The 144,179-nt window shown below is 41.9% G+C and overlaps 1 long non-coding RNA gene across 5 annotated transcripts; it reads left to right on the top strand.

Moving 5' to 3' along the window:
• The first annotated feature begins 45,446 nt into the window (after positions 1-45,446).
• LOC118893856 lies at positions 45,447-138,138 on the top strand. 5 transcript variants are annotated; one of them, XR_005019623.1, is made up of 6 exons: positions 45,447-45,781; positions 45,891-46,054; positions 80,520-80,785; positions 97,487-97,599; positions 101,417-101,460; positions 102,636-102,856. It is a non-coding gene; the product is annotated as an uncharacterized LOC118893856 (long non-coding RNA). The 5 variants fall into 5 exon arrangements; XR_005019621.1 differs by lacking the exon at positions 45,447-45,781 and adding an exon at positions 88,393-88,618 and having other exon boundaries at positions 45,788-46,054; XR_005019622.1 differs by lacking the exons at positions 45,447-45,781; positions 102,636-102,856 and adding an exon at positions 138,056-138,138 and having other exon boundaries at positions 45,788-46,054.
• Positions 138,139-144,179: the final 6,041 nt, after the last annotated feature.

The raw sequence follows: 144,179 nt of genomic DNA, 5'->3' as shown, positions 1-144,179 counted from the left end.
ACTTAGAAGCAACCAAAATGTTTTCCAATAAGTGAGTAGATAAATAATCTGTGGTAAATCTGGACAATAAAACGCTATTCAGAGCCAAAAGGAAATGAGCTATTAAGCCATGAAAAGATATAGAGGAACTTTTAATGCATATTACTAAGTGAAAGAAGCCAATCTGAAAAGGCTACCTATGGTATGATTCCAACTATATTACATATTGGAAAAGGAAGAACTATGGAGACAGTAAAAGGATCAGTGGTTGTCAGGGGTTAGAGTAGAGGGAGGGACGAACAGATGGAGCAAGGAAGATTTTTGCGACAGTGAAACTACTTTGTGTGATACTGTAATGGTGGATACATAACTATGCATCTGTCAAAACCCAAAGAACTGTACAATACTAAGAGGAAACACTAATGTCAATTATGGACTTTAGGGAATAATTATGTATCAATATTGGTTTATAAATTGTAACATAGGTACCACACTAATGCAAGATGTTAATTAAAGGGGAAACTGGGATTTGGGGGTGGGGGGAGGCGGGAATATGGGAACTCTCTGTACTTTCGGTTCAATTTTGCTGTGAAGCTAAACAAAAACTCCAACAAATAAAATCTATTTAAAAAAAAGAACATTTACAGAAGGATAAAAAATCAAACACCCAAAAATAAATCTAACAAAAAATGTCCAAGACTTCTATGTGGAATATTAAAAAGTATCATTGAGAGAAATTTTAAAAGACCTATACAAATAGTCCTATTTATTGATGGCATATTTAATATTATAAAAATGTCAATTCTCCAGTAGCCTACAGACTTAATGCAATCTTGTGATTCTAAATTTAATCAAAAATACAAAGTTTTAATAATGGCAAGACACTTGAAGATTTGGCGAGAGGACTAGATAGCTCTTCAGGATATGAAGACATAATATAGTTCCAGTAATTAGGACAGTTTGATATTGGGACAAGGTAGAACAATGGAACAGAATAGATCATTCTAAAACATAAACACAAATGAACACTTGATTTATGAACACTGTAGAAGAGTGGGATGAGGATGGTCTTTCCGATAAATAGACCTAAGACAACTGGATACCCACATGGAAGGAAAAAACATGAGTATTACCTCCTACCAACAAAATTTCAGATTCAGGAGATTGCAGGCTTAAATGCAGAAGCAATGCAATAAAGCTTTTGAAAGATAACATAAGACAGTATCTTCTTGTCATCAGGGTAGGGGAATATTTTTTAAAAAGGACACAGAAAACAAACCATAAAAGAAAAGATTTATAAATTAGATTCCATTAACATTAAGAACATTTTTTTATCCAGAGACACCATGAAGAGAATGAAAAAGTAGACCCTGAGAGGGGAATATATATCAATGTATATAACTAATAAAAATCTCTTAATCAGAATATCTAAAAAACTAGTAAAAATAATAAAGAAAAAGTTCATGGAAAAATGGCCGATAGACTTGAACAGGTAACTCACAAAGAAGGATATCCAAATAGAAAAAAATATGTATGGAAAGTTCTTAGCTTCACTACTAATTAGGAAAATGCAAATTCAAACACCATTGAGGTATCATGACCATACCCATCAGAATGACAAAAATGAGAATGATTGACAATATCACGTTTTGGAGATCATAAGGCACAAAGGGAATCCTCATACAGTATCAGTGAGAGCATAAATTGTTATATTCCACTTTGGAAAGCAGTTTGTCATTATTAACTAAAGTTGAAAATATGCAAACCCTATGACCCATCAATTACAAATACTTGTACAAAGTCTCCAAAAATCGTACGTACGGGACCCAGTTTGTGTGTTTCCCCAGATTCCTCTGGGTGTTGTCGAGTCCCCAGATCTTGATTTTATAACAGGTGAATGTGCATGTAGCAGTGGGGTCTGCCCTTCTAGGGGGAAACACTGATAAGCAAGAGGGTAAGACAATTTAGTTTTCTTTCTGTTGCCGGGTCCATCCCCAGCCAGTGGTGAAGTCCGGCTTCTACTTTACGCTAAGCTCCCACAACCCAGCGGCTCTGGCTTTTTTGGGTACTCTTTTCTTGCCAGAAGACAGGGTGTGTTTGTTCACCTGATAAACCGGTCAGAATGTCTTTGGTCTTGTTTTGTAACAACACTAGATGGAGCCCCTTCTTTTCGTTGCCCGAGACTCTGGCAGGCAGCTCGGCAGCCAGCGTGGGCTCAGCAGTTTCTCAGAACCAGAGCTGGTGCCCTTGCCCTGCCTGCTTCGCAAGGATGTCATTCTCTGCCTACCGGGAAGTCTGCCCTCTGGGGGAGGGCGGAGTGCATCTTTCCCTCGGAACAGCTGAGGAGCTTAAGGGGTCTTCTAGTTAGCTTTATTCTTCTGACTCTAGGCAAGCGTGGGATCAAATCATTTCAAACTGGCCGTTCACCGCCTTTTCCTTAGGGACCTGAGGGAAGCAACATCCGTGAACCCCTCCTTCAGCGACAACCTTGATTTCATCCTCTGAGAAGCAAACGTCTCTCCGTGGCATACAAAGAAGGGCTCAAGACAGGTTTATTGTCCGTTGAGAAAGAGCATACCTCCCTGAGGAGACGAGGGAGAGGAGTAAGCAAGAGAAATGAGTAAGGGATTGGTCTGTAACCCACATGTACTGGGGTCACTCTGCTCCTGGGAGACCCGGATCGCCACCGCCTAAGATGTTTGCAAATCCTGATGGGAATAATCTGTTTCAACATCGCCTCTGCAAGGTGACGGTCCATTCTCAAGTAGGGCCTCCATTCACCACCATACCCCCCGCTTTGTTTTCTCATTTGTTTATTTGGTCAGTTATGTATTGCCTGTCACTCCACTAGACTGTGAGTTCTCAGAGACCTTATCTATTTTGTTCAAGGCATTGTCCTCCTGTCCTAGAATAGTGCCCGGCAGATATTAGGTGCTCAGTCGATGCAGAATGGATGGCCACCTAGGATTCCAAACTCGACTGGATCAGTTTTGTCTACAGGTCATCTCCCACCCTGCACAATGTTGTCCCCGATCCTCAGTTTGCCAGCTCATTTGTGGAACTCTAGCCCTTCCCTGGGCACCCCTGTAAAACCTCCCATAGAAGGTGTCTTTGGTGTGAAAATCCACTAAAAATATGGGAAGAGAGAGGGACTTACATAGGCGTGACCAGATCATTTAACACTGAACAGTAGTGTTTCATGGGCGTAGCCTTCCATCTCCCTCCCATAACAGAACATCGCTAACGCTCTTGCCCCACAAACCTTCCTGGCGTCTCAGGATTTTGCTGTCTCTCTTCTCTTTCTCACCTCTCTTACTGTTTTCACGCAGAATAACTAACTCAACTCAGCTCTTCCTTAGCAATGTCCCAAACTGAACTCTAAGCCCAGCTTTACCCACTTAAGACCTATCGACATATTAGCCTAATTAAACAACTACCTCACTTAGCAAACACGAAGGTCCGAGATCTGACAATGTTTTCCTAGCATAGCACTGCCCTTTTCTTTAAAACTAAGATTTTCCCCTGTTTATCTGATCCTGTTCCTTTATCCCCTCTTTCCCCACAAAAAGTTAGGTTAAAACACACCGTGTCCTTCCTATCCTCCAACATTTTTGTCTAGAATAAAAGTGGTTTGGGGCCCGCGCGCTGTGGCGGGGAGTGGTCCCCGCTCTCTGTGGCTGGAGGGGGCTCGAGTGCAGCGATGAAGGCCCAGCGCAGTCAAAAATGGATAAATTAATTAAAAAAAAAAAAAAAAAGGATGACAGATGGAGGGAATTCCCTGGCAATCCCATGGTTACGACTCTGCACTTTCACTGTGGAGAACGCAGGTTCAATCCCTGGTTGGGGAACTAAGATCTGGCAAGCCCCGCGGCAGGCCAAAAGAAAAAAAAAAAAGGAACCCTTAAGGAAGATAAATAAATCCTCTAGAAGTCTGAGCCTGAAACCTAGGGTAGCAGTAAGGAGGAGAGGGAAGCTTCCCTTTACTTGGCCTTCGTGACTGCCTAAAGAGACATGAGGGGCAGCTGTATTTATCAGCCTTCGGTCTTTTATTTATAGAGGAGAAGAGTTCAAAGGAGTCATCACCTTGATTCTTGAGTTGCCTCTGCTCCCTATAGGCCTCCTCTGACCTTTTATATGTGTTAAGTAAAACTAGCTACTGAAATAGATCAATTCTGAAATCTCAGAGACTTCAAAGCACAGAGTTTCTGTCCCATTCCCACTGCAGTCCGATGCAGGTTGTATGGCTTCCAGGTGATCATTCAGCAGCCCTTTCACCTTGTGGCTCCTTCTTCCTCTTCATCCTCTTAGCAGCTGGCAAATGGAGAAACAGACTATAGGGAGATACATGTGCATCTTGGCCCTTTGGCTCATCTGACCTTTTACAAAAGTCTTCTGTTCACACTCCATTGGTGAGCACCAATCACAGAGCCCAGCTCTGTGTAAGAGGCAGGGAGGCTGCGAAACGTAGCCTCCGGCTGGTCAGGAGGAGCGTGAATCTTTGGTGGTCAACCAGCCATGCTTGTTACACCAAATGGAAGATCCAATTTCCATCTGGGGATTCATCACATATACTTGGCCGCCCTATCTTCTTCTAGCCAAATTCCTCATCTTTTCAGCCAGGGCTTCTACTCTCTTATAAGCTCCCCAACTGCTTTCCCTCTCCTCTTTTCTCCAACTGGTACCCTAGCTTAACAACTTTCTTCTCCCTGAGAAAGCTCATTTATTTGGCATCTGTACGTTGACCTGTTTCTTGACTTTAGCCCATTCTCTTGCTGGCTAAGCCCATGTCTCTCTGTTTCTGACTCTTCTTTGTGAATGTGCTGTCACATTTTCAGGAGCCCTCAAGACTCAAAGAGTCTTGAGTCCCCTTATCCAGCTAGGGGTTATATTTCTCAGCCTTCCCCACCCACCGACTTATGTCTAGATGGGCCAAGGGACTGATTCTCACCAAAGAAAGAAGTTTGAGCAACAGAGTTCAGTCAAGAGACAGGTGGTTAAGAAACAGAGGAACCTTCCCCATAGTCTCTTTCACCATCTGTCAGCTGTTGAGAGGAAGAGGTGCAGTTAAGTGAGAGGAGGCCTGGGCTCTGAATGATCACGTAGGTAGGCCATACCAGCTGCCTTGGGCCACTGGCCCACTTTCAGGAGGACAGCTTCTACAGTAATCATGTTGGATATATGAAAATTGGCCTCTGACTCCACCTCAACTCCTTTCTGACTTCTGTCCTTCCATGGGGTCACTGTCCCCTAGTTTTCTTCTCCTTCTTCCTAGACTATTAAAAGCTTAAGGCATGTGCCTTTCAAAATAGTTTCTTCAATAAAAGTCTTTCCCAATAAGACTTCCAAACTCAGTAAAGGAATTATAGGCACTGTTATAGGCAGAGAGGGAGTGTTACTTTTGAAAAAGGAACTTGCCCACAGCCCTTTAAATCTCCTACAATTATTAATATCCATCATTTATTAATGATTATCACATGCTGTGCTAAGGACTATATATGTGCTTTCACTGAATTTTTTTCTGCAAACTTGTGAGGTTGATATTCATATTTGTCTTCTCCAAGACATCTTGGACATCTAAACTAGGGACCATTTCTGGGAAATCTGCCAAGCTGTCTCCCTCTTCTTTCCTAAATTGGTTTAAAACATCTGCTCATTTTCCCCTGGCATGATAGTTCCATTCTATTCTTCGCATCCCTCTGGACTGTAAACTCATGTTTGAGAACATCCCTGTCTGTCACCTACCTGCCTACCTAGCTAGTTCTCTGCTCATGTTCAAAGGGATTTGAGGCAGCCTATGTCTTATACATATTTATAAATCCCACAGAACTTAACTGAGCAACTTTTTCATAGAAGATGCTTAATAGCCATATATTTGAATAATGGATGAATTCCAGTGATTTAAGTGTTACATTCTAACTACTCCTGTAGTTCCCAAACCTAACTGCATGTCAGGCTCAAACAGGAGAATTTGTTACTATATCAACATTTCTGAGGATGGGTTTCAGAAATGTCTATTTTTAACAAGTTCCCCAAGTGACTCTGAAGCAGCCAGCTTGATCCCAGCCTGCAGACTGGCATTTGAAAACCCACGGAGCAGTCTATCTTTCTTCACCCCAGAATCCTATAATATCGCCCCTTCCCCCCCACCATCCATGCTGCCCTACCTAACCATTTTCTCTTAACAAACAAACACCAGCAACCAAGTTGGTCCATCCTGAGAGTCTCACCATGAGACAGAGATATGCCCCAAAGTCTAGAAAATGGTAAGCTCTACTAGACATCAAAACTTTCCCCTACCAATCTGCTCCTACCTACAAATGCGTGACCATTTCTACAACACCCTCCCCCCCAAAAAAACCACCAGAGCCACATTTCCTGCGTGTGTTTTACCACGTTGCGTATTTCACCCAGCAATAGACCCTTGAAAGTTTCCACAGTGAGTTTTGCCTTTAAATTCTTTTCACATCATCTTGGTATTTGGGGATCCCGTGTTCTCAGATGACCTGAATCCACTGTTTTCTCATGCTAACCCTACCTGCAGCATACTCTTTGGGTTAGCTTTTTGCAAAGAGGCTGTTAAAGTAGAACAGGCAGATTCAAGAAAACCGCCATCTGCTTTCCACACTGCAGATGCCCACACGAGCCTTGAAAAACCTAGCTGGGGAGGAGGTGGAAGATCCTGTGGGCTGGCTGATAAAGGAAGAAATGAGAAGGTTACTTTTTTTCCTTAATGTTCCTACAATTGATCCTAATCACCATAATGTGAGAGAGAGAGGAAACTGTAATCACCATCAGGTAGAGAGTCTGGAGCATCTAAGACTTAAGAAACAACCTGAATTTTGTGTTCTGTATTCTAGAGGCACATTATATGGCCACCTTGGTAGCTCTTCAGTGCTGCCAAGAATGGAACTCTTATCTAATCAATTCCACTTTTTCTCTTGCTTGTACTTTCTGGCCAAATCCCTCTTGTGACAAAAGGAATAAGAAGACGTTCCACCTATATGTATATATGTGTATACCTTTTCATTACCTGTGTATCTATAACATAGGTAATGAAAATTATTTTCTCCATCTCTCCATTTGCTAAAGACAAGGTAGAAGTCTGGCTCTGAAAATTGATTTTGATTTGAAAAATTTAGAATTTTAGAGCTGAAGGAAACCCAACCAAACCTTTTGTAGGAGATAAAGTTGAAACCCAGAGGGACAAAGTAAGCTGCCCAAGTGTACACAGTCAGTTAGAACCAGCTCCATAGCGATGTCACTGATGGGCCCCCCCATCTCTCTTAACAGAAGGATATGTTGCATTTGCTGCTGGGAGGGCAGTTGGCAGACAGCCTTTAGCTGTCAGCCTCTGTAGGGTGAACCTCGGCTGCAAAGAGCCACCTCTCCTGAGGACAGACCCTTCCTGGGGCAGCTCATATCCAGTGATTGACTGAGGTGGAAGTAGAAAAGCCCAGCCTTTTGACCTAACATGGGACACCTTGAAGGCCCATTTTAGCTCCAGAGCTCCCTGTAGGGTTGGCTGAGGCTGTCAGGCGGCCAGTGGGGCTAGTTTCTCCCAACACTTTCTTTCCCCCTTTTCACAAATGTTGACCCTAAAACCATTACTGAATGAACATCCAGCACACTAACCTTCATTTCAGAGAGTGCTTCCAAGAGAACACAACCTTGAATAAGACCTAAAATAAAAATTGTGTTTAAAATATAAGCTGGTTCGTGCTAAAATGTCCATTTTAGAAGTACATGTGTGAGCGTGCATGTGTGTGTGTGTGTGTGTGTGTGCATCCCTGAGTGTAAACATGCGTATATGCACATATGGATACATGTCTGTATGCATCCAATGTCTCCTCATTTTCTAAAAACTTATCCATTTTGGGGGTGGAAAAACCCCTAATTTTTTTCATCACGCAATGTCAGGCTTTTGTCTCTCTAGAGAGATGGTGATCATCTGGTCTAAATGAATAATGGGTCTGTCATTGATGTGGCTTAGCTTAGCGTGTGCAAGATTGTCTCATACTGACCTCACATCCTAGCAGCCAATGAGGGACTGGTTGAGAAAGCAAAGATCACAGGAAGAGAACCACTAGGACCCCTGCAGTTTTCCACCTCACCTACTGACAGTGACCCCAGAAAACCAACCTATAGTCACCCTAGTTAAAGCCAGAGCAATCTATCACACATCAGAAAAAAATGCCGTATCTCTTCATATTTTCCCCATCCCCACCCCCTTCATGGTTTCGAAATTGCACTTCTAGATGCTGTTGGACACTCCGTTGGCTGAGGCAGTGGTCGCTCCTTTGTGCCATCTCAGCTCCAGACTCTTTCCTGGCTTCTTAGCTGCCCCCGCCTCACCCCTTACCTGTCTTGCCTTCAACAAGCCTGACCGTGAGTCAAGGACAATCACACCCCCCAGCCTCCACCCACCCTGGACAATACTTCTTCCTTTTTCTTGTGCCTTTCCCTTCTCACTGGGTCTCATATGCTAGCTGAATGATCTTGGATAACTCCCAGTGTCCTCATGTAGAAATGGGGTCATGGTTCCTACCTCACAGGGTGTGGTGAGGAGCGAATGGGATTGTGTTGTGAGGGCTTTAGCCGTAGTGCACTTCCTAACACTCAGTCAGTCTCTTGATCCAGTCCCTCAAGGCTGATTCACTTCTCCTTCAACCACTGTCCCATCCCTGTCCATACACCTCCTCTCAGCAAAGGAGGGGTTCATTCATAACGCTTGCTCCATTTTTAAGACATGATGCGGTTATATTACTTCAGTCAGGCCCAAACTTACACCCCAGAATTAATCTGCTGTTCCTCAGGATATCTTTATCAATTATTATGCATATGTAAAATAGCCATGCATTTAAAAATCTTCTCACAAACTTGACATTTGAAAGGGAATTCTAAATGTATACCGCATTTCAACCACTTTGCAAATAACTTAGTTTTTTTTCAGGTCTTTCCGGCTCCTTCTACTTATATCCGATGAACATCACATTGTAAAGTCTTGACACACTGACATTTTAAAGTGCTTTCATTTTAAGCCGTTCCTCTTCGAAGATTTCTCGCCACTATCCCCCGTCTACTCCGTCTTAAGAATGAAAATATCAGAGGGATAAGGGAACAAATATTATAACTAAAAACAGAGTTAGGTGCATGTTTGATGAACAGATTGCATTGTCGGGTTATAGAAAGGACAGACTGCTGCTGTTATAAAGCTTTAGAAGCCCCTAAATTTGTTTTCAGTGGGGAATAACCATGATGGAAAAGAAGAGAAAAAAAAAAACATGAGGAATAAAAATAGAGGAAGATATAATATTCAAGAATATAGTATATGTTTTTGGAGAAAACCATTATAAAACCGAAAGTTGATAGAAAAGGTAAAACAAAACAAAACGGATTATCAAGGGTTTCTCTATGCCCTTGGTAATGTCATCTACCTTATAAAACATATTTAATGCTGTGACACTTTTTAATTTTTAAATTATTATTATTATTATTATATTTTATGTGAATTTATCAGTATCATCATTTGGGGCCTAATTCCATCCTTCAAATTTCTAACAGAAACTCCATAGAATAAAGAAATGTAAAAGTTTCCACAAAATTCACACAATGACAATATAAGGCATCCTTTCCCTACAATATGGGTCTTTAGTACTTCTGTTAATAATAGACTAACACTTATGGAATGCTACTTTGTGCCAGACACTGTTCTAAGTACTTACCATATTAACTCACTTATCTTTCTCAATCCTGTTGTGAGCCGGGTACTTCACTTTATGGTTGTGTAACCCTTTGCACTTCACAGTTGAAGAAACCAAGGTAGAGATGACTCTGGTCTGAGACGCGGCTGTCTCTGCTTCCGGTTTGAACTCTGCCAGTACTCATAACAAGACCTTGAGTCTCCCAGTTTCAGACTGTCAGTTTCTCCTCTGTAAAATGGGGCCACCCCATGGCATCACCTCAAAGGATTCTGCTTCCTCTAAAATACCCTGGTTTCATGCTTCTATGTTTTGTTCCTAGAAAGCTGGATTTGGAACTCCTAAAACATCTTTTTTTAAACAGAAAACAAACAAGACTATTATAACGAAAGCCTCAGCATTCGTCTGAAGGTGTAGAGCTGTGTTGCCTGCAGAGTTTGTCTTGGGAGTGACTGGTTTATACTTCAAGCAAAAAAGAATAAGGAATTATGGTTGAGGGGGTCACCACATCAAAAGAAAAATATCTATATACATATAAGCTTAGAAGAGAGTAGGATGTGAAAAAGACTTCAAGGGTAGGTAAGTGAGGGATGTAAGAGGGGAACTGAACACCGCAACATATTTTTCCTTTTAGAAGACCATCTGTTGAAGTTGTGAGCATGAGAACAATGTGGGATTTGAAGGATCTGGAATAAATGAAGTGAAAGAAATGCTGAGAAATCTTTTGACGGAGCAATTTCCAGACAAGCAAGGGAAGTCATGTGACTTGCCCTTCTGGTCCCACAAAAGTATGCAGGTTCTTGGAGGGCAAACTTTGTTGCGTGTTCTCTGGCTGAAAGAATGTGATTCAAGGCCCACGATAACAGAGCCCGCAGCAGGGGGAAGGCGTAAGTGGGGAGTGCAGGCATTCAGGCACTCGGGAACTGTGATAGGAGAAAGAGTATGGATTCTATCAGAATAAAGAAGGAGCATTTAAATGGGGAAACTGGGGCTTCCCTGGTGGCGCAGTGGTTGAGAGTCTGCCTGCCAGTGCAGGGGACACGGGGTCGAGCCCTGGTCTGGGAGGATCCCACATGCCGCGGAGCAACTAAGCTCGTGAGCCACAACTACTGAGCCTGTGCGTCTGGAGTCCGTGCTACGCAAAGGGAGAGGCCGCGATAGTGAGAGGCCCGCGCACTGCGATGAAGAGTGGACCCCGCTCGCCACAACTGGAGAAAGCCCTCGCACAGAAACGAAAAAACCCAATACAGCCAAAAATAAAAAAATAATAAATAAATGGGGAAACTATAGAACATTAAAACTCTTGAGACATTATACATCTTTTACCTCTCCTACTTCCTCTCAGGATACAGACACTGAGACCCAGGGAAGGGAGTGGACTTTACAAAGATCGCCGCTCTCAAAATCGATGCATTGAGGATTAAAAACAGCATGAATTTTAGAAACAAGATTGACAGAAAATATTCTCTTTTACTCTCTTAAAATATGGGAATAACACCAAGAAGGAAAAAAACAAACAAAAAAAACCTTTCTCAACGAAGGCACTAAGTGGTAATCCTTGGGCCCTTCAGCAATCTGTTTTGAAGGTTATATTGTAGTATTAATTTATCATGTCTTCTAAAACTACTGATATGCTTTTTTTAGGTAAGAAATTATGAGTCAGCTGAATGAACAAGCTTATCTACTGTTTCTACAATGTCTAATTTAGGGTAACATTAATAACAGAAGATGCTCAAAATGCAACAATGGAAGCAACAGAAAATATATTCTTTTAAAACTTACCAAACAAACCCAAACAATCCTCCTTACAGCAAAGCAGCTGTGATACAAGGGCTTGAGAAACAGAAGAAAAGGAATGGAAAATCTACCCATGGTTATTTTTAGCAGTTGTAATTTTAAAATTTTATGTGTTAAAAGTGAAAAAGAATTCCTCAGAATGGAAATTAAGATTCATCACTGAGAAGGAAAAATAATGGTGTGAGTTTTCACTGTCTTAAAGAGTATTTTAATCTAGCTGCCAGACCTATGACCTACTATAGTTCTCCACGCCTCACGTTTCTAAAAAAATGGAAAAATATGCACATAATAAAGTGCTTTGGAAGTATTTTTTATGATTAGAAACTGAGGTTCTGAGCAGTGAGCCAGGCCTCAGGGTCTTTCTCCTGGAACCAGTATTGAGCCCATTGCATAGATCTAAGGGATGGAGCTGTGGCATCTTTTGTTTCCTCTTCTATCTTAAATCAGATTGTCACTAACATTTGGTCCCTGCCTTTCTAAGAGGAACCAATTTCTAACCCTGTTTTTTGGCTCCTGATTCTTCCTGTGAAATTATGACCCCACGTGCTGTAAGGAGACCAGGAATGAAGGGCATCAGAACAGAAAGGGCCTTCACTTTCTTTTCCTTTAATTAAAAAAAAATTAAAAAACTGAACAGACCATGGACCTCTGACATGCAGAATCTTGTGGGCAGATTCATGCAGCAGGCAAGAGGGGGAAAGGGGCAGTGACTGACAAGCCGCTCTTCTGAGAGGCTGCCCTCCGCTGCCCTGAGATTTCCCCCAATGAGGCCAAAAGCACCCCAGAGCTGAGTGCAACCAGCAGAACAGCCTGCCTTCAGAAAGGAAGTCTCTCCTGGTGGCTTTGAGGACCTAACTGGCACGAAGATCATAAGTAAATGCTTGAGCTGGGATTGGAGGCATTTCAGCAAGTCTGATACCTCTTGGTATATATCCTTTCTGAGAGTAGCCTGACATGCCAGCTTATACTGTCTGTGGCTGCCAGGTGGCTCTTGGGCCCCTTGGGGCAACAGCTATCCCTGTATGGTCAAGCTCTTTCCTATCTGAGAAGAGGTCACTCTTCTCAGATGGGACTGAAGAGTAGTTCTGAGTTCAGTAACACTGAAGAGTAGTTTTGTGTTCCTCCTTTGCAGAGCTTACTCTGAACTTAAAAATTATTTGGGACCTGTTTTGGAGGGTTTCGAGCTAGCATTTTTAGTGATGATTTCTCCCTCAAATTAATTTCTTCATCTCCTTCTTCACTTCGTTTGGCCACCACGATTTCTCCCCTGGATTACCGTGACTGGTCTTAATGAGGCTCGCTCCCTCGTGTCTGTCCTCTTCCCCACCGTCTAAAGAATCTTCTCAAATCACAAATCACAAATCTGACCGTGAGCCTCCCATGCTCACAGCCCTTCACTGCCTCCCCTTATCCTCTGATGGACATCAAGGACCACTAGAATCTGGCTCTCCCTGTCCTCTCCCTTCATCATCTTCCTCTTCCCACCATGTAGGGTTCCATACACTTCCTGCTTGGGCCAGACTTTCCCCATTCTGTTTTGCTGGTGCCCAGTGCGAACTCATTTTTAAACATCAAGCCCAATGCCCCGCTGTGGGAACCCTTCTCTGGCTCCCTTCGCCTGGGTCAAGCATCCCTCTGCCGGCTCCTCCAACCTTTCACTTCTGCGTACAGAGGACTTGACTGTGTACACGTCCATCAACCTCACCAGACTGTGAGCTCCTAGAGGCCAGAAGCTGGGTCTCATTCTCGAGTCCCCAGAGCCTGGTCCAGGGCTTGACACTTGCAAGAGTATCTTGACACATATCTGGGACATGAATGAAGGGTTTCATCGACCCCGAGAGCCAGGGGGAGGAGCTGCTGACCACTGGGAGGGAACATGGCTGCTTCTTCCATTTTCCTTTCCTCACCGAGGCCAAGACGGTGCCAAGACTCCCCAGTCTCCCCTCGGCAGCCAGGGAGAGGGTGAGGAGAGGGGCCTTTGTTCCTCCTCCAGATGGCTGGAGCTGGGATAGAGCCCAGCAGCTGTGTTTGGGTGGAAGGCGAGAGGACAGATGGCCTGGTGTCTGCTTGCAGACAGCCTGAGAGACTGCAGCCCTGGTGCAAGGCACTCTCCGAGGGGGACTCCACAAGACAGTGGTGAAGTAGGGAAAACGCCAGGGCGGACCGCTGTGTTAGCATTCACTGCTCACACACTGGCCGCAGTGACTGCTGGGCGGCAAAAAGAGAATCCTTTATGCACAAGACCCTTGTGTTTCTGGCGGTGGCTTTTAACTTTTCAATCTAAACAAAGCCTTTCCTATATGAAAACTCTCTTAATTACTATCATTTAAAAATTGGTTTCACACAAGCTAGCCTCATTAGGTTTCAGTTTTGCCTTCTGCAAATTTTGGCAGCCAGTGAATTATTCATTGATGGTAGGGGGGAGTGAGCAGGGGTGGGGGACTTCTTCTGCTCAAAATATTTAGAATCAGAACATGATACAAGGTCTAGTAATTTGTACCAGGGAAGCAGTCACGTGTTTACAGACTTAGATGGAAATGGGCTCACTGCTATCCTTATATCATCAGAAAATTATTTATTTTAAAAAATGTGGGTAAGATCCTCAGAGGACCAGGGTGAGAGCTGAGGGCAGTGCTATCACCACCTGGCTGACTGTTCCTCCTCTCCGATCCAAAGCCAGTCAGTCCAAAAAGCAAGGCACAGTGTCACACTTGTGTCCCAGGGATGTGTGTGTGGCTTCCCTAAGATACCAGTTTGTAATGGACATGCTTACGAGACAGCCCCTTCCAGGTCTATGATACTTTGATCATCCATTTTGATTATCTTTTTCTTAATTAATCATTCAAGCCACAACTTGAAATAACTTTTTAGTTTCTGCATGTAGTAAAACAGAGCATTTGACAGATGGAATGTCATGGCGCTTTACATAGTGTGGGTATAAACTATCCCTCCCCAAATAATTTTTTTAAATAAATTTATTTATTTATTTATTCACTTAATTTTGGTTACGTTGGGTCTTCAATGTGGTGCGCAGGCTTCTCACTATGGCAGCTTCTCTTGTTGCAGAGCACGGGCTCTAGGCGCATGGGCTTCAGTAGTTGTGGCACACGGGCTCAGTAGTTGTGGTGCACAGGCTTAGTTGCTCCACGCATGTGGGATCTTCCAGGACCAGGGCTTGAACCTGTGTCCCCTGCACTGGCAGGTGGATTCTTAACCACTGCGCCACCAGGGAAGCCCCTACCACCATATAATTTTTAATAGTAATAAGGAATGTAGTTCTACCCAGAATCAATTGGGGGTATCCCAGTGAGGAAAGTGGAATTGTCTTCTTTCTTCCCACCACCTTGCCTCTCACCCTTAAAATATCCACATCCCCACTTAATAGAAGAAGGGAATCCTTTAAAGCCTGAGCATTCTAATATCCATGATTCTTTAAGGCACCTGTAACAAAACAGAGTTGTGGCCAGAGGAGCTTCCGACTCCCTTTCTTGTTCCTGGCACTTTCGAGTTCTCTTACCAAGTGTTCTTGGCTACCAGATAGGCCTTAGCCTGAGTGGCCCAATATGGTAGCCACCAGCCACATGTGGCTATTAAGTTAGAAATTTAAAGTAAGTAAAATTAAATACAGTGAAATAGTCCCTCAGTCACACTAATCACGTTTCCAGCACTCAATGGGTACATGCTGCTAGTGGCTACCTTATTGGACAGCACAGATAGAGAGCATTTCCATCATCACAGAACTTTCTGTTGGATAGCACTGCTTAAGACTATTTAACTAGGCAATTCACTTCAGCATCAGTTCAGGCTTGCTTGATTTTATGACTGAATTGACCCACTGTTTGAATTTATTAATAAGTTCAGTTGGGCTGTGCACTCCGGCAGCTGTTGAGGAGATGGCAAGAGTGATTTGTTCCATAAAATGGCAGTGGTAATAGTAAGAGTATGAATGATAGTAATAGCTGACATTTACTGATCACTTATGATCCAGGCGCTGTGCTAAGCACTTAATCTGTGTTATCTCACGATCTTCACAACTCTATTATTATCCCAGTTTAACAAGAGAGAAAATTAATAGCAGAGATGGGAAAAGTCTTTAACATTCATCTAATCCGACCCTCTCCGTTGACAGAGCTCAGACTCTGGAGTCAGACTGCCTGGGTTTACTTGAGTGACCTTGAGCAAGTAACCCTCTTTGTGCCTCAGGGTCCTCATCTGTAAAATGGAGGAAATGACAGGATCTATCATAAACTGTTGTGAAAATTCGACATGAATAGTTCACGTAAACTATTAAGAACCTAGTAAGTGTTAACTGCTTTGATTATTTATTACAGGTAAGTAAAACCCAGGTAGATTAAAGACATGCCCAAAGTCACACAGCTAACACCAGCTTAGCACTCTTTCTGTTATACTTGCATATAAATCACCTTGGCCCTCCCTTCCACCTATCCACATGCTTTCAACTAGCCCGCCCCCTTTTATCATTACCACTCGGCAGCCAACTGCTAGTATCAGAGTGACATCAGCGCTTTTCCATTGGCAAAGAGTGCAATGACTGTTCCATGGAAGCAGCCAATTTCCAGGGCTTTTTGGCTTGGTGATAATTGGAGAATAACCTAGATGATCTCCAAGGTCCCTGTCACTCCCAAGAGGATCTGAGCCAAGAAAGTAAAGGCAGTTTTCCCTGTTAGGTAAAAGAGAATAAATCTCTTGACACAGTTGTATGGATCCAAGATAAGACTCCTGAAATTTTTCTATAGTAGGATAATAGTTGAAGAAGAAAAAAGAGGAAGGGAAAAAAAGATAGTTCACCAGACTGGCCCAATCCATGTGGCCACCTATCTAGGGCATAAACCTTTCAGGCCTTAGTTAACTGCTTGTAGGTGTGTTAGTGTGGTTCCCAGTCCCAGGCCCGGCCTGAGATACTCTCTTTGGTTTACTCCTGTGCTGATCCAAGATGCTCACGTTAGAGGATATCAACTCACTGAGGGTTTGTGTGTTTGTGTCTGTCTGCGCTTACCTGGAAATTTGAGGCCAGGAGAAGAAAATTCTCTTATGCATCATCATAAGTGCCTACAGATCACTGGAATTCTTATTGAAATGATTCAGTAGGTCTGGGGTGAGATTTTGTATTTTTAATAAGCTCGCAGGTGATGTAGGTGCTTCCGGTTCAAGGTCCACACTTTGAATAGCAAAGATCTATAGGACTTTTATGGCAGCAGCTGGTAACTGGAGATCTCTGGACTCAGAATCTTCCTGGTCAATGTCATCTCTTCCGGTCTTGCTGGTGTAGATATCTGAGGCTTAAACTCAGTTCCCTTCCAAGCATTTGCACAGGCCACAAAATGCTTCTTGAGAACAGCCTTGTCCCAGCCTGCCCCCCACATAGGTAGGCCACCTCCACATCTTACAAGGCAAGGTAATCCTTAAGTAGGCTAGCATTCACATCTACTTCTTGCTGTTTCTTGTAATTGCTGATTTAGGTGGTAAGGGCTACCCTCTTGAGGAAAGGGAAGGGAAAGCCTTGTATCCAATGTATATAAAGAACTCTTACAATTCAACAATAAAATTAAAACATTCTCAATACCATTGGTTTTTCAGGGAAATGTTAATCAAACCCACAGTGAGACACTACGTCATACCCACTAGGGTGGCTATAATAAAAAAGAGAATATCAAGTGTTGGCAAGGATGTAGAGAAATTGTAACCTTCATACACTGCATAAGGTAAAATCATGCAGCCACTTTGAAAAACAGTCTGGCAGTTCCTTAGAATGTTAAACATAGAGTTACCATTTAACCCAGAAATTCTATTCCTAGATATATACCCAAAAGAAATGAAAATGTATGTGCACAAATAAGCCTGTACACAAATGCTTATAGCTGTATTATTCATAACAGTCAAAAAGTAGGAACAATCCAAATGTCCACAAACCAATGAATGGATAAAAAATATGGAATATTCATACAAGAGAATTGTTTTAGTCCATTCAAGCTGCTATTACAAAATACCATAGACTAGGTGGCTTCAACAACAGATTTTATTTCCCACAGTTCTGGAGGCTGGGAAGTCCAAGATTAAAGCACTGCAAATTCAGTGTCTGGTGAGAGCCCACTTTCTGCTTCACAGATGGCTATCATCTTGCTGTGTCCTCACATGGAAGAGGGGCGAGGGAGTTCTCTGGGGTCTCTTTTATCAGGGCACTAATTCCATTCGTGAGGGCTTCATTCTCATGAACTATTTACCTCTCAAAGACTCCACCTCTTAGTACCATCACATTGAGGATTAGGATTTCAACAAATGAATTTGCGGGGGGACAGAAATATTCAGTCCATGGCAGGAATGTAATTTGGCAATAAAAAGGAATGAAAAATCGATACAGGTCACAACATGGATGAACCTTGAAAACGTTATGCTAACTGAAGGAAGTCAGTCACAAAAGGCCACATATTGTATGATTTCGTTTATATGAAATACCGCAAACAGGCAAATCCATAGAGACAGAAAACAGATTAGCAGGTTGCCAGGAGCTGGGGAGAGGGAGAATGGGGAGTGACTACTACCGTCCAGGGGTTCTTTGGGGGATGATGAACACGTTCTAAAATTAGGTTGTAGTGATGGTTGTACAACTCTGTGAATTTACTAAAAACCACTGATTTGTACACTATAAATGGGTGAATTTTATCATATATGAATTATATCTCAATAAAGTTGATAAATATCTCGTAGGGGTGGAGGCTTGGGGAGCACATCTGGAGAAAGCCCTACATCCACTACCTCCATCCAGGGGTGGTACTCTACTCCCAAAAGGGGGTTGTGCTTCCTCTTCTCTTTGCTGGAAAACTTACCCTTCATTATGTGCTGTCTCAGGTCTTGGTAATATATCTATATTTAAAGCAATCTCACTGCAGATTTTTGAATGTGCTGATATATTGGTTTTTTTCATAGGTTGTGAAACCCTAGAAAAATTTCCAGACCAAATCTGATTAAATGAGCTTTCCATCTGATGCTGTGAGAGACTGCTCTGTGTAGTGTCAGTAGTGCGACAACAAGTCTGCTAGATTTGAGTTAAAGAGGTTATGCGAGCTCAGGTCAATTGGCATTTCCCATTCTGCTTTTGAACAATTCAGTTCTCACTTAGAGTCCATGGACCTCTGCGACACCAAACCAGAAAGAGGTTCACACAAACTTTGCTTTTAGAGAATGATGGCTTTCTTTCATTTAATAAAAACGGGCACCTACTTCTCTGTATCTGTTTACAAAGAGCTGACAGTTATTATTTGCTGCTAAATAAGACTGAAGTCCATGTCAGATCTAGATGGCTATCAGTATCCTTAAAAAGATGAATATTCTGTCCCAAACACAAAATTTTAAATGTAAAAAGAATTAACGATGTGTGCCTGCCGTTAAATTGCTCTACCACAATGTGAAAAATCCTAGCTAATGGATTTGTTTCACCAAAGCTGGCTTTCTGTGTGGACAGACACTGATTACTTACAAGGAATGATTTGCACCTGGCCAGCTGCGCCCTCTCAACCCTCTACTCCTGGCCCTTCCCTGACTCAGTCTCCATTAGCTGTGACTGTGTTACATAGCTAAAGGTTAAGTTATTGGGACTTTACTGGTGGTCCAGTGGGTAAGAGGCCATGCTCCAAATGCAGGGGGCCCAGGTTTGATGTCTGGTCAGGGAAGCAGATCCCACACGCAGGCTGCAACTAAGAGGTCGCATGCCACAACTAAAAAGCCCACATGCAGCAACTAAGAAGTCCGCATGCTACAACTAAAAGTTCACGCATAGCACAACTAAGACCCAGAGCAGCCAAAATAAATAAATAATAAATAAATATTTTAAAATTTTTAAGGGAAGCTTAAGTGATTGCTCTATTTTTTTTTCTTTAAAATACAAACACCCTCGGGAGGAGAAGCATATTTAGCACTTTAGAATCACCAACACCTTGGCCAGCTAGATTCCCTGAATTGGTCTATCAGATCCCTTTTGCCTCCCTGATAACACAGAGCAGTGCCCAGAAAGAAAAAGGGGAGTGGGAATTCTGACTGGGAATAAAGAAACACAGAAGAAAGAGCAAAGGGCTGGGTGTCAGAAGGTCTGGCTGAGCTCCTGGGATCAACAGTTACTTACTTCTAAGCCTTAGTTTCCTTATTTATAAAAAGAGACTGATGGTGGTAATGACATCTGCCCATCAGCCTCACAGCTCAGTGCTGGGGTCAATGCGGTTGTGAAAGGCAAAGGAATTTGTAACCGCTAGACCAGCCTTTGCAAATGTGCAGTCCAGGCAGCACCTGATGCACCCCCTGCTCTGTGCTGGACAGTGTTGAGGGGCCCAAACAGACCACCAAATTGCACACAGACCTGGAAGGTCCTATTTCCTACATACTTCCAGTGGAAAACACTAAATAGATATTTTAAAGAGTTTTTCCCCAATATCTTGCTAAGAAAATTTTCAATCCTATGTAAAAGTTGAAAGAAATTTACAGTGAGCCCACATATACCCACCACCTAGATTCTATAATTAACATTGTACTATATTTGCTTTATCTCACATTTCTCCATTTTTTCAGGATTATCTTTAAAATTGGGTTTGCCTTGCATGTCACTTATTAGGATAATTTATCTGGCAACCAACACATACAAAGGGGGAACCAAATAAAGCTTTTTTTTTTGGCATCCCACTCAGGGCTGTTATGTCTAAGAGCCTCAACTGTCAAATCCTCTTATCCCTTTCCAAAAAAAAAAAAAAATACAGGAAAGATAGATTTGGTAAAACCAGTAATATCTTAATGGTTCCCATCGCCCATCCTAGGTAAACCATGAAGATCTTTATATTTGGGCAAGAACACAAAGGAAGGAAACAAAAGGATTTTTTTAAAAAAAATAAATTTATTTGTTTATTTTTGGCTGTGTTCGGTCTTCGCTGCTGGGCTCAGGCTTTCTCTAGTTGTGGCGAACTGGGGCTACTTTTCATTGCGGTGCGCGGGCTTCTCATTGCAGTGGCTTCTCTTGTTGCAGCGCACGGGCTCTAGGCGGGCGGGCTTCAGTAGTTGTGGCACGCAGGCTTAGATGCTCCGTGGCATGTGGAATCTTCCTGGACGAGGGCTCGAATCCGTGTCCCCTGCATTGGCAGGCGGATTCTTTTTTTTCTTCTATATTTTATATTTTTTAATATCTTTATTGGAGTGTAATTGCTTTACAATGGTGTGTTAGTTTCTGCTTTATAACAAAGAGCAGCTATGTGAATCAGCTATACATATACATACATCCCCATATCTCCTCCCTCTTGCGTCTCCCTCCCACCCTCCCTATCCCACCCCTCTAGGTGGTCACAAAGCACCGAGCTGATCTCCCTGTGCTACGTGGCTGCTTCCCACTAGCTATCTATTTTACATTTGGTAGTGTATATATGTCCATGCCACTCTCTCACTTCGTCCCAGCTTACCCTTCCCCCTCCCCGTGTCCTCAAGTCCATTCTCTACGTCTGGCAGGCGGATTCTTAACCACTGTGCCACCAGGGAAGTCCCTTTGTTTTTGTTGTAAGTGTCATTGATGTGAACAGAGAGGGAGGATGTATTTTTTCAGAAAAAAAAGGAAAAGAAAAGAGAAAGACTTGGGGACTTCCCTGGTGGTCCAGTGGGTAAGACTCCATGCTCCCTATGCAGGGGGCCTGGGTTTGATCCCTGGTTGGGGAACTAGATCCCGCATGCATGCTGCAACTGAGTTCACATGCCGCAACTAAGGAGTCTGCATACCTCAACTAACAAGTCTGCATGATGCAGCTAAGAAGTCCACATGCTGCAACTAAAAGATCCCGCATGCCACAACTAAAGATCCCTCATGCTGCAATGAAGATCCTGCATGCTGCAACCAAGACCCGGTGCAGCCAAAATAAATAAATAAATACATAAATACATAAATAAATATTTTTAAAAAAAAGAAAAGAGAAAGACTTGTCTATTATTAAAAGTCCTGAAATAAAACAAAAAACTACAAAAAAAATTAAACAGCCCTGAATATTGGTTTAAACTGTATGCTCTGCACCTGAAGAAATGTGCAAGGAAAAAGATTATCCTAAAACAAAGTAAAGCATTGCCTGCCCAACAATGGTTTCTGTATCAAAGAAAGAGAAGGTTCTGGAAAACTACAAACTGGAACAGAAACTTTTTGGTAGATAACTATAAACACCTCACAATAATATTGAGCTGTGTTTCCCAAGCTTAGTCTTTTAAGTATCCTTTCACTATGCTTGCCACAGCTGATTACCTCCTGTGCTCTTATACATTTTTCTTTAAACTGACTTGGTTCTTACCTAAATACATATTTTTTCAGAAGAAACTTTACATTATTTCCATACATGGAAAACCAATATTATTTGCCATAAACTGACAGCTACTTCAAAAATAAGAGCCATGGGGCTTCCCTGGTGGCACAGTGGTTGAGAATCTGCCTGCCAATGCAGGGGACACGGTTTCGAGCCCTGGTCTGGGAAGATCCCACATGCCACGGAGTAACTAAGCCCGTGAACCACAACTACTGAGCCTGTGCATCTGGAGCCTGTGCTCCGCAACGGGAGAGGCCGCGATAGTGAGAGGCCCGCGCACCGCGATGAAGAGTGGCCCCCACTAGCCACAGCTGGAGAAAGCCCTCGCACAGAAACGAAGACCCAACACAGCCAAAAAATAAAAAATAAAATAAATAAATAAATAAAAATAAGAGCCATGAAAACCAAACAGTGTTATTAACTTCTAGCTTGATCTTGTTCTTTGACAAAAGCTCTGAACTTGGGCTTGTTCTTTTTTTTAAAACTTTTTATTTTTATACAACTTTTAAAGGTTACTTTCCATTTACAGTTATTACAAAACATTGGCTATATTCCCCGTGTTGTACAATCCATCCTTGAGTCTATCTTATACCCAATAGTTGAGGGGGGAGGGGCAACGTAGGGGTCGGGGAGTGGGAGATGTCTGTTCTTATTAGAGAGTTGTTAAAACATTCAAGTGGAAACTTTCTTCTTGATTTAATCAGAAGCACTGAGGGATAATTAAAAAGAGAATTAATTTCTCAGTGTGTGATTCAACGTCCTATAATACTGAGTCCTTGTACTATTTTGTGTACTGCTGTGGGTACACATCGCACACTGAGGACAGTGTTTAACAGTGTGTAATACACTGTCTTGGTAATACCTTCTGTGATCCTCCAAAGCCTACTTTTCTTTGGAAATGGAGTTAAAGAGCATTTGATCCCTGATTTCCCCAGTTACCAGAGTGCCTTTCTTTACAAACGTCCATTATGCAACAACCCTAGCAATTCAAGGCAGAGTTATGTCATAGCTTCATCCCCATTCTTTACCCGCTGAACATCTCCTGTGCTTGTTGTTCTCCAATCGTTTCCCCCAGCCCCTCATTCTCCACCCTTCTTTGACCAGTTCTCTGTCCTGGAGATCACCACCTAAAGACTGGCTTGGATTCAGCTAAAAAGAAGCAATAGCAGAAGATGGAAGCACAGGAGGAGAGTAGCCAGATTTCTCATCCCACTCCCTATTTTCTTGGTGAAATAGTTCTGGCAGTATCCTCACCTCTCCGTAACTGTGGTACCTGCAGCGGGCCCTACCTTCATGGTTCTAACTTTTACCAGCTTCTGTGAACACCATTTCCTAATTTTGTTCCTTCAGGCCTAAAAGTGATAATGACATCCTGCTGATGATGAATCAACAATAATTTAAATCCCTTGTTTGATCCCTCAGTCTTATTGATACTTTTGTAACAATTTCTTATTAAATTATCTTCATATGAACCATCTAAGTGGGGGAAATGTTTGTTTCTTGCCAGATTCCAAGTGATACAGATGGAAACTTTTCACTGCATATACTTTTGTACATGTTTCTATGTGCTTGCATTACCTATTCAAAAAATAAAAACAAGTTTTTAAAAATCAAAGAAATAACAATATTACACATCAAAATTTGAGACACAGCTAAAGCAGTGCCTAGAGGGAAATTTTTAGCTTTAGTTTGACAATTAATGATCTAAACTTCCATCCCAAGAAGCTAGAGAAAGAAAAGCAAATTTTAAAAAAGACAGGAAATAAAGACAGGAACAAAACTTAAAGAAATAAAAATAGAGATAGAAATAAAACAGAAATAAAATTAAAAATTGTTTTTTGAAAAGATCAATAAAATTGATAAACCCCAAGCATAGATCAAGAAACAAAAAACATAAATTACCAATTCCAGGAATAAAAAAGGGGGCATAATTACAGATCCTAAATATTTTTTTTTTTTAATTTTTATTTATTTATATATTTATTTATGGCTGTGTTGGGTCTTCGTTTCTGTGCGAGGGCTTTCTCCAGTTGCGGCAAGCGGGGGCCACTCTTCATCGCGGTGCGCGGGCCTCTCACTATCGCGGCCTCTCTTGTTGCGGAGCACAGGCTCCAGACGCGCAGGCTCAGTAATTGTGGCTCACGGGCCTAGTTGCTCCGCAGCATGTGGGATCTTCCCAGACCAGGGCTCGAACCCGTGTCCCCTGCATTGGCAGGCAGACTCTCAACCACTGCGCCACCAGGGAAGCCCGATCCGAAATATTTTTAAAAAATTTAAGATGGTAATGTAACAACTTTACACCAAAAAATTTGACGATATAGTTGAAATGGAAAAATTTCTTGAGAAACACAAATTACTTAAACTGACACAAAGGAAATAGGAAAAATAAATAGTCCAATACAGATTAAAGAGTGAATCTGAAGTAAAAATCCACCCTTATCCTCCAGCTGCCTCAGAAAACTCTGCAGACCTGGATGAATTTATTGGTAAATCTTTTTCTGAACATTCAAAGGAGAATATATATACTTTTTGAGAAAAAAGAAGAAACAATTCCAAACTAGTTTTATAAGGCCAGCATGACCCTGATACCAAAAATTGCCAGGGACATTATAAGAATGTTATAGGCCATTATGTCTTACTTAAGAATATAGATACTAAAATCCTAAACAAAATAATATTAGTAAATTGAACCCAGTGAAAAATAAGAAAGACTATACATTATGACCAAGCCAAGTTTTACAAGGTTGCAAAATTGATTTAATACTCAGATATCAATATAATTCACCAAATTAACAATATAAAGGGGAAGAATTATAGGATCACCTCCATACATGTGGAAAAAGCATTTGACAAAATTAAACAGCCATTCATGATAAAATCTCTTAATAAACTAGAATTAGAAGGGAACTTCTTTAATCTTATAAAGAGTACCAGTAAAATACCTATAGCTAATATTAAATAAATGATAAAGTACTGAACTCCTTACCACTGAGGCCAGAAATAAAACAACAATGCCTACTATCACCATTTCTATTAAACATTATATAGGTGGATCTAGCTCATGCATTAGGCAAGAAAAAAATTAAAAGATATAAAGGGTGGAAATGAAGGTGTAACACTTTTTATTCACAGATGATATGATTGAATATACATAGAATTATCCAGCAATCTTAGAAATTGGATTAGACTATTGTTAAGATATCAATTCTTCCCAAATTGATGTACAGATTCAATGCAATCCCTATCCAAATTCAGTTGATTTTTTGGGGTGGAAATTTATAATATTTATATGGAAATGCAAATGGCCTAGTACAGCCAAGACAATCTTAAAGAAAAAGCACAAAGTTGAAGAGTTTACACTACCAAATTTCAAGAATTACTAAAAACCTACAGTGATTCAGACAGTGTGACACTGGCCTGAGAACAGGCAAATAAGTCAACAAAATATAGAGTTCAGAAATATGCCCACATATATACAGTTACTTGATGTGCAATAACAACACAATAGCAAAAGAATAATCTTTTTAATAATAGTGTTATAGCAATTGTATATCCCTGTGGAAAAAATGAACATTGCCTCTTACCTCAAATCAAACACAAATTATTAATTTGAGATTGCTAGCAGATCTATATGTGAAGACTCCTAGAAGAAACGTAGGAGAATATTTTTCATGAACTTGGATTAAGGAAAGATTTACTGAACAGGACACAAAAATTACTAACCATAAGAAATTAACAAATTGGGCATAATTAAAATTAAGAGCTTCTGCCCATCAAAAGTAAAACACCCATAACGGAGTGAAAAGGCAAGCCACAGCTCTGGAGAAAATATCTGCAATGCACATGTCCAACAAAAGCTTTGCATCCAAATGTATAAAGAACTCCTATAAGTCAATAAGAAAAAGACAAACACTTGAATAGAAAATGGGCAAAAGCAAGAGGGAAGAGAAATGGGAACATATTGAATATGTATAACTGATTCACTTTGTTATAAAGCAGAAGCTAACACACCGTTGTAAGGCAATTATACTTCAATTAAGATGTTTAAAAAACAAAACAAAACAAAACAAACTTATGGTTACCAAAGGGGAAAGTGGGGGGAGGGATAAATTAGGAGTTTGGGGGTAACATATACACCCTACTATATATAAAATAGATAATCAACAAGGATCTACTATATAGCACAGGGAACTACAATCAATATTTTGTAATAACTTATAAGGGGAAAGAATCTGAAAAAGATATATATATATATATCTGAATCACTTTGCTGTACACATTGAAACTAACCTAACATTGTAAATCAACTATACTTCAGTAAAAAAAAATAGTACCTTCAAAAAAAAAAAAAAGAAAAAGAAAATGGGCAAAAGACTTGAACAGACACCTCACACAGGAGGGCATCGAAATAGCTAATAAGCATATGAAAAGGTGCTCAACATCATTACTCCTCAGGGAAATGCAAATCAAAACACAATGATATAACCCATCAGAATGGGTTATACGGCCATCAGAATGGCTAACTTCAAAGTCTGATGATACAAATTATTGTTGATTAGGATGTCAAGCAGCTGGAATTCTCATCCATTGCTGGTGAGAGTATAAATTCATACCCCTCCTAGAAAGCTATTTGGCATTATAGACTAAAGCTCAGTATATAACTATCCTAAGACCCAGCAATCTCACTCCAGGCATATACCCGAGAGGAATGAAGCCTCTCTACTAGAAGACAAGGATGAGAATGATCATAGCAGCTTTTCTCATTATAACCCAGAATTGGGAACAACCCAAATATCCATCAACAAGAGAATAGGTAAATAAATTCTGGCCTTTTGTACAATAGAATACTATACAATAATTTTTTTTTAAATCCACAAAACAACATGAGTGAATCTCACAAATATTAAGCTGATCAAAAGAATTCAGACACAACAATGGTACACACTATATGATTGCATTTATGTGAGATTCAAGAGGAAAATGGTGTAGTTCAGTTAATAGCAATTAATCTCAAATGTACACAGAAGTAGCACTTGTAGAGTACATAAAGATAAAAGTATCTCAGCTCTTTAAATAAATGAACATGATCAAAGGAATTAATTGTACTGACCATCTGAATTCAGTGCCTTATAATCTAATCATCATGTAATGAGGGAGACTGAATAGGAGAAGTGATGTTCTTAGAAACTCATAAAAAGCTTTTTGAAAAAAGCCTTCAGCAAACATTACATATCAAACCCCTGTGGTGGAATAATATTTTAAGACATCAACCACTGGGTCCCCACCTTGGCCCCAGGATCTTCCCCATGGCCCTTCCTCCCACTCGAGCTCAGTGCACTTTGCCTTGGGGTAGGAATGACCCAGCAGAGAGAAAAGAAGCCTTTGTAGTTCTAAAAGCCCAACCCACAGTGGGAACAAGAAAGAGCACAGGGCACAGGATAAGAGACTCCAAAGAATACGGAATGACTCACAGCCAGTTTTTCCCACCCTCAGAACTAGCTTTAAAATATTCCCCGGGTGGATGGGAGAAGAGGACTGGAGGGAAAGTATAAAAAGCTGGGACCCTGAAGAGGTACCCTATGCCTTGCCTTCCCTGGGCTGCGTCCTGGGAGTGGAAGCCAAGGGAATGATAGATACCCCAGAAAGGTTAGAGGGATTCGGGTGCAGAAGGTGTCTCTTCTTTCTTTCCAGTTGGAATCTGAGGGGTGATAAGCCACCCCAACTTATCCTGCACTGGTCAGAAGCAGAGGTAAGAAGGGGAAATGGTTATGCGGGGTGTCTAGGTCAATGGCCCACAGCAGCCTCCTAGAATTCCCTCATGCTCCCAAGCAGAAAAGGGAGATGCACCAAAGAGTGGACTCCAGAGTGGGCTGAGAGAATCAAAACGAGCCACACTTGGAGAGGCCCAGAGGTCCGCAATGGGGATGAGATACCCTCACACATGAGGAGCAGGAGAGGGAAGGCTGCACATCCAAGCAGGGGCCAGCCTAGTTAGATGGTTATCAAGAGCCAGATGGCCCTTCCCAGAGCTGTGACGTAACGTAAGCCTCCTGGAACTCAGACTCGATCTCAGTGAGAACGGGGAGCCTCGAACTGACGGAGACTAAGTTTCTGCCACCAGACAGGCAAATAGGAGATGGCTGCCACCTCTGTAGGCAGGAACCAGGAAGAGATAGGAAGGTGGTTTTTGTTTGTTTGTTTGTTTGTTTTTAAAATTTTATTTATTTATTTATTTATTTTTGGCTGTGTTGGGTCTTCGTTTCTGTGCGAGGGCTTTCTCTAGTTGCGGCGAGCGGGGCCACTCTTCATCGCAGTGCGCGGGCCTCTCACTATCACGGCCTCTCTTGTTGCGGAGCACAGGTTCCAGACGCACAGGCTCAGTAGTTGTGGCTCACGGGCCCAGTTGCTCCACGGCATGTGGGATCTTCCCAGACCAGGGCTCGAACCCGTGTGCCCTGCATTGGCAGGCAGATTCTCAACCACTGCGCCACCAGGGAAGCCCTGTTTGTTTGTTTTTTAAAAAATAACTTTAGATACAAAATTAATCAATGTTCATTCTAGAAAACTATAGTACACATAAGCAAAAAAGTAAAACATAGATCGCCTATAATCTCACTACCTAGAGGTAATAGTCATTATTATATGAACCTTTCATTTTCTTTTACAGAAATAAGATTTTATTGTGCCCATCAATTTAGAAGCTTGGTGGGGGTTTTTTTGACATTGTGATATAGCACCATCTGCTTGAGTGGTCATCATTCCCTGCTCTTCCTCGTCATCATTTTCAATAATCATAGTAGTGAGCGTTACAGGTGTTCTATAATATTTTTTAAACACTTTACTAATTGGTGGGCATTCTTACTACTATAATCAACACTGTAATGAACAATTTTATGCTGAATCCTTGCTCGCATCCTTGGCTATTTCATTGTTAACCTGGGGTTTTTCCACTTCCTTTAGCTCCTTGTGCTGGAGCCGGGCACACATGGCAAAGAAAACCTGGCTGGCCATGCTAGTCACTTAATCAGCCATGCAGATTGGAACTGGTGAAACAGGTTGGGTGTACTGCTGTAAAAACCAGCCAACCCTAGTTTTGACTCTTAAAATTATTCCTGTTCCCTGGAGATTATGTCCCCAACTCAAACATCCTCTGGCATACCGAGTGAGGGAACTGCCTCGTGCATTATCTAATATTCTTAAGAGAATACACTGTCATCCTTGCCTGACAAGAGGAGCCCCTGGCAGCATGGGTTACGTTCCTATTTATACAGCATTGCTTTATACCTGCTAGTGGGTACCAAATATATTAAGTCAATGAGAGTCATTTGCACGCTGCAAATGGGATCAGGATATAAAATATTTGAAGTCCTTTTTTTGTGCAATGAATCTTCTTATATAAAATTTACAGATCAGCTTCCAAACAGAATTTTTAAATATCTGGCAGAGAAGTTTCGTAAGAACTACTCCTCTCCTGTTGGATCTTTTCTTATGCTCATATCTGGTTAAACAGGGCTCAGACAGAGGTTAGTAAAGCTCCTAAATGATTGTGCCATCCCCTGTTTGTAAGATGCCCCAGCTCCTTGGTTGCCTACACAGGATGAAGTTCCAACCCGTTAGCACAGAAGATTTCCTTGTCCTGCCGTATATGGCCCCAAACCTTCCTCTGTAGCTTTATCTCCTGCCTGTCACTCCTTTCTTAGTGAACCACTGTGGATTATAACAGTTTATATCATAAGTGGTTTAAATATCTGTCTCCCCCTTCCCATAACCTATCTCTTTAACCACAAGATCCTGTCCCTCTCCTCTGCCTACATCTAAGAACCTAGTACCTGGTATACAGTAGAAAATTCGTAAATATATCAGTATATCAGTTTGTCATAAAATAAATAGTTAACATATGATAAGAAGGGCTAGCACTTATTATGTTCCAAGAGCTTTACCTGTGTTATCTCACTTAATCCTCACAACTACCCATCAACCTGGCACTCTTATTATCTCCATTTCACAGGTGAGGAAATGAAGGCACAGAGATTAAGAAACTCGTCCAACATTACAACAATCAATAGATGGCAAAACAGGATTTGAATCCAGGCAGTAAGGTTCCAAAAGTCCTGGTTCTTCATCTATAATGAATGAAATTTATTGTAGAATAAATGGTGTTAACCATGTCACTGGGACAGAGATCACATGTGGGGAAGCAACTCAGTTTTCTTGACAGGTGCAGGGGTTCCATAGACTGACTACTTCTATTAAAATTCTGTTTTCGCTACTTAGTAGCTTGGTGAGTTTGGAAAAGTTATTTAAATTTTCTAGGCCTCTGTTTTCCCATCCACAAAATGTGGATAAAAGTGGCCCCATCCTGATGAGATTACAGTGAACATTAAATGATATAATCCTTATTAAGTGCCTGGCATATCATAGGAGCTCAATAAATACTGTGTACACATAGCTATTATTTCCAGACTGCTATTTGCTGTCCTGGAGAGAATATTTCAAATGCCTTGGTAAAAAGGCCATCCACTCTCCAGTCACCTGCTTTGCACACGAGTCTGTGGGTGTATGTGTACTGATCACACAACATGAATATGAAATGACAAGGTCCCTAATCCACCTAGAAGGCCTCCCACAGTGAGTTCTGCATCAGTATTGGTGTTACAGTTTTCCAGGGTAGCACCAAACAGGCCTTCAGGGTCACACTGCCCAACAGCTCTCGGGGACCCTCTAGTTCCAACATCCCATCAGTCAAAGATTAAGGCCTCTTCCAGACCGCAGGCAGTCAGTCACAGGAACTTGGGAGTTGAGTAAGGCAGCTGATGGGCAGCTCCACCCATCATCCAGAAAAGAGCTCTCCCTTCAACCCATCGCTGATAAGACACCAGCACACAGCATCCACCCACAAAACTCTTCGGACTCCACCTTCCAGAGATTAAATTCTCACTGGGTTCTTCTCCCACCAGGAGGGAGCCGCGTGGGATTTGCCCATGATCTCAATCTCATAGCTACCTCTTGGTTTTTTTTGGCTGTGTAGCTTACGGAATCGACCAGGGAGCGAACCCAGGCCCCCTGCCCTGGAAGTGTGGAGCCCTAAGAACTGGGCCACCAGGGAGTTCCCCCTCCTCTTATTTCTCATGGGTCTAGGCAGCTGTGCCCTGAAAATATAGCTCTGGGTGGAGGAAATACTGTCTCCTTTCTTTCAGCACCAAAACTCCAAGTTAAAGCCAAAAGCAAACTGAACTTATGAAAAGTAAATGGAGAAATCAGCCAGCACAATTCCGCAGGGTGCTGGGAGAAAGAAAGAGGCAGAGTTAACAGCATGGAAGTCTCTCAGAGATGAGGCAGCAACTGCCCAGGACAACGAAGACAACCAATAAATGAAGAGTGCCCAGTCTGTACAAGTGGGAGCTCAGGTCCTCTGCTCCCAACTCCAGCCTAAATTCAGCCTTGAGTATTACTCAGACTAACTGGTAAAGAAAAGGTTTGAGGGACATTGCAATCTGCCTGGGATAACATGAGTCAGTGGAGGCCTATCAGGACCTGCAGTGTTTCCTCTGTCTTTTCAGAAGAATTGGTTGCTGGGAGGGGTGCAATGACTCATAGAATGTTAGTGGTAGAAGGAATCTACCCAGCCGTGTCCCCTCATTTTACCTGGAGAGGAACTAAGGGTCAGAGTGAATCCATTTGCCCAAGGTCACAAGGCATGACTGCTTGTCCATCGTTCTATTTTGTCCCCTGACACTTTCTGCCTCCTGCATTTGACTCACCCGTAGCCCTTCCATCCCACCCACTATTCATGCCTAACGTGATGCAGGGTGCGTGTCAAAGCTGTAATACCCTTGTGTGCTGCAGAGTGGGAAAGAGCATATGACAGAGTCTCATAGGAAATATCATGGTGTCTGTTTTTCTGCCCACTTGTGGAAATCATCTTCATTTTGGACCCCACACATAGAGTTAATTTTCCACGCAAAGGAGAGACCACAGATCTCCCAGACCAGAGAGAGAAACTTCCAGGGCTATGTCACCCAGGTTATCAAACAGGGCGGGGGAGGGGGGGGGGCAATCAAGTTGCCAAACACTTGATACAGCCATTCTTTTGCTACACATGGCCAAGGATTATCAACATTTTCTTAGCAAGAAAAGAAAGAGAATCATTATCAAAATGTTTCTAGTAGCTTATACTGAGTACTTACCATATACAGGCAGTATTACTTAATCCTCAGCAACAGCAGGAAGTTACTGTTATCTCTATTTTAAAGAAGAGGAAATTGCGGCACAAAAAGGTTAAGTAACTTGCAAATAGTAAATAATCTGACTTCAGAACCTGACTCATCATCATGCTTTTGTAAACTCTCTTGTAAAACTGTGTATATTTCTTGCTTCATAGCCTGGGTTCAGTCATTCTCAAGTTCTGTTCTCCTTATCAAGTCCTAAAAGTACCCCTCCAGGTATTATTACTGATCAACACCTAAACCAAATCTGTTTGTAACAGTAGAGATGCTGGTGTTCAGTTAATTTGCAGTCCTCACAAAATGTTGCTTTGACAAGACTTTTTTCTGTTTGAATGTGCTACGAATGTTACATAACCAATATTAGCATGCTGGTATATTTCCTTTCTGCCATTTTCCTTTTTATTTAACATGTGTGGAGGAAGAAAAAGTTTCTCCTCTACCCTCTTATGTTTAGTGTCTGGGGCTCTGCAAATTAAAAGGACAGATTAACAGGAAAATAAAACAGAGTTTATTTATGTGTGCAATGCTCATACACACTGGAGAACCCAGTAGTGAGTGACTCCGAGGGGTGGTTAGAATTTGGGGCAAATATACCATTTTAACAAAGGGTGATAAATTTGTAGGGAAGTGCAAGACAAAGGAAAAGGGGGTTGGGCTCCTGGCAGTGGTAAATTGTAAGAAAGTAAATATATGGGGAAACTAATGGAAGATAAGTTATTTCAGTAAGATTTGTTTGTGCAGACCCATCTCAGGGCCGACTTTCTGTCTCCCGTGATAATGGTTGTTCTCCTCCTGGTCCAGGAGCGAGGAGGGGGAACATCTTCACAAAGCAAAATTTATATCCTGCTTTTAGGCAAATAAAGGAAGGGCAGAGAGCTCTTTCTGTATTGCTGCTTTTTATTGCCTTCGGCTCATAGCAATACTATGCTAAAGTGGCATATTGTGGGATGGCATATCCTGATCCTCTTCACATGATAAAAACTGCAGGGCACATTCAATTTCTTAACTGCTTCGTCCCCCCTCATTATATAATATATTGTTTTGTGTGGCTATGTAGTCTTTATTTATTTTTTATAAATTTATTTATTTATTTATTTTTGGCTGTGTTGGGTCTTTGTTTCTGTGAGGGCTTTCGCTAGTTGCGACGAGCGGGGGCCACTCTTCATCGCGGTGCGCGGGCCTCTCACTGTCGCAGCCTCTCTTGTTGCGGAGCACAGGCTCCAAACGCGCAGGCTCAGTAATTGTGGCTCACGGGCCTAGTTGCTCCGCGGCATGTGGGATCTTCCCAGACCAGGGCTCGAACCTGTGTCCCCTGCATTGGCAGGCAGATTCTCAACCACTGCGCCACCAGGGAAGCCCAACTATGTAGTCTTTATAGCTACCAGTTTTCAATGAATAAATAACATTTCATTGGGTAGATCTATCATTATTTGCTCATAACGATAAATAAATAGGACACATAGGCCCTACTATGAGATATTTGGGTTGTTCCCAAATTCCTCATGATATCAATAACTGCAGCACACTTCATCTTTTCTATACTTACCAGATATATTTTATTCTAGGTTAGCAGAGTTTTAATTCTCTTAATGAAGCTCAAAGCATGGTTTATTTCTTTGTGAGTTTAGATAGGAAGAGTTTAAGAAAACATAGATTGGCCATGAGCCAATCCAGAGTCTCAGCCAGTTCAGTGAACACCATGAAAAATCAGTAGCAACAAGCACCTGCATAAATCAGTAGCAACAAGAGGAGACAGTTGTCACATCAACCAAGAGAATATGTACAAGTGATTTAGGAAGGTTAGAGACATCACCAGGGCTCAGTGTCCCAGCTGGAGAGACAGCTCTCATATCACAGTGAACACTGGCTACCCATCTACACTGGAACAGTTCTTCTAACATGACAAGTTAATCATGATTCCCAGATCACTTGGGGGCATTCTCAGTTCTTTGCAATAACCACAGTGCACAGTGTGTGCACGCACACACACACACACACACACACAATCTAGAAATGTCCATTTTCCTGCTCATTCACATAGCAAAGGTGGGAGACCTTGGGATTAGGAGGTAGGAAGACCTTGATTAGGATCTTGGTCTCAACCCTTCCCACCAGGTTGACTGTTATCCAACGTGACTATTTCCCAGTCTTATCACACGTGAAATGGGAATTACATTTAAGGGAGTAATTAAATGGATTTTTTAAAAAGTACTTTAAAAACCACGAAACTGTACATAAATGTTATCTCTTATGTATTTTTAGGGCATTTAGAAATGCTGGCTTTGGGGACTTCCCTGGTGGTCCAGTGGTTAAGACTCTGTGCTTCCACTGCAAGGGGCATGGGTTCAATCCCAGGTTGGGGAACTAAGATCCTGCATGCCCTACAGTGTGGCCAAAAAAAAAAATGCTGGCTTTATTATATAATTAATACCCATCTTAGGGGCTGAGGGTAGAAGTGATTACATAGTCACAGTCTGGTATTTTATACTTCCTTAACAGGGTACTTAACAGTCATGTTCAGAATCTGAGCTACATGCCTCCATGGGCCTAAACTGCTTTGCTGATGCTCGGCACCCAGAAGACCCCCACCTACTTCCTTGCCTTCTTTTGGGGAGGTGGGAGTACATTTTGCTCAATTACTTATCTATTGGACCCTTGGGATCCCTGTAGACATTTGAGTTTGTGAACCCCCATTCTGAGAAGTCGTGATCAAACTTTGGCAATCTCTCTCACCTCCTTGCCCATATGCATGATAAATTCAGTTGTCAAATTCTCTGGTTCTTTTCTTTCAGTTGAGTGTCTCTGCCCTAGTCCTCCCACTGCTGTCCTAATCTGTCCACATTACATTACCTCTTGCTTGTCTAATGTGATCATCTAATTGGCCTCCCTACTTCTAGTTTTTCCTAATTTCGATCCATCTTACACATCACTGCCAGAGATTGATTATATCCCTAAAATAATGTTGCTTTCTGCCTCAAAATAAGCTACTGTCTCCAAATTGCTTGAAAAATTAAGTACAAACTATTCTAACATGATATTCAAGGCCCTCTACAGAATGTCCATGTGTCAGAGATTGTCAATTTGTCCTCTCCCTCCTTCTTAATAAGAGACAATCTTTTCCTACTGAATATTAGCCAGACACAGGGCTGTTCTGAATAAAGACTACATTTCCCAGCCTCCCTTTTAGTTAGGGAGCCATGTGACTTAATTCTGCCAATTAGATGTAAGATGTGATGTGTGCAACCTCTGGGAAGTACCTTAGGGAAAAGACCCATACCTTTTTTGCCCTCCCCTTCTTCCTTCCTGCTGGCTGGGATGCAGATGTGGTGGCTGAAACTCAAGTAGCCATCTTAAACCATGGATGGAAGCCACATGCTGAGGAAGACAGAGCCTGGTTCCCTGACCCCATGGAGCACCACATCAGTCCTGAATTGACTATCTTGGGGCTTGTTTTATATAGGAAACAAATAAACTTCTATCTTGGTTGTTGTATTTTATTATACTTTCCCAAATATTCATTTTTAACAGTTTTATTTTGGTATAATTGATATACAAAAACTGCACGTATTTAATGTATACAGCTTAATGAATTTAATGTATACAATTTAATAAATTGTATACAATTTAATATGCATACACTTGTGAAACACTTGTTGCAGTCAAGGTAATAGACATACCATCTCCAATAGTTTCCTTGTACCTCTTTGTTGTTGTTATTGTTGTTGTCATTGTAAGAACACAACATGAAATCCATCCTCAACACATTTTTAAGTGCACAATACAGTATTCTTAACTATAGGCACAATGCTTTTCAGTAGATTGCTATAACTTATTCACCTTCCATAACTGAAACTTTATACTAATTGAACAACTCCCCATTTTCCCCTTCTCCAACCCCTGGCAACCACCATTTTATTCTCTACTTCTATGAATTTGATTATTTTAGATGCCTCTTATAAGTGGAATCATACAGTGTTTGTCCTTCTGGCTTTTATCACTTAGCATAATATCCTCCGGGTTCATTTATGTTGTCACATATAATAGGATTTCCTTCTTTTGTTTTTCAAGGCTAAATAGTATTCCATTGCATGAACATACCATATTTTCTTTATCCATTCATTTGTTGATGGACATTTCGGTTATTTCTGTATCTCAGCTATTGTGAATAGTGCTGCAATGGACATGGGAGTGCATATACCTCTTTGAGATCCTGATTTCAACTCCTTTGGATATATACCCAGAAGTGGTATTGGGGTCCAAATATGCATTTTAATAAGAGACTTATTGAGATATAATTCACATACCATAATTTTCACTTTTTAAAGGTGCCATCTTCTCCTGTAATTTTCCCCTCTCCTTTGGACCCATAACTTTTTTGTTGTTTATTTGTTATGGTTCTTATTTTATAATTATTACACCCTTGTCACATCTCTTCTACTCATATCCTATAGTACCTGGCATTTTTAGTAGCTCAATTGTTTGTTAACTTAAGAATTTGTATGCTACTTGTGAACTTATGAAAACACTGGTTAAGTTCAAATTCCAAGATGAACAAAAATCAAATATATTTGAGAAACCTATACATACTTTGACGTATTCCTAGAGAATGGGTATTTTATTCAAGGCAACACATTGAATTTAAAGAAGTTTAGCAATGTTAACACAATATAGTTCAAAACAGGATCTTAATTAATAAATTTGTCAATTGTTCTTTCATTATGCAGATTTTAGCCAGGGTCCTGCCACAGAGAAAAATGGGCACGTCTTATGGTTAATAAATCTTATCAATCCCATTTTGCAGATGAGGAAAATAAAGCCCGGAATAAAAAAGTGTTATTTCAGGAAATGCTATCTCATTATTTGCTGTTATCTAAAGACTTTAATCATAAACAGTTTCCTTCCGCTCTGAGAATATTACTTCCCCTACATCAATCAGCACTTCTCAAAATGTTAGCTATAGAAGACTATAGGTGCTTAATCAGCATATGGATTCTGGGGCTCCACCCTATTCCTATGAATTAGAATCTCTGGGGATGGGGCTCTGGAATCTGCATTTTTAATAAGCTCCTCAGAAGATTTTTTTATGTACATCGGGGTTTGAGAACCTCAACTCTGCATAATTAATAATACATTACACCAAATATCTCAGCCCTGGTTGAGCAGCAGAAGCCCCATGGAACTTGAATTATCTTATTTCTGGGCTCCAGTCCCAGATATTCTGAGTCAGCCAGCTTTGAATCCTACTCCATTCTGCTCTCACTTCACCAAGGCTCAACTATCCAGAGGTTTGGAATCATTGTTTTGCGAACAATGCATTTAGATGAAAAATCAATCATCTATAAGATCATCTAGGGCACTGAATAGCATCTGGAAATAGATTAAATTCCTTTATGTTCTTCATACTAAGCCATCCCTGCTATGGAAGAAAGTTGGAATACTACATATATATATATAGAGAGAGAGATATATATATACATATATATATATAGACATACATATATACAGATAGAGAGATTTTCAACAATAGTGTCAACTTCCTTTTTTTTAACCAGAAAAACCTGTTAATTAGGAAAAACTAAGCTTTACTTAGCTTTATTGTAATAAGAGAGAACATCACCTTGACAGACAAGATTGTGTCTCAAAAGGGGAAACTCAAGGGGGGGATATTTAGAGGATTTTAAGAGGGATAAATGACTTGGGGATAAAAGCCTTGGAAGGCAGGAAACGGATTGGGCAGAGTTTACAACACAACAGCTTTGGGTTGTTGGGCACAGGCAGGACAGGGTCTTAAAGAGTCTTGATGGGCGAGTTGTTAACGCTTGGTAAGTAAGTCATTTTCACTGGCTCCCAGTCTTATTTTCCAGGAGCAAATACTTCCTGGAGCAAGCAGGTAAATTATTTGGTCTGGTCCCAGGATCGCTGAACACAGGAGGAGAGTGTGTTTGTTTCCACTCTAATTGAAATGAAAATATTTACACTGAAGCCTCAATTGTCCCTAAAAACCCACTTTCCAGAATTTTACATTCTGTGATCACTGTGGTAGAAATCCATCAATTAACATTTGTATTTTGTTTCACAGTTTACAGAAAGCGTTCCCACGCGTGGTGTCTTTTGATACAATAACTTGTGAAGTAGTTAAGCCAGGTCATTTAATATTCCCATTTTACAGATAAGGAAATGAGAACTCAGGGAAGTTATGTAATTTATCCTAAAAGTAAAGTGCTTTAGCTAGGAACTAAACCCTGCTATTCAGACTCCAAAATCCATACTCCTCAAGAGCACCGCAAACAGGTTTTACAACGTTACACTGGAGGCTTTAAAAAAAAAAAAAAGAAAGAAAGAAAAAAAATGCTGAGGAATCTGGAGTTAGCCCTTGAAGTTTGTTTAATGTAATTTGATTATAAGAATACTGGAAGGACCTCATTGTAACTTGGCCACAACTCTAAACTTCCAGAATCATGGACCCTAGAGAAGGAGTTATAACTGGTCAACAGCAGAGCACTAAATTAGCCAAGTATACATCAACTGAGAAATAGGAAAAAAAAAAAAAAAATGATGGCTTCCTGAGTGCAAAAACCACTGCATAGCACTTTTGTCCAGGTTGCTATTAGCTCCTTAAAGCAGACAACCTAGAAGCAAGTTCTGTGGGTTCCAAATTATAAATTCTTGGAGTGAAATGTGTTTTTCAAGGACACAAAGCCCCACAAGCCTGACCAGGAAGTTACACAGTTTTCAAGTGGAAACTTACTGGTGGGACTTAATGAACCATGTCACTTCCATTAATGAAATGAAATATACCACATTTTCCAATGTCCCTTTAATTTGCAGATTCATCTTTATCAGATAAACAAATATCACAATCCCCTCTGCACTAGAAAAGCACACTCTATGATGATCTGGAAAAAAAAAAAAAATCACAAAGTCAAATAAGGAAATAAATCCCAGATATGGTAGTTCATTAAATGAACTATCTCTTGGAAAGTGAATGTCCAAATAGCTTAAGTAATTATCTATGGTTGCTTGAGGAGTGGAAGAAATCAATTGTCCCATGTGCTTTTCTCAGGCAGGGCCCATACTCTAAACCGGGGGCTCTCAACACTCACTGTACCTTGTAATCATCTGGGGAGCTTTGAAAATTCCTGATTTTCAAGCCTCACTCCAGACCACATGAGTTTTTTAATTTCCCCAGGTGATTCCAAAGTGCAGCCAGAATTTAGAAACAGTGCTCAACACCAGTGGTTCTCAGAATGTGGTCCCCAGATCAGCAGCAGCATCTGGGAACTTGTTAGGCATGCAAATTCTCCTACCCCACCCCTGACTCTCTGAAACAGAAATTCTGGGTGCGGGCGGGACCTAGCGATCCACGTTGTCACATGCCTCCGGGTGATTCTGGTATAAGCTACAGCACTATTCAGAAACACTCTCCTAAATGTCAGGGCTGCACCCCTCTGCCTGCAGCTTAAGGGAACACAAGCCTGACCTGCCCCAAACACTGCTTGAGACCTGTGGCTTTTGTCTAAAGACAGAAGCCACTGTTGACACAACACCCAGACCTCTGGGTGAACTGTTTAAACTGTGAAGTACCATGTAAGTGAAAACCGTGGGGCTTTACGGTAGAAGGGAACAACAAGTCCCAGGGCCCAACTCCAGGGCTGGTCCCATGAGGCAGGCTGGTCTCACACAGAGCGTCTACCTAGGACCACAGTCAATAACCCATGGCCAACGTTTGGGGATTTCCTCCCAGGATGCATTACACCTTCTTCTGACTGCCAAGATTTTTGTTCAGGGATTCACCTCTTCCCCTTTTAGTCCCTGAGTGGAGTCTCACTTCTCAGGAACCAGGCCAGTCACCTAAAGACGTTGGCACTGAGGACCCTGGCCCCGCCCTCCTCTCCACTCCATCTCCTCCCATCCTCCTGGCCACACGAGCACCACCCTGCAGGATCATTCAGTTCCTCGGCCACGCACTTCCTGAACTTCATTTCCAATGACCTTTCCCTAGACTCCAGCTCACCCATCCCTGCACACAAATCTTTTAAATTCAGTGATTCAAGCGTCCCATCTCTGGCCCTCAGCCTCCTCTCCTTCCAGTGCCTTTGCTTGAATGCTCTTGTTGACTTCCACCTGCCTTTCTCATTCTCTTCCTCTTTTGTTCCTCCTGAGACAATGAATGCCCCTCCCTCAAGGTCAGGGAATAAAACATGCACATGTTTCACATCTCCAAACACACTTTCTGTCACTGCTATTTGAATTTCACCATTTTCCTCAAATCTCTGCCACTCTAATATGATGGAAGAAGTCCCTTCTGCTTTCAAAGGCAAATCTCTAAATGCATTCTGGTCCCTCCCTCCACCCCTTTTCTAAGAAATTTCATGTTACTCAGCATCTGCCCTTATTTTTTTCTACTTTTTCAATCTTATTCTCAAAACTGGATCCTTCCTGTCATCTGTCAAACATGTAGCAATCACTCCTGACTGAAGTCTTCCCCGTAAGAAGATACATGCAGGCACTGTTCTATTCCCACCCTTCTTGCTCATTCTTCCCTCAGGAGTTGTCCACATTTCCTCTCTTGATGGGTTCATCATTTGTTCCTTAGCCCTTCTGGTCTGGTTTCTGTCCCCCACACTAATGTTTCCTGTGAACTCAGCTCCATGTGGTTAAACCCTGTGGCTGCTCTTCAGTCCTCGTTGTTCTTGACTCCTTACAAGCATTTCACACCCTTGACCACTCCCTTCCTCTCCTCCTTCCTTATTATCTCCACCAGTTAATCCCCCCTAGAAGATAAACTTCATGAAAACACAGGCCTTGTCTGTTTTGTACCTGCTGTATCTACATCCTAGAACAGTTTTGGCACATAGTAGGTGCTCATTGAATATTTATTCGATGAACAAATGAAAAGATTGCATAAATTTTCATCTCATTATAGTACAGGAAGGAAAGTACAACTAGAAAAGAACATATTATGGGGAGTGGGGTCTACCCTCATATTAGGTCCGGAAGTCTTCTGGTTTCCATGAAGAAGCCACACTCTCACACTCTCTACCTCTCCTACCTCCCTTCCCAATCTCCTTTGCCAGATGCATTCCCCTTCTCTCACCCTGATGTTGTGTCATTCTTCAGGAATTGTTCCTAGACCTTATTTTCTTCTCACCTTACATCCCCTACCCAGGTAACGTCAGCAGTGTCATTTACCATCTACATACCCATACCACCTTCAGTTAGATGTCCTCAGCCTGGTCCTCTCTTCTGAGCTCCAGACCAGTATATCCAGTATATCCCTTCCTGCTCAACATCTCCACCTGCATGACCTATAAGCACCTCAAATGCAACATGTCCAAAATTAAGCAGACAAACTAGTGCTTCCGCATTCCCCATATCTGCTTATTTTCCATTGCTCTCTGTCTCAGCAAGTGACATCACCTTCTGCCTAGTTACTCATGCTTCCTTCTCCCTTAATTCTCCTTCCCAGAATCAAGGATAATGATATTAGACATTGTTATAATAAATGGGATTCTGTCTCTCTTAGGCCCCTCATTCTTTTATCCCCTTATCTACTAGATGCAGGTAAATCCCAATTATAGTACACACACACAACTTTCCTTTACAAACTTGCTTTATCTGGAGTTATTAAGTGTCTCTTTTTCTGTTTGTTCATTTCATTTGTTTACTAGCTAGGTCTTCCCACACCTCTTCCCATACCTCAAATAGCTCTGTAAGACATTTCTCAGTACAATGCCCCACTTTGTCAAACTTGATACATAGTCCGTCCATCCAATCCATTTTCCTCCCAGGGATATTTCTTTCAGAGTCCTCTCTTCTCTCTTTCTCTTCTCTCCCTGTTCCCCTGTTTCCTGGACCCCATGTCTTCTTCTTTTCTTGGTTTACTCTCTCATTCTAATGAAGCATTTCCTTTAGTAGCTTCTGAGAAGCATCAAAAGTAAATTTTTGAGACAACATGTCTGAAATGTCCTTAGTTTATCCTCATATTAAGATACTAATTTGCGTGAGTATAGAATTCCTGGTTGAAAATAATTTTCCATCAAAATTTTGAACTTGCTTTATTGTCTTTTATTTTTAAATGCTGTGGTTGAGACATCTGATGTCATTCTGACCTCCAATTCTTATATGTGACATGCTTTCTCTCTGGAAGATTTAGAGTGCCTCTATTTAGCATTGGAGACCCTTAATTTTGTGATGGGCCTTGATACATAGCTCTTTTTCATTCATTCCTTAGACCTTTACAATCTGAAAACTCATGTCCTTCAGTTCTGATAAGTTTTCTTATATTATTATTAGTTTTTAATATATAATTTCCTTTCCAGTATTTTCTTTTTCTATTCTCTCTTTCTGGATTTAAAGTTTTATTCTGGTTTTTTGTATCCTCTCTTTTTCCTCTAACTTTTGGCTTCATATTTAATTTTGATTTTTCCCTTTCATACCAGAGGCTTTCCTTAAAAGGCTGTCATCCTTGGATATTGTAATTCAGCTTAAGCTACACTGTGTGTTTGAATGGAGCTTGTTGGTTGGTGGGCTTTACTGTGGGGCAATTGTATGGCCATCTGGCTTTTTCACAGCGACCCTAAAAAAGGCAATTTCTGGATATCTTTATTCTGTGGTGGTTCAGTTTCTCCAGAGAAGATCCTCTGATCTCCAGCTTGGTGGTATTTATAAGCGTCCCTTGACTTCCTGGAGTACGGGGCTGGGAACTTCCAAGGTCTCACTTTTCAGTTAGCAGACTTTCACTTAATCCCTCACTTTCCCCAAATCTGCATCTTGGTTCTTGAATACAGTATCCTTCTGGTTCAACTTCTTCATAGGCTCTTTCTCATGTACCTCTGAGCTTGACGGAGTGATAATATGTAAAGAGCATTAAAATGAATTTATCTAGGCAGAAATTTTGGAATCTGACCTTTCTTAGGTGCTGACACTATCTCCTCAGAGAGAGATGGCTGTGAATGGCTGGATACTTGCAGGATTTCATGGATATCATGTCCTTCCATTGCCTCCAGGTTTAGAGTCTCTTTTCTAATTCCCGTGTTCCTTTTGCTCATAGTATTTTATGCCTGAAAGGAATCCAGCCCTATTGGTATGTAAAATTTTGGTATAACTCTTAGACAATTATTTGTTTGTGTCAGACCTGTGCAGTGGGGCTCAGACAAACCTCCATTTTGTGCATTGTTGGGGTGACGGCAGGTGGAGAAGTGGAAAGAGGTTGGTGAAGAAAATGTAATGTTTGACTGGAAACATCTTTGTGGGACTGTCCCTTTGACCAATGTTTCTTTCCTGGTTTCCTAGTGCAAATCTACTGAGTAGTCATTGCCCATTTTAAAAGCCACTGGATTTTGAAAGTTGTCACTAATTCTGGCAACAAAAAAAGCTTGGTGTTTCACTTAAAGGACTTCAAAATTAGACCAAAAGAAGATTTTTGACGGGGTGTGGGAAATGGAGCTGATGACTCTTTACACACTTGAAATGAAACCATTAACGCTGTGCTATCCGTTATAATGCACATAAGTGACTTTAAATTTTTTACAAGCCTCATTAAAAAGGATTAAAAGAAACAGGTGAAACTAATTTTAATAATATACTTTATCTGAGTCACTCTTTCCAAAACATTATCACGTCAACATGTAATCGATATAAAACGTCACTGAGTTATGCAACATTTTCAGGTGTGTCCTGAGTCTTTGAAACCGGGTGTGTATTGTACTCCTCCAGCACATGTCAGCTGGGACTTAGTCACATTGCAAGTCCTTAATGTGGCCGCTGGTCACTGTATGGGACAGCACCGGCTCTTAAATCATTCATTACCAATGGGAGGCAATGGGTTGTGACTATAATCTGTAAGCTTCCAGTGAAAAATTGCTGCATCGGAACCATTCAAATGTAAAGCAGGTGTGTCTGTCAACAAGCATTGCTCCGTTGAGCTGAGAAAAATCTGGGCCTGCTGAACATAAGGCCTTGGGAGCCACTGAATGGAAACAGGCTTTCGGTCTGGAGGACCAGCTCCCATTAGCTTAGGAAGTCCTGGGCATTTTCCTTTCCTGAGGCGTCCAGTATTTTTCCTCAGTTTACAGATTAAGACTTTTATTTTCCCGGTTTCCAACGTGTCCTGTGTAGCAACTAAGGTATATTTTATGAGTCTCCGGGGAATTTCTGGAATTCAGATGGAATTCCATCAATGGTGTGCTAATGAGCGAACCAGGACAGGCTCCATCTTCTCTCTGGGCTGGATGGGCCTGAAACCAGTTACAACTAATTTCTGCAGTAATCGAACAAGCGTGAATTCAAATAATATGCTCCTTTGTCTCACAATATATTCAGCTTCTGGGGATCCCAAATGTATTATCAAGATGACCTAATTCATTCGCACTCTACAGACCGGCTGTTTGGGTTGGTAAATACCCCATTTTATCTGTCTGCTTCATTCCATGAGCTATTGTTTATTGCTCCTAAGAGAGACAAGGCTGGGGGAGGAGAGTGGGGTTACCCCCTTTCTAGACCAGCTGGGCCCTCCTGTTCCAGGTTCTAAGACTACCTTTGCTGCTCTGTCCTCCATGCTTCTCACACACAGGACGGAGAGACATTCATGGAGACAGACGGAAATGCACCCAGAAACCCCTGTTTGACTTTCAGAGGATCAGCAGGGTTTTTTGTTTTTGTTTTGTTTTGTTTTTTCTGTCTGCGTGAAAGACGGTACCTTGAAATTTTCCAGTCCTGGCCAACTCTTCAGACAAACAGCCTGCTTGTTGTCAAATCGCCAACTCAGGCCAAGGCACCTCCTGCCCCTGGTCTGCTTGACTCCCAGCAGTCCTCTGCAACGAGCCGCTCACACTTCTAAAAAGATGACATTTTAGCAGTCTGTTTATAAAACGGCCAAAGGAATATTTATCATGAGGTGCAAACAAAAGAGGCACTGGAGAGAAATGTTTTTCGCCAGGTTTTCCAGAACCCTGAAATCTGCCTCCCAGCCTCCCGGACACCTCTTGTTTCCCTGAGCAGCCCCACAAATATCAGAAGAACATGATTCAGCAGAACCGTGGCCCTGGAAGGCGGACACACGCTGTGTGAACACTCAGGCCGGGCAGTCTGTGATGGTTAGACGTGTCACAATCTGCCACGACTGTGTCCAAGGGATTATTAAAAGAATATGCTGAGGGGAAATTTTTCTGATTACAGCAAGAGTCCAAAAGGTTAAGGAATTGCTGAGTTAAAATATCCCTGACTGACTGGAGTTGCCCCTGGCGTTATATTACATTTTGACAGGCCGCCCATGTTGGAAAACAGACACTTCCTTCAACAAGATGGTGATAAATCAATTATTCTCCAGGAGCAGCGGCCATTGGAGCATAGATTTAAGAGTCTTACGCAGTTTTCTCTAGTGACTTATCCAGCTTGCTGTCTGCGAACTTGTTTGAACCTCTTCGGGGAAATACCAGAATCAGAAGTTAATGTCCTGAAGAGAAGCTACCATCAGAACATTACTCATTAACTGAGAAAACCTGAAAATAACCAGAAAGATCTGGCTGCAGTCATTGATGCCAGACCAACATGGAGCCGCTGTCTCTTTCCTCCAGAGGTCACCAGCCAGGCCATCCACGACACACTTGGAAAACCAGGGAAATAAACTCTGATGGACCACCTAGCCTGCGTTACACTGTTCAAGCTCAGAAGGGTGCAAAGTGACAAGGTGTTCCCAGCACCACAGGATTCCCCCAACACTAACCTCAGTCAGATGTTTACGGCCAAGGTACAATCCACCTCAGATCCAAACAGCTCTGGCTGGGCTAGGTGCCTCTCTCTCCCTCCTCTCTCTCTTTCTTCTCTCCACTTTTGCTCTTTCTCTCTCTCTCAACCAGCAAATGGAAATGGAGATTTAAGGAGTGGGGGGCAGAGATGGGAGTCAGACGAATTTCACGGTGTCCTGGGCAAGGAGAAAGACAAACCCCTTTGCCCCTAATAATTAAAAGCTTCTCAGAGGAGCCACTTTCTGGCCAGAGCAGGAGGTGTGCAAGGGACTGAGGTAAGTCCCATACTGACATATTTGTTTACCTGACTGCTTCTTTCCTGGGCTGTGGGCACCCTGAAGGCAAGATCTATGTCTTAAGGTCTTCCTTTAAAACAATGTGTATTTTTTTCTAACTATGGAAGAAATCCATGCTCATTATAGAAAAACTGAAAAATACAAACATATTTTTATATAGCTTTCGAATAGTATTTGGAACATAACAGGCACTCAATAAGATTGTGTTGGAAGAAAGGAAGGAAAGGAGAAGTCAAGGATTCAGATAACTGTGACATCAATCTCCTCATTAAAGTGTACATAATTCAGCAGTGGTCACGTGGGGCACTGAGTCAGGAAGTGCTAAAGCCCAGAGCTGTTCAGGGTGTGGTTCAGGTTCACAAGCTGCCTGTGGCTCTGGCTGCCACCCCTGTCTTTGGTCTCAGGAGTTTATCAGGAGGTATAAAGTGAATTTATTGCATTGCGAGGAACTGAGATTACTTAGCTTGGAGAGGAGAAGCCTTGGGAACAACTTAAGAATTACTATGGCAATATTATCTCTATTATAAAAAGTAGTAAAGTTTATTAGAGACAAATTGGAAAATATAAATAAATCCCTTGGAGTTGCAAGCCTGTTGACAGTTTGGCACGTTCTCCCCAAGTATGTTTTCTAGACATACGTTTTTGTCATTTGTTCTTTTTCCATCTTTGGGATCATGCTCAATCCGTGAAGGGTCACGAGCTGTCACTGGTGATGAAACCCATGTGGTTGGTCTAACTAGAACTGGAAAAGACCCAGTGGAAACTTATATAAAATGCCAAAATGCATGACACCCAGCATTGGCAAGCGTGGTTTCCTGCAGCCGTTGTGTTAGTAATAAAAGTATGTATAAGATGTCCTGGGTTAAGAGGCAAAATGAACTGTGTGGACAGAGAGGGTTGTCTGTCATTCCAGTAAACAACAAACGTTGGCTGCCATCAAGCCATCAGCCAGGGCACCACCGCCAACCACGATGTGCCCTGCCGGGAGTTCAGGACTCAGGATGGAGGAAAAACAGGATACTGACCCTAGATAGTTCAGATGCATATCAAAGGAATAGTTTCAATGAGCCCAGACTCTTTCATCTTCCCATAGGTAGAAAAGCACTAAAATCATTAACTTGAGATGTCTGCGTTTTGTGATTAGCAGTGATCTTTTGATGTTCCACTACTGTCCGCCCCACCCCCACAAAAACTCCTATATATCCCGGCTCCTCCCTTACCTCTTTGGAACAGTTCCTCAGAGCTATCTGAGAGGCTGCCTCCCCAATTACAGTCCTCAGTAAGGTCCCTGAATAAAACATAGCTAGCCACTTTTAGATTGGGCATTTTTTTTTTTTTTTCAGTTAACTCTTTATTCTGGGTTGTGGTCAAAAGGTTTAAAAAATACTGTACAATATTTCTTTCTGCATATTCCACCGACCAATTTAATAGAGAAGTGGTTATATGGCATTGTATTGTTAGTGGAAACATCACTGTAATTAGTAGTCTAATATGCCACCAAGTGGATGTACTATAATTTACCTAATCTTCTCCTACTGCTGGGCATTTAGATCACTTCATTATTATAAAATATATAGAAATTTAAAATATTTCTGCATAGTTTTTTTCTACTTTTAAGATTAGATTCCCCCAAATAAAATGATTACATTAAAGGATATGACTTAGGAAATGCTCAGAGAGCTCCATGCTTAATGCCAGAGGCACAGACACTATTTTGATAAGTTATTCTTCCCCCATCCCCAGCCCACACTTTCAAAGACTCCTATGGGAGTTGAAGTGCAGCTGGCAACGTGCACTTTGGATTTTCTTATTGAGAAAAGTTATCAAGAAGTAAACAAAAGTCAAGCATAGCCTATTGAAGCTTTGTTTCTGTTAAGCCATCAATCTCTCCCGACCTAGGACAAATACTTCCCAAGTGAGGGTTGTATGCCATTAAGTTAACCTTATTTGATGGATATACATGCCATTAGACGACCTTGAATCAATACGGATATTGCTCCTTTACCATTCTCTCCCAATCCTCAAGTCTCTGTCAGGTGCCAGTATATCTTTAAACACTTGCTGTTTCCCCTGTATTAGGATGTGATTGGTTGCTAAAAACAGAAAACCCAACTCAGGATGTTCTCAAGGCCTGAAATAGCCTAGAGGGCAGGAGGGAGGAGTCCTGGCTGGTCTGCTGAGCTGGCTCTGGGGCATCTAGTATCTGGCCTCACTCTTGGGCTGGCAGTAGCTCTTCCCATGGCTGAGGCTGCTCCAGGGAGGGCATTTGTACTCAACATTGGCCCCAGTCAGCATCCAGAGGAAGAGATGCATTATCTTTCAGGGTCTCTCAAAAGAGAGAAAAAAAATTTTTTTCCCAGAAGCCTCCAGGAAATTTCCTCCTCATGTTTCATCAACACAAATTGGCTCACACGGCCTTTCCTGAACAATCCTAATGGCCAAGAGTAGCCCTAAGCCTTAGGCCTAGGTCTGAAGCAAGGGGTCAGTGTGCTAGGTGACTAAACAAGACTCTCCAATCCCTTGTTAACAGAGAGCAGACCTCTGTCTGGATACCTTTAGGCAAACAACAGTGTCTGGCTTACTTTGAATAACACAAGGGTGTTTGGTTTTGCTTTTCTTTTTTCTCCCCCATTGCCTTCTCTTGATGGCAAATACTACTGATTTCTTATTTACAGTTGTAATAAAAAATTTTGTTTTTAATTATCATTCGGTTTTAAAATGTAATTTAGGAGATGTGGATGCCTATCTGGAGTGGGGAGTCAAAAGTACCTCTCTGAGTGGGGGATGGGAACGTCCGTGGCGCAGTCATTGCGGGAGAACCGGGCCAGGGTCGCTGGGGCCATGCTTAGATCTCGTGAGGTTTCGGCAGCTCCAGACTAGAAGTGGAGGCAGCTTCTCGCGAGAGCCCGTGCTGAGGGCTCTGCGCGGAGAGAGCTTGCTGCTGCTGTCACAGGGGTGTATCCTGAGCTGCCGAAGCTGCCGTCCTGAACTCTCATGCGGCTCCTCTGATCCCATTGTTTCCTTTAGATTCACTGGGGCCTGTCCGCTCTCAGAGCCCAAAATTTGGGGTGTGCGGTTCCACGGCCTGGGGCCTAGAGACCTAACAGTAGCAACAGCCAGTGGCCGCCCTCCTCTTTCGGAGTACAAGCGCCGCAGGGACGCAAAAGCCTGCCCAGGCATGTAGAGAAAATGGAAGACGATACTGATTTTGAAGCAATGCTTGAGGTTCGTCAGAAGAAGACTTGCCTAACAATATCTCACCTCTACTCTCGTGAATTCACCTTTGATGCCAGTGTGAACTGTCAGTCAGAAGGATGAGAACAAGGTGAGCAGTGCTAACGGTCATGAAGAACGTAGCCAAACAGTACTTTGCATTAAAATTTAGATCTTCTTGTATGGAAGAGGTCAAATCCAGTTATAGCAAAACACCTTTACATTAGAGGCCATATAACCAAAAAGTGCACATGTTACCAGAAGAGGGGGGACCTGCTTCTAGGGCCCAAGAGTGGTCTCTTTAACACTTGGAAGTGAATTGCCCAAGGAGACACACATACTGACAAAAACAAAAGACTTTATTGGAAAGAGGTGCTCAAGGGGAGAGCAGCAGGGTCAGGGAACCCAGGAGAACTGCTCTGCCCCGTGGCTCGCAGTCTCAGGTTTTACGGTAATGGGGTTACCTTCCAGGTTGTCTCTGGCCAATCATCTTGCTTGTGTCCATATTTGGTCTAATTCATGGTCCTTCCTGGTGGTGCCTGTGCATCTCTCAGCCAAGATGGATTCCAGGGTGAGGGTTTCTGGGAGGTTGGGCTGGTGTCTCCTCCCCCCTTTTGACCCCTCCCGAACTCTCCCCGTTAGTTTTCCGAGGCAGCACCGTGTTCCTTATCGGGACCTCCTGTTGTGAGACAACAGGTGCAAGCAGTTATTATTGTGCCTGGCCAAGGTGGGTGGTTTCCGTCAATGGTCCCCTAAAACAAAGGCCCAGCCCAGTGGACTACTTACTTACTTCAATGATGTTTAGTACAAAATTCCACGGCCACTAAAGACTTTGGAAAGTCCCTTTTTTTTTTTTAAATGATTTTTTTTTAAATTTATTTATTTCTATTTATGGCTGTGTTGGGTCTTCGTTTCTCTGCGAGGGCTTTCTCTAGTTGTGGCAAGCGGGGGCCACTCTTCATCGCGGTGCGCGGGCCTCTCACTATCGCGGCCTCTCTTGTTGCGGAGCACAGGCTCCAGACGCGCAGGCTCAGTAGTTGTGGCTCACGGGCCCAGTTGCTCCGCGGCATGTGGGATCCTCCCAGACCAGGGCTCGAACCCGTGTCCCCTGCACTGGCAGGCAGATTCTCAACCACTGCGCCACCAGGGAAGCCCGGAAAGTCCCTTTTAAGTTGCAACAGAACTTGTCTATTAGTGTGGATTTTGATGACACTTCTTTAGTTAACTTAATAAATGTTTTTGGAGCTTCAAAAAAAATGTAATTTAATTTAGAGAAAAAGTTTAATTAAAGACTAGGACACATGATAGATCCATGAATGTGGTAAAAATTATGAAGGTGATAAGAAAATGAGAACTTTGAGGAGCATCATCAAGCTATTACCTCCAGGCTAACAGATGTTTGGGCCTTCTAAATAAACAAAGTTAGATGTAAGAGACATTATCAGATCAGCTTCTCAGTTCCTATGGTTGTAGCCTGAAGGGTTCTCAACCCCAGCTGGATGGCTTAGTCTGTGCGGGCTGCTGTAACAAAATACCACAGACAAGGTGGCTTATAAACAACAGATCTTTATTTCTCACAGTTCTGGAGGCTGGCAGTCTAAGATGAAGGTGCTAGCGTGGTTGGGTGAGGACTCTGTTCCAGGTTGCAGACTTCTCTTTGTATACTTACGTGGTGGAAAGTGTAGGGCAGCTGTCTCGGGCCTCAGTTATAAGGGCATTAATCTCATCCATGAGAACTTTGCGTTCTCACCTACTCACCTCCCAAAGGTCCCACCTCCTAATACCATCAGATTGGACATTAGGATTTCAACATACGTATTTGGGGGGGATAAAATATTTAGACCATAGCACTGGATTAGAATCATATAGGAGTTTTGATAAAGCAAATTTCTGGGCTCTACACTCCAAAGATTACAGATGGTCTCCATTGGGGTCTGAGTATCTGTATTTTTTTTAAAGCTTCACAGACTGTTTTAATGTACAGCCAAAGTAAGGACAGCTGCTGAGAACTTTGGTGAATCCTTTTGAAACTGGAAGTTTAAGGGCAACATGAATTTGGTTTGGTTTGGTTTGGTCTGCTGTCTCCATCCCAGAAATGTCATGTTTGTATCCACTATTAATCCAGTCAGAAGGAACATAAAGATGTGCACGGTTGGCCAGAGAGCAAAGGGGACAAAAGCTTTTCTAGAGATGTTAAAACACATTTTGAAAATACTGCTTCCCAGTTAGTGTTCTCACAATAAATTTGCAAGGATAGTTATAAATGCAGGAAGATATTAATGTTAGTTTGTGATGTCTTCAATGTGTGCTTTGGAAAAAAGTGTACCTTAAAGCTTGGAGTATTTGAAAATGTTTTTAAAAAATCAGTGTCCCTTTTGTTATTATTTTCTTGGTGATATAAAATATTAACCTAAGGGTGTTCAGCTTCAAACTTCAGGTGTTTATCTGCTCGAGATTTTAGTTAGGTGTTTGAAGATGAGTATTGTCCCTGAGAGGCCAGAGTTACTATGTTTTCAAAATGCAATCATTGTCAAATTTATTTGAAAGGGCATATATTTATACATGGGTGCTTTTCTGCTGCTTTTGGCATTTACAAAATTAGGTACCTTACTCTTCACTAGTCAACAGTAAGATCAATGTAATTTAAGAGGTTACTAATCTTCTTCCACACTTCCTCCCCATGAAATTATACTTGTACCTTTGGGCTTCCTTCTGTATCATGAGAGTGTTGACATTTTTAATCTAACTACCTTGTAGCATAAATGAATGTTAACGAAGGGACTTTGAGTTCCTATGTAAGAGCTGTTTAAAAATGATTAAAGAAGACAATTTAGGTGATAGAAACGAACTTTATTTAACACTTCATGAAGCAGACAGTCTTTTTTTGTAGAACTGCAAAATGAAGCAGAAGCTTTTACAGGATAAAGAATAAAGAGCAAGTAAGAGAAAAATAGAAACTCTCTGATTGGCTGGTACCACACAGTCCACCACATAGTCCATTGATGTCTGGGGTGAAAAGGCCCAGAGTTGGCTTGGTGTTTGGGGATTGGCTGACTGGATATATTACGTTTCCGGTTGAGTGGAGCATTTATAGGGACACGAAAGTTATCTGAGATTCCATTTGCTGACGTGGCACCCCAGGCAGGAGTGTCTCCATGTTGGACCTAGAAAGTTATTTCAGCAGAACTAAAGTTGAAATGCCAACAAAGGAAGAAACCCAGGCAAAGGATTGAATGAACCTTCTGAAACTCTGAAAGGTGCCTTGTTTGCTAGGGATGCTCTCATAAGGGCCCTGGTGCTAGACCAGGAATGAATGATTTATTGAAGAGGGACCATCAGATGAAGAGAATGTGCCCACCACCGTTTGCTCCACTTTCCATCCTGCTCATGTTTTTTTTATTCAAAATTCATTTATTCAACAAATATTTAAGCACCTATATGTGCCAAGCTCGGGCACTCAGGTAACAAATGTGAATATGGAGACCACCCTTGGAGGCCTAAGTCAGGCTAGTAGGCAAAACCTTTGTCCCCAGCTAGAGAGTTCTTAGAAGAATGAGGCTGACATTCAGTCCCAGAAGGACTAAACTTCTATTGGGGATCGTAACAAGCAAGGAGACCTTAGGTTGGAAAGACAGAAGTCCTTCAGAGGGTGTCAGAGAAATTTGTCCCCTGGCGTGCTCTCATGTATCTGCACTGCCTCTGACCCAGCAGGCAAGACCCTGTCTCACCTTTTGTTTCCTCTCCTAGCCCTCCTGACCACCACTTTTCTTCACGCCATCTGCTGGCCCACCTTGGCCTGGCCTCAGTAAATTACCATCTGCACCTGACTGTCTGCCCTTCCTGGACCTCTGTTCCAAGAGCCCATACCCTTGGTGTGGGCCTCAAAATTTATATCTTTATTAGAAGCTGTTAACATTGAAATGTTATTTAATATTCCAGAATCATATCTGAATATCACTTTTTCACTCTTATATTCCACATTGAAAAAAAATTTCACCTAAAAATTTTCTTTAAGAATTAAAAAATTGGAAGATCATTTATAACCTAGATCATTTGTATTCCCTGATGCAACCATTAAGTCCATGTATGGTCTTATACCATGATACACACAAATACTTGGACATTGAAACTAACAAATAATATGACTGTAGAGCATCAAGAGTATTCCTGCTACAGAGGTACCAGAAGGATGTATTATATGTATTAACATTTTTTTTCAAGTTGTAAAGAAAGTATTTGAACTCGGCATCATTTGAAGTGTAAGAGCACATAAACAGGATATTTAATTCCGGAGAAAAACCATGCATTGGCACCTGCTAACTAGCCAAATTGTGGTGTGGTGTGGTGTGTGTGTGTGTGTGTGTGTGTGTGTGTGTGTATGTTTAATAAACTGTTACTTATATTCCAGTTTTACTTTTTGACCAGTGTGCATTTAAATGCATGTCTTAACTAGATGTTTTTTTAATACAATATTTGCTACTCACCAAAGACAATATCCCTTGAAACTCAGCATGGAAAGTGACAGCTTAGAGAGGCTGAGGAGTGAGTAACTTATCAGTACTGATGACTTTATGGTTAGGTTTGTGGGCAGAGGAAAAAAACAGGAGAAAGTCATGAAAAACAAACTATTACCTGTCAAATTCTTTCTTTCTTTTTTTAAAAAATTTAACATTAGAGATCAGAGCCCCCCCAAAATGAATTTTTTTCCTTTCTACTTAAAAGCACTCTCCCCTAGTTTATGTTTAATGCTTACAATGACCACAAGGGACACCTTTGTTTGCATCCATGTAAGCTGCCTTCATTTAAGTTTAATGTTATAGCTCTGGAGGGCAATTCATTTATTTAGTTGCCTCTGGTCAAAATGGTTCCTGGGCACTTTAGAGGAGTATTGATCATTCAGCCGCTAAATTATTTGCAGAAAGGCAGATGAAACCACTTTGTGTCTTTCATAAAAATCATTTCAATGACAGTTGAAAGAGTTTTTTTTACACCTGCCAATGCTGCCTTTTATGTCTATTACTTTCTGCAGAGTTTATCTATCTTCACTCCATCATATATTTAAATAGCATAGGTCTCAGTGATTACAGTAAAACTCACGAGGAAATGTGGGACTCCCAATGGGGACAATTTCAGTTGCATTTTGAGGTAGTTATTAGAGCTGTTCCCAAATATTCCAGCTCTCCCTCCTTCTCAACTCACCATAGGACTGTACTTCCCTGCAATGGGAGGTTGGGAGTGGTCAGGAGACTTGCTCTGATGCAGAGATGGATGTGGAAGTTGCGTGTGTCATTTCCAGACAGAAGGTTTAAAAGCCAGTGTGTGCCTTTATACATTCTCTCTCCCCACTGCCATCACAACCAGTCTCAATCCAGAGACTGGCTTACTTTTCAGCCTGAGTCCCAGACAGAGGACCATGAAAAGGTGGAACAAAGCTCCTGCTGACATTTGATAGACACGTGGCATAATTATAAACCTGAGCTGTTTCAAACTACCGAGATTTGGGGGCTGTTTGTTATGGGAGCATAACCTACACTCTCCTATTTCATCTTTTTTTTTTAGTCTCAAAGAGAAACTATCTTGTAAGTGCCAATTAAAAGGGAATCTTGTTTCACAATAACCAAATGAGAGCATTAGCTCTTATCTAAATTGAGCAAATTAAATAAAGTTCTGTATTTATATAATGACCCAGTTGCTTCTCCCTATCAGTAATATTTTCATTCCTAAATAGAAGGAGAAATCAGGGAAGATTTTGGGCCACAAACTGTCATTGCCACTTTCATTTTGAAATTTTTTTCCATGCCATTTTATTACTAAAGAACACATGTCCCTGAGTAAGTCACTTCATTTTTCTAGACCTCGGTTTCCCTATTATGGAGAAGGAAGGTGTTGGAGGAGACTTACTGGATGATCCCTGCGGTATCTTGCGGCAGTAACATTCTGTGCTTAATGCACAGTTCACAGAAATCAATAGGAAAATTAAGTGGAAACTAGAACTCAGATCTTTCAGCTCTTCTTCTAGTCTCTGAAAAGTGTTATTAAAGCTTAAAATAATTTTGCTATGAGACTATATCCTTTTATGAGAGAGAGGCCTAAAGTGAAAGAAAGAGGATTTTCAAAGAAATAAAAATGTTGGAAATTTTTGGGTTTTTTTTTTAAACGTTTTATTTTTTGCTTGATTTTTTTAGTGAATGTTTATGTATAATCTACATCCAGAAAAATGCACAAGTCGTCAGTGAAGAGCTCGGTGAATTTTCACAAAGTGAACACACTCTTTTTTTTTTCATTGACATATAATTTACAATGTTGTGTTAATTTCAAGTATGCAGCAAAGTGATTCAGTTACACATACATACATACATATGTATGTATGTATTCTTTTCCATTATAGGTTACTACAACATACTGAGTACAGTTCCCTGTGCTATACAGTAGGTTCTTGTTGTTTATCTATTTTATATACAGTAGGGTATATCTGTTAATCCCAAACTCCTAATTTATCCCCCACCACACACCTTTCCCCTTTGGTAACCATAAATTTGTTTTCAAAATCTGTTTCTGTTTTGTAAATAAGTTCATTTGTATTATTTTCTAAGATTCCACATATAAGTGATATCACATGATATTTGTCTTTCTCTGTCTAACTTACTTCACTGAGTATGATAATTTCTAGGTCCATCCATGTTGCTGTAAATGGCATTATTTCATTCTTTTTATGGCTGAGTAATATTCCATTGTATATATGTACCACATCTTCTTTATCCATTCATCCATCGATGGATATTTAGGTAGCTTCCATGTCTTGGCTATTGTAAGTAGTGCTGCTATGAACATAGGGGTGCATGTATCTTTTCGAATTAGAGTTTTCATCTTTTCCAGATATATGCCCAGGAGTGGGATTGCTGGATCATATGGTAGCTCTATTTTTAGTTTTTTAAGAAACTATTCTTTGTATATATGTACCACATCTTCTTTATCCATTCGTCTGTCGATGGGCATTTAGGTTGCTTCCATGACCTGGCTATTGTAAATAGTGCTGCAGTGAACATTGGGGTGCATGTGTCTTTTTGAATTATGGTTTTCTCTGGGTATATGCCCAGTAGTGAGATTGCTGGGTCATATGGTAATTCTATTTTTAGTTTTTTAAGGAACCTCCATGCTGTTTCTCCATAGTGGCTGTATCAACTTACATTCCCACCAATAGTGCAAGAGGGTTCCCTTTTCTCCACACCCTCTCCAGCATTTGTTGTTTGTAGATTTTCTGATGATGAATGGATAAAGATGTGGTACATATATACAACGGAACATTACTCAGCCATAAAAAGGAATGAAATTGGGTCATTTGTATAGACGTGGATGGATCTAGAGACTGTCATACAGAGTAAAGTAAGTCAGAAAGAGAAAAACAAATATTGTATATTAATGCATATATGTGGAACCTAGAAAAATGGTACAGATGAACCAGTTTGCAGGGCAGAAATAGAGACACAGATGTAGAGAACAAACACACGGACACCAAGGGGGGAAAGTGGCAGGGAGTGGTGTGGATGAATTGGGAGATTGGGATTGACATGTATACACTAATATGTGTAAAATAAATAACTACTAAGAACCTGCTGTGTAAAAAAATAAAATAAAATTCAAAACAAAAGAGAGACTGTTCTTAAGAAACTGTTGTCCACAAAGTGAACACACTCTTATAACCAGCCCCCAAAAACCCTCCCTGTCACTACCCCTGACACAGGGTTACCACCTGCCTGACTTTCACTAGGCTGACTTCTAACGGCAGAGATTAGTTTTGCTGCTTTTTAACATCGCTGAAGAGCACCACATGTACTCTTTTGTGCCTCCCCTCCTTAGTTAGTGGTAGATTCATCGGTGTCTATGCATGAAGTTGCACTCTGTTCATGCTCATCACTCTGTAGTGTTCTACTCTGTGGATTAACTGCAGTCCGTCCATTCCACTGCGATGGACACTCGGGATATTTCCAGGTTTGGGCCAGTATTAATAGTGGACATTTTAATGCATGACTTTTGGTAGATATTATTTCCTTATATTTTCAAGTTTAGGGTTCAGGAGGTAGATCTCCTTAGACCTAAGTAAGAGGATCTAGCTCTGTTGCAGAAGATTGCATTTTGGAGCATCTCACTAGGAATAGAGGGGAGTAAGCAATTCTGGAGTCCCAGGTAGGAGAAGGGAGAGGAGGAGGGAGGGAGAGAGGGAGGGGGCGGAAGTTCTGTGGAGTTAGAGGATTGAGTTCTACTGTTCCCAGCGGGAATGCTACATCCCTTTAGGTTAATCCTTTGAACCCTCAGGCAGTGACACCATGTAGAATTCCCTAAAAAGCATTTTCCGGAGCAGCATAGTTGTGCCAAAGTAGGAAGTCAGCAAAAAACGGTAGATGCTTAGAAGAAAAATATTTTTTCTAGACTTGCTATTCAAAATGGAAGGAATCTTGTAAACAAACACAGTATGTCAAATACTAAATAAAAATGCGTTAAAATTCATAAAGGAGAGGGAGAATGTGAGCAGCTGCTAAGCACCTGATTCCCTTTCTGATAGATCTTGAAACTTGCAGCCTCCCCAAGTCCACCACCAATCCAATTTGGGGTGTGTAATCATATTAAAAAATGGTAACATATCGTTAAGTATGATTTTTTTTCACTTGTTTTCTCCATAAAACCATGAAATTATGAGAGAATAAATAACAGGCAGCAGGCCCATAAGTTTGTTCAAATGTCATACTTGTTTTCATTCCTGAAACTTGGGGTTTTTCTTGGCCTCCCAGAATGCAAAAACCTTCTGCCATCAAACCCATCCCAGTTCACCCTGAATTTCTAGCTCCTCTCTTTAGTTATGTTTTCTTTATGCATGTTTGGGTGAATTGACCCACTAGCTATTGGCCCAAGGAAAGCAGTGGTTTAGTTAAATTAATGTAACTTATTGAGTTCTTTATGTACCTTCTCTCTAATCCTCCCTGCAATTTTGAGTGTTATGATCTCAGTTTTGCACAGGAGAAAACTGAGGCTCAGTGACCTGTGGCTTAAAAGATGCAAGATCGATGTTTGGACATGAATCTGCACTTGACTTCCATCTTTCCACCGGGGGGGGTATGTCTGTGCTGCGACTTATATTCTCAACCCAAAGCTGTAGAGATTTAACAGATTGTGCATGGTATCCTTAGAACACTGTTTTTTATCTGAAGGCTATTTTGGCCCCCACGGGACATTTGGCAATGTCTGGAGACAATCAGGAGGGGGATACTACTAGCATCTAGTGGTTGGAGGCCAGGGACACTGCTAAACATCTTCCAATGTGTAGGACAGCCCCACAACAAAGAATTATCTCGCCCCAAATGCCAATAGCGCTAAGGTTGAGATACCTGCCTTACAGGGGTTTTGTGCATCATAATGATGTTTATTAAGCTTAAAAGAGTGATGAATTGCATTTAAAGGGGGCAATGAGGGACAGTTGAAAATACATTAAGCGTCAGAAGATCTGTGTTCTGGTCCCAGGTCCACTGTTAACTAGCCTAACTTTAAGAAAATAGACTCTGTAAACCTCAGTTACCCTATGACTAAATGATGATAATAGTATCTGTCTCATCTGTTTATTTATTTATTAATCCAACAAATTTGAATTTATTACCCACTATGTGCCAGGCACTGTATTAGACACTGAATATGCAGAACGGAACAAAATGGGCACTGTCCCTACCTTTATATAACTTAGTGGAAAACACAGATAAGATAAGACCTATGAGGTGCTCTGGTAATCTAGAGAAGGGACACATAATCTAGTCCTGGGCAATCAGAGATGTGACATGTAAGCTGACAACTGGAGAAGAAAAAGTTAGGTAGGCAAAAGAGAAGGAAAGAAAGTAGAGGGTACAGTGTTTGCAAAAGCCCAGAAGTGAGAAAATGCTTGGGACCATCAAGAACCTGAGAAATGTTCAGTATGACTAGAGTATAGAATTTGATGGGAAGAAAGAGGCATGCCTGGGGAGGGAATCCCTGGTCAGCTCTTGGAGGATTCTGTGGGCCAGGCTCAGGAATAGAAACTTCAGCCTGGGGCAGAGGGGAGAAAATGAAAGGTTTTAAAAGCAAGGGGATGACATGATTACATTTGAGTTTTAGGAAGATCATTCAGGCTGCAGGGTGGAAAATGGTCTCTAATCATGCTAGGGAGTGGGAGACTAGGTGGAAGTTTGCTGCTGCTGCTCTCCCAGCAAGAGATCATGGTGGCCTCAACTGGGGTAGAGGCAATGGGATTGACAGCTGCGAGTGCATTTAAGAGATCAACCAATTCCCGCTACTGAGGGGTTGACAGGATATCTCTGTCATGGAGCAGCAGAGCTTCCAGAATGAGGCATGACTGCCAGTGCTATGTCTAGAAGCTGGAAATATCGATTGGATTCTCTGAGGACCTGTATCTTTGTCTCACTAACGTGAAGTCTTTGTGGTGTCTGATTGGCAGAGCCTAGGTCACCTGTCTGCATTCAAACTACAAGGGATGTTGGGAAAGTGAGTATCTGGCTTCTCCCTGAAGAGAAAGCCATTAACTTAGGAAGGATGTTTAAGAAAGAAAGGCAAATATGCCCTACAGTACCAGTGGAAAGTGATTTGTTAGAGCCTATTTAAAAGCAAACCTGGGCTTCCCTGGTGGCGCAGTGGTTAAGAATCTGACTGCCAGCGCGGGGAACACGGGTTCGAGCCCTGGTCTGGGAGGATCCCACATGCCGCGGAGCGACTGGGCCCGTGAGCCACAACTGCTGAGCCTGCGCGTCTGGAGCCTGTGCTCCGCAACGGGAGAGGCCACGACAGTGAGAGACCCGCGCACCGCGATGAAGAGTGGCCCCCGCTCGCCGCAACTGGAGAAAGCCCTCGCACAGAAACGAAGACCCAACACAGCCAAAAATAAATATAAATAAATAAATTTATAAAAAAAAATAAAAATAAAAAAAAAATAAAAGCAAACCTGAAAATATCTTTCAAATTAAAAATAGTCTTCCTCTTACAAACCCCACTTCTCAGAATCTATTCCATAGAAGTAAAATTCCCCATACATAGCGAATATATGCATAAGGGTATTATAGGAGCAAAATTTTTTGCTATTCTTAGTGGCAAAAATTTTGTAACAAAGTGAGTTAGAGCTAAACCACCTGGGACTGGGATTCTATGAAAGGCTGAGAGGGACATGCTAGGGCACCTCAAATAGTAACCTCTTCGTATCTCACACAAATCTTGATTCATACCATCTTCCGAGGAACGAGAGGAGGAAGGTTTTTTCTTAGTTCCACTGACTCGCCCCTTTTTCTTCAACAGCCCTGTCCAGATCCAAATCACTGAATATTTTGCTCGTAACAGCAGCTTCACCCAGGAATGAAGTGACCACTGATAGCGGGGAAGGTACCGAGCTTTACGCAGTTTCCCACAAAAGTCTAACTCCTGGTCTTGGATCAACCTTACATCACCCTTGGGCCAAGCGATTCTCTGTGACCTATCCTGCAGGAAGCAAGGTACTCACAGCAAAGCCCATGAAATAAATCCCTGGGTCTCAGCTGAAACTCTCCTGCCTACAATTCCTTGACTCTGTGGGTAACAGCTTGGTTGTGATAGCTTTGCGGTCTTACTCTTCTTGGGCTGCTGTAACACAATACCAGAGACTGGCTGACTTAAACAACAGAAATTTAAGGAATTCCCTGGTGGCTCAGTGGTTAGGACTCTGTGCTTTCACTGCAAGGGTGCGGGTTCGATCCCTGGTCGGGGAACAAAGATCCCGCAAGCCGCTGAATGCAGCCCCCACAACTCAAGAAAAAAGAATTAAAAAAGAAAATTTATTTTCTCACCGTTCCGCCCCTCACTGTGTCCTCACATGGTGGAGAGAGGGAGGTCTGGTGTCTCTTTCTCTTTTGATAAGGGCAGTAATTTCAGCACGGGGCTCCACCCTCATGACCTCATCTATACCTCCTAAAATCCCACCTTCAAATACCATCACATAGGGGAGTTAGGACTTCCACATATGAATATTGGGGGGACACAAACATTCAGTTCCTAACATGGTCTCTGAGTGTGGTCATCAAGAACACAAGCTTTGGGGTCAGACTGAATCCTGGTTCTGCCACTTACCAGCTCTATGTCCTTGAGCAAGTTAGTTAGCCTTTCTGTGCTCCAGTCTCCTCATCTATAAAATGGATTAGGTACCGTATCAATTTCATAAGGGTGTTATGAGGATAAATTAGCTAATACATGTAATATGATATAGAGCAGTGTCTCAAATGTACAAAGAGCTCAAAAATGTGATCATTGTCATTCCCTTCTCAATCCAGGTATGTATTAAGTTAGTATCTTCCCCAAGTACTCAACCTGGTCGAAGTACTCCAGCAGCTTCCTTTCTCTCCCAACCTTTGTTTGATCCTTTGCTTTAAAAACAAAACAAAGCTGTATTTATTACACAAGCAATATTATAATAATGGGGATTCATAAAGGACACATGGCTAAACTTCTTGAGGGAAGGAGGAATTTCAGGAATTCTCTAGATCCAGCCCAGTTTGGGAATGGTATGGAGGGTATTCTACCCCAGTACTGTTCTGTCCTTGAAATGTTGCTATTTTCCATTTTCTAAAGCTCTATTTAACCATTGTAATTTGTGGCTTTCTTCAAAGCTAAGTATAGAGCAAAACATAATAATGCAAACTGGCTCCTGCTGAGCTGAAATGAGTAGTGTTCTCTCCCCAGATTCTCTTGCGAGCTTTAATAACTTCTTTAATTTCTCTGTTATTTTCCAATATTGTATACCTGTTCCAGAAGTACTCATTTTGGCTTTCCTAAACTGGCTTTCCTCTGCTGGGAAAATGACCAAATTATTCTGCTCCCGTCCTCCTGCCACACCTCTATTTTTTGGTTTTCAGCTCTCATTCTGGGTTTATAATCAATTTAGCAGTTGTTGATCATGGTAAGAGGCTATAATTGAGTCGGCACTGGAGATTGAATGACTTGTTAGAACATTTCATTAGAGGAAAACCATTTCTAGGACCCAGAGCAAGAGAATGAGCAGGACCATCCATGTGCATTGTACTTGCTTAGGAAGTAATAGAGTGGATTTCTAAGTAAAGTTAGCTTGCGTCATGTTCTTTGTTTTTTGGGATTGTTTTTAAACTTTTTATTTTATATTGGGGTATATCCAATTAAAGATATTGTGATAGTTTCAGATGCACAGCAAAGAGACTCAACCATACATGTACAGGTATCCATTCTCCCCCAAACTCCCCTCCCATCAGGCTGCCACGTAACATTGAGCAGAGCTCCCTGTGCTATACATTAATTAGGTCCTTGTTGTATCCATCTTAAACAGAGCAGTGTGTACACGTCAGGGTCATGTTCTTTGACTCCATGACACACTGCCTTTTTTTGTTTGTTTGTTTTAAAATTTAAGATTATCCTCTAACAGAAGGGAGGAAAATTTCCCTGTCTGGGTTGAGGCATGGACACTATGTTTAGACTATGAGCTCTCAGAAAGAGCAAAATATTAATGCTCAGCATGTCATGGGAACTCAGAAAACATGAATTCAAATCTACAGGCAGAAAGAAAGTGCCATGCTTGAAAAAGACAGTGGGTTGGTCAGTGGTTACCATATGGCTGCTTTTATAGATAATGTGCGGCTATGTCTGTTTCTATATTCGGATTCCTATGAGAAGAAGAATGTCCGGCCATTTCAAAGTACCAGTGTAAGAAGGGTAAGGAACTGGAGCTGAAGTTTAGGATGAAAGGGGCCAGAGAGAACTGCCTCCTTGCTGGAATGTGTGGGGCTCTGGAGTACTTTCCGGGAAAGTCTGAGGTACTCTTCTACCCACATTCCCTCTGGACCCAATTGCCTACAATTCCTTGAGTGCTTTGTGTTCTTCAACACCATCGTGCCTTTGTTTGCTCTGCCTGAAGCATCTCTTCCCACAGGTGCACTCATTGCCCCCACCTAGACCGCATTCAAATGATGCCAAGTCTTCTCCAGCTAGAATTAATCCCCTCTTCCTCTGCATTCTCATAGCTCTCTGTTCATACCTCTCGTACTTATCACACTCCAGTGTCCATGCTTCTTCTAAAATCAGACCCAGAGTAATGGATTTGGGGAGAATAATTTATTTGGGAAGAGATCCCAGGAAGCACTGTGACAGAGTAGGAAGTGAGACCAAGAAAGGAGAAAAGCTAATAAAGGGTATCTTAATGAGCAGGTTACTACTGTGAGCATCTGGGCTCAGCTCCACTGGGGACCCCCTGAGAGTCTGAGTGGCATGTGCTCATAAGTGTTCTACTGAAGGGCAAGGAACTGCCACCCTCATTTGATGTGAGTTGTTCTGGAGATGTTATTTCTCTGATAATTCCAGCCTGCCTCTAAGGTGCTGAGCTACTCCAAGGCTAAAGAATGCCTTCATGTGGAGTGATGCTGGAAGCCATAATTCCTGGTGGAACTATCCAGAGTGGGAGGAGGGGGAGCCTGAGGGGATATGGACTTGACAAAGACAGCCTGCTACAATGATTGACAGTTGTAAGCTCTTGGAAGACAGGGAATGAACTACACTCATCTTCATACACCCCAAATACCCAATATGCAGCCTTGTACCTAGTAGGTGCTTAATCACTGTTAAACAAATGAGGTTAATTAATATTTAATATATCTGATGAACCAATGATACATTCAACCAATATATATTGAAATACTGACCATGTGCCAGAGAGTAATCAGTCAGGCCTTGTCCCTGCCCTTGGGGAGCTGACAGTTTCACAGGAAAGACAGGCAACAAATAGTTACAGTGAGGGTGATGAGTATATTGACTGCCATCATCAGTGTACTTATCACTCATTGGTACCCCCTCTATCACCCATTGGTACAAAGCCTATCATTTGAGTCTCAGCAGATTAGATTTTTATCTTCTAAGTTTATTTTTCAGATAGAGAGTAGGAACAGAGAATAACTTTGATAGAGCTTTTTCGATGTGATTTCACATTCTGGGTTGATGGACTTGGACTTGGATTTGAAATAGACATAAAAGGACATGATAAATGGAAATGTAGAAATACAACTTCCTGATTCCTTTCCATTTTTTACTTGAAAAATGATCTGTTAAAATAGCTAAGTAGATTCTTGATTCAAGAAACCAGAAGAAAAAGTTTATTTTCTTGCCTTGCCTGATAAATAATACTCAGTGAATGCTGAAAAGAAGCTCAGAAAAGGAAAGAAAAAATGTCGCCCAAAGTGGGCTTATCTGTTCTGATTTCAATTTGAGATGAGGAGGCTGAACAATATAACCAACAGAACTTTTGACCATAGTGTTTTAGTTTTCTAGAAATTTAAAAAATAATGCCTTTGAGGACTTCCAGCTTCCAGCCTGGTATGTAAGGGACTTGGTGTTTACCCAGATGAACTGAAAACTTACGTCCACACAAAAACCTGTGCACAGATATTTATAGCAGTTTTATTCATAACTGCCCAAACTTAGAAGCAGCCAAGATGTCTTCCAGTAGGTGAATGGATACAGAACTGTATCGTCCAGATGATGGAATATTATTCAGGCTAAAATAAAATAAGCTATCAAGTCATTAAAACGACACAGAGGAAACAAACGAATATTGCTAAGTGAAAGAAGCTGATCTGAAAAACCTTTATACTGTATGATTTGAACTATGTGATTTTCTGGAAAAGGTAAAACTATGGAGACAGTAAAAAAAAAAAAAAAAAAAAAAAATCACTGGTTTCCAGGGGTTGTAAGGGAGGGAGAGATGAATAGGAAGAGCACAGAGGACTTTTAGGGCAGTAAAACTATTCTGTATGATACTACAATGGTGGAATTAGATACATGTCATTATAAATTTGTCAAAACCCGTAGAACGTACAGCACCGTGAGTGAACCCTAATGCAAACTATGGACATTAGGTGAAATGATGTTTTCGTGTAGGTTCACTGATTGCAACAAATGTACCACGGTGGTTTGGGATGTTGATCGTGGGAGGTTGTGCATGTGTGGGGATACGGAGTATATTGGAACTCTCTGTACCTTCCGCTCAATTTTGCTGTGAACCTAAAACTGCTCTAAAGAATAAATTTTATTAATTAAAAAATGATTGAATTGTTAGAAATACAAACCTGTATTTCACCAAATTAAAAAGAATCCTTTTTTTGAATCATGGTACAACTAATTAACTTCTGGGTGACATAATTTGACATGAGAATTCATGGTGCCTTTTTACATTTATATTTAAACTAAATATAATTCAATAAAGTACTTATTATGGATTCTACTGCCACTCACTTTGACAAGTACTATTGAGAAATATTAATCTTAAAATACATAGTTCAGAGATGCTAGATCATCTTTATTCATGAAATTATGTTCCCAGAAACAGTCCAGATTTCATTTACACAATTTGTGCTTCCCTGCATCTCATTCCCACATTTGTATTCTCTGCCTCTCTTCATAAGCATAAGGGCTCCACATAATGGGACGTGATTTGCAATATACATTTAGAGAATGGTCCTAAATTGCTTTGGATTGTCAGCTCAGAGTATATATTGGTGGGTAATTGTTAAACTATTATATATTATTCTAAATACAGATGATAACTGTTTTACCAGTCTTATCTATCAACAAAGAAATTTTATCCACAGGGAGATTAGGCAACTGAATGATCATCTTGTGTCAGACTTTGCAAGAATAAAAGAATGCAGCGAATTTGGGGGCCAGCTCTTGCCTAACTTTTCCTTAGATTCAGAGAACATTTCATTAGTTCTGATGACTTACCCTGAATAACACACACGTTTTTAAGTGAGATCACCAAGACTTTTGTTTTTGTTTATCTTTTCTCTCATTACTTCGTCTTTGATGAGCATGCATTAAGGATGTAATAAAAACATTTTTAAAGGGGCAGAATTTTTATTTGTTTGTTTGAAGAGCTTATGAATGAGAGATTTCACTCAGGAATTCTTAACCACTTTTGCTCCATGCTGCCCCTAGGCAGTCTGGGGAAGGTTATGGACACCTTCCCAGAGTTAGAACTGGAAGAAGAAATGTTTACTGATTTGAATAGAATGTAAGCCTGGGATCATACCCTAGCCTGAGTCAGGGCAATGAATGAATGAATGAATCACAAACAAGAGAAAGGAAGCTGGTAAAGGATTTTCCTGAAGCTCATGAAAAGCTTCTAAAGAATTATTTATTTATTTATTTTTGGCTGTGTTGGGTCTTTGTTTCTGTGCGAGAGCTTTCTCTAGTTGCGGCAAGTGGGGGCCACTCTTCATCGCGGTGCATGGGCCTCTCACTATTGCGGCCTCTCTTGTTGCAGAGCACAGGCTCCAGACGCGCAGGCTCAGTAGTTGTGGCTCACGGGCCCAGTTGCTCCGCGGCATGTGGGATCTTCCCAGACCAGGGTTCGAACCCGTGTCCCCTGCACTGGCAGGCAAACTCTCAACCACTGCGCCACCAGGGAAGCCCATGAAAAGCTTCTGATGGAATCCCTGCTGCTTTGTTACAGCAAATTTTTTTTAGGAAGCCAAGCTTATCTTTTTCATCATATGTACATTCCAATCAAGACATTTTAAATATGAAACATCCCCATTTTCCATAAGGCTGGTTTAATTTGCAGACATTCACAGAAAAGAGGTTAGACCCTGACAGATGACATTGCTCCAAGTGCGTCCCTCCCGGTTGGGGTTGCACAGGACTCCAAGCTGAGCATCATCAAAGGTCCTGCCAGGGGTTTATGCCTTAAGTACATGAGAATGACCTGGCCCTGGTATTTGGCAGGGCCTCAGGGTATCTGGGGGCAAGACAGGAATTCACAATGAGAAAGTTACTTGGGGCCTGTGTTGGAGATCCTTTCAATTAAAGTTTTTAACATGTTTCACAAGCAACCCCTAGGGATTCAGTCACTCTCATCACCATCTTTGATGGATGGCAGGCTAACACAGCAAATGGCTCACCCAGGTCACTTGCAAACACCATCAAACTCAGATACTCTGCCTTCTCTAGAAATCTCCCCACGCTTCTGATAGTGACATAGGTCAAGAAGCTTTAAGAAATGTTGATTTCACTTAAATAAGTGCATAAATGCAGTTTTCAACAGAAATTATTCCTGTGGCTTGTTTTGGTCAGAACAATGTTCATTCATCTTGTGGTCTCTTCATAAACTGGGCAGCAACCTGGTATCAGGAGCAGAACAGCCCAGCTACTTATTGTGTGACTCTAGGCAAATCACTTACCTTCTCAAAGCCCACTTTCCCTCATCTCTGCAATGGGAGTAAAATACCCGGCTCATAGTTTTCATTCTGATTCAAAGGAGGGTCCTAGTCAGTACCTAAGTCACTATTATTTATGAGTCTAATTCTAAGGAGCCGTATGTATGAATGGAGTTATCTGTGTTTCTATATGTGTATACATTTGTTAAGTACATTATCTATCTATCTATCTATCTATCTATCTATCTATCTATCTATCTATCTATCTATCATCTATTTATCTATACATATACATGAGCCAATGTTTAAGAACTGAAAAATTGCATACAAAAAGTGCAGATTTCCTGTTTCTTTTGCAAGTAAAATCAGAAAATCTGGCAACATTGGGCTGAGTGGTGACGACTCCCTGAGCCATGGCAAGTACACACAGTCCCCCCACTTCCTGGACCACGTCCCTTCCTCTGTCGCCAGGTCTTTGGTCATTTGACGGTGCCATTTTCTATTGGTGCCTGCCACCACCCTGCCCCCTACCACAGGTCTTGGGGCAAGAATTCTTCAGAAAGGCAGAAGCAAACTCCAGCTTAAATAGACCCGGGATGGGTATTTACTTTCAGTGATGGACCCCCTTGGTCTCTCAACTTGGTTAGTTAAACTTAGAAGAGAGGGATTCGGAGGAGACGAGTCAATTCTTTAAGTTAAAAGTTACCTCTGGCCTAACCCTGTTCAAGCAGGCCCTCTGCTTTTCTCCATAGCTGCCCGGCTGATCAAATGGTGTTGCTGGAGGTGGGGATGAAGCGATGGGTCGCCAGGCATATTTCAGCTATGACAGTGCTTCTCCATCAGGGCAACTCCACCCTTAGGGAGTGTGTTGGTAACTTGTGAGACTTTTTGTTTTGGTTGTCACATGATTGGAGGGTACCACTTGCCTTCAGAGGACAAGGCGAGGGTAGTAGATGCCCTGCAATGTACAGGAAAATGCCCCACAGTAAAGGATTTGCTATATCTCCCACAGCTTTGGAGTGTTCTGCCAGATATTCGTATAGGTGAAAAACATAACTATCTTAACCTAGAACCCAACTCCATTATACACACAAATACGAAGTGTTCTCAAATGGTTTTAATAAGCACCTCCTTTTCTAGGAGTTCAGGTACTGTGTAAATTGAGGGAAGAGTGTACTTTCTTTGTTCAGAGGTTTACCAAGAATTGGTCTCCATTTCAGAAACTGTCTGAAAGCATCACTGTTCAATGTATCTGGGGAGACAATTCAACCAACTGAGTCAGTCTGCCTGTGTAGATGCCTTATTCAGGGTGTTTTTACCTATAGTGGTGAATGTCTGATTACTTCATTAAGGATAGTGTAGGCAAAAATTTGTACTTCGATGAAAAATTGTGTGTTATCTACAGCACACCGCTCTGAGTTATCTGATTCTGATTCCATGGGAACAATTCTACAACTCTGTAAAATGTAGATAAGTGATAACAATGCAAGATAATTTTTGTCTGTAGACATCTGTGTTCTGTCCTGTCTGGTAGAGGTTCAATTAACCTCTCTTCCCCACTGCTGATAAAACTAGTTTTTCCTCCATTTATACATCATTTCAATATTCCCAGTTTATAAATATATCCATTCTTTCTCTCTTGAATGGGTTATAACGTTTGCCTGGTTCCTCTTTATGAGTTAATTACCATAAATACATTTTTTATCTGGGTGAGGGTCATGATTTTATCTTTTTTTTTGGTTTTTTAAATTATCTTTTAACAGTTGCCTGGTCTGAGTATTTGCGAATTGAGAAACATCTCTTATTGAAAATTACTTTCCTTAGTTCTCCTTTTATAATGAAGTGTTTTATTTTTTAATGTGTAATATATAAATTTCATTTCAGGATAATAAAAAGGGCATTCAAATATTTGTTATAAAAGGGAGCATGGGGTCTGAAAGGATTGCAATCACAGATTCCATCAGAAATTCTCTGAACAAGCCCACATATGTAATTGATCAACTGGGTCATTATTTTTCCCAGTCAGACAGAAAGTTCTAGAGCTCCAAGCTATTTAGAGAAACCAGTAAGCTGCGAATTGTTTTGGGAACCACTCTCCTTCCCCCACACTCCAGCTTGGTTTGGAGAGATAGAACAGTTATAAAGTTGCCATTTATGGGTACCAATGACCCAAGTTTCTTTTTTCAATATTTTTCCCCAGATCATCAAAAGCCAAGAGTATTCCCGACAAACTGCATTGTCTGGCTATCTTAGGTAATATCAAAAAATACTAAATAAAGGCACTTTCCCTTATTCCCCCTTCCTTGATTCATATTTTTTCATCCCAAAATGGGAACACCCCATGAGTGCTTTCCCCACATCACCTCCAGGGAATTCTGATTCTGACTTGCAGCCCTGCAGTAAGTCTTAGGCCCAACTATTGTAATACATGTATCTGGTGTCACATTTTAGAATCCAGGAAGTGTGGAATATCAGGCTGAAATTTCTTTAAGCTCAAGAAGAAACAGTGAAGTGGCTCACCCATCTTGATGCCATAAATTTCACCCCTAGCTGCAGGCTGAGAATGTCTTCAGCTGACAATGATGAATGAAAGAGAAAAAAGATCCACTCCTGGTTGTTTACTACTAAGATATCCTTATTTCAAGATATCACTTCTCTTTTTATTAAATAAACACTTATCCCCCAAAAAATACAGAAAAGCTTGGCAAATAAAAATAAACTTTAGAAAATGTATGAGCCTGGTTTTTATATTGCTTTATTTAGAGGATAATTCTCATGTAATTTTTCTTCCACCTACTAAAAGGAACATGCATAATAAATGAAACTAAGCTTGGCAGGAAATCTGTCAATAAGGTTAATTTAAAGTGTAGGCAGGATTGCAAATCTCCATATGGATATCAAGGGGTTTGTTCTTGTTTCAAAAACCAATTGACTCCCAGACATCTGAACATGCCTCTCTGAAGAACCACCAGATAGAAGGAAATTCCAGCAACTTAAACATCCACGTCCACATCCTGATGATATGTTCTCTGAGAATTCATTTTTAGGATCACTTAAAACACAAAAGTAAGGCTTAGGCTAGATATTGGGCCATTTGCGATAAGCAGGCACTCAGGACTTGGGCTGCCTGGGTTCTAAATCTGGCACCATTACTCACAAGCTCTATGACTTTGGCTAAGATATAAAAATTTCCTGGGCCTCAATTTCCTCATCTGAAAAATAATGACAGCATACAGTGCTGTATAACATCATATATCATATATTTGGTGAAATGACTGTATTGGACTCCATAAAAAATTCTTAACATTGGCTGGGCATTATAACAATTATGAAATATTTAAGACAATTTTTAAAGTATCATAACTGGCGAGGGGGTATATGTGCAGAAATATGGGAGAGTGCAATTTTAGAGATTATTTTAGAAGAGCAGCTATTTTTAGAGGAGGTAAGGACATAAGACCTCAGAAAATGGTAGAAATAATTTGTTTTTCAGCATGAACAAACTTGGTTCTCTGCAGAGCCTTACTATTTTCTTGACCTAAGTCCTCCACCAAAGAGGACTTAGGACCAGGAAGGACTCTGACCCCTGGGTAAAAGACAGCTTTCCTGCTGATTCCATCGGGATTAAGTGTGTGCATAAAACATGAAAAACAAGAATCTTGGGAAATGAAGGTCTTAAATGTTTGCAGTAGTAAGACATTTCCTAACACCTTAATGTTTTAATCCACAAACTGAAGAGCATTAAAGACAGAGCACTAAGGCAAGGAAAAGAAATAAAACACATCTAAGTTGAAAAGGAAGAAAAAAAGAATCTCTTCACAGATGACATGATCTTATATGTACAAAGCCCGAAAAATTCCACACAAAAAAAAACCCCTGTTAGAACTAATAAGCAAATTTGTCAAAGTTGAAGGACACGAAATCAAGACACAAAAATCAGTTGTGTCTGTACACTAACAATGAACAACGTAAAGAGGAAGTAAAGAAACAATTCTGCTTATAATAGCATCAGGAAGAATAAAATACTTCAGAATAAACCTAACCAAGGAGATGAAAGACTTGTACACTGAAAACTACAAAATATTTCTGAAAAAATTAAAGAAGACACAAACAAATGGAAAGACATCTCATGTTCATTGATTGGAAAACTTAATATTTTAAGATGACCACACCACCCAAAGCAATCTACAGATTCAACACAATCCTTGTCAAAATTCTAACAGTGTATTTTGCAGAAATAGATACATTCATCCTAAAATTCATATGTAATTTCAAGGGATCCTGGATAGTCAAAACAATTGTGAGGAAGAAGAACAAAGTTGAAGGACTCACACTTCCTGATTTCAAAATACATTATGGAGCTACAGTAATCAAACAGTTTTGTACTGGCATAAAGACAGACAAATAGACTAATGGAATAGAACAGAGAGCCAAGATATAAACCTTTGCATAAATGGTCAAATGACCTTTGACAATAGTGCCAAGAGGTGTCCTCTTCCCAATGGGGAAAGGACAGCCTCTTCAGCAAATGGTGTTGGAAAAACTGGATAACTACATGTAAAACAATGAAGTTGGATCCTTATCTTACACTATGCACAAAAATTAACTCAAAATGTAAGACCTAATATAAGACCTAAAACTATAAAACTGAGGAAAAACCAAAGGGGGAAATTTTCATGACATTGGATTGGCAGTGATTTCTTGAATATGACACAAAAAGCACAGGTAACAAAAGCAAAAATAGACAAATGGGACTACCTCAAATTTTAAAATTTTTATGTATCAAAAGACACAATCAACAGAGTGAAACAGCAACCAGCAGAATGGAAGAAAATATGTGCAAGTCATATATCTGATAAGGAGTTAATATCCAGAGTATATAAAGACCTCCTACAGCTCAGCAACAAAACATCAGATAACCTGATTTTAAATGTGCAAAGAACTTGAATAGTTGTTTCTCCAAAGATGAAATGTAAATGGTCAGCAAGCATATGGAATGATGCATAACATGACTAATCATCAGAGAAACACAAATCAAAGCCACAATGAGATATCACCTCACACCCATTAGGATGGGTATGGAAAGGAAGGAAAGAAAGAAAGAAAGAAAGAAAGAAAGAAAGAAAGAAAGAAAGAAAGAAAGAAAGAAAGAAAGAAAGAAAGAAGGAAGAAGGAAGGAAGGAAGGAAGGAAGGAAGGAAGGAAGGAAGGAAGGAAAGGAAGGACAGGACAGGCCAGGCAAGCAAGAACGACCTCACGAAGAAAGAAAGAAAGACCTAAAGAACGAAAGACAGTAAGAAAGGAAAGGCGGACGGAGTAAAGAAGGAAGTAGAAGTAAGTACTGAAATAACTTAATTAGCTACATTCATCACTGAACGAACGAGACTCTCCCTCCCTCCCTCTCTCTCCCCTCCATCCAGACAGAAATCAATACCTAACTAAAAAAGAAAGAAAGAAAGAGAAAAGTTTTGATCTTCATGTGGACAAATTGGAACCCTTGTGCACTGTTGGTAGGATTGTAAAATGGTGCAACCACTATGGAAAACAGTTTAGAGGCTTCAAAAAATTAAAAATAAAGCTACCATATGATCTAGCAAACCTACGTCTGGTTATACATCAAAAAGAACTGAAAATGGGGTCTTGAAGAGATATTTTCACACCCATGTTCATAGAAGCACTATTCATAATAACCAAGAGGTGGAAGCAAACCAAAGGTCCATCGACAGATAAATACATAAACAAAATGTACTATATACATATAATGGCATATTATTAAACCTTAAAAAGGAAGAAAATCCTGTCATATGCTGCAAAATGGATGAAGCTTGAGGACATTATGCTAAGTGAAGCAAGCCAGTCACAAAAATACAAATACTGCATAATTCCACTTATATAATTATCTTAAAATAGTGAAATTAATAGAAACAACGTAAAATGCTGGTTATTACTGCCTGGGGCAAGTGGGAAAAAAGGAGTTGTTATATAATTGGGTATAGTTTCAGATTTGCAAGATGAAAAATTTCTGGATATCTGTTTCACAACAATGAAAATACATTGCTGAACTGTACACTTAAAAATGGTTAAGATGGTAAATCTTATTTTTTTAACACAATAAAAAAAATGAAGAGAGTTAAATGAGATGCATGTGAAGGATTTGTGAGGGTGCTTGGCATGTAACAAATGCACATTAAATACTAGCTATTAGCTATTAATGGGGTTATCAAATGCAAGTTCTCCAACATGGTTCTTTCTGTACCACCCCCTCCCCAGACTTTCCTCCATAGGTACAATGTGTTCTTTCTCAATCTGCACTTGTATTCTGTCCTGTTTCATAGCTACGTTTATACCTTCGTACTGTCAAAGACAGGAGCAATGAATTGTTGAACACTGGGTTCCCTGCTGAGTTCTACCCACTGCTAGGAATATAGTAGATACACATGTTTTTAAAAGTTAAGATTTAGTTTGAAGTCTGGGAGCCTGATTCCTCCAGCTCTGTTTTTCTTTCTCAAGATTGCTTTGGCTATTTGGGGTCTTTTGTGTTTCCATACAAATTGTAAAACTTTTTGTTCTAATTCTGTGAAGAATGCCATTGGTAGTTTGATAGGAATTGCATTAAATCTGTAGATTGCTTTGGGTAGTACAGTCATTTTCACAATATTGATTCTTCCAATCCAAGGACATGGTATATTTCTCCATCTGTTTATGGAATCTTTGATTTCTCTCATCAGTGTTTTATAGTTTTCTGAGTACAGGTCTTTTGCCTCCTTAAGCAGGTTTATTCCTAGGTATTTTATTCTTTTTGTTGCAATGGTAAGTGGGATTGTTTCCTTAATTTCTCTTTCAGATTTTTCATCATTAGTGTATAGGAATGCAAGAGATTTCTTTGCGTTAATTTTCTATTCTGCAATCTTACCAAATTCACTGATTAGTTCTAGTAGTTTTCTGGTGGCATCTTTAGGATTTTCTATGTACAGTATCATGTCATCCGCAAACAGTGACAGTTTTACTTCTTCTTTTCCAATTTGTATTCCTTTTATTTTTTTTTCTTCTCTGATTGCTGTGGCTAGGACTTCCAAAACTACGTTGAATAAGAATGGAGAGTGTGGACATCCTTATCTTGTTCCTGATCTTAGAGGAAATGCTTTCAGTTTTTCACCATTGAGTATGATGTTTGCTGTGGGTTTGTCATATATGACCTTTATTATGTTGAGGTAGGTTCCCTCTATGCCCACTTTCTGGAGAGTTTTTGTCATAAATAGGTGTTGAATTTTGTCAAAAGCCTTTCCTGCTTCTATTGAGATGATTGTATGGTTTTTATTCCTTAATTTGTTAATGCGGTATATCACATTGATTGATTTGCGTATATTGAAGAATCCTTGCATCTCTGGGATGAATCCCACCTGACCGTGGTGTATGATCTTATTATTGTGTTGTTGGATTCTGTTTGCTAGTATTTTGTTCAGGATTTTTGCATCTATGTTCATCAGTGATATTGGTCTATAATTTTCTTTTTTTGTGATATCTTTTTCTGGTTTTGGTATCAGGGTGATGGTGGCTTCATAGAGTGAATTTGGGAATGTTTCTCCCTCTGCAATTATTTGGAAGAGTTTGAGAAGGATTGACTGCAAACTATACCACAAAGCTACAGTAATCAAGACAGTATGGTGCTGGCACAGAAACAGAAATATAGATCAGTCGTACAGGATAGAATGTCCAGAGATACACCCATGCACATATGGTCACCTAATTTGCGACAAAGGAGGCAAGAACATACAATGGAGAAAAGACAGCCTCTTCAATAAGTGGTGCTGGGAAAACTGGACAGCTACATGTAAAAGAATGAAATTAGAACACTACCTAACACCATACACAAAAATAAACTCCAAATGGGTTAAAGACATAAATGTAAGACCAGACACTATAAAACTCTTAGAGGAAAACACAGGAAAAACACTCTTTGACATAAAACACAGCAAGATCTTTTTTGACCCACCTCCCAGAGTAATGGAAATAAAAACAAAAATAAATAAATGGGACTTAAAAGCTTTTGTACGCAAAGGAAACCATAAACAAGATGAAAAGACAACCTCAGAATGGGAGGAAATATTTGCAAATGAAACAATAGATGAAGGATTAATGTCCAAAATATACAAACAGCTCAATATCAAAAAAACAAACAATCTAATTAGAAAATGGGCAGAAGATGCAGTGCAGCTAAAAAAAAAAAAAAAAAAGATAACTCATAGAATGGCGTAAAGCTTTTGCAAATCATATGTCTGATAAGGGCAATGTATCCTGAATATATAAAGAACTCTTTCAACTCAACAATTTAAAAAAAAAAAAAAAGAAAATGGGTGGACCACCTAAATAGCCATTTCACCAAGGAAGACATACAGATGGCCAAGAGGCACATGAAAAGATGCTCAACATCACTAATTATTAGAGAAATGCAAATCAAAACTACAATGAGGTATCACCTCACGCCAGTCAGAATGGCCATTATCAAAAAATCTAGAAACAATAAATGCTGCAAAGGGTGTGGTGAAAAGGAAACCCCCCTGCACTGTTGGTAGGAATGTAAATTGATACAACCACTATGAAAAACAGCACGGAGGTTCCTTAAAAAACTAAAAATACAACTACCATATGACCCAGCAATCCCACTACTGGGCATATACCCACAGAAAACCATAGTTCAAAAAAAGACATGTACCACAATGTTCATTGCAGCTCTATTTACAATAGCAAGGATATGGAAGCAACCTAAGTGTCCACCGACAGATGAATGGATAAAGAAGATGTGGCACATATATACAATGGAATATTACTCAGCCATAAAAAGAAACAAAATTGAGTTATTTGTAGTGAGGTGGATGGACCTAGAGACTGTCATACAGAGTGAAGTAAGTCAGAAAGAGAAAAACAAATGCCGTATGCTAACGCATATATGTGGAATCAAAAAAAAAAGTTATTGATGAATCTAGTGGCAGGGAAGGAATAAAAATGTAGACATAGAGAATGGACTTGAGGACACGGGGTGGGAGGGGGAAGCTGGGGCAAAGTGAGAGTAGCATCAACATATATACACTACCGAATATAAAATAGACAGCTAGTGGGAAGCAGCCACATAGCACAGGGAGATCAGCTCGGTGCTTTGCGATGACCTAGAGGGGTGGGATAGGGAGGGTGGAGGGAGGCTCAAGAGGGCAGAGATATGGGAACATATGTATGCATATGGCTGATTCACTTTGATGTACAACAGAAACTAACAGTATTGTGAAGCAATTATACTCCAATAAAGATCTATTTTTTTAAAAAAAGGTTTTTTTCCTTTCCATTATGAGTGCAGCACATCACTGATCCAGAAAATATGGACAATAGTAAAGTAAGAAACGGGAAAAAAAAATTGCCCAAAGTCCCACCTCTTAAAAGCAATTGCAGTCAGTATTTTTTTTTTAGTAACTATTTCCTGAATTAAACAGAGTGAAAATAAAACACCAGCTGTCTTAAAAGGAAGGTAAGAATTTACTATTCGAGTAAATTCAGGAATTGTTTCCTTGAGAATATTTCAGGGTAAGTTGAGGCACCTGGTAGCCAAGAACTTGATAAGGAAGTTGGAATAAAAGAGACAGTATAACTATGATAATACAAATATAGCTCTTTTAGTTAATATTATTGTGGTTGCAGTCGAAAGAACCCAGCTCTGGCAACTAAAGCAGAAAGATGAATTAACTGACGTCAAAGTATAATTTTCAAAAAGGTAAAACATGACTCTCCTACTCTATGATACAGTGTATATGTGTCATAGATTCATTTAACTAAGTAATGAGGGAACCAACAGGATGGTAAAGCTGGTTCAAAAAGGATACATTGAGATCGATGTATACATGGTCAGTAAGAGACATGATGCTGAAATCAAATTGCTAAATTAGACAAAAAAACCAAAGCAGTACAACTATAGCCTCTGTGGATCTCCATTCCACTGGACAAAAATTATTTGCTTTTCTTTTAGACAAAAATTATATGCAACTTATTTTTAACATCAAAATTTTAGGAAACGGGGCCCTAATCAATAGTCCACTGTGGTGCTAAGTTCCTTCTCTACTGTGTCACATAATCCTTAGGCAGGCCTATTGGACACTTGTCCAACATGACATTGAAAAGCACACAGTCATCTGTCCTCTTGCTTTATTTCCGAAGGTTTGATCTTTTCTTTTTTAAGTGAAGCCAGTTTTAAGATTTTATTTAGCTTGTTATTAAAGAGAGAATTGGTAAGGTATTACCACCAGTTCAAAGGAGGAACACATTTATAGATCAGGAATATCGAAATGAATATGCCAACGAAGGCAAAACTGATGGTTTCTACAGTGGGTAACAGAAACCAGTTAATCTTCTATTGGATATAATTTACATGTCTATAAGCAAGAACTATTTTGCATTACTATTTTTTCTTTCTTTTTTTTAATTGAAGTATAGTTGATTTACAATGTTGTGTTAGTTTCAGGTGTACAACAGAGTGATTCAGTTATATATTGGGTTGGCCAAAAAGTTCGTTCGGGTTTCTGTAAGCTCTTATGGGAAAAACCCAAACAAATTTCTGGGCCAACCCATATATCTATCTATCTATCTATCTATCTATCTATCTATCTATCTATCTATATATATATATATGAATATATACATATATTACATATATTTCTATTCCTTTTCAGATTCTTTTCCCTTATAGGTTATTACAAAATATTGAGTATAGTTCCCTGTGCCATACAGTAGGTCCTTGTTGGTTGTCTATTTTATATATAGTAGTGTGTATATGTTGATCCCAAACTCCTAATTTATCCCTCCCCCCAATTTCCCCTTCGGTAACCATAAGTTTGTAAATCATTTTTTAAAAAACTGAGAGCCTCAAGTCACTGAATAATCATTACTGACAAGTACTGAACATGTGCCATGGATCAGGCCTGGGCTAACGTGTCGCTTCATTCTCACAACAACCCCTGCGAACTGGTACTGTCATTCCTGCATTTTACAGATGAGCCATCTAAAGTGTAGAAAGTCATGTCATTTCCCCACGGTTATATGGCTGATAAAGTGGCAAAGTCCAGACAGGGTTTGTCTGACCAGTCTAAATGCCAAACAGGAGTCTCCCTGGCTCTGGGCTTTGGAGGGAAGGGAGGTTTGCCATGAAATGGAGAGTGACTCCCTCTTGATTCTGAAGTTCCTACCAGAGCTTATAGGAATCACGTCGGAGGACGACTGAAATGATCTGAAGATGAAAGAAAGTGAACCACCGGGTCCTCGCCTTAGAAAACCAAAGGGTAGTGAACGCTGGACACAGAGTCCACAAGAATTCAGATTTGCTTCTTGAGCCAAGCGCCAGCATCATCCTCAAAGCCTAACTGAGGCAATGCTTGGAGCTTTCGGAGGGAAGCACTCCAAGTGTGCTATAACATTAGTATTACTGGGCACTTTCTGAATTACTAGTTACACTAGTTACAATTGAATAAATGCTCCTGAATGCAATTAAGAATGTATTGTATGTTAACTTCCTGGATGAGCTAAGAAAAATACTCATTATCCTGTCTCTCTGGGAAATACTACACATTCTTAGAGGATTGGTCTTCTTGCCACAGTTGTAGGGGACAAACAAAGAGGGGAGAGCTAGAGCTCCCCAGCCCAGCTGAGGGTGCCACTTCAGTCCCCCCTACCGCCCCACTCCCACTCCCACTCCCACACACACTCACATAGAGCTCGTCACCCCAGCTCCCTTCCTCAGCTTGGAAGTTTCACTGAGAAAGCCCAGTGTGGTGAGGTTGGGAAACACAGCTTCCTGCCTGGTGCCAAATGCACTCTCCAGAGCAGATGGCCTTCAGGGACCTCCAGGTAATGGCTAACTGGGAGCATGTGGCCCCAGAAAAAGGAAGAGGCCTCAGAAAGGGCATGGTTGGAAATCCTCGCCTCCCAGGGGAGCCCCTCAAACCAACCCTCATCCTTCCCTCAGGTGAGTGGGATAAGCCCACCTGCTGATTTCCCAGTTGCAAGGTGCTTCCATAGTGGACTGAGTGTAGTGGGTTTCAGCTCCCCTCTGCAGAGAAGTTTTGCCTTTTGTTTGACAACTAGTTGTGCCAGGTGCTGTGCTGCTTGGAAGTCCTCACCCTTGGTGTAGTCGTTCAGAGACACGTCTGCAGCCTCCTTACCAGACAGAGGTCCCTGCCTCGGCAGCGTCAGCATCACCTGGGGGCTTGTCAGATAGGCAGAACCCCAGCCCTGGTCAAAGCCTACTGAAACCAACTCTGCACTTTAACTGGACACCCCCCCCACCGACCCCACCGCCTGCTGGGTGATTTGTATGTGTCTTAGTTTGGGAAGCACTGATCTAAAGTTCAACCGATCCGAGATCACATCCCAGCTCCACCATTTACAGGCAAGTTACTTCACTTTTCTGAGCCTGAGTTTGCATCTGTAAAACAGAAAAATAGGTCCCACCTCACAGGCAAGGAGGCAGTGTGATCCTGTACATAAGCCATAATACCTAGTACAAAGTAAGTGCTCAGAAAATGTCTGAGAGTCATGTGGCATTCCCCCCCAACAAATAGCCTGCACTGCCACATTTGTGTATTAAAGGTTGTCCCAACCTTCCTGACATCTTCTTTTTTCAGCCTAAATTCACAAAAGGCTGATTAATAATATAATACTTTATCTGGGGGTGAGAGCAAGAGGTAGCTTTGGTACATCTCAAAGACCACCAATGAGATTCACTGACCATTTTCTCTCCAGAAGTGAAGAAAACAAAATTCAGTCTTTGGTGAGTCAGCCACTTTGGTAGTCAGCCTCCAAGATGGCCCTAATCATCCCCTAATTATCTCCCAGTCTTCATGCACCTGTGTGGCTCCTCGCACTTGAAAAGGGCTGAGTGTTTAACTAATAAGAAATTGCAGAAATGACAAAGTGCAGCTTCCAAAGGTAGGTCATAAAAGACATTGCAGCTTCTGCTTTGCTTTCTGCTAGATCACTCATCCTGGAGTAAGCCAGCTGCCATGTCATGAGGACACTCAAGCAGCCCTAAGGAGAGATCCACGTGGCAAGGAGCTGAGGCCTCCTCCCTACAGCCACATGAGTGAGTCATCTCAGAAGTGGATTTCCAGCTCTAGTCAAGCTTCAAAAAACTACAGCCCTGCAGCCCCAGACAGCATTTTAACTACAGTCTCATGAGAGATCCTGAGCCAGAACCACCGACCTAAGCCACTCCCAAATTCTTGACCTGCAGAAATTATGTGAGATAATATCTACTGTTGTTTTAAGTCACTGTGTTCAGAGTAATTTGTTATGCAACAATAGATAACCAATACATCCACTATACGTCTGTCGATGGGCATTTAGATTGCTTCCATGACCTGGCTATTGTAAATAGTGCTGCAGTGAACACTGGGGTGCATGTGTCTTTTTGAATTATGGTTTTCTCTGGGTATATGCCCAGTACTGAGATTGCTGGGTCATATGGTAATTCTATTTTTAGTTTTTTTAAGGAACCTCCATACTGTTTCTCCATAGTGGCTGTATCAATTTACAATCCCACCAATAGTGCAAGAGGGTTCTCTTTTCTCCACACCCTCTCCAGCATTTGTTGTTTGTAGATTTTCTGATGACGAATGGATAAAGAAGGTGTGGTATATATATACAGTGGAATATTACTCAGCCATAAAAAGGAATGAAATTGGGTCATTTGTATAGATGTGGATGGATCTAGAGACTCTCATACAGAGTGAAGTAAGTCAGAAAGAGAAAAACAAATATCGTATATTAAGGCATATATGTGGAATCTACAAAAATGGTACAGATGAACTGGTTTGCAGGGCAGAAATAGAGACATAGATGTAGAGAAGAAACGAATGGACACCAAGGGGGGAAAGCGGGGGTGGGGGGGGATGAATTGGGAGATTGGGATTGACATATATACACTAATATGTATAAAATAGGTAACTAATAAAAACAAAACAAAACAAAACAAAATTGAATTGCGAGACCAGAAGAGAGAACTCTCATATCCTGCCATGATAGTAGAGCCCAACAGGAAAAAGACTCGTCTTCTTTCTTGGCAATAACTCAACCAGTGAAAAACCATGGACTCTTTATTTACTCCAGCCCTCCCAACTTCCTTTCCCCTTGATAAGATTTCTCCTTTCTTCACTGTGCTGGGACTTGCATGTGACTCACCATGGTTACAGACCCCAAATTACAATTCTCTGCTGATCCCAAATAAACCCATTTTTGCCGGAAAAATAACTGGCCATCTATTTATTTTAGGTCAGCATTTCAAAGTAATTTTCTTCAATATTGAGATCCTATAAATTATTTAAAATAAAAATTTGGGAGAAAAAAAAGTATGTTAAAAATAATACATCCACTATAGTAGTCAAGTATCTATACATCTATATCTACCTATCTGTCATCTATCTATATATCTTTCTGTGTGTATAGTCTTTACCTACAGAATTCTCATATCTAAGATCAATTGAAAGGAATAAAAAGCAGAGAATAAAATTCTCTTTCACCTTCATTTGATAAAGCATTCCAACAGTTCCAGGCAAGCATAAAGCATGCAGATCCAAGATAAGAAATGTTAGCTGGGGGGCCCACTTCCTCCCCGCCTCCCCTTAGGTTTCCATAGAAGGAAAGGATTAACCACTCCATCTCCCAGGAGGAGACAGGAGGGGGAAAGACGTTTGAGTTTCCCTTCCAGGAGCTTCTTTTTGTCCCTCACGCTCTCCTCCCTGGGCTGCCAGACTTACCTGAACGGTACATCTGGGAGAAGGAACTCAGCCCAGCGCTCCCGCTACAGGAGAAGAGGCTGACTCTGCAACTCCACAAGTGAGCTTAGAAAAGCGGGTCCTTGTGGGGATGGCCCGCGGCGGTGCAGCCCTTCTGAGGGAGCTGTGCAGAGTGTTAAATTAGGTGCCATGTCAGGATCCATGTGCTATGTGCTTAATCTCTGTCCTCCAAGCCAGCTTTATGAGTAGCAAAGTCTCACTTTGATCTCCATCTATGTGACTTTGTGTCTACCTCTCCGTTGGTTCCAAATTTGGAACAGGAAGGAAGGGGTGTTATCAGCCTCCGAAACCTCAGCAAGAAGCACGCATTCAACATCGCTATGTTATTCTAAATTAGTTTTTCTTCCTCAGTCGTCCTCAACATTTTCCGAGCTATCACTTCCCCATGCCATCACCTATATAAGAAACCTGTGGTACATCCTAATTCTGGTCTCACTTTCTCAACATAATTGCTTATCTTCAAAATCAAAGTAGTGCACAGTAGAGGGAGAATCTAGGTGGCTGAGGAAGTCAGACCATCTCATTAATCATAATAACGATAATGACACCTACTAACACTACTGTACTATTTATATTTATAGTCTCTCCTTTAATCCTCACAGTAACTCTCTGATATAACTATCACTTATTTCCATTTTATTGAGGAGGAACCTGGGGCTCAAAGTGATGGTTCACACGGGAAGTGGCAGAACATCCTATGGTTTGTACGCATGCCTGGCTGGGTCTCAAGTCTCTGTTGTTTCTAATATACAATATTACATTTTAAGCCCTACTTTGGAGCCCGGTCCTTAGTTTAAGAGACATTATTTTAGATGGCTTGGAAATTTTTCTTTAAGTTTTATACCTTGTTAATGGTAAGGTGAAGTACATTTTTAGGATCGTTATCAAATTTGGGAAGTTCTCTCCCAAGTTTCTTTCACATATAAGCTATAAAATTTCAGAACATTTCAAGTTTTCTTGGGTAGTGACTAGTCTTAAATACTCTTTAAATTAATGACCCCTATTAACTAGTTTGTTGCTGATGCCCAGGTTGTAGTGGCATATTATTAGCTTTTGTTATCTTAGTTGATGTCAGTATTTTGTGTGAAACTGGCAAGAAATTTAAATCTTTTTCAACGTGGTCAGATATTTTACTTTTTATTAATTTCATGTTCAAGCTGTCCAAGAATCCATTTCTACTTTTATCTGAAATTTATGTCTTTCTCTTAATCATTTACTGCTCTTGGTATAATCTAAAAAATTTTTGCTGCTACCTGCTTCTTTAAAAAAAAAAAAAATTTCTATCACCCATGCTAGAGTGGAGACTAAATCATCTTTATGTTCTCCATATAGAAAGTTACATTACAAAATCACTGTCATATAAAAAGCCGAAAAAATTGGGGGAAATAGTTCTATTGAACCAGTCTTTTAATAAATAAAAATAACTTATTTTTCTGAAAAAAAAAAGAAACATAATTTTAAATTCTGACCTAAAGAGTCAATTCAATCAGTAGAGTTTCAGAGAAGCATGGAATTTCTAGACTTGAAAGGTCTCTGGATATCATCAAGTCCTACCCCCATACCCCTTCATTTATAGATGAGGAAACTCTCAGAAAGATTAGATCACTTCCCAATAATTTAATGGTAATTTGTAAAAACTATGGGTAGTCCAAACTGCTTATATGATTACGAAGTTAACTGTGCAGAGATTTTATTCCCAAAGGTCTCTTATTTGACTATCCAATTGTTGAAATATGCCCTGGATGACCAACTCAAATGTATGGCTTGGGCCCAGGAGAAACAAACAAACTGAATTTATAACCAAAAAATGTGCTATTCCCCCCACTCCTGCCCAATTGCTTTGGGAGATAGTTTTAAAGGGGAAACATATAATTCTTTCATAGAAGAACAGAAACATTGGGTTTGTGTCCATCCAAGCTTTGGGTTTCACATTTTATAGTTAGTTATGGGATGGTGGTATTCACAATGAAAATTTAATTTCTAGACCCAAAGAGAATTGCATCCATGTCACAATTACAGATGTTGAAGAGGGCTAGTTTGTCTTGGATGCACACTCTGACATTTTGTAAGCATTTTGGATTTGGTTCACATGGGAAGCTGTCAATTACTGCCATAAAACCAATCTTTCTTAACTAGAAATACACTTAGAAACTCCATTTCTGACACTTTCAGGAATTTTCTTAGCATTTTACCAAGAAATATCACTTACTTGGAAAGGAAAACAACTCCCATATTTTCCGTTATAAATGACCCTTTGCCACACGAGGAAGCACATGCATACACCGGTCCAATGCTGCTGGGCTCTGTGTACACCACGGGGGCCAGTGAGCCCACTGCAAGCCCAGGCTCAGCCCAATGGGGGACCAGTTGGAGGTAAGGTGGGGCATTCTGGACTTCACCCTTCTGTTCTGGTAATACTGCTATGCCTTGTCCCAGTGACCAAACTTCAGTTGGTCCCTGGGGCCTTCCCTTGTCTCCTTCTTCTTGGCCCAATGCCCTCTTCTGATGCCCTTCTTACAGGATCCTTCCAGATGTAGTGCAAAGCAGTGAAAAGGGCACTGGCCTCGAAGTCAGATGGTCCCAGGTTAGGTTTCCATGCTAGGATCCGTCACACTGGTTTGTGACCTTGGGGATGTTTCTTTAGCCTCTGATCCTTGATTTCCTCACCTGTGAAATAGGGATAAAATACCTAATATGTAGAGTTGTTGTGAGGACTGAAGGAGATGGTATTTGTCTAACGTCAAACACAATACTTGGCATGTAATAGGTGTCCATAAGTCAGAGTTCTCCCTCTTGGTTACACTTTGGAATCACAGGGAGCAGTTTTTAAAAATACCCATGCTCAAGACCCATGACCCAGGATTTGACTTAACTGTCAATTTTTAGAAGCTCCCCATGTGAATCTAATATACAGCCAGGATCATACACCCACTATTATAAATGTTTCTCTCTCTCTTCCTTGCTTCTCCAGTTCCTTATAGAAATGAAAATTTAATCATGAATAATCTAGAACAGTTCTATTTCTGGAGTCTGACTCAGGACATGGTACCCCAGGTTCACAATCTTTGTGACGTATTTAAATTATTCCCTGGTACATGGTTACTATAACTGCACATGTTGAATTCTTTCCAGTGTGTCTAACATTTTAAAACATTTGTTAACATATTTAAATCTCAACTAATCTTAATTTATCCCTATGAGATAAGTTATATTATTGTCCCCATTATACAGAGTAAGAAACTGAGTCATGAATATACGTTCATTTTTTTCAACAAATATTTATTGCATGCCGTAATTATGTGCCAGCCACTGCCTCTAGGTGATACGTCAAAGGGATACTTCTAGTTGAATGAGCTTGCCTGAGTCACACATTTTAAGAAAGAAAGGAAGCCCAGACTTAACCCCAGACTGCCTGACTCAAAGTGCACTTTCCACTACAGCTCTTTGCCACACAGCGGAACTTCTCAGCCCAGTAGCAGGCACCAGAAGGGGTTCTTATTTATTCATCCATTCATCCCTCACCCTCCAGCGGGTGCTACTCACATCGTACTCTGCCTGAATGATGCTCCCGGGAGTTGTGCAAGCCAGCGGCTTCTATCACTGCCATTCCACAGATAGGGAGCCAAGGCACACTGAGGGTCTTAGGATCACAATGCTAATAAGTGCCTCCCAAGCCTCAGGCTGCTTTGCAAGCCTCCAAAGGACAAGGTGTCCATCTTCTGTGTGGGCCATTGCCTTATATGCTGTAAGCGTTTGAGCCACATTAAACAACAGCTGGGCAATGCCTGGCAGGGTCCTCCTGACAGAGTCAGTGCCCTGAGGGAGTAGGACAGGTAGTGAGTCTCATTGTGGATTCCAAGCGCATGCCAACCCTAAGCATGTGGCGACTGTGCGTCTCCATGATTATATTTAGCTTGTATTGCATCACATACTCAACCAAACATATTAAAACACTACCTGCATCCAAAGAACTAAACATACAAAAAGACAGAGAGAAAAGGGAATGAATGTGTCAGGAGGAAGAGAGTGAGTCTCTTCTTTCCATGCTGTTTTGGAGTTCTGGTTTGTCCTGAGAGTTGATATCAGGTACTGAATCAATACTTAATGCTCTTTGTTTTTCTTACTGGTAGGTACAGTGGAAAGACATGGCCTTGAGAGGCTGATAATGTGGTTCCCTCTTCACTGATTTCTCAGGTACATTGACCTGGGGGCAGCCAGCAGCCTTGATCGGGTGAGGCCAGCCTCATTCAGAAAGTCTAGAACGCCGGTTCCCCAACTGTAGCGTGTATCAGAATGATCCAGAGAGCTTGTTAAGACACGTATTGCTGGGCCTCATTCCCAGAGTTTGTAACTTATTTGCATTTCTAACAAGTTCCCAGGTGATGGTGTTGCTGCCTGTCTGGGGACCACACTTCTAGAACTTCTGGTCTCCAAGGACAAGATAGTTCCATGGATGCTAGAAGGGGCCCAATCTAAGACTAAAAGGCAAGGGGAAGCAGGGGAAGCAGGGGAAGGGTTCACTATTTATGTAGAAAATGAGCTGGCCTGCACATAGACTATTTCTGGATGGTTATAAAATACCACGAACAATTGTCGCCAGGGGGCGGGGGGCAGGGCACTGAGGGTCGGGGGTGCTATGTGGATTGTTCTCTGGGTCTGTCCCCAACCCCAAGAACACCTCAGCTCATTTTCCTTTCTCTCCTCTGTTCCTTTCAGAGAGCCTGCCCTCCACAGCCGCCATCATCCAGTTCCCCTTGATGGTTGGTTGACTTCCTCTTAGATTTGGCCAATGGGAGGCACCAGCAGGAGATCTGAGGGTGGGAAGAGGGAAAGACAGAGCGATTTCTTCCATGCTCTCTCCCCGCTTTGGTGCATTGTCTGGAACACAACTAGTCCCAGCTCTCACTGGGCTCCACTAACAACATTTCCTTCTTTGGCTGTTGCTAGTCTTCACGTCCCTTTTTTAATCCCCTTAACCCTACCCACAGCTCTGTGAGTGGCCCCTTTATTAACGTCTCTGAATTTGAGTCTTCTGAAGGTAAATTTTGTTTCCTGACTCAGAAAAATGGGAAACTTATTAGTTACTGTGTATCTTTTTCTATCATTTAAATATTTTGCCATGTGCCTATAATATCTGTTCAAAAAATACAAATATTAAGAAATAAATCATAGAAATGAAAATTCAATCTTGAATAATCTAGATCAGTAGGTTCCAAAGAGAACCACAGAAGAATTGGTCTACCTCAGTACCTAATGTTCTCTCATCTTGTTTGGCTTTAATCAGATGCCAGCAAGGAATCATTATTTATATTCTTAGACATCCCAGCCCTGTCAGTATAGCTAAGGTGAAAGCTATACTGGGCAAGGACAAGGACTGCAGCTGACGTCTCTTTGCAATGCACATGGTATCTGAGTAGCCAGGGTATAATACGGTTGCAAGAAACTTTCAGCTTGGGAATCACATGCGCTAAATTCAAATCACATCTATGCTACTTGGTTGTTTTGATTCCATGAGTCTCCTGTCCCTCCTAGGTCCCTAAAGGGGACTCATCACGTCACTCAAAGGGTCTGTACTCTTTGGACATGGCCTCCTGGATGCCATAAACATTAATACTTTTACATTCTCTCATGACCCTAAGAAGCAGAACATTAAACCCTTAGCTGTCTTCATTCCCATATATGTACACAGCATACCCTTACCCCATGCCCAAGTCACACCCCTACTGGCTGGAGGAGGGGTGGTCCAGAGGTCGAGCTTGGGAAAAGGCTTAGACCTAAGGCACTGAGACTTAGAGGGCACAAAAATTGTAAATAATGATTTTGAAAGCTTAACATCTATTTAGCAAGAGTAATGGTTTAAAGTGGAAAGCCGCCAGATGGTGTGCACTGTTAATAATGCCCATCTGTTTGTCCCAGGTGACAAAATGTCTCCTTATAGCTCTGGGGATCAGATACGGGGTGAGGCAGGTTGAAGTGCATGTTGCTTAAAATAATACTATATAACATTTTTATATAACCATATTAAAAAAACCTTGAATGCTAATTTATTTTAGGTGACAGAATATCTGTTGCATCCAGAAGACCATGTCAGAACTTCCTGCTTCACACACAAGCCTGCCTCTAGGAGCATGCAAATGCCTCGCTGTAGATAGGGCTGCCTGTCTCCAGTGCTGCACTGGGTCACTCCTGACCTGCTCTGGTTCTGGTGACCTTGGCTCGTGAGCCTCTTCACCTTGACCTGGCTTCCTGACAAGGGCCTCAGGTGCTCTTGCATCAAAGGTCAGTTTGCTCCTGCTTCTCCACCTTGACCCTGCAAACTCTCCCCACCGGTGTCACAGCTGCAGATTAACAGGGGTTCCCTCCTTCCTCCTCGGTTCCTCAAGACCAGGTCACCTGGATGCCCAGCCTGAATGCTCTGGCGGGAGAGGGGACTAGACACTGAGCAGCTTCCTAAAATCTCTGAGGTGCAGCTTCTTCACCTGTAATGATACTTCGCTGAGGGGTTACAGTGAAGACTGATGCCAAGCATCGGTGGAGGGTGGTGACGAGGGCAGAGCAGGGCAACCCGCAACCACAGCCCTGGTGCGGTCTGCTCGCTATATTCATACCCCGAGCACACTCCTTCCCTTGCTCTCTGTCTCACCTGCAATGAACACCCTCCCCTTGCTCACCACGAAGCTCCAACACAATGCATCCCCTGTAGGAAGCCTCTTTACTATTCACACCCACAGGGATTTCCAGAATCCCTATAGGCATAGCATCCACCTAACTATGCTTTGCCTTATGCTGCACTCAGTTATCTTCACCTGTGCTTGTCTCTCAGCTAGGATAGAAAACTCTGGAGAGCCATGTCTTCTGTGTCTTTACACCTTCTCGCATGGTGTGTCTGACCCAGAGTTGAGAGGACAGAGCGAGTTTAATTATTTCTACTCACTGTGTAATGCATCTTGTCCTATTATTTCAGTAGTCCTCAACCCTCACAATGCACTAGAATCACCTGGGAAACTTTAAAGATATGCAGATTCTCAGGCTCATTTCACTAGGTCTAGAAAGGAGCCAGCTTTGGATGTATGTTTAAAACCTCCCCCAGTGGGCTTCCCTGGTGGCGCAGTGGTTAAGAATCCGCCTGCCGATGCAGGGGACACGGGTTCGAGCTCTGGTTGGGGACGATCCCACATGCTGCGGAGCAACTAAGCCCGTGCACCACAACTACTGAGCCTGCGCTCTAGAGCCCGCGAGCCACAACTGCTGAGCCCGCATGCCACAACTACTGAGCCCACACGCCGCAACTGCTGAGCCCGTGTGCTACAACTACTGAAGCCCATGCTCCTAGAGCTCGTGCTCCGCAACAAGAGAAGCCACTGCAGTGAGAAGCCCGCGGACCGGAATGAAGAGTAGCCCCCGCTCGCCGCAACTAGAGAAAGCCTGCGCACAGCAACAAAGACACAGTGCAGCCAAAAAAGAAAAAAAAGAAAGAAAAACCCTCCCGCAGTGAGTTTAACTAAGGTGCAGCTCAGAGCACTGTGTGAACCGGGATGACTTTGTCCTCAGCTGTACTGAATTCCCCTGCCACTTCAATTTGTCTGCTGGCTGCACTTTCTCCGTTTTAATATTTCAAATTATATCTTACAAGTTAAATTGCAACCCTCAGCTCCTTTTTGATATAATATACAAGGAATCATCTTTAAGGCAAGTGAAAACTTTCTGCCATTACCTCATTGGGCAGAGAGTCAAGCTGTAAAAAACCAGCCGAGTAATTTCTTCAAACTGAGACTTTCATTAATCAGTGAGCCGTCCTCCAAGCACCTGTGTGAAGCCAGGCGGTCACCATTTGTAACATTCTGCTTCCTTCCCCCAAATAAACCAGACAGGAGAGCTAGCAATCAACAAAGACCAAAGGTACTTTTACCTATTGGGGTCACCAATAAGTAATGATAAAAGAATAGAAAGGGGCTTCCCTGGTGGCGCAGTGGTTAGGAATCTGCCTGCCAACGCAGGGAACACGGGTTCGAGCCCTGGTCTGGGAAGATCCCACATGCCGCAGAGCGGCTGAGCCCGTGCACCACAACTACTGAGCCTGAGCTCTGGAGCCCGCGAGCCACAACTACTGAAGCCCGCGTGCCTAGAGCCCGTGCTCCGCAACGAGAGAAGCCACCGCAGTGAGAGGCCTGCATGCCGCAACGAAGAGTGGCCCCCACTCGCCTCAATTAGAGAAAGCCCGCGCACAGCAACAAAGACCCAATGCAGCCAAAAATAAATACATACATACATACATACATAAATTTATATAAAAAAAAAAGAATAGGTAAAGAGGGAAAAAACAAGAATGATGAATTAATGAGGCTATTATGACAAAATGATTTAATGGCAAATACGTGAAAGTGAATTAATGAGGCTTTGATGGCATTTACAAGTTTCATTTCCCTTGAGTATCTCAGTGAATTCAATATCTCCTGAAAAACTTTTAAGAATATTCTATTTTGAAGACTTTCTGCTAACAAGACAGGAAAAACAGCCTAGAGAAATATTTTTCTCATTCACTTCTTCCTGGTTTACTGCAGTTTTAATTACAGGTAAAATGAAACAATGAGGTGAAAAGAAAAAAAAGCTATAATCCACAGAACTCTTAAGGAGCCAAGGTGATTTTAAATGAATATTTTTGTAAGATGGTTAAAAAAAAGAAAAAAAGGAAACTGTGAGGCAGTGTACACTATACTAATGGAACTGTCTCTAAGTTATGTTTTTCAAAAATTTCCATCAGGCATCAATAAGTTTTTAAATATTGTCAGATTAATTTTCTTAACAGTTGTTTTAAAGGGAACTCTGTTTATCTGTTCAGAACTAAGAGAGCTGTTATACTTTTTATAAACTGTGGAGCTGCTTTACTGAGGATCTATTACTTCAACCTTGTCTCTGCAATATACAGTTAAACTAAGCTCTAGAATTAAATAATTTCCTTCTGCATCTACCCAGTTATTTTTTTCATGAGCAAAATTTTCATTATTCATGAATCTTTGGTATTGAATGGGTTACTTTTTCCTTGGAAATCATTTCAGGACATTGTTTTTATTAAAATTTGCCATTTTTCTTCTACAGAGAAGCCCACTAGGTGACACACACTGCTCATACACACAGAACTTTCACACGTCTTAATTCTTCCCTCTAAAAGATAAACAGAGGCCAAGGATAACCAACATTGAACAAATCATCCAATATGAAGGAAAGTGACCCCAAAACAAATATACAGGCTAAAGGAATGTAGATCAATGAGAGACGATGAAGAGAGCAGAAGAAAATGTTGAAACAATTAGAATTCACAGCCTCCAGGAGAAGAGAGGAGCTATTGCACACATTAAAAAAAAAAAAAAAAAATCAAACCTGGGAAAAAGGAAGAAGACCAGGGGAAAGCAACATGGGCTAGAATGGTTGGCTTCAAGGAAGAAGTGGGTCTTAAAGCTTCTTTACATGTTAGCGGTGAGCATTCCATAGTGCAGGGACTGTATAATCAAAGGTGTGGAATCAGGAATAAGCAGTGTGTCTCAAGGACAGAAAAGTCGCTCTGATTGAGATTAGACTGAGAGTAAGGATAAATGTCGACCAGTTGTGGGAAATAAGACTGGATAAGTAAGATGAAGCCACATTGATGAGGGCTTTGACATGAGGATTTTGGATTTGGTTCCATAAGCAATAGGTACACTGTAGCTGGGGGTGAGGAGATGGGGTGGATGTGAGGTTGGGAGCTGGGCTATCGAACTGCAGTTTCCATAGGCTTCTTCAGTTTAGTGAGGGGGTGGAGAGAGAGAAGTCAGAAAGATAGCTTAAAGCTTATAGGAAACATCCAAAAGCTAAGTGATGTTATCTTAAAATAAAAATTTACATCTAATACAATTTTTAAAAGAAACAGAAAACTGGGTATTTGCCTCCATACTCTCTTGTTTGATTCTCACTAATACCCTGAGTTAATTTTTTAAACAGCATTTCAAAAAAAAGCATCATGACAATAATTATTGCGAGATCACTGATGAGTGTTGTCTCTAGAAAAAAACTCCTCTCTACGCAGGAATGGTTATGATTCTGCCACTGCTTGGGAAAAAATTTAAACAGCACTTTTATGCTTTACTTACATAGAGAAGCATTAGAACATAGTGGTCTGGGTTCAAATTCTACCTATGCCATGTTAAAGAAGTCATTTAACCTTCCTAAGCCTCAGTTTCTTTATCTGTAAAATGAGGATAATGATGATTAGAAAAATATCTGTCACATAATCAATGTTAACTGTTATTATCCTGTGAGGTAAATGTTATGTTTATAGACTCATTAGAATATTGGCTGATTAGAGCTAATTTATATGAGAAAGAATATCGTCATTTATTGTAGTGGTAAACGAAGAGTTAAAGGATGTTCTAAGTAACAAGTAATGAACAATGGGAAACGTAATCAAAGGCACCATCTAGGGACAAAGCGCCATTCTTTGGTTTTGCATCTATTGTAACTGTAGTATTATTAATAGTAATAAAGTGCTTGGTTTCTATAGAACCCAGGACTTGGAAACAAAGCCAAGTGACATATGTATATATTTATTTAATGGTGGGAGACCCGGCACATTTGGCGACAGGCATGGTGTTCCACTCAGCGGGATGAAATGTGTGCCTCACGCCAGCTTCTTTAGAGGGACTGTTATTCATCACAGCTGTAATGTTCCCTTCAGAAAGCTCCCGCCAGAATGGAAAAGGGGCACTGGCAATTTATGTACAAAAGCCAACCCACGTTTGGCTTTGCAAATTCACTGGGAAAACTGTATGCAGTCTGTTAGTTATTCATGGACATGCTCTGGTTTCTGATGGAAGTGCTGTGGTTTCGTTTGTTATCATCACAGTAAAATTAGAAAGCAGCAAAGAAAAATTAAAGGACTGGCATGTAGACATCTTCTAGCCAACAAATCGCTATGCGTAAGTTTTCATGGTTACTGAACCATGAAAAATAGTCATAATTCACACAGCCCTGTGTTTGGAGTGTGCAAACTGGCCTTTGCCCTGACTGTTCGGCCCTGTCCCCACTTTCCTTTATATAGTCATCCTCTGCCTTAGGAATACTCAGCATGCCCTGAAGAGCTACTAAGGGTTTGGGTTGCACTAACACCCTGCCTCTCACAGCATTGTCTTTTTAGAACATCTCTTAACAGCTAATGAAATGGTGTGACTGAAAATATAAATGTGCAAATTGCTTCACAGCTGAACCTTGATTCAAAAGGAATATTATCTCCAGTTAACCTTTCAACCAGAAGAGTTTCCCACCCCTTAGTTAGATAGGTGCCTAAATCTAGACACCAAGATTTCTCCCCGAATAACATACTATTTAACATCTGCAGAGGGATGATATGCTGTTCTAAAAGCACATTCACATCTACCGTCACGACTGATCTTCACAAGAAGTGTGAGAGGGAGACAAGCATCACAATGTCCATTTTACAGATACAAACACCAAAATCCAGGAAAGTGAACTACTTTGCCCTAAATTTCGTAGCTAGGAGGGGCAGAAGTAAGGTTTGAATCCAGGGCCCAGTAAAGGGTCCAATGCTTATGCCACTTTCCTGAAATGTGTTTTGCAAGGGAAATAGGACTTTGTCTCCTATTATGATGAGTTAAATCTTAATTTATTTAAATGATAAAGATTAAGAATACATAGTTTCTTTTAGTCCCAGCCAGAAAAGCAAGCATGATACTGGAATGCTTAGGTATGGAACATAAAAGAAATGTGATGCTGTCATTTTGTTGACTGATTTTTTCCCATGGGATCAGTTCTGTACTCATTTTAGTTCAAACAACCTAGAACTGGGCAACCGCTATGTAGCAAGCCATGTGCTAGACATTGAAGACACAAAGGGTTAAATTCCAGCCTTTGTCTCAATAGTCCTTTGTAGAGACAGACAAGCAAACAGATAATACCTCACAGTATTCTAAATGCTGTGAAAGAGAGGTGCACACAGGCTGCTAGGGGAGGGGTTGGGTGTGTCAATTAAGAAAGATTTTCTGGGGGCTTCCCTGGTGGCGCAGTGGTTGAGAATCTGCCTGCCAATGCAGGGGACACGGGTTCGAGCCCTGGTTTGGGAAGATCCCACATGCCGCGGAGCAACTGGGCCCGTGAGCCACAACTACTGAGCCTACGCATCTGGAGCCTGTGCTCTGCAACAAGAGAGGCCGCGACAGTGAGAGGCCCGCGCACCGTGATGAAGAGTGGCCCCCGCTCGCCGCAACTAGAGAAAGCCCTCGCGCAGAAACGAAGACCCAACACAGCCAAAAATAAATAAATAAATAAATAAATTTATTTTAAAAAAACAAAAAACAAAAGATTTTCTGCAGAAGGAAACATATAAGATTAGTTCTGAAGGATGAATAGGAGTTCGCCAAGCAGAGAAGAGGGGAAAGGCATTCCAGTAATGTTCAGAGACATAGAGATAGAAGACAACAGGAGTAAATACAGTTTCTGCTGACAGACACAGGAAAGGAGGGGCACTTTAAAGGGGAATAGCATGTAATCATAAAGTTCGCATTGTGCTCGCCATGTGCCAGGCTTCTAAGCCCTTTACGTGTACAAACACATTTAATCCTCACACCCACCCTGGGAGGTAGGTGAATTTATCATCCCCAGTTTCACAAACAGACAACTGAAGCAAAAAAGATTAAGCAACCTGACCAATAGTCCATGGCCCATGCTTTCAACACCGTGCTATACTGCCTTTCAAAAATGTGTGCATATAGCAGAGAAAGGGGGGAGAGGGAGAGGGAGAGGGAGAACACGGGAAGCTTCCAGAGAAACAGAGATGAGAAAAATTTTGGAAAATTTATAAATGTTAGAAAAAAATTAAACCAATAGAGGGGTTTTATTCTGGAAAAGTGGGGCAAGAAGGCAGATGAAGAAAATGAAACTCAATATTATTAAGGAGACTACAAATTAAACTCAAGTAAGAATTTTCTACTGGTTAGAAGTAAGCCACATCAGACCTGCATCGCATAGGGGGCTTGTCAACGAACCTTCCTGCAGGGTCTGCTCCTCATAAATGTTTTGAGTAGTTAGAACCCTGCCAGGTTATTAGGGCAGCACATGAGGAAGGCACATGAGTTTATTGGAATGCATGAGCCCTTTGAGTACAGATGTTCAGTAAATATTGATAACAAATCATAGTTAGCGCTACAACTAAGGTTAGTAAAATTAATTGGAAACACTTTCAATGTTACCATAGTTGTTATGACTCATGGCTAACAGGTGAAAATTCAATAAGTAAAGTTTTACCCTTTTTCTCACTTTTAAGAACGTTAGTGTAGATAAGCTGTCACTAGCTAATAAGAAGTTCAAATTTACAGTCTACTTCTGTCAAGGAAGAAAGAACTTTGTGATATGTATTCTAATTGCTAATCTTGCCATCATTTTATCTTATTTTTTCAATGCTAATTTCCTCTCCATATTCACTATTTCCTTTTAAACAATTTTACTGCACTCTAGGTATCTTTGAAAATGCCCACAAATTCTTTTGCAATGAGGTAAGGTATAATTAAATACATACATAAACCAGATGTTACTTGAAGACCCCTTGGAGGGTTAGTTAAAATTAGTTTACCCCTGATTGGAGGACCTCAGAGAATTCCCATGATTTCCACACTCTTGTGGGCCACATCAATTCAGGCCCATTTATTCACTTTTCTACTCATTCTTTCAACAAGCATTTACTGACCACCTACTACATCCCAGGCATTATTGCAGGCAATCGCATCACAGCCATAGGCAAGCCCCTGTCCCAGAGGAATTTACATCCTAGTAGGTGAGAGGCAGGCAAAGAAGTAAACAAGAATAAAAGAATAATGTGCAAGAAAAGATAGTTTCAGGGAGTGAAAAGTTTGATGAAGAAAATGAGACAGGGCGGTGTGAGGCCCTGTGATGCAGTGGATTTCCCCTGGGGGGTCAGGGAAGTCCCTCCTGAAAGGTGACCTCTGACTGGGACCCAAATGGCTAGCTGGGTGGCCTGCCGGTCTTGGGGAGGAATTGCGGGCAAAGACAACCACCAGGGCCAAGGCTCTGAGGTCGGGCCGAGCTGGACGTGTTGAGGCAGATGCAGGGAGGCTGTGTAGCTGAGGTTCGCTGAACTCAGGAGAGGGGCTGGTGATGAAGATGAGTGGCCAGCTGGGGCCAGGTCACGACAGGCTTTGTGAAAGGCAAAGGGAGACGAGAGTACATTCTTAGTCGGGGTCTGAAGGCATCTGCTTTATGGTCTTTAAAGACCACTGTTTCTGTTTTGTGGAAAGAAGATGGCAGAGAGGCAGGAGACCCATTAGGGGGCTCTTGCAATTGTTCGGGGGACAGAGAGTGGCCCTGGAACTACAAGGTATTGGGCACCAGGATAGAAGTACAGTGGATCCTTGGACAACATGGGTTTGAACTGTGCAGGTTCACTTATATGTGGATTATTTTCAGTAGTAAATACTACAGTACTACATGATCTGCAGTTAGTTGAATCCGTGGATGCAGAATCACGGATGTGGAAGAACCTCGTATACAGAGGGCTGATTATATGCGAATTTTCCGCTGCGTGGAGGGTGGGTGTCCCTAACCTAGGTACTGTCAACTGTAGATGGAGGCGGGTTCAGTTTTAGAGACACTGAGAGAGAGGCAAACCTCCCTCCTCAATCCCCCACCCACTCCCCTTGCTGACTTCTGCAAGAAATCCAATTGCACCAAAACTGTAACTTTTGGAATTTTACTTAAGATTTAAGGAGCCAGAGGGAAGGGCTCACTTTGGGGAACGTAGGGGCATCTTTGATAGGGCCCCCTTTGTCTCACTCTGCCCCCCTTTAAGGGTCTGTGGTGCCCACCCATGAGCCCTCCTCTCTATGCAAATCCTCTGGCACTTTTAATCCGGTCCCCACTGCCAGCTGCCACAGAGGGAGCAAGACCCTTTGCCTCAGTGCTGGTTGAAGATCTTTGCAAACCTATTAAATCAGATGGAAATCCACCCACAGTCCGCATTAAATATTAGTTACATGTGAGTTGACTTGTGGTTGACTAGGTGATATGCTCTTATGGTTTGTAAGCATTTCATTAGACATTTATTTTTAGTTTATGGTTTCATTTTTCTGTAATCAATTTTCTTTTCAGGCCTTGAACATTCTGTGGGCCATTACAAAGCTCACATCCTCTGTGCCCGTGGGGCTTCGTGATTCAAACGGCCGTGACCAGGCCTGTCTGGGTGCAGGCTCACCGGCAATGTGGTGAGTGACCATCTCCTCGTGACTGCACATGCACACGGAAGTACAAACTGCAGTGTCAACAGGCTTCCGGGACCCCGCCCATAATGTAAACACACGTTTCCCCACACACCTGTTACAACAGGACTTCCTGGGCCATCCACCTTCCTCTTACTCACAGGTTCTTCTCCACTCCACACTTCTCCACTCCCTGGACTTTGGGCCTAGAAGGGTCAACTCAGAGCTTGAGGTAGTAGAAATTCTGGGCCCTGAATTTTCCATGGCTGACTAGGGGTGACAGCATGGCCGCCACTCAGAAGCCCCTGAGGCCAGAGACGGGAGCTGAGGGTGGAGCGCAGGCTGGGCAGAGAGAGGAACAGCTGAGAGAAAGGATTCAGGACCCCCCCCCACCAGGTGCAGGAGTCTTGGGGCGAAGAGATGGAGACAAAGCCGGGAGGAGAGGGAGAAAGTGGAGGGGGCAGGACCACAGTGCAGGGCCGAGGCTGGGAAGCTGCTGGGAGGACAGGCCGACTCCCGGCGGATTCCAGAAGGCAGCCTCATCTCCTTGGCTCTAGCAGGCACTGCAGTTTGTGTGTCAGCAATCACACAGCTCACCTGGGCCCACCCTTCCCGGCATCATTCCCACGCCTGTCCTCCCCAACTTCTTTGTCCAGCTCCTCTTGGAGATACAAGGGGTCCTCCCCATGTGTGGAGACTTTCAGACATGAAAATCACAGCAGATTTGGGGGCTGAACATGTTAGCTGTGGAGCCAGACTGCCTGGGCTCAAACCCCAACTCTGTGCTCAATCACCTGTGGGTGTTGCCGAAACTCGGCCCCTGTTCCCCAGTGCTGAATAGAACCACGGAGCCAGAGTTTGGGGTGAAGTAGAAAAGAGTAGCTTTTATTGCTTCGCCAGGCAAAGGGGGCCACAGCAGGCTCATGCCCTCAAAACTGTGTGTCCACCCTGAAGGGGGTAGTGAGGAGTCTTATAGTGTTCAAGGAGCAGGGCGTGATCAGCTCGTGGACATTCTCCTGACCGGTTGGTGGGGAGGTAACTGGAAGTCGGCATCATCAACCTTCTGGTTCCAGCCCGTCTGGGGTCTACGTGCTTGTGGGCAGCGTACAGCTACCTTCTCCCGCCTGGGGGGTTTCAGTATCTGCAAAACAGCTCAAGGGACATGGCTCAGAATATTCTCTATAGTCCTTGAGGAAGAACTAAAGGTCCATGACTTTGTTTAATGGCTAAAGTATTATTATTTTGTCTTGCTTGACTGTTTTCCTTTCTTTCTGCATTTTCTCACTTCTCTGATTAAATTTATCCTCTGACTAAAGTTCTTCTACAGACAAAAGGCAGGCAGAGGGCATGGGTGGGGATCTATTCTGAGAAGGCCTCGTAGGGTCCTGCTCGGTTACGTGGGCCCTGGGCCTACTTCTTATCAGGCCTCAGTTTCCTCAGTTGTAAATGGGATAAATGGAACGGGAATAGTTCCCACTTCACCAGCTTGTGGTGATGTCACCTGCAAAGTGCCTAGCATATAAAGACTCCACAAGTGCTTCGTTATTGTTACTTTAAAGTATTGTCAAAACAGGATCACAAAATTGTGGCACATATTAATGTTTACATTAACAAGTTATGATTTTAACTCAAAAAACACAATGGTATGTAACTGTGCTATTCTCAGGTAATTACAAGTTTGTTTTTCTTTAATTAATTCGCAGCACCTGAGAGGTGGTATGGGCACATCATGGGACACAGATTAGAGGTGAACGAGAAGCATCTGTGTCCTTGACTATATAGTAAGCCTCATCTGGAAATAATGTCAAAAATCTAAATTTGAGATCCTTTGTGAATGTTTGTCTCCAGGCCAAATGCTTTTCGTCGTCCCTCTGTGACCCCATTGCCACTCCCGTTCATATCTTAAAATGACTACAGCAGATAAGTGTGGGAGTTGGCTTAGACTCCACTTCCTAGCTCTCTGATTTCAAAATTAGATTAACAGGGTACGAGGAGATATATTCTATTATATGCTATAATTGGGAGATATATATATCTTAAGACGCAAACGTAGAGGGAGAAATGATGCAAGGCTAAAACTCGTATGTCCTATAAACAATTGAAGTCAGAACAGTCTTTAAGGAGGTGAAGGCCCACAGGTCCCGGCCACAAGAGAACTGTGGGAGGAAAGGCAAGCTCTCTCTACCGCACAATTTTGTTATAACTCATCTTGTTTGTGTGCCCAGTAGAAGCTGTGTGTAAGACCAGCGAGGAGTGGACGATTTTCAACCAAATGGCACTTCAGGGCTACAAACATGACTCTAAATTACAGCAGCCCACAAAGTAGGAGCCTGAGAGGGACGCAAAGTTAGCCCCGCCCCACGGTTTCCCCTGGAAACACCAATGCATGAAGGGCTTTGCGGCTGCCACCCAGGGAATGTTGCTTGCAGATCTTTAAAAACAGGAGCCTTGGCAGCTCTCTGGGCAGCTGAGATGAAAGCCTACCTAGACTGGAGCAGACTGGCTGACCTTTCAAAGGCCCTTTTATCCTTGAGCGCCTGCTTTTGATGTGGTGCTGAGTATTTTTCAACTTCCTATCAAGAAGAGTCAGGGAACATATGAAAAATAAGGTCGGGTTCTACACTCATTGCCTCATGCATTTTTAAAAGGTTTTATAAATGGATAAATATTGTAGTCAGTCGATAAATAATAATTTCAACAAGATGAGAAATTTAAATTTGTCTGTTTTGCAAATCTAAGAGTTCAAAATTCCTATGAAGGAATACTTGAGGCGGGAAATGCCATTTTTTTAAAGGTGGGAGACAAGTCATTGTTGACCCCCCCCCATAGGAGGAACAAAACACATTTTTGTTGAGTGAATGAGATATTAAGGAACACAGCTTTTCATGTCTTAATGTTTATTATTTTGGAGGAAATAAAGTCAATGGATAATGATGACAACTTTAAAAAATAGCTGACATTTATTGAACGCACTTTATCTCAGTTACCTATCGTTGTGTTAAAAACCACTACAAAATGTAGTGGCTTAAAAGAATATTTTATTATTTCTTAGGATTCTATGGGTTGATGGGGCTCAGTTGGGGGTAATTCTGCTCCACATGGTGTCTTTTGGGGCTGGAATGTCCAAGATGGCTATCTGGAGCCTCGGCCGGGATGGCTGGAACAGAACAGCTAGGGTTTCAGTGGGCATTTATCTTTCTCTCCAGGGGGTCTCTCCAACAGGATGACCTAACTTCTTTATATGGTGGCTCAGGGCTCCAAGAGCAAATGTCTCAAGGGGACGAACCCCTATGTGCAAGCACTAATTAAGACTCTGCTTCCATACCACTTGCTAGTAACCCATTGGACAAAGCAAGTTATCCAGCCAAGTCCAGAGTCAGGGTGGGAGGGCATTACACACAGGCTTAGTATTGGGAGGCGTGGTTCACTTGAGGCCACCAGTGTAAGTTAACCACACAACCCACTTGCCATACCTGTGTTGGACACTTTACATTAATTTATCCTCTTTAAAAATTAGAATACCCTATAAAGTGGATACTACTTAGAATCTTCATTCTAAGATGAGAAAACAAAGGCACAGAGAGGTTATTGACTTCATTACCCAAAGTCACACTGGTGAGAAGTGACAGAGCTGGGATTGAATTCAAGCCATCTAACCCCAGAAAACCTGAACTCACAAGTCTTAAAGCAGAAGCACAAGAATAGGAAATTATTAACTTCCAAAAGTAAATAATATCTCAGAAATATTTAGGTAATATTTGATTCAGAAGTTTATACATTCAGTAACATTTATGAGAAATTTATCCTCCTTTTTCTAACAGAGGTCATATGCATCTTATCTCCTAAAAGAATCGTGAACCAGGAGAGGTAAGTGCACTGGCTTGATGAGTTCCATTGACCTGGGTTAGAAATTTTCTTCTCCTTAGTCACTGAGTCACTTGATGACTTAATTTCCTCAACTATAAATTGGGAATGATAATCTCTAACTTGCAGAGTTGTGGTGAGGATTAAATGAGATAATATAGTGAGTGCAAAGTACCTAGAATGTTCTTGATGTGTAGAAGGTGTTCATACCTATGTATAAGTATGCATACTGGACAGAGCTAAGTGTGATGGGACATATGGGGAGCAGATTTTAGGGGATTCATGCTCTCCTACATGAGCTCACTGGAGAATAATTAGGGCGGTGAGTTTTAACCATAGCATAGGCTGTTATGCTCACCCACAGCTGGGAAGCATGGACCAAAACAGAGTGGGAGAAATTACAGGTCTGAACATCCCAGCCCAGAAACAAAAGAAAAATAGACACCACACTCCCCAGAAGACTCATGGCTGGTATCCTCACAGAACTAGTCTAACTGATCTAACCCAACTTGACCAGGCTCTATTATCTGCAAATTTAATCCAGTTCTAAGAATCTTTGGGGGCATCCCCCAAATTTGGAGAGTCAGGTACTAGCTGAGTACAGATCGATGATCTATTCCTGGTCACCTTCCAACACAGAAAACTATTTTGACTCTAGTGAAGATGTGGAAAAGGGGAGAAAGAAAAAACAATTCATCATGGGTAACTTTCCAAACCTTAGTTTCCATTGTCTGGCTATGCCCACAGCTGTCTGCAGGTTTTGAGGCAATTTACAGCTGGAAGAAACAGGACTCCGCATTTCTTCCCTCGGGGTTTGAATGATGGCTTTTTCCATGGTATTATGGTCACAGTTCTTCACATGAGTTATGGCAGCTTTAAATTACAGCCACAATATTATGGGAAAAAGGATAAATCCCTCACTGCCTTCTTTTATCTCCAAAGCAGTTGGGAAATGGGGAGGAGGCCACTTACCCAAAAGGAATAAAATGATGTTGGGGGATGTGCCTCTGTCAGAAGAGGCAGCTGGCAGCCGGCTTTGCTGAAATGCTCTCAAATGCTAACACGTTATTATACAAATCTCTCTTTCCCAGCTGCAAGAGGAAGGACAAAGTAAAAGAGGATAAGTGAGGAAGATGAGACCAGGGCAAACCCTCTTAAAATCTGCTCATTCCATTTAGGTCACTGGCGGTAACTGCCCAAATACTGCTCTCCGAGGACTCAGGGATACTCTCTTCCCAAAGCAAGTTTTTTGGTTTTTTAAAGGTAGTTTCCAATAATCCCTTAAATGTGTTTCTCACTATCTTACATGCCTGAGTAGTCGCCGAGCGTGGTGCCTCACTACCATGGTATGATTTCCAGCCTGTTAACTAGTAAACTCGTGTGAGTGAATTTAACCTCATTAAGCTCAGTTTTGTCATCTGTGAAATGGACACCACAGCACATACATCGCCGTGTTATTGGGGTATAGCCAGAAGAAGTTGTTTGCACCTTCCTTTCTCTCACCTTCTTCCAGACTATTAACTCTGCATCCCACGTGCCCCTGAGATGGATTCTCTCCTCTCCATCATCTTACTGACGCATTATCTCTCTCTTGAACCATGGCAGGATCCCCTAACAGGTTTCCCTACCTTGGACAATAGAGAGATCTCCAGAATGCACACTGACCGTCCTTTGCTCGTTCCTGTTGGCTGTAGCGTAAGGTCCAAACTCCAGAGCAGAGCGCCCGAGTCCCCGAGATCTGGTTCTGTGGATCCCCCTACTCTGCCCCCTCTCTCACCTCATTCTCTGCACACAGGTTCCAACTTAGTGAGGTGGTTGGCAAGTAGCATGGCCTTTGAGAGAGGAACAAAATCTATTTGTCAGATGGCAGGATCGAGAATCCAAAAGATTCTTGCAACTGTGCGGTCAAATGAGCATTGGCCAAAGCTGAAGTTTTGGGTTGTAGTTTTTGTATGGATTTGTGCTTGGACCACGTATCATTGTCCTTCGGAGACCTTTAGCAACCAGGGTTTCTTTCTGAACACGGACATTCCCTTGTATTCTTCCCCCAGCTTAAGAATGTGTCTGCTAATTATAATTTAAAAGAAAAAGCAAGCAGTATTCCCTTGCTTTGATTTAAAAATTCCAAAGAATTCTAGTCCTGGGACGAGTCGGAGGTACTTTGAGGTGAGGGGAGCCAGCTCAGGGGGTGACAGCTCCGACGTAGCAGTGTGGCACACTGATGACACTCCTGGGGTCAAACAGCCTCCCTCCACATGTGCTCCTTCAGTGGCATTACCAGGGTTTCAATCTCAGTATCTTAAGGAAGAAGGAAAATTATCTGAATGGAAGGCTTCATGTGCTATGCAGAAAAGAATCAGAAGCTGAAGGGCAACTTTGAAAACCACACAAGAACCAAGAGACTTCTACTCAGCAATAAAAAGGAACGAATTACTGATGTGTGCAAAACCATGGATGACTCTCAAAAGCATTAGGCTGAATGGGAGAAGCCAGACACTAAAGGTTACATACAGCATGACTCCATTTACATGATGTTCTGGAAGAAGCAGAACTTCAGGGACAGAAATCAGGTCAGTGGTTTCTGGGAATGGAGGTGGGGGGAAGGGACTGACTACGAAGGAGCAGGAGGGAATTTGGGGAGTGATGGAGCTGTTCTGGGTCTGGACTGTGGTGTTATTACAAGACTGTGTCAAAACTCATCTAACTGTATACCTAGAAAGGGTGAATTTCACTGTATGCAAATTATACCTCAGTAAGCCTCACTTACACATATGCACACACTCAGGAAGATCCTGCTCAGCTGGCTAGAATCAGGGCTACGGAGGTGCCTAGGAAATGGCCACTGGGATGTCGCCTGTGTTACACATTAGGATTCCGTGGCAGATTTTGTTTGTAAAAAGAGTGGTGCTGCTAAAAACATTTGGAAACCACTGGATGAGATTAATGTCAGTGGGGGGCGGCTGAGGCTTCTTAAGAAAGCAATGCCCTGTTGTTTTTCTCAGATGTATCTTACTACAAGACAGAAACCAGAAAGGGTGGGGGTGGGGGGAAAGGCTATAGATACTTACTTTCTCCGAGAAAACCCTCAAAGTGTTTTCTTTCCCTGGAATTGAGTCTCACTAAGAACTCTGTGCTTCTCTGCACTAAGGAGTAGAGGGTTGGAAGCCATCTGTCTTTGCCAGCCTGGACCAGCCAGTTGACAAGTGCCCCTTGGTGTGAGCAGGTGCAAGGCAGTGAGCCCTTTGTTCAGCCCAAACCAGCACCTGTTGGGCTTTCATCGCGTGATGGGAACACCGCAGTAAAAGGACTTTGGAAAGTTTGTCGAGCCTGGGAAGCTGGCTGAACAAACCATCCCTGAAGCTGTGGTTTGGCTCCAGGTACCAGACGGCTCTCGTGCGTTCACCTCCATAACTCCTCAGTGGGAAGGCCCTTCCGTGGGCTGGCATCCCCTCTTACCTCAGTCCCCACGTCTTGTTCTTGGCTTCCCCCGAAACTCCCAGTTCCCTGACCCAGCCCTGAAGGTGTTCATGTTTAAGTAAACTGTTAGGATTCGCTGAGACATTCTGGGACTAAGGATAATCATCGGAAGATGAAATTCCTTCTTCCCAGCCTCTCTACTTCACGTCACAGGGGCAGGCGGCTGGGTGCCCAGTGGTCCTTGAAGTCCAGACCTCCTGTGTCACCCACCCTCCCCTCCCCAGGACTCAGCCCCCAGGGCTCAGGAGGTGCCCTAATCCGACTTCATCTCCACCCTCCAAACCTTCCTAACAGCCTGGGGAAGTCACCAGCTGATGCAGCTCCCATCAGCGGCCCCTCTTTCACGGCTCCTTCTCTTCCCAGATGCCATGCCAGTGACGGCTCCCCTTCCTTGTCCCCTCCAGGTGTAGGGCTGCTAACAGCTTCTCTCTAATGCCAGTTCCCACAAGCTTCACCCCTTTATTAGTTCCCTAGCCCTGACCACACCTATGTGAATAGTCCTTTCATCACGTTCTCTTCAGCTAAACCCTTTCGTGGTTTAATCTGATTTCTGTTAGGACGGTGGCCATTACAACTCCCTGTCCCAAATTCTATGACTTCTCAGTGGCCGTAGGATAAAACCCAAACTCCCTTGTGCCCTCTCCCCCTGACCCCTTCTCCTACTACTCTCCTCTGGTCCGCTAGGTTCCATGCTATTCAAACACTTTCCCATCTGGGGCCCTTTGCATCTGCTGTTCTGGAATGTTCTTTCTCCATATGTTGGTGCAGCTGCCTCATTCTCATCATTATGGTGTTCATCAGATGTCCCCTATTCAGAAAGGCCTTTCCAGGCCACCCTAGGATACAGCCTTTCTCCCCTAGATGTCGGTCAGGTTGTCCTCCTTTTTGTTTTTTGAAGAAAATAATTTATTCATTTTAAAACCAGGGAATTGACGTGAAAGTAGCAATATGAATACATGATCTAAAAAAAAAAAAAAAAAAGACGGAAGGAAGGAGGTGCTCTGCTGAATCAGGCTGTTAAGTGCAGGGAGTGGCGCGGAGTCAGGTGATGACTCCATCCCATTACCCTATTTTACTTTTTTAGCTTTATCGCTGTCTAAAATCATATAACTTATATTTGCAGATGTGTTTGTTTCCTGTCTCTTCTCCATGCTAGTGTTAGCTCTGCCTTATCTACCGCTGCGTCGGTCAGGATTCCAGCGAGAAATCAATGATGGCATGCTCGAACTGAGTCACCATTAAGAGAGTTTCATAGAGGAGCCATTTAGAAAGATGAGGGTGACAAGGGATAACGCAATCCCCTGGGGCTTGTGACAACGGGGTAGTCAGAGCGCTCGCCAGAACTCTGAGAAGGAAGGTAACTGAATGGAGAGGGCTGGGCTGCCTGACAGGAGCTGCCGCCCTTAGTTGCAAACCCACAGCAACCTGGCAGCAAAGCAGGTTTGCTGGCACTCCCCGCCGCCCAATCTCCTGCCAGTGGGAAGTTGGAGGGCAAAGGTGTTGAAGCCATGCATACGGGTCTGTTTCCTTCAGAGGCCCTCTCTGATCTTCCCACCCTGCTCTGCTTTCACAGAGCAAGGTGGGAAGATCAGAGAGGGCCTCTGAAGGAGCAAAGACATGCAGCACAGCCAGTGGCCTTGCTGGGTGCAAGACAGGGCTTGGTACCAGGCCTACCACATTTCACGGCCCCAGGGAGCACCGTTTACCTTGTGCAATGTGGCAGCCCTGCCTGGCAGTAGCGTCTCTGAGCAGGAGACATGGAATGCATCCATGAATTCCCGTGGGTTTGACTCCAGGTTCTGGGGACTGAGTAGGGAATGTTTAATCCCTCCATCACACAGGGCCATCAGGAGAGGGAAAGGGTCGGTGCGTCTTAGGCTTCCTGAACACAATTACCAAGTTCTCAGCCATGGCCCTGTAAGACGGAGAGAGAGAATTCCTGTGACGGGTAGGCTCGTACGTTCTGTGCCAAGGACATTTCTGAAGTTGGAGAACAATCTCTATTTATGTGCAGCATGGAAACGGGAGCTTGTTTTGTATTGTGTTTGGAGGCAGAGAGGAATCAGGTAGCAAGCTGGCAACATTTCTGACTTTTCACAGGCTTGGTGGAGGTAGGAACAAAATCATCCATCTACAGGATTAGTGGCTGAATGGGGACGAAGCCAAGTCATTACACATGGCTGCCATCAGCTTTTAGCAAGGTGGGGAGCTACTACTGTGACTCACAGGGAGTAGGTATATCTAAGTGGGTTTTTTTTTTAATAATTTATTTTTATTTATGTATTTATTTATTTATGGCTGTGTTGGGTCTTCGTTTCTGTGCGAGGGCTTTCTCTAGTTGCGGCAAGCGGGGGCCACTCTTCATTGCGGTGCGCGGGCCTCTCATTATCGTGGCCTCTCTTGTTGAGGAGCACAGGCTCCAGACGCGCAGGCTCAGTAGTTGTGGCGCACGGGCTTAGTTGCTCCACGGCATGTGGGATCTTCCCAGACCAGGGCTCGAACCCGTGTCCCCTGCATTGGCAGGCAGATTCTCAACCACTGCGCCACCAGGGAAGCCCTCTAAGTGGGTTTTAATCAGAAATCCCCCTCGAGTGCCTACTAGGTATGGGATGGGGCAAGAATTTGCAACAAAGTGAAGAAAGAGGGTTTGCCTTTAACAACAGACAGCGAGCGGAGCTGTAGGTACATGACTGAGACCCAATTACAAGAGGACATATTCCATCACTAAGGGTGGAGTGGGAGATGCTTGTCCAAAGGGTTTAAACATTAAGCTAGAGAATAATATGATGGGATGAAAATTGCTGCCGAAATAGATTTCCCCATTTCCTCAGTGTAGGCCAGATCGAAAGAGGAGGTGACCTGGGATGGTTGTGAAAATAGAGGAGCGGGGGCAAACCGGACAGACTGCAACTCGGTCATCCGGCTTGTGTGAACACGACGAGTTGCAAAACAGCTGTGAGCTCTGTGCTGCTGCCTTTACCTGGTACTTTCAATTTCCCAACACGCTTTTCTGTTTGATCCGTCCTATACCACTTGCACGAAATAATGCATCATTGCTTTCGGTCGCTTCGCATTAGCTTTGTGACAAAAGGAAACCAATCGCAGACGCGTGTTAATTTCGGGTGGGAATTCTGCACCTCCCCCCGCCCCACAGGGGAAACTGCAGCAGGCTTGTTGACTGATGACACACTGATCCACCAAGAAAAGAATAAAGCAAGGAAGTACATGTCCTCTGGGGAGAGTAACTTCAAACTCATAATGCCGAAACTTGTTCTTTCTTGCCATTAGCCACACTGAGGCATCAGCTGATAATAGATTGAGAAATTGCTCTCTATATGAAATTGGCATTGGATCACGTGGCTCCTTATTCACTCAATATCAGTGGAGCCCTTAGCACGTGCTAGGCATGGAAGATACCAAGATGCATAAGCCGTGGCCGATGCCCCCCAAGGAGCTCACAGTCTAGTGTGTGTGGGGATGTGGGAGCCTGAGCAATGCTGTGATGGTGAGACACACAGGGTGTTGTGGGACCTAATGGGAGAGGCTGCTGCTAGAGACTGGGGCTGGGGCTGGTCAGGGAGTCTTCCAGGCCTACTCTCCACCCTGCTCTGTGCCCTGGGGCTGGCTCGTAGGGACTGCATCAATAGGCCCCCACGCCTGCTGTGTCCAGTTGGGTTCGGCCAATGAAGAGCCAAAGCAAAAGATGAGTGGAAAGGAGGAAAGTCTGGGGTGCCAATTCTCTCTGGGATTTCTCCTCTCAGGATCATTGCAGACGGGCTGTATCTGTTCCTGAAAGATGCAGCTCCTGACAGGTAGGCCTTGCCACACAACTCTTTCCTTGGGGTTCTAGAAACCATCTCTTCCCCGGTCCTTTCTAGCCTCTGGGATGGTAACAGTACTACTAGCCGTGGGGTACTGCACCATCAATTTTTGGTTTCCTTAAACCCTCCTCACACCTTTATAACTAGTCGCTTTACTACTTCTCCCTAAGTGCTCAGTGATAACGTGCCCTCTCCTTCCAGCTAGATCCTGACAGCTATGGAGGGTTTCCAGAAAGAGGTGATGCCTGAGTTGAGTGGCAATGGTGAGCAGAATTATTTGGGTGAAAAGGGAGAAAAGGTCCAATCAGAAGCAGCAAGCAACCAGTGCAAAGACATGGAGGGAAGTGAGAGCACAGTGTTCCAGAAGCCAGGGAGTGATCACTGCACTCTTTTTCCTTCATGCTGGCATCCACTTGGACACCAAGTCCTGGACTTTCTGCTTCCTCACCATCTCTCCAACCTGCCCACTTCTCTCCATCTCCACCACCTCCATTACGATAGCAGCTTTGGCATCATTCCCATATCCCTGCTAACAACCCTCCTCACAGCCTTCAGGATAAATGCAAACCCCTGGGCAGGGACCCCGGCCCCTCCTCGAGGATCTGGTCCCTGCCTACTTGTCACCTGCCCCAGCCAGACTGAACCTGCTGCCTCGGCCCCCAGAGTGGAGCACTCTCTGCCTTCACCACTCCACCTCCCCCCATTTGTTCTCTAGGCTCACCCTCCTCATCCCAAGGGAAGCCTCTGGCTTTACCCACCTGCCCTCAGGGACGAGCTCTCCTCCCTGTGGGGTTAGGTATCATTGCCGTGTCCTGGGCTCCCATAGTACTGCATGCTTTTCTGTATTTTCATCCTACTCACAGAATGCACAGTGTTCCTTTTGCTCTTCTGTCTCAAGCTGTAGGCATCTAAAGATCAGGGACTGGGTCGTCTTCTTTATACTCTGGCATGTTACACAGAGCAGGGCCTATAGTAGGTGCTCAATTAATGTTTGTTGACTAATGAAGAATGACAGTTAGTTAATTCACTAGGAATGGAAAGTGGTGAGCAAGGGAGAGAAGGTAAATGAGGTGAGGATGGAGGCAAGCCAGAGCCACATGAGAACCGGCCTGACAGGCCAGGTTGGAGAATATGGGCTTTATCCTGAGGGCAATTGGGAGCCATGGAGGGTCTTAAACAGGGGTGAGGACCAGACCAGATGGGCATCTCTGGCAGCACCCGTGAGTTAGACAATCATGGAAGACTAAGATGGCAACAATGGGGACAGGAGGCATGCCGGTCTTTGCCGAGGCAGGACAGGGTGAATGGAAGAGGGATACCCAATGGAAGAGCCTTTGAGTCCACGGGAATGAGTAGCTGTGCCTTAATTTCATATGCAGGGGCAGAGAGGTAGGTGAAATTCTGGCCAGGGTCTTGACCGTCTATTCACAAAACATAGAGCTTCTCACCACTTGTAAAACCTCAGCCCACGGAATAGGAGAGGCCCACAAACTTGACTTGGGGCATAGGAGTTAAGTGCACAGGCTTTGGAATCAGGCTGAGTATGAAGCTTCACAAGGGCAGAGACTTTGATTTGCTCATTGCTGTTTCCTACTGTCCAGGACAGTGCCTGGCACACAGCAGATGCTCCAGAAATATTTGTGCAATGAATGAAATCCCAGTCCCACCATTTATTAACCGTATGAGTTTGGCTTTAATTTTGTCCCAGTATGCCTGGGTTACTTTTTCTGTAAAATGAGAAATAATTGTAGTAATTAACACAGAGGGCTGGTGTGGTGATTACATAAGAGTAATTCACATAAGCGGGCTCCTCGGACTATAGCAAACTCTCAACGAATAGCATGAAAGTAAAAACCTGGCCAATTCCAGAAGGGGAATTTTCCTCTAGCATCACATTTCTTTGCCCTTAACTTTCAAAACTCAGATGGGCACCTTATCCATCAGGCACAGTTCCTACAGAAAGATTTTATTTCTTTTAAAATCAGAGGGAAAAGTAATAAAATAATAATGAATATGTAATAATAAATCCAGCCTTGATTAAATTAATTTTTATATCAATGTAATTGTAAAATATAGTTTTAAGTCTTTTTTTTAAAGTGGAGGAAGGCCCCAGGAAGGCAAAAATGCCTAATGGCCAGGAAAGTCATCTGTTCCTATCTCTCTCATCATCCTACTCTTACTAATCTGGTGGATAATTTGCTTCAAAACTTGATTATTTAAGCAGCTACTATAAGGCAGATACAGTGCTATGCAGAGTGAAATCTAAAGAAGAGGGACAGAGGCTCCTTGAACTCAGGGTTCTCACCAGGCACAGTCCTGGGTGATGGAGAGGCATAGGAGAAGAAGAATAAAAAGATGGAATAACCCAGAGAGAAGTACTGTTTCCTCAAAAAGCTGATGATGTAGATGAGTGGGAAGTTCCTAACACATGATCCGAGCATGCTGAACTCTGTGTATCTGGAGGAAAGTGACACAGCATTGTGGCACCATATCCAATTTCCAAGGCAGGAGCCAGAAGCTAAAAAAAAAAAAAGAAAATTTAAATATATAGTTGATAAGACACAGCAGTAGAGGTATAACTTTCCCTCTTGATACATTTGTAATGTATCATGTCAGAATTAATCTTGATTTTGCCGAGACACCTAACGTATAAGCGCAAAAGAAAAACAGTAATAATGTGTAGACATCAATGACTATCCAGATAAAATTTCAACCACTTGGGCGAACAGGAAAATAGAAGGAAATGATCAGAATAATATAGTAAGTGTTCCGTCATCTCCAAGATGGAGTGCTATGGAAACCTAGCTATAGTTTATTGCTAGGGGATGGAATTGTGAGTTATTTTATCTTTGTTTTGCTAATCTCTCTATTTTCTTCTGTTCTCACAATGAACACCTGCAAATTTTGTCTCTAAAAATCAATACAATTTTCCAAACTCAACTATACAAACTATTATGTCCCACACTGAGGAATTTCTTTTAAGAGAATAATTAGAGGTACATGATGAGGTTGTTTACAAAACTGAAAAATTGAAATAAGCTAAATATTCATCAGTATAGGATTGATTACATACATTTTAGTTTACCCTCACATGGTCATTAAAAATTATTATTTAGATCTATGTTCATTGCTGTGGAAGACATTCACAATATATTGTTGAATATAATGTATAAAAATGTCTGAAAAGAGTATGTGTGACATCATTTCTTTTTAAAACATTTAAAATGCTCTTTTAATGTTTTTTTTTTTTTTTTTTGGCCACGCCTGTGCAGCATGTGGAATCTTAGTTCCCAGACCAGGGATCGAACCCGCGCCCCCTGCAGTAGAAGCTTGGGGTCTTAACCACTGGACTGCCAGGAAAGTTCCTCTTTTTTTCTAGTCTTTTTAAACTTTATCCTTTTATTCTTTATTCTTTTCTAACTAGAAAAAACCCAATCAAACTATTTCTACTTTTAAAATTAGAGTAAAAGAAGATTGTCAGTTTTAAGAAACATTTCCCCTGAACAACATTTCTCTCACTGAAATCCAAAGTGATTTTGAAAGAACACCCGCAAAATGCCGTTGCCACAGATTTGACATCTCCAAGGTTTACCCAATCATTTCCCCATCAAACCTGCTTCCCCTCCCAGCTTCACTTATTGTAACCATTCTTGAGCTCAGAAATTCAGACACTTGTTTCCCAGACCAATGAGATGCAACGGCTGTAACAACCTCATGGCAAAAATGAGGGTGTGTTTAGGATGGGCTGAAGGGAAAGGTGTGCTGGGCAGGAGGAAGGGCATGGACCAAGGCTAGGAGTTGAGAATATGCACATCGTCTTTGGAAAATAGTGGTGAGAACTTAGTGGATGAGTGAAGAGTTTGTGAGGGGAATGGTGAGAAGTAAGATAAAGTGGGCCAGATAGGAGGGTCTTGTATATCAGACCGTGGGGTCTTCAGTTTATCTAGGTGATGGGGCCATTGAGTTTTTGAGTAGCAAAAAGACAAGAGGTAATTGGAATTTTAGAAAGACTCATCTGAGGGCTGAAAGCAGAAAGATCAGTTTTGCTACCGTTCATATCCTGGGATGAGAAGCCTCTGGATTAAGACAGAAGCAGTGAGAGAGGAAGGAGTGACAAATGAGAGACTTTCTGTATTAGTCAGCGTTCTCCAGAGGAACAGAACCAGTAGGAGAGAGAAAGAGAGAGAGAGAGAGAGAGAGAGAGGGGTGATAGACTTATTATAAAGAATTGGCTCACGTGGTTATGGAGGCTGAGAAGCCCCAAGATCGGCAAGCTGGAAACCCAGGAGAGCAAGTGGAGTAAGTTCCAGCCTGAAGGCCGGTAGGAATCAAGACTCAGAAAGAGCTGATGTCTCAGCTCAAGTCCAAAGGCAGGAAAAGACCAATGTCCCAGCTCAGAGACGCTCAGGCAGGAGGAATTCCCTCTTACTCCCTTGAGGTTTGGCCTTTTATTTCTTTTTTTTTTTTTTAATAAATTTATTTATTTATTTTTGGCTGTGTTGGGTTTTCGTTTCTGTGCGAGGGCTTTCTCTAGTTGCGGCGAGTGGGGGCCACTCTTCATCGCGGTGCGCGAGCCTCTCACCATCGCGGCCTCTCTTGTTGCGGAGCACAGGCTCCAGACGCGCAGGCTCAGTAGTTGTGGCTCACGGGCCCAGTTTCTCCGCGGCATGTGGGATCTTCCCAGACCAGGGCTCGAACCCGTGTCCCCTGCAATGGCAGGCAGACTCTCAACCACTGCACCACCAGGGAAGCCCTTGGCCTTTTATTTCTGTTCAGACCTTCCATGGATGGAACGCAGCCCATCACGATTGGGAGGGGCGCTCTGCTTTACTCACTCTACCCACCCATTCAAATGTTAATCTCATCTAGAAACAACCTGACAGACATCTTAGAATAATGTCTGGGCATCCTGTGGTTCAACCAAGTTGACACATAAAAATTAACCATCACGCTTTCCAAAGGAAAAGCAATTTACTATTTGCCTTTAGGATGTCCGCCTGCAAGGAGTATGCCCTCAGGCTTGTCCCACCTCTGGGGAGACACACCCTCTGACCCCTTTCAAACATAAGCCAGACACTCTTCCATCCCATAAGGGCAATGGCTGTGAAGTCAACCTCTGAGCCAGTGGTCAGGTCTCACAGTGGTGGCCATCTCCCATGACCACAGGTACACGTGTCCGGACACCTCAGAACATCCCAGTGAGCAGGCATTATTGTTGTGTTCTCCTTCTACCCAATTTAAAGATAAGGAAGACTGATGCCAGAAACATTTAAATGACTTGCTAAAAGTCTCCCAGCTATTAAATTGTAAAGCCAGGACCAGGAAGGGAAATAATCTCTTGAGCACCTACAATGGATTAGGCAATAGGCCAGCTACTCATTATACTTTATTGTGGTTAATCTTCACAGTAACCCTGTATGCTGTTATTATCCCCATTTTACAGATGAAAAAACTGAGGCTTATAGAGATTAGGAATCTCACCCAAAGTAGGCAGGGAGACTTAGGATTGGAACTCACGTCTGTCTGATTCTAAAGCCCTATGCTGTGATTCACTGGTATATGACAAGTCACACGAGAACAGAGGAAAAAGTTAAAGATGACCAAGGGCAATAAGCCAACCCAGCCCAAATGATGGGAGTAAATGAGCCAAGAAATTCTGATTCACTCTTCAGTGTCTAAAAGGGTAAGCCCCGTTCTTCCACTCCTCAGCCCTGCAGTTTAGCCCAGACCTGTCTCCTAGCAAGTTTCCTCTTCCATCCCACACACAGGCCTGTGTTCAAATCCTCAGTGCTGCTCAGAACCACAGAAGGGCTGGACTTTTTTGATCACACCAGAGAGGAACTCAGTTGGGATTTCTGCTTTCAAAAGAACTGAAAGCAGAAATCCCAACTGTCAGAGTTGCTTACACTTTGTACGATTCCTATTCCCTTAAAAACCAAGCAGCCCTAACTCACCGGCTGTCTGACTAATTAGCAGAATGTTCTTTGGACAGACAGAGCTCAGGAGCCTCCAACAAAAAAGTGAGATCAGCTCTTCGGAACGGCTTTTTTTCTCTCTTACAGGACAAAAGGTCTGAAAGGAATGTTTTGCGGCCGAATTTCACCAGGGTCTTAAATATAATTTCTTCAAGGTGGAGAGATGAGTGGATGAAGAAAAACAAAAGAACTAAAAACTCCCTTGGGAATTTTGTTCATCTTTTCTGCTGGTTTCTCTCCTGTGCTGCAGGAGAGGGACGAGAAACTAAAAATCAGTAGGCTTTGTTGGGACCATATTGTTCAGGTTTATGTTGAAATTAGACATCTGTTCCATCTCTCACCTGCATTTATCTAGTTTCCTGAAGGTTCCATTTATAATCCTAGGATCTAGCTACCCCAAAATTTGAAAATTAAAAACAAAAAACTCAGCTAACATTTGTATGACATAAAAATGAATCAGACCAACCATAATGAAAGGTATTCTGTCCCAGTATATGAGGCTTTCCTATACCCTATACACCCAGGTCATGTGTACATTACCTACACTGGTCTACACTTTTCCCAAAAATGTGAACAGAAGGCTCTCTATGATCCCCACAAGAAGCAATATTTTATTTTCCTGAATCGTACCTCTGAATTGGCACTTACGTCCACACAGGCAAGAGGAGAAGGCCTCTCAGTGAGACTAGGGGACAGAGAATTGCGTGCCTTAAGAGGGGGTTAAGTGCATATTCCTCTCTCTCCAGCTGATTTGCCTGGTCCCTACGTGTGGGCCCCATTTGAGAGGCCCCAAACGAGTCCAGTTTATGGTAGGCCTCCAATGGATACGTTAGAGTCAGAGTCCGAGAGAGAAGTCAGAGAGATCGCTAGGATGGCAGCAGAGAAAGAAAAGCCAAACGCAGAGGAACATCTAAACCCTGCAAACAGGCTGCTTCTGCGGTCCCCATGATAATGCTGACTTGGATCTGATTTTGCCACCAAGTTCCAGTAGGGTGGGAACAAAGCCCAAAGCGGTGTCAGGTGGCTGCAGCGGGAGAGGAGGCCGCAGCCTGCTGGCAGCTAATGATCTGGCCGGAGCGGAAGGAGAGAGGGTTCAAAGAAAGCAGAGAGTGGCGCCCACCACGTCCTGCCAAGGCCTGATACGCCTGGGAGACAATGGGTGAAGTTGCAACAATTACCAGCAGCCCTCAGCCCCTGGGCGGTGGGTGGCACTGACCTATGACACAGCCTCTCAAGTCCTGGCAGGCTTCGAGAGGGCAGAAAGAACACTCGCCTTTCCACAGGGATTTCCATAGTTAAGATGGTTGTCTCGGCTGCTATTTTGGAAACACTCTGTCACAACTAAGCTGTGAGTGCTTCTTTACGATGTTCCTCTGTAGTTGACACTCTACGTTGTAAAAGACACTTTTCTGTTCTTTGCCTCAAGAAGTGACCCATCTAGATATTACTCCCTGGTAATGATTATAAAGCAGACTATACACATTTAATGTATAGGTAAGCAAGAAGCCAGGGTCACTAATCTTCATTTTGAAGAGTACCACGCTTGTTGCAAAAACCGTGCAGCAGTTTACAGAACGCTTAGTGCTAAGGCGGCTCCAGAATTTCCAAACAGAAGGAGCCCAGGGGGCCGGTATGTTTGGAGATGGAGGGGGAGTCTGGAAGCTGCATCTGCACGGCCCCTTTCACAGTGCTGAGCAAACCGCAGTTGTCCGTATCAAAGAGTGAGTGGGGACTTCAGTCCTAACTACAATCCCCAGCTCCCCAGCCGTCCTGCTTAGCTTAATCCTTCATTTCACCAGGATCCCCAATCTTTTCCCACTCCTCGCAAGGAAAGTCTTGTTCGGTTTTAGCATTTTACCCTCCAGTCAACTTTGCTGATTTTCAATATGTTTACTTCAACCTCCAATTTAAATAGCAATATGAGTCAGCCTTGGCTTCTCTCTTTTGAACTCGCCCTCTCCTTTCCATCCCCTGCAGTCACAGCTTACCACCAGGTCCCCCTTTGCTCTCTCCTAGACTATTGTAAAATCCTCCCACCTCCCTCCCATTCACCCTGATGCCTGACGGGACTCTCTTAAGGTGTATTTGAGCCAGTCACACCCCTTCTGGAACAGTTCTCTGCAGTATCCAGTCTGAATTCCCTAGCATGACATCTCCAGGCTTTTATGATGTGACCCCTACCTAACATTCTTAGAAAAATGAAAATAGTTCTTTCCATTTTTGTAGAGGTTAACAGTGTAATGAAGTCCTTTGTAAAGGACCTCCAGGATTAGGGCCTGCTGAACACTCTTCAGCATTTTGCAGCTGCCCAGACTACTTCCATTTATTTCCAGGGAGCAATCTCCGCCCAAGAAAAAATGAGCTCCCTTAGGATCTTCCCAAGGTCAGTCCTACAAGGGGGTGTGGCTTCAAATCAGGGCAGGTCACATAGACATTCCTTTCCCAGGTAAAATACCTTTACCCTGGCAGCATTTGCATTTTAACATTGGAGAAAAACAAGCCATGAAAGAGGAATAGAAATACTGGGGAGCTTCCCTCTCTTGGTAACGTCAGGCCACTGAAGGAGACTGCCTACCTGTGCAGTTTTCCTTTGCAGATGACTTTTCCCTGGGATGAGTGAGTGCTTTTTTGAACCCTAACGAAAGAGTTCTTTGGAAGAGCAGCCTCAGTGCCCCCGGGAACTGAGAGGCTGAGGCTGCAGGGTGGATCCTGGTCCCAGGAGCACATTTCTTCTGAAAGATCACACTGGGGGGCCTTCTACCAGGAATACTTCTGTGCCTTCTCCTGGCACCACCCACGCTCAGCCAGCTGTCTTACTTTCTTAGAAGCTAGAGAACAATCTGGAAGGGCCAATTTTGTGAGTTTTCTCCAACCTCGCAGATGAATTCAACAAAACCTTTAGCAGAGTACAAGAAATTCTGACCCACCTCCCATCTCTTTTAGGGAAGCTCAAAAAACAAATCAAACATAAAGTAATGGCATTCTTACCCTTCACCTTCTGGACATCGTTACTGGCCTTGCATAGCTTGTGTTCGGTTTTTGGTATGAGCTGCTGCTTCCAGAGGGAAGCCCTCACCCCAGGGGACTGCTCTTAAGTAATATTCAAAACCACCATCCCTAGAGAAGCCAGTAGGATTTATTTTCTAGAAGACCCAGTTCCTGAAATGAGAGGCCTGTGTAGCCCATCATAACTCCTCCTGTAGGCCTTGCTCCCTTCACCCTTCCCTAATGCATCAATTAAAACTATGTCAAAAAATAAAAGCAGAAAATCCCATTCAGTTTGGCAATAATAACAATAATAATAGTAAATGTGTTTTTCATGTATCTGAAATCGAGTAGTAATTGGTGTTGCAGGTCAGGTTTGATCCAGCTGCTCAGACAATGCAGCTAAAGTCATCACTCTTGCCTTCTCACAACATGGGTTCCATATGACACGAGCTGCAGCCCACCTGGTCCCATACCCTCCACCCCATGGATGCAGCCAAGGTGAGGGATGGGTGCACAGCCTCAGTTACTCTAATAACTTAGCATAAACATAAACCATCCCAGTCTGTTCCAGACCATCCCCCTTTGGTCCCTTCCAGTTATCTGCCTCGCTTCCAGCTCCAGCCCTTAACGAAGGGAAACACTGGTAATGAACATGATATCTGCTTCTCCACTGAGGGCTTCTCCAGCAAGTCACCTCTTTGCATTTCTCTCTAGGCAGCCCATGCAGAGACGAGCTCTAACCAGGATAGGATGAGAATAAGCCCCTGAAAGTAGTGCAAAGACCTGTTTTCCTGTTCAAGTTCCCCAGAGGCTCATGTGGACTCCCTTCCTTCTTTGTAGGCATCTGGATTCATGAGCCTCTTCATGTCCCCTTGGGGCCCACTGCCCATCCCTGTGTGGCGTGCCCTAGTCCGGGCACCATCTCACCCCACTTCACGCGTAGGGCACATCAGAGCTCAGCCTGACAAGCCCACAACTAAGGCTTCCTCTGGCCCTTAGTAACAGCTCAGCCAAACCTGGGAACAGCTCCCATGTTTGTGCTACTTCTGTGAGCAGCATGACTGATCTGTCAATCAAGGTGCAGGTGCTCTGTGTACCTGCCTGAAAATCTGCCCGTCCTCCCCAGCTCTGTCACTGGAAAATCTCAATCGGCACGCATGAGTCCTTTCCTACTGGAGCCCCATGTCCACTCCTTGACTTTTTTTAAAATTTATTTTATTTATTTATTTTTTTGGCTGTGTTGGGTCTTCGTTGCTGCATGCGGGCTTTCTCTAGTTGAGGTGAGCGGGGGCTACTCTTCATTGTGGTGCGCGGGCTTCTCATTGCAATGGCTTCTCTTGTTGCGGAGCATGGGCTCTAGGCGCTCAGGCTTCAGTAGTTGTGGCACGTGGGCTCAGTAGTTGTGGCACACAGGCTTAGTTGCTCTGCGACATGTGGAATCTTCCCAGACCAGGGCTTGAACCCGTGTCCTCTGCATTGGCAGGCGGATTCTTAACCACTGCGCCACCAGGGAAGCCCCACTCCTTGACTCTGAAGCATATGCAGCCTCCCCAGGCACAGTGGTACCCCAGGATTCTGGCCCATGAATTCCCTAAACCAGCCTCCTGTCTATTCTAATCCTAAAACCACTTCTCTTAGATTGACCTCTAGCTCCGTTCAGTATATCCTGCTTTCCTTCCAGCCCTCTTCATTTGCTTTTCCTCCTAAAAGCCAGAATATTTCATTAAAATTTCACACTCTACTGTCTTCTCCTATATTCCCATCCCAAAATTGCTGGAGAAAAATATTTCGCCCCTCCCTTTTAATGTTTAATGTACAAGTAGTATTCTTTCCTCTGATCATTAACATATTTGAAAATCCGGCTTTATATTTTTCACTGCATCTCATTGCGCTGTGGTGCCCAGCACTACAGAGCATAAGGCTGGCTCGTGATCTGCTCCCCATGGTTCTACTTTGCACAGAAGATGTCCGAGACTTTAGAAGGGCCTAAAAAATAATTTTCCTTCCTTTGCATTGAGTCCTTGGGTAACCTCTGTACACACCCGTATTATTATAGGTGAGTATCCATGCAGGGATTTTCCGAAGGGGATATTTGGATAAAAACAAATAAAGTGAGAACAGGGGGGAATTCCCTGGTGGTCCAGTGGTTAGGACTTCGTGCTTTCACTGCTGAGGGCACGGGTTCAATCCCTGGTCAGGAAACTAAGATCCCACAAGCTGCGCAGCGAGGCCAAAAATAAATAAAATAAAATAAGGAAAAAAGAGATAAAATATTGCAAGCAGCCTCTTATTTAAAAAAAAGAAAGAAAAGGAAAGGGAACCCTTGTACACTGTTAATGGGAGTGTAAACTGGTGCAGCCACTGTGGAAAACAGTACGGAATTTTCTCAAAAAACTAAAAATAGACCCAGCAATTCCACTCCTGGTATATATCCCCAAAAAATGAAAACACTGATTCAACTGATACATGCACCCCAATGTTCATAGCAGCATTATTTACAATTGCCAAGACGTGGAAACAACCTAAGTGTCCATCAATAGGTGAATGCATAAAGAAGATGTGGTATATATACATATATATATATATATATATATATATATATATATATATATATGGTGAAATAATACTCAGCCATAAAAAAGAATGAAATTTTGCCATTTTCAGCAACACGGATGGACTTGGAGGGCATTATGCCATGTGAAATAAGTCAGATAGAGAAAGACAAATACTGTGTGGTATCTTTTATATGTGGAATCTAAAAAATACAACAAACTAGTGAATATAACAAAAAAGAAGCAGACTCACAGATCTAGAGAACAAACTTGTGGTTACCAGTGGTGGGGGGAACATAGGGGCGGGGGAGTGGGAGGTAGAAACTATTGGGTGTAAGATAGACTCAAGGATGGATGGAAAAACATGGGGAGTATAGCCAATCTTTTGTAATAACTGTAAATGGAAAGTAACCTTTAAAAATTGTACAAGAATAAAAAATTTAAAAAAAACCACAGTGGACACTACCCTTTCTGAAGCTCCAGTCCTGGAAGTGGCTCTTGCAGTAGAACTCTAGGCTGGGGAAGAGACTCTTAGCACAATGTAATTCAGGAGACAGGCTAGCAGGAAGGGATGGTGGTAACATAAGGACTGAGGGCTTGAGGTGGGCGAGGAAAGAGAGTGGGCGTGAGGGAGAGAGTCTGTGGAAGATGCTGCCTGCCCTGCAGGGGTGGTCATGAATGTGCCTGATGCCCGTGACCATGGCCAGGATCAGAGGCAGCTGACTCGACCACTGCCGCCACTCCTGAACCTTCTCCCCCTGGTGCTCTCTGGGTTGACTGGAAACATCCTTGAACCTGAAGTGAACAACTGTTTGACCCTCCTCTGAGCCCCACCTCCCTTCTCTAAGAATGGCCAGGATGGAAGAATCAAGGCAGAAAAGTTTTACGAGCCTTGAAAAGAGTCAAAAAAGTCTGCCAGCCAGAAACGATGTCCAATTATCTCTCAGCCTGTTTGTCAGTCAGCATTTACACAGCTCGCCATATTCACAGCGTGGGGAGCTGATGGCAGTCAGCAGTTAGCAGTCGGAACAGAGAACAAGACTAGGGTCATGGGTCCTGTTTTCAATTCTTCTTAGGATCCTGATTCATAGCCTGAATGAATCAGCCCCGAGCCCATTGCCTACAGGTCGAGGCCTCTTGCACAGTTGCAGGGCCGAACCCAAAACTTGACATCAGCTCCTCCTGGCCTATCAGGCCTGAGTCTGCAGCTCTCTCCTCACAGCAACGATTTCTCCTTTCCTCTCATCAGTCCTGGCAGACACAGCAAACAAATCAAAACCTAAACAAATGAGAATGCCAAAGCTTACTTGACCATTCAAAGATCAATGCAATTATAAACATCTCTGTACTTTCGACTGGCTGCTTCATTATTAATATGAAAGTAAAACTCGTTCTGAGCTTTCACTGTGGTAAGTGTTCTGTAATGGCATTTACTGATATGGCCCTGATATTGAACACTTGGGAACAGATATAATAAATAAAGCATGTTACAAGTATGCTTACTTTAGGTTTGATTACTTTCCAGTCGGACAAGCATGGGTTTGAACGCTGCTTTGCCACTTGTTTGAGACGCTTAAATTCTCTGAGCCTCAGCTTCTGCATCAGAAAAACAAGGATATTACACCAACACCTAGGATTGTTGCAAAGATTAAACGAAATAAGATTTGAAAAAGCCCTAACAGAACATTTGAAAATGTAACACTTGAAAATATAACATTTGAAAATATAAATAGTAGCTATTATTTATGCTGTGTTAAATAAAAGTTGCAGCATAATGTAATCAGAAGATCCAGATAAACAGAGGGACTCTTAAATAGTTTTTTTCTTCCTTTTTGCAGTCAACAGTGTTCATTGGGTACCTACGCTGTACCAGACACCATTCTAGAAGCAGCAAATACAGTAAGGAACAAGACAGGTAAGGTCCCAGCTCTCCTGGAGGTTACCTGAGAATGGCAGGGAGACAACAGAAAAATAAATAATTAATAAAGAAGATAATGTCAGATATTAGACAGGGTGATACAATAAATAGACAGCAATTGGTGGGTTATCAGGGACTAATTAGGGAATAAAGATCATAATTGAGGTGTCACCTCACAGAAGGAGGAGCCACAGGAATGTGTGTGGGGGGGGGAAGACAGAGGAAATGTCAAGTACCAAGGCTTGAAGTGGGATCAAGCCTGGCCTGGTTGGAGAGAATGGAGACAACTTTTCTTAGAGTATATGGAGGGTGAAGGAGAATGGTGTGAGATGAAGTTGGAGAGCTAGGCAGGACTTTTGAATTCCTAGCTCAGCTCTGCCACCAGCAAGCTGTTACGCCTTCGATAAAGAGCTTGAGCTCTTGGAGCCTCAGTTTTGCCATCTGTAAATTGGGGGGAAGTGGTGGACCTTGATATTGTTAAGGTCCTTTCAACTCTATGATTTGCACAGTATATAGATTGAATGCTGTGTTACTCTTGCTATGATGACAACACTGGGGTCAGTTATAACTCTTGCAAACTGCCTGGTTTTGTTTGTTTGTTAGTATTTTGATCTTTAGGAAAGGGTTACCCCGTAAAACCAACCAGGCCTCAAGATGTGGAACGCTTTACTCCCCTGATCTCAAAGAATCCTTTGAATTAGTTGTGGCCAAAAGACTAACTGACCACAGATGGTTTTTGGTTCCTGGTTTTGTTTTTGGCAAACCACTAGCAGCTTACAGGCAGTACCAGGAACCTAGTTTTCAATTTTTTATTTTAATTGTTCTGTACTGTGTCTTCTTGACATGTTTTCAAACAACTGGGGAGCATGTATTAAGACACACAACTGAGTTTAGGAAAACTTTAAGACAGTTTCTGTTTTGTTCAATAGCATTAACTCACATGGAAAATCATCCTGAATGGTCACATGAGTGTTGAAATGCTCTTTGTAAATCTTCATCATCTGGAATATGAAGAAAACTTTAACAATATTCTAGTAGCAGTCTCTTCTCTGGGGATTGAATATGCAGTTGGTCCACCACCAGGACAAATGTACCTTTAGGAAATGACAAACCATTCACCATCATCACCAGTGACATTGCTCATTTAAAGTCAGAAGAGACAACTAAATAAAATTCCAAGCCATCCAGATCAAGATGGTTGGCACTCATCCCAGATGCCTCTAGGATAACAAATTTACACCAAAACTATCCTGATCAAATTAGCAACTAACTACCCTGCTTAAGAGGCATTTTTCAAGTCCTTGTAACTTCTTTGGTGAACTACTCCAGAACTTAAAAAACAACAACAAAAACTTCCCAAGTTCTTCCTTATGCCTAACCTGAATCTGTTATATTGATTTCCAGGTTGTTCCCTCCAATTCTGCCTATGTGGTGGAAAGTAAGCTGGTGATCTTGGCCTGTTAACCTTTTAAAATAAATAACAATAACAAGCAACACACATAATGTTTACTAAGCTAGGTTCTTGACAGAGAACTCATTTAATACTCACAACAATCCCATGAGGTAAGTACCGTTATAAACCCTACTTTACAAGGAGGAACACTGAGGTGCAGAGGCCAAACTGAGGCAGAGCTGGGATTTGAATCCATGGCATCTGACTCCAGGGTCCATGCTTTCAGCCACTCCACCATTTTGCCTCTCTCATAATCTACCTAGGCTGCTCCTCACAAATCTACCTCTTTTTTAGTTTAAGTGATTCATGAAGAGAAACCAGAAACATTCTTCTTTTTTCTCTCATAATTTAATAAATAAATGTATCATTTCCTTCTTCCTGAATGGAAGCCTAAGATCTGTGCTTTGTCTCAAAACTTTCAGAAAGTGTGTTTGATTTATTCATGCTTTGTCCTTAATGGGGAAAAAGGCTTGCTGGGTCAAACTAAGCCCATGCGTCTCCCACCATCTGATTGTTTCAGAAAGTGCGATCCAGCACTGGAGTTACAGTCGGAATTCTGCCTGCCCTCTGGGAGAGCACAAGAGGCCACAAGATTAAATGCATGGCTGAGGCTGGCAAAGTGGATTGAAGAAACCTGATGTGTTGCTCAGGTTTATACAAAAGCTTTAGAGGCAATCTGGCTTTTCCTCTTCATTAAAATAACTGCTCTGGGCAGAGAGGTGGTAGCTCAATATTTCTGTTTATCTGTCTATCTACACCACACACACACACACACACACACACCTTCTTTTTTGTTTTCCTTATTGTAACTACTGTGATAATTTCCTGTTTAGTCTCCCAAGTCTCCATCATAAATAGAAGAGCCCACTCTCCTAATTGTCTGTTTCCTCAGCAAAATTGCAGACTAGAAACCTAAAATAGAGAATGCATATAATGTAAGTATATGAAAGATTATATTTGATATCTATCTATCTATTTATCTATAATGGAACTGTATTTCAGGCCACAAACTTAGTGGCATAAAATATATAACTTTGTTTAGTCTCTTTATAACCATACTTAGTATATCTTATGTGGAAACAACCTCAGTCAAGGGAAGTTTCCCTCTCCCTCCTAGGTTGCTGGGCCCAGGCATTGGGTAGGAGGGGGCATCTGGTCTGGGTCATTGTCCGTCCAATGATGGATGTTCCTCCAATGAATAAAATCCTCATTCCTGTCTGCTATCTCATTGCCCATGCAGGGAGGCTGCAAGGCTCCCAGGGTTTGGCTCTGTCAGAGGTCAGGGCATAGCTCTGTGAGGCTGCCTGGGGCCATGTACCCAGCACTCCGGCACATGCAGGTGTTCCAGGTGACCCTGTATCTGGCTGCCTCCCCAGCCTTTGAGTGGGTTGGAGAGGCAAGTGAGTATAGATGCTCACCACTTTCAGTGCCTATGATCTCATCTGGTTTTTTTCCACACTTTTCTTCACCTTTTGCCCCGGGCCTCAGCCTGGAGGAGGGAGCAGCCCTTGGTAAACCCCTGTCAAGGCTCACTAGAGTTTAGTTAACCTCCCCTCACCTCCACTCCAATTCTCTTCTTTTTGCTCGCTCCCTAAACTGTGGATCTTTGGGGAAATGATGAGTTGAAGGGAAGACTCACTCTCTAGGTTTTTTTTATGATTGAGCACTTGCACTTTGAGAGCCAAAAGCCTTTCTCTGCTATAGGAGTTTTAAGCTGAGGTCTGTGTCTCATTGACAGCAACAGGCAAAGGGAAATGGAATGTGAGATACATTGGTCTTTCCATCCAGTCATGTGTACTCATTTAGGAGTATGTGATAAAGGCCTACTATATGTATCCCAACATGATATATACATATATGTATGTAATACTCAAGAAGTGTATTTACACATATAGGCATGATTCACTCATGTGGTTTTAGTCTAGGGATTATAGCTTTTGGGAAAAATTAAACCGTGGATAAATACTTCTATCCAGTTTTTAAATATTTAAGTCACAGCATTTTTTATTTATGTTTTTAATTTAGGGTTTGTAGGATGTTGGGAGAAATGGAGAACCAGAAGAGTAGATAAATGATAGATAGATAGATAGATAGATAGAGAGATAGATAGATAGATAGATAGATAGAGATGCAGAGGTAGATATCTCATCACCAATTGTAGAAGCAAGAGTTTCTGACTCAAGCATGCTATAATAATCAATGTATATAACCCTAGTCATGTCATTTAGCTTAACTAACAGTCTCATTTTCATCATTAAGAGTTTAAAAGTGCTCAAATACATGGCAAATATAAGATCACAGATTTCAAGTAATGAAGTTGACTGTGCTTGAAGTTTAAAATATTGGCTTATTCGTGAATAAGACATTTTAGAACACTAATCAGACATAAAGAATTCCCAGCCCTTGCACCAGATGCCACAATTCAGTATGTTTTTCTTGGTATGAAATTGCCTTCAAGCTGACTCAGACACACTTAGCAAAAAGTCAGATCATATAAGATCTTTCTAACAAGCTGTGTGAAAGGAGTTATTGAAAAGGAAGCAAATCAATCTTTGATTGGATTGGTCACATCTTTAACTTATTACTACTAGTCTAAGGCAAGAATTTAATTTTTATTTCTCCCTAAACATGCAAAGAGAAGTATTCCTCCTGTGGCAGTTTTTGATTACCTGTGTGGAGGAGACAGCTGTTTAGAGAAAAGAGACCCGCATTTTTCTGAAGAGCCTGAACCGTGAAGGGACAATATTCCTCTTCCAGGTTGTTGAACAGGAGCCTGTTTTTGTTCCTGGATGTGTAAACATATTGTCACTGTAAACCCTAAGTGATAAGATTCATGGAAAACATATTCTCAGGGGTTACCTGGGACAGACAGGAGGTGGAATCCTAGGGGAAGTGGCCTGAGGTAAGTGTGGCCACATTTAACAAGTAAAAATACAAGATGCCCAGTTAACTTTAAAATGCAGATAAATAGTGTAAGTTCCAAATATTTCATGGAACATCCCTACCAAGGTGGAATCATGTGAAGACAGGAAATGGCCACTGGGCAAGGACTCAACAACCAAAAGTGTAAACAAGTGATCACTGAGGCCATTCTAGCCTCAGAAAATAGCGGAGAGCCAAATTCCACCAAATTCCCCCCCAGGAGGCTGGCAAACTGAAACAGTAATGCTAACATGAGCCTACCTTGGAATTAGCCTGAGCTGCTCGGCACAGCATCCAAGCAAGACCAAAGTGGGACAGAAAAGGAACAGGGACCTGTGTACCTAGGTTGCTGTGTCTGTCATGCCAATCTGTGACTTGTCATTAAGTTATCTTTAAACCATGGTTTATAACCATGAATTCAATTTCTTTAATAGTTATAGGACTATTCAAATTATTTCATATTGGCTGAGCTGTGGTAGTTTTGTACTTTTCAAGGAGTTGGTCCATTTCATCGAAGTTGTCAAATTTATGCATGTAGAATTCTCCATAGTATTCCCTTATTGTCTTTTTTTTTTTTTTTCTAAATGAGAAGGCCGTAAGATCCAGTATTTTTTTTTTTATAAATTTATTTATTTATTTATACTTATTTTTGGCTGTGTTGGGTCTTCGTTTCTGTGCGAGGGCTTTCTCCAGTTGCAGCGAGCGGGGGCCACTCTTCATCGCGGTGCGCGGGCCTCTCACCATCACGGCCTCTCCCGTTGCGGAGCACAGGCTCCAGACGCGCAGGCTCAGTAGTTGTGGCTCACGGGCTTAGTCGCTCTGCGGCACGTGGGATCTTCCCAGACCAGGGCTCGAACCCATGTGCCCTGCATTGGCAGGCAGATTCTCAACCACTGCGCCACCAGGGAAGCCCCCTTATTGTCTTTTTGATGTCTGCAAGGTCTGTAGTGATATCTCCCGTTTCATTCTTGATATTGGTGATTTGTTTCATCTCTTTTTACTTTGTCAGTCTTGCTGGAGGTTTGTCAATATTGATTTTTTTTTTTTCAGAGAACTGGTTTTTTGTTTCAATTATTTTCTCTATTGTTTTTCCATTTTAAATCTCATTGATTTCTGCTATTCTCATAAATATTTTCTTCTTTCTGCTTGCTTTGGGTTTAATTTACTCTTCTTTTTCTAGTGTCTTAAGCTGAAAGCTTAGAGACGTTTCTTCTTTCCTAATATGTCTCTAATTCTATAATTTTCCCTTGAAGCACTATTTTAGCTGATATGCTATGTTTCATTTTCATTCCATTGAAACTATTTTGTAATTTACCTTGTGATTTCCTCTTTGACTGGTGGGTTTTTAAGCACCGTGCTTTTTAGCACTGCTTTTTAGCAGAAGCCTACATCAGTGTCTACACAGGCAAAGGTGAATGGAGAGGTGAAGCGAGGGGTCTCCACAATCCCTGCGCAATGCTGGACTCCCACGCCATTGAGGAAAATCCTCCCTCTTTTGTGTTGGGGTGCTTTTGAAGGAACTTTACCCCTTTGCCATGGCCGGCTGGGTCCAGCCATCCAGGGCCAGCAGCCCTCTCAGTGGTCTGTTATGTCCCAGGCCCTGGGATATTTATTGTAGCTAAAGGCAATGAGGTTGGGGTGGGAGAGGAGGGTCCGGGTCAGGGACTGGAGAGGCAGGGATGGGCCAGGGCACATCCTGTGGGTCCCGTAATTATGTGTAAATATCTGTACAGCGGGCTGCTATCTGCTTTCTCTGTCCACTGGGTGTGCATTGATTTAGACTTCTCCACTTGGGGAAACTGTGAAACCGTCTGATGGTTTGTGTGGAAGAAAAGATAACCTGTCTCCCCGCACACTCCCCACTGGTGTCAATTGAATAAATGTACTTGAACTCAAAAAAAAATAATAACACATTAAATTTCAAATATTTAAGGATTTTCCAGATAGCTTTCTGTTACTAAGTTTTAGTTTAATTCAGTTATGGACAGAGACCATAATTTGTATGATTTTAATACTTTTTAATTTGTTGAGGTTTGTACTATGGCCAAGAATATTGTCTATATTAGTGAATGTTTCATGTATACTAGACAAGCATGTGTATTCTGCTGTTATATCAAATGTCCTAAAATTACCAATTAGGTAAAATACATTGATAGTGTTTTTAGGCCTTCTATATTCTTTTTAGTTTAAAACTTTATTTAATTTTTTAACTGAAATACAATTTAATACCATAAAATTCACTCTTTTAATGTATACAATTCAGTAGTTATTAGTATATTCGCAAAGTTGTACAACAATCATCACTATCTAATTCTAGAACATTTTAATCACACCAAAAGAAATCCCATATCTCTAGCAGAGTCATTCCCCATTTGCCCTACTGGCAACCACTAATCTACTTTCTGCCTCTGTCACTTTGCCAATTCTGGACATTTCATATAAGTGGGATCATACAATATGTGGCCTTTTGTGTTGTTTAGCTTCTTTCACTTAGCATGTTTTCAAGGTTCATTCATGTTGTAGCAGGTACCAGAACTTCATTCTTTTCTATGGCAAATAATATTCCATTGTATGATATACAGTTAATCCTCATTATTCCCAGATTCCACGTTTGCTAATTCACCTACTCACTAAAATTTATTTGTAACCCCAAAATCAATACTCACAGTGCCTTCGTGGTCATGTGCAAACATGACAGAGTAACAAAAATTTGGAGTCACCCTATGCTTCAGCTCTCATACTAAAAAGAAGTGTCCTTTTCATAGTCTACTTAGTGCCGTGTTTCTTGCTTTTTTTTTTTTTGCTTTTTTGTTGATGATTTTACTGTTTAAAATGGCCCCCAACATAGTGCTGAAGTCCAATCTAGTGTACCTAAGCACAGGAAGCCTGCAATGTGCCTTACAGAGAAAATGCGTGTGTTAGGTAAGCTTCATTCAGACATAAGTCATAGTGCTATTGGTCCTGAGTTCAGTGTTAATGAATCAAGTGTCTTTAAATAAATAAATTGTCCTTAAATGAAGACAAATATTTTAAAAGATTATATATCGATCAGTTAACAAAATTGCTACGGCCAGAGGCTCACAGGAACCTAACTCTGTACTTCCTCCAGATGTAATTGTTCAGTATTAGCCAATTCAGTATTTGTAGTGACTTTATCACTCTATTACATTTTGCTTACCCATATTTTAGTTGATGGATTTTGGTTGTTTCCACTTTTTGGCATCATGAATGATGCTATTATGAATATTTATAAACAGATTTTTGTGCCTCTATATTCTTTCTGATTTTCTGTCTACTTGTTCTGTTGATTACTGAGAGAGAAATGTTGAAGATTCCAACTGTAACTGTGGATCTGTCTGTATCTTATTTCAGTTCTATCAATTTTACTTCATGTATTTTGAAGTTCTGTGTTAAGTGCATACATATTTAGGATTGGTATAGCTTCTTGGTTAATTAACCCTTTTAGTATTATGTAATGTCCCTGTTTATGCCTAATAATATTCCTTGTCTCAATTGGATGCCAGACACTGTGAAGTTTACATGCTAGAGTTTGTTATATTCCTTTAAATAGTGTTGGATTTTATTCTGGTGCACATATAAGGTACTTGGAATCATTTGGACCCTTTTGAGGCTTGCTTCTCAGCTCTGTTAAAGTGAGTTCAGAGCAGTCTTTAGTAAAGGGCTAATTTAGCTCTACTACTAAGATAAACCCCTTCTGAGGATTATACTCAATGCCCCTTGTATTACAAAGTCTTTCTACTCTAGCTTGTTGGAATATACACTATTCCAGCTCTAGTGATTTTTCTGTCACTCATTTTCAGTGGCTCTTTCCCTGCCTCTGATACATGTACAGATATATACTCAGCCAAACACTTGAGGATATTCCTCTATAGATCTCCATTCTATTCCCCTCCTCCCCTTCCCCCTCCCCTTCTCCTCCTCCTCCTTCTTCTCCTTCTTCTTCCTCTTCTCTTCTACCTCTATCTCTATCTCTACCACCATCTCTCTCTTTCCTTCCTTTCTGGTATTATATCCTCAAACAAAAATTCTAGCTGCCTTGACTTCCTCCCAAACTCTGTTCTATATCTCCTCAGCTTAGTGAGATTGCCAGGCTGTGCTGGGCTCCTCTTCCCTGTGCTGCATCTTAGAAAGAACCTTCAGGAAGTGAGCTGGGGCTATCACAGGCTCACCTCATTTGTTCCCCACCTGTCAAATATTACAATACTGCACAGCCTGTCATATATCTGAAAACTGTAGTTTTATATATTTTGTTTGGTTTTCTAGTTGTTTAAGACAGGAGGATAAATCTGGTCCTGGTTCCTCCATCTTGACTTAAACTGGAATTCCTTAGAGCCCTGAGTGTTCTTTTTTTTTTTTAATTTATGTTATTGAAGTATAGTTGGTTCACCGCCATGCTGTGTTAATTTCTGCTGTACAGCAGATTCAGTTATACATATACATATTCTTTTTCATATTCTTTTCCAATATAGTTCCCTGTGCTATACAGTAGAACCTCGTTGTTTATGCATTCTATATATAATAGTTTGCATCTGCTAATCCCAAGCTCCCAATCCATTCCTCCCCCACCCCCCTCACCCTTGGCAACCACAAGTGTGTTCTCTATATCTCTGAGTCCATTTCTGTTTCATAGATAAGTTCATTTGTGTCATATTTTAGATTCCACATATAAGTGATATCATATGGTATTTGTCTTTCTCTGTGTGACTTACTTCACTTAGTATGATAATCTCTTGGTCCATCCATGTTGATGCAAATGGCATTATTTCATTATTTTTTGTGGATGAGTAGTATTCCATTGTATATATGTACCATATCCAAGTGTTCTTTATAAATGAACCTAACCCTCTTGCCTCCCTGCTGGAAACTTTTCAATGACTTCCTTGGCAGTTGGGTTTTAAAAGAGTGAATAAATGAAGGAGGAAAGCGATGTATGGATGTCTCTATAGATAGAGGAAGCTAAAACATTTCCTTTAGAGAACCAGAAATAATAATGAAGTCTAAACAATTAAAAGTACTAACTCATGAGGGGGAAGGTTGAGGAGAATTATAAAGGCAGAATGGAGCAAACCATGGTCTGTGATCCCAGTGTTTTGGACAGGGAGTTCCTCTACCAGAATCTATAATTGTGTCTACAACAATATCTCACTCTGGCCATCCCAGCTATTCAGCTTCATGCCCCCTCTGCCTGTACATTCTTCATCCCGTGGAGTCTGGCCAAGAATTTGAACCATTTCACTGTGCTGTTAGGTTCTGGCAGCAGAGTGGGGGGCTCTCTGAAAGAATTAAAGAACCAAACTGGAGAGAGATCTCCTTTTGCCTCCAAAACTGAAAACTGAGAAGATGGAAAGATGGACAATATTTGATAGAAATGGGTCCAACTAATTGGTAAAAAGTTGGATGAGGTTTCAACCTGTCTGCTATGGACTGAATTGTATCCCCTCAAAACTTATATGTTGAAGCCCTAATCCCCAATGTGACTATATTTGGAGATAAAGATTTTAGGAGGTAATTAAGGGTAATAAGGTTAAATGAGGTCATAAGGGTGGGGTCCTAATCCAGTAAGATTTGTGGCCTTATAAGAAGTTCACATGCACACACCAAGGAAAAGCTGTGTGCTGAGAAGCTGGCCATCTGAAAGCCAGGAAGGAGACCCCACCAGAACCTGATCATTCTGGCACCTTGATCTCAGCCTTCTGGCCTCCAGAACTGTGAGAAAATTATTGATACTTTCTGCTGTTTGAGCCACCCAGTTTATTGTATTTCGTTATGGCAACGCAAGCTGACTAAGACACTGTCTGAGAACCGGTAGGTTCAGGAGGGGACCCCTTAGGAGAGAAGTCATTTTCTGCTTCTGACTGAGTCTTGAGGTTGACAGAGCCATTTAACCCACAATCAGAGAAGGAGAAGGACTCTCTAGTCTGCGTGCTTTTTGCTAAGACTGTTTGCTTGCCAGGGAAGCGCAATTGTGGGTCTAATCTTTTTAACTTCTACCCTGGGTTCTGGGGGAGATCTAGGACTTCCTTGGTAACTAGAAAGATGTTGTCTAAGGCAAGAAAGATACCAACATTTATTGAGGGTTACTATGTGAGGTGCTGTGCCAGACCTTAGAGACTTCATCTTATGTAATCTTAACAGCAATCCTCATTTTAAAGATGATGAAACTGAGGAAGCTGGGAAAGGTTACAGGCCTGCCTTCAAGCTGGGGCTCTGTGCCATAAAATGAAAGAGATTCTCAGGTTTTGTGGTGAGAGCTCATGCCAGGTTGGAAGTTTGACCCCTACATAAGGCAACCATGTATGTGATGTATCCTGTGCATGTCACAGTAAACTATAAACAGAATGATTTCCTTTGGAGGGTTTAATATGCTGTCACAGTACAATTTCCAAAAAGTTATAAATGTGACTATTGTACAAATATAGGATGAACACATGTCAAAGATTTTATTCATTAATGAGGAAACTAATAAGACAGTAAAGCTGATGCAAAGAGCATTGGAGGAATTGAGGCAACGAAAAAATAAGAGATTACTAGATTAGATTCAAAACTTGTTATAAAATCATAATCTTTGCGGTTATCTTTTCTACCAGACAGAAATTATTTGCATCTCTACTAGACAAAAAAAAATTTTTTTTAATCTACAAGTTAACATGGAATTTCACAAAGTCTGGAACCTTTAAGCATTGGGTTAAAAGGGGTCAAATTAAGACACATTCCCCTAGATAATTAAATACTCACTGGTGTGTTTGTTTAGTAACACCTCAGTGTGATATTGAAAGGCTGTGTGTACTCTCTTAGTCTTATTTCCAAGTATGGTCGATTATTTTTCTTAATAATACACTAAAAAACCTATTGCAATAGACCTTTGACAGATGGTGGGTCCAGGTTTTATGAGGCCTGTAGCTTACATAATACTGGGGTTTCTCTTTTTTTAAAAGAATGCAAAAATATTTTACTTTTGCAAATCTTACAAAAATACATGAACATGAGAACATGTTGTTTATACACTTCCAGGGCCTTGGAAGGAGCCATGCATGAAAGGGTCCTGAGGTTTAATTGCATTAGCTTTATGTTTGATTGCTTCTGCCTTTGACCATAGTGTTATTTTTGTATAAAAATAATAAAGAAGCTAGTGGAAAATAATTTGTTTTACTTTAAATCTCAAATATTCTGTAATCAAGAACCTTTAACTCTGGGTTAAAAACTGTATCACCAACCTAAATACCTATAATTTTTTTGAGCTACCTAATATTGTGTATCATGTTAGGATCATTCAGTTCACTGTTCCAAGTTATTAACACGGGCAATTCTGTTGAGTGAATTCCCTACAGCTTTGCAATTTGTCTTTAAAATCTTATACCAGAAAATATATGCAGGCGTTGAATTTTCACTGGCCTGGAAGACATTAAGGGCTAGTATGAATAAAATGATTCATTTGTGTTTAGTCCACGTGTGATGGACTTAACTTGTTAAATGAATGTGTGTTCTTGCCAGACTCTCTTTTATCCCCATTCACTATAGAGGCTTCTGCCTTCACCAGCTCAGTTACTTCCCAGCTCCAATTCTGCCTTTACCAGACTGGTTCCTCCACATTTGATGGAGACTTGGGGTGGGAGAGGGAGGACAAGGAAGAGAAAAGGGAGATGCAAGGACAGTATGAAAGTGCAAGTATAAATGTACTGAGCTCTTACTCTATGTGCCAGGCACCATTCTTAGAGTTCTGTACAGATTAACCTACACGAGGCAAGCATTACTACTATTCTTATATCACAAAAGAGGAAACAAAATGATTAAATAACTTTCCCAGGTAAAACCAAAACCTACATGTTTTCACCCCAGAGCAAAGTCATATTCAAAGAAACACAAAAGATTCTGTCTTTTCTTTGTAGGTCCTTTGAAAAATGTAGAGTCTAAACATAGAGTTTATATCTACTCATTAAAATCCATTGGTCCCTCCTACTCTCCAATTCCCTGTGTATTTGGTTTTAAATGACAAAAATCCAATTAAAACTTTCTCAAGCCAAAGGGGTTCTGTTGAGGCTCTTGTGACTTTGAGTGTTCTCCCTTCAGGCATGGCTGGATCCAGAACCTTTAGTGATGCCATCAGATCTGTGTGTGTTTCTCTCTTCAAGAGGTGATCTTGGTTCTGCTTTCCTCTGTGTGATAGCTTTGTTCCACCAGCAGTTTTTCCCACACTGCTGGGGAAATTGCCTGCAGCAACTCCAGCCTTACACAATCCCTACAACTAGAAATCCTAGAATAAAATAGATACCTTCTCTCTCCCAGTGTCTATGAGTCATGTCACAAGGAAGGCTAGTGCCCTGAAGGATTAATACTTCTTTTTTTTTTTTAAACTTTAATTTTATTATTTATTTATTTATTTTTGGCTGTGTTGGGTCTTCGTTTCTGTGCGAGGGCTTTCTCTAGTTGCGGCAAGCGGGGGCCACTCTTCATCGCGGTGCGCGGGCCTCTCACTATCGTGGCCTCTCTCGTTGTGGAGCACAGGCTCCAGACGCGCAGGCTCAGTAGTTGTGGCTCACGGGCCCAGTTGCTCCGCAGCATGTGGGATCTTCCCAGACCAGGGCTCGAACCCGTGTCCTCTGCAGCGGCAGGCAGATTCTCAACCACTGCACCACCAGGGAAGCCCGGATTAATACTTCTGATTGGTCAGAGAGTATCATAGGGAGGTGGGGAAGATCATGGGAGAACTTAGCCCTTCCAGGACCACATGGAATGTGAGAGGCATAGTGCCCCAAAAGGAAAGGAGAAAGAATACCAATCAGGTGAAATCAACCAACATCCATGACATCCTGAAATGCTCTGCTCTCCCTCCTGATGCTAACCCAGAAATCCCTCCTATTCATGCTATTCAAAAACTAGCATCTCACACACCAACCACCCTGTATCAGTCTACCCAGAGCTCTCAACAGATTACATGTCTGTTTTGCTATTCCCCATTTTCATTGCCTCCTTCTGATTTAGAAGAACGTATCAATCATTTACATTTTAATGTGATTTTTTCCACTAATGTACCATCTCCAAATAATATTTGGATTTAAAGCCTAAGCAAGTCATTCAAGCCTTTATTCCCAGCTTAAATTAATTCTAGCATAGGCAAACAGGGAAGGAGGCCCTTCCTTGTAACACACCAAAGTCCAGCAGTTGTCCATTTTTCCGTAGGCAAGGCATTGTCACACAGAGCCACCGATGTTAAACCCTTCTGCTGATCACACACCAGATCACCAAGGTAGGAAAACAGAATCTGACAGCAGCCTATGCAGAGAGAATTCCTTCCACAAACAGTCATAAGGTTTCTTTTAGGCCTGGGACACAGAGGCAGTCACTTTCCACAAGGGGATTTTCTAGGACTCAGAATGATCTTACCTTCTCTGTTTACCCAAACCAAATAGTTGGCCGGACCACATTTCATCTCATGTTGCCATATCTGAGCAGCCCTCTTAAATATCCTTGCACAATTCTTTTTTTTTTTTTTTTTAACTTCCTCTCTCCATCTTAGCAAAAAACACTTTATAAGCCCTCACCTTAGTCATTTTTGACCACTTAATGCCTCTTCTTTTATCTGCAAAGTAAATCTTTTGGACAAGGGCTGCCTACAGCTAGGAAAGAGGGGAGAATTATATTGGCAGGATGATGGAGTAGCATCCCAGAAGCTACAAACAGCAGGAGTAAATGGAACACGACATTTCTTTCCCAGCACTGGGCAGAGGAGGCTATTATTAAACTGACTAAGAATTCACGCCTAGAGCAGCAGCCACGAGATCTCCACTGCTGGGCCAACCTTTGTTTTTTAAATACATTCTGCCCACAGGTGGCCCAGCGTTTCCTCCAAACTGTTTCTTGTCAACAAAGGAGCTCACCCCTCACCCTCCCACTTTCCACCCCAAAGTGTTGCAAGTTCTACCTTGACCCTACAAGCAAGACAAAAGTGTGGTTTTTCTAGCAGAAGGAAATGCATTATATATTCCTCTGTTTCTTCCACATGCTTCTGGTTGTATTGGCATTGATTCATGTAGAAAACGTATTCCCCAGGGGAAAGACTTTGCTAATACAGGAATGCTAAACAATACACACATCACCAGAGTTTATTTTCTTCATTCTGTTGGTGACATTGGCCCCTGTGGGCCCGTAATCAATAGGAGCTTGCTATTTCCTTGCTGTAAAACACTCTGCCATAAAGTATTGCCCTCCCTTCCTGTCTTCCTTAGGGCAATGTTTCTCTGTCAACCAATACCCTTGTAGCTGGGGTCCCAAGGCAGCTTAGGCTGTGTTTCCAGGAAAATTCAGGCCTGTCCAGGGACCTCTGGAACCCTGTGGTTAAATAAGAGGAGCCCATTTGTAGGTCCTTTTGCCTGTGGGTCCAAAAAGCTAACAGGAGGAAACTCCTAAACGAAGAAGAATTGGTGTGTGCACTAATGTTGAGTGGGGGGTGATTTTGAGTACAGTGGAGGGCGCAGGGCTCACATTGCCCTCCGGATCGGTCTTCCTGATGCCCTCCACGCTTAGCTTTCCCCTATACCCCCTCTCCCCAGTCTCTGGCTAGAGCTGGGGAAGTTGAAGTACTAAAATAAAGGAGAGGCTGTATTGTTGGGCCACTCAGGCTGGCTGCTCTGTTGCTCTCTGTACATCCCCTGCTTGATCAGTCCCCGCTTCACTCACATGACTATCCAATCCTCTTAATTATAAGGTTTAATTGGCCCCGGTAACTTCTGTGCCCACCTGCCTTCAATTCCCCCTATAAAGGGCAGCCTCCTTCTCCCCTGAGTAGTGAAGGCTTCTGCCACGTCCTGCCTACGTTCTGCTGCACTCCGGTATGGTATCGCTCCAGGACCCTTTGTGTAAGATCCCCCTGTCCAATAAACCCTTGAAGTGTCTCTCACTGTCTCTGGGCTCTTTCTTTGGTCCCAGGTCTGGGCAACTAAAACAGTTGTGGGCCTGCGGGGTGCAGCGCAACAGAGGTGTTTCACTAAAATTTCTGGAGAGCAGAAAGATGCACTCCCTTGTGGCCCGTGTTACAGACCGTAACACGAATGGACAACAGTGTATTTCCCCCAGTTCAAAGGGGACAACCTGGGAGCCCCCATTGCCATCCAGAGCAGTAGAAAGCCAAGGCCACCCGGCATAGCCCAGTGCTACCTGGATGGAGAAGGCTAGCAAAGCCATGGAGAGAGGCTATGATCATGTCTCACTGAGGTTGCCATGATCCTGCATTATTTGGGAATAATTTAGTGGGGAGTCGGGGATGGAAAGGATGTGTATCTAGAGTTCCTGGAATTCTGTGATTAGAGGCTCAGTCAATAAAAAATAACTCTATTACTAATTCTGTAACCCTGTTTTCCCCTATGTTTGGTGTGGGGAAATGAGATGCACAGTTATGATAAAAATGCATTTGTTCGATCGTTTGTACTTCTTTTCCCCCAAAGATAATTTTGACTTTAAGTTACTTCATTTTCTAGGTCCTAAATGATCTGCCATTTGGGATCGGTCTGGGTTTTCGTTGGTTCTGTAATGTACACCATTTCCAAGAGGCCCCTAGAAGTGTGGAAAGTCAAGGTAGGTTCAGAGATTATAATATTGGTTTCAAATAACAAATACACTTCCACTGGGAAAAAACAGAGCAGCCAAATCTTCAGCTAAGCTTCTACTGGGTGTCCCTTTTATAAAACTGCAATTCGGATGCCTGCAATTATTTGCATTTTTGTCACTAATTGCTCCTACCATTGGTGCAGCCAACCACTTTGGGATGCAATTACCCCCTCGTGGGAGCAATTACAGATGAAAACAGTTCTGCACGTGCAGCTAATTGTGACAAAACAAAAGGCGGCTGGGGAGGACAATTTGGCTCATCAAGTCACAACTCCAGCTTCAAACGCATGCCAGCCCCAAACAGGCAGAACAGTGGGACAGGGTACGGACACCTCCTCTGGGTGTTATGAGCTGGAGCATTCCTTCCACTGTTTACTAATGTATTTTGGGAGGGTTAGATTGTAGACTTCTTTTTTTTTAATTTATTTATTATTTATTTATTTTTGGCTGTGTTGGGTCTTCGTTGCTGCCTGCGGGCTCTCTCTAGCTGCGGAGAGTGGGGGCCACTCCTTGTTGCGGTGCGCGGGCTTCTCATTGCAGTGGCTTCTCTTGTTGCAGAGCACAGGCTCTAGGTGCATGGGCTTCAGTAGTTATGGCATGTGGGCTCAGTAGTTGTGGCTCTCAGGCTCCAGAGCACAGGCTCAGCAACTGTGGTACACGGCCCTAGCTGCTCTGTGGCATGTGGGATCTTCTCGGACCAGGGCTCGAACCCGTGTCCCCTGCATTGGCAGGCGGGTTCCCAACCACTGTGCCACCAGGGAAGCCCCTGTAGACTTCTTTAATTGGAAAAGAACAGCTCAGCTTGGCTACTCGTTGGCCTTTGGCTAAAGTGGGTTCTAGATACCAAATCAAGCCAAAGAGCCCTCTAAATAAGCACCCAGACCCTCAGATAATGCCAGATTCTAATGAAATTCTTTTTTTTTTTTTTTTAACAAAGAACACTGACATATCCATCCCACTGAACTATAATACACATCCAGGTCTCCCTCCCCACACCAACATAACTGCTTCAGCTTTAGGATTGGGAGTGATGGTTTAATGAGCTGACACATGCGGTCTGATTACCAGGAGCAGAGGCTCTGATTGGCAAAATGTATCAAGCATTCTACCCAAATCAGCCTAGGGTTTCCAGGCAGCCCTCACAACAGACAGTTGTTATATCTCATTGCCTGATTCAAAATTTAGATTAGAAATGAAACATGGGAGTGTATCTAAGTCCACCATCATCCTGCGTCCCTACTTCTGTCAAATTTACAAACGCACACGTATCCTACTGTACCCTCAGCTGTTTTTTCATGGGAGGCAGATAAGCACACAGGCTCTGGAGACAGACTAGCTCAGTTTCCTCCTCTATAAAATGAGGACAGTAATAGCTCCTGCCTCATAGGATTAGGACAGTGACTAAAAGAGCTAATGCATGAAAAAACAGAGACCGGTGACTAGCACCCCATACATGTTAGTTGTTTTTATCATTACCAATGATATTTTCTTTTCCCCAAAGGGATTTTTTAAAATATATCTTTATTGGAGTATAAATGCTTCACAATACTGTGCTAGCCTCTGTCGCCCAACAAAGTGAATCAGCCATATGCGTACATATATCCCCATATCCCCTCCCTCTTGAGCCTCCCTCCCATCCTCCCTATCCCACCCCTCTAGGTGGTCACAAAGCACCGAGCTGATCTCCCTGTGCTATGCGGCTGCTTCCCACTAGCTATCCATTTTACATTTGGTAGTGTATATATGTCCATGCCACTCTCTCACTTCGTCCCAGCTTACCCTTCCCCCTCCCCGTGTCCTCAAGTCCATTCTCTACGTCTGTGTCTTTATTCCTGCCCTGCCACTAGGTTCATCAGTACTTTTTTTTTTTTTTTTAGATTCCATATATATGTGTAAGCATACGGTATTTGTTTTACACTTTCTGACTTACTTCACTCTGTATGACAGGCTCTAGGTACATCCACCTCACTACAAATAACTCAATTTTCTATCTTTTTATGGCAGAGTAATATTCCATTGTATATATGTGCCACATCTTCTTTATCCATTCATCTGTCGATGGACATTTACGTTGCTTCCATGTCCTGGCTATTGTAAATAGTGTTGCAATGAACATTGTGGTACGTGTCTCTTTTTGAATTTTGGTTTACTCAGGGTATATGCTCAGTAGTGGGATTGCTGAATCATATGGTAGTTCTAGTTTTAGTTTTTTAAGGAACCTCCATACTGTTCTCCATAGTGGTTGTATCAATTTATATTCCCACCAACAATACAGAGGGGTTCCCTTTTCACCACACCCTTTCCAGCATTTATTGTTTCTAGATTTTTTGATAATGGCCATTCTGACTGATGTGAGGTGATACCTCATTATAGTTTGGATTTGCATTTCTCTAATAATTAGTGATGTTGAGCAGGTTTTCACGTGCCTCTTTGCCATCTGTATGGCCATCACCATTCCTTGGTGAAATGTCTATTTAGGTCTTCTGCCCATTTTTTAATTACATTGTTTGGTTTTTTGATATTGAGCTCCATGAGCTGTTTATATTTTGGAGATTAATCCTTTGTCTGTTGTTTCATTTGCAAATATTTCTCCCATTCTGAGGGTTGTTTTTCATCTTGTTTATGGTCTCCTTTGCTGTACAAAAGCTTTTAAGTCCCATTTGCTTATTTTTGTTTTTATTTCCATTACTCTAGGAGGTGGGTCAGAAAAGATATTGCTGTGGTTTATGTCAAAGAGTGTTTTTCATATGTATTCCTCTAAGAGTTTTAGAGTGTCTGGTCTTACATTTAGATCTTTAATCCATTTGGAGTTTATTTTTGTGTATGGTGTTAGGTAGCATTCTAATTTCATTTTTTTACATGCAGCTATCCAGTTTTCCCAGCACCACTTATTGAAGAGGCTGTCTCTTCTCCATTGTATGTTCTTGCCTCCTTTGTCGTAAATTAGGTGACCATATGTGCATGGGTTTATCTCTGGGCATTCTATCCGGTACTGTTGATCTATATTTCTGTTTCTGTTCCAGTATCATACTGTCTTGATTACTATAGCTTTGTAGTATAGTTTGAAGTCTGGGAGCCTGATTCCTCCAACTCTGTTTTTCTTTCTTAAGATTGCTTTGGCTATTTGGGGTCTTTTGTGTTTCCATACAAATTGTAAAATTTTTTGTTCTAGTTCTGTGAAGAATGCCATTGATAATTTGATAGGGATTGCATTGAATCTGTAGATTGCTTTGGGTGGTATAGTCATTTTCACAATATTGATTCTTCCAATCCAAGAACATGGTATATTTCTCCATCTGTTTATGTCATCTTTGTCTTCTTTCATCAGTGTTTTACAGTTTTCTGTGTACAAGTCTTTCGCCTCCTCAGGCAGGTTTATTCCTACGTATTTTATTCTTTTTGTTGCAATGGTAAATGGGATTGTTTCCTTAATTTCTCTTTCTGATTTTTTGTTGTTAGTGTATAGGAATGCTAGAGATTTCTGTGCATTAATTTTGTATCCTGCAACCTTACCAAATTCATTGATTAGTTCTAGTAGTTTTCTGGTGGCATCTTTAGGATTTTCTATGTATATTATCATGTCATCTGCAAAAAGTGACAGTTTTACTTCTTCTTTTCCAATTTGTATTCCTTTTATTTCTTTTTCTTCTCTGATTGCCATGGCTAGGATTTCCAAAACTATGTGAATAAGAGTGGTGAGAGTGGACATGCCTGTCTTGTTCCTGATCTTAGAGGAAATGCTTTCAGTTTTTCACCATTGAGTATGATGTTTGCTATGGGTTTGTCATATATGACCTTTATTATGTTGAGGTACGTTCCCTCTATGCCCACTTTCTGGAGAGTTTTTATCATAAACGGGTGTTGAATTTTGTCAAAAGCTTTTTCTGCATCTATTGAGATGATCATATGGTTTTTATTCCTTAATTTGTTAATGTGGTGTATCACATTGATTAATTTGTGTATATTGAAGAATCCTTGCATCCCTGGGAAATATCTCACTTGATCATGGTGTATGATCTTTTCAATACATTGTTAGATTCTGTTTGCTAGTATTTTGTTCAGGATTTTTGAATCTATGTTCATCAGTGATATTGGTCTGTTATTTTCTTTTTTTGTGATACCTTTTTCTGGTTTTGGTATCAGGGTGATGGTGGCTTTGTAGAATGTATTTGGGAGTGTTCCTCCCTCTGCAATTTCTTGGAAGAGTTTGAGAAGGATCAGTGTTAGCTCTTCTCTAAATGTTTGATAGAATTTGCCTGTGAAGCCATCTGGTCCTGGACTTTTGTTTGTTGGAAGATTTTTAATTACAGTTTCAATTTCATTGCTTGTGATAGGTCTGTTTATATTTTCTAATTCTTCCTGGTTCAGTCTTGGAAAATTGTACCTTTCCAAGAATTTGTCCACTTCTTCGTGGTTGTCCATTTTATTGGCATATAGTTGTTTGTAGTAATCTCTTATAATCCTTTGTATTTCTGTGGTGTCAGTTGTGATTTCTCCTTTTTCATTTCTAATTTTATTGATTTGCATCCTCTCCCTTTTTTTCTTGATGAGTCTGGCTATGGGTTTATTAATTTTGTTTATCTTCTCAAAGAACCAGCTTTTAGTTTTATTGATCTTTGTTTCTATTTCATTTTTTTCTGATCTGATCTTTATGATTTCTTTCCTTCTACTGACTTTGGGTTTTCTTTGTTCTTCTTTCTCTAGTTGCTTTAGGTGTACGGTTAGATTGTTTATTTGAGATGTTTCTTGTTTCTTGAGGTAGGTTTGTACTGCTATAAACTTCCCTCTTAGAACTGCTTATGCTGCATCTCGTAGGTTTTGGGTTGTCATGTTTTCATTGTCATTTATTTCTATGTATTTTTTAATTTCTTCTTTGACTTCTTCAGTGATCTCTTGGTTATTTAATAGCACACTGCTAAGCCTCCATATATTTGTGTTTTTTACAGTTTTTTTTCCTGTAATTGATTTCCAATCTCATAGCATTGTGGTCAGAAAAGGTGCTTGATATGATTTCAGGTTTCTTAAATTCTCCAAGGCTTGATTTGTGACCCAAGATGTGATCTATCCTGGAGAATGTTCCGTGAGCCCTTGAGAAGAAAGTGTGTTCTGCCACTTTTGGGTGGAATGTTCTATAAATATCAATTAAATCTAACTGGTCTATTGTGTCATTTAAAGCTTGTGTTTCCTTATTTATTTTCTGTTTGGATGATCTGTCCATTGGTGTAAGTGGGGTGTTAAAGTCCCCTACTATTATTGTGTTACTGGCGATTTCCCCTTTCACAGTTGTTGGCATTTGCCTTATGTATTGAGGTGCTCCTATGTTGGGTGCATAAACATTTATAATTGTTATATCTTCTCCTGGATTGATCGCTTAGTGTCCTTCCTTATCTCTTGTAACAGTCTTTATTTTAAAGTCTATCTTATCTGATACGAGTATTGCTACTCCAACTTTCTTTTGATTTCCATTTGCATGGAATATCTTTTTCCATCCCTTCACTTTCAGCCTGTATGTGTCCCTAGTTCTGAAGTGGGTCTCTTGTAGACAGCATATATATGGGTCTTGTTTTTGTATCCATTCAGCCAGTCTGTGTCTTTTGGTTGGAACATTTAATCCATTTACATTCAAGGTTATTATCAATATGTATGTTCCTATTACCATTTTCTTAACTGTTTTGGGTTTGTTTTTGTGGGTCTTTTTCTTCTCTTGTGTTTCCCACCTAGAGAAGTTTCTTTAGCGTTTGTTGTAAAGCTGGTTTGGTGGTGCTGAATTCTCTTAGCTTTTGCTTGTATGAAAAGCTTTTAATTTCTCCATTGAATCTGAATGAGATACTTTCTGGGCAGAGTACTCTTGGTTGTAGGTTTTTCTCTTTCATCACTTTAAGTATATTCTGCCACTGCCTTCTGGCCTGCAGAGTTTCTGCTGAAAAGTCAGATGATAATCTTATGGGGTTTCCTTTGTATGTTATTTTTTGTTTTTCCCGTGCTGCTTTTAAT

Source organism: Balaenoptera musculus, chromosome 4 (genome assembly GCF_009873245.2).
Source record: "Balaenoptera musculus isolate JJ_BM4_2016_0621 chromosome 4, mBalMus1.pri.v3, whole genome shotgun sequence".
Classification (NCBI taxonomy): domain Eukaryota; kingdom Metazoa; phylum Chordata; class Mammalia; order Artiodactyla; family Balaenopteridae; genus Balaenoptera; species Balaenoptera musculus.
Note: the sequence above shows the minus strand (reverse complement) of the source record. Positions and strands in the feature narration are given on the sequence as shown.